We start from the raw sequence: 140842 nt of genomic DNA, 5'->3' as shown, positions 1-140842 counted from the left end.
TTAGATAATTGCATTAATGAGAAATTGAACAGGTGTTCCTAATAATCCTTTAGGTGAGTGTAAATAGTACTTAATATTTTGAATACTGTAAATAGCATTACTGTAAATTGTCTTTGTCTTTTCCAACATCTGTTGTAATATGTCAATAATATGTCTTCTTTGTCCTTCTTGGCAGGGTATCACTAACAGGGCTAGATTGGGCCGTCCTGTAGTTTTGTTTCAGATCAGTTGTGTCCATTTCCATGACTTGTTTCTGAAAGCTGTGTGTTTGTTTGGTATATACAACCCACTGCTTTTTTGGTTGCTTGGAAATATAAAGGTGAACTGGAGAAGAAACATTATTGTATTGCTGACTACCACTTATGTGTTAACTAACACTAGGCTTTATGACTGGAACACATGACTGCTGACACTAAAGTGAATTTGGTGCCATTATTTTACACACCAGGTGTGAGTCGTTGTATTGTTAGGTCAGGAGCAAGAAAAAGAAAAGCTACTAATAATGAAGAACATTTTTCAAGCAAAAAAGTAGAATGTTCTCAACTGGCAAATACAGTCAACTGACCAGAATCCAACTGAGAATTTGCTTAACTTGCTGAAAACAATACGTTTCCCAGAAACAAGAAGGAACTGAAATGGCTGCCGTTGTCATGGCAGAGCATCACCAATACTCAACATCTGATGGGGTCAGTGGGTCACAGAGTTCAGATAGTCATTGAATGCCACCAAGTACTATTAATGACAAATACATTCAAGATCATGTTAATTTGTCCAATTACTTTTGGTTCCCTATAATGGTGGGACTTTGTATATAAAGGGCTGTACATCCTCAACGTTTCATGATTCATAGATGTAAATGCCCTCACATAAAAACATTAAAATGATGCACTTAAGCCTCTTAGTCAATGCTTCTTTTACAATCCAAAAACAAAACTTGACAGAGAGTTCACTATGCATTGTGGTGGCTCTGAGAGGAACGAACAGGGGACTGGTTGTACATGGTCACCCAACTCATTATGTCTGTCAAATATAAAGCCTGTTGAGATAAAATGTTTGTTAAATGCATTTCTAATCTCATTTTTATTTTTTATGATGCAAGAGTTCAAATGGCACGGAGACAAAAGTGATCCGGAGACAAAAGTGATCCAGAGACAGAAGTGGTCCAGAGAGAGAAGTGATCCGGAGAGAGAAGTGATCTGGAGACAGAAGTGATCCGGAGAGAGAAGTGATCCGGAGAGAGAAGTGATCCTGAGACAGAAGTGATCCAGAGAGAGAAGTGATCCTGAGACAGAAGTGATCCAGAGAGAGAAGTGATGCAGAGACAGAAGTGATGCAGAGAGAAGTGATCCTGAGACAGAAGTGATGCAGAGACAGAAGTGATCCTGAGACAGAAGTGATGCAGAGAGAGAAGTGGGTCTGAGAATTCCTTAACAGAGAACATCTCAGAGTAAAATACATCCTGCAATAAATCAATCTGTGAAAAATGCTTAAAGATTCTCGAGGGTCAGCATGTTGTTGCTTAGTAATTCTAATACAAACTATTGAACAATGATCACTGATATTGTTTGCAAAATCACCAGTTCATCTACATTTATGAGGGTTGTTTGTCAGTATAAGATCCATTACTTAGGAGTTAATCAGGTTTTTAAGATGAATCCGAGTAGACATTACAATCAGCTGTCGGATTAAAATCAATACATAAGATCCTCAGTTTATCAGAGGCTAGTTTTAGCCAGTCAAGTTTCAGATCGCCTAGAATAACAATCAGAGGACATCAAAGGGACCAGGTATAGTATCAGACATAGAATCAACCACACCTGGCGAAGCAGCAGGGGGACAGTATATCCATGCTACATACACATTTTCAGCAATAGAAACATCCATAATTAATAGCTCAAAAAGCTGAGGTACAGAATATCCGGATTTGTGGCGTGCATCTAAATATCAATCAAATCCACTTGAGGCAGCATTCTGTACTTTGCACATTTAAGTGCATCAGTCCAAGCCCTCTGTATGAATTTAATATATCCAAAGTAAGGTTCATAGAGCTAGGGTTGGAGTCAATGGTAGTCTTAGCTGGTGCAGTTAAAAGATAACTTTTACACGACAAGATCTGAGATTCCTAAGTGGTAAAAAACTTAATCGTGAGGTTATGATAAGAAATATCTTATTAGGGCATGGACAGACTCTTCATTTCCTAAGTGTTGCAGCAATATTGTCTGATAACATTCTTGCACCTCTCTTGATTGTATGCAAACCATCCCTGTTCAGTAATTGCAGGTCTTTCCCAGAACAAACCAAAGTTGTCTATAAAATCAAAGCACTCTGATTTAAGCCCTTCTTATGTTTCCATTCCTATGACAGAGCTCTTAAGGAAAGACAAAGCTTGGGTGTGGTCAGAACAATGACAGCTGGCATTTGAGAAAACTAGACTCTTTCTAGGTCTTTCTCTTCCTATGTGGCTGTAATCTCTGCTTGTGATGCCTCACCTTAAAGGGTGGGTGGCTACAGTATGTCCTGACACATACTCACCAGGAAATAGATTAAGTGTGCAGAAACTGACCCACCAATCAGGCTCTTGTGAAAATATCTGAACTAAAAAAAATATCTGCCCTATCAGTAGCTAGATCACTTAGGTTGGGTCTGACACTGGCTGCATTTCAGTGGGACATGCAGTACATAGTCCTTTCAGCAACATGCTGATTAATGTGAGTGGTTTAGGTCTGCTGTGATGGAGCCGGGTCAAGTTGTTTTGAAAGTGCCACCCACCTAATGACTTGTGCAGTCAATCAACTTTTCCAATTAATCACAATTGCAGAATGTGTTCAGATTTTTGACATTTTTCCATGCAATTTAAACCCTGATGTTAAGATAGGCCTGTGGCCTCTTTAATGTTCTTTTAAGTTTGAAATATATACACAACTCATGATTGATGAGTCAAAGTCAAATTCAGACATTGAAGACAAAATAAAAAGTTGCCAGGGGTTTCAATCTGCCAAGAGACTAGTAAGGAATGTTAAAAATGCTTTTTGAAGAACCTTGTTGCCATTTTCAACAGTTGTGTTTGCTTAAAGGAAAACGGCTCATGGCACAACTGGAAAACGCATAGCATCACCCAACTGGAGAAATGGACTTGGAACAGATTATAATTTCTGCAGTCCAGATACAAAATCCAAATTGAATTAGTTAGTGAATCATGTTGCAGATCTCGGTGGCCAAGTGAACGGTTCCTTACATCAATGCAATTAGGTTCCCAATATTCACCAATAAAGAGCTGTTCATTCATGAACGACTCGCCACTAGCACATTGATTTCACCATTTCAATGACAACACAAGTTATTCAAGACTCTTGAGGAGCTACAAAAGAGGATTGCTTCCAATGAAACTAGTTCACTTGTTGACAGCAGACGCAGAATTCATTTCTGACAAGGTACAAGGCTATGGAAGTTCGAAGAAACAAGAACCTGAACTAAATTCTGTTTATAGCCAATGTAATTTTATGTAGGATATTTATAATATACAGTATGATTACGAAATTTTAAACATAATGTCATATCAGACCCATTCAGGTACTGGTTCAGATCTTGTGTTATTGGATTCTGATATATCTGTGAAGATCTCTAACTTTCTCTAAGCCTTTTGGTTCCCTGAAATAAAGTGACTGTAGTAGTTTTCTGTTCACACCTTGTTGTTTCTTTCACTTTCGATTAATACAAACATAAAAGGTATTTGGATGGATTATTGTGCAATGTGTCAAACAGTCAGTACATAATTTTATTATTTTCAATTAAATTGAATGAAATATTTTATGTTCAATGAATTTGGTCATACACTTGATATTGAGTGGGTAAAACAGTTTTATTTTTTTCTACTTTCATTTCATAAGAAATCATGTGGGTTGTCAAGTTGAACAAATGAGGAGGTTAACAGGAAATAAGAAAATAGGTTATTTTATTAAAAATGTTTTTGCATGCTGTCATTTAACTGACAGGATACCTGACAACACTTGACCTGACAGAATAACCAATTTCTTCTTTTTAAATTGATTAACCTAGAATTTCCTGAATACTTGAAAGAACATGTGCAAGACTGACTTGAGTCCTTTTTATCACATTGGCAGTTATAAACACCAGGGTTAAATCTTGAGATACAGATACAAAAGCTCAAATAACCCCAGGAGTTCCTCTTCCAATGTCAAGGCATGTGAAACACAATGCAAATGAAAAAACATTTTAAGCTGTTTTTAATTAAACGTTTTTAAATAAAAGACAAAAAATACAGATATTTTTAGATAATGTAGATTAAATCAAATAGTTCTTAAAATGTACTAATGTACCGCTCCAGACTTCAGGCGCTGGAAGCCTCAGTATCTTTACATGTAAAGTACAAATTTAGTATTATTTATTTTCAATTTGAACACTTGAACACAATGGAATGGTGCATATTAAAACAAAATGAATAATAAATAATACATAAAATTATCCCCTGAATAACTAAGTTATTTATAATACTATGGCCATCTGAAGGAAGTATATCCATTTCATTTGGTCAGTTTAAAAGGGTTTAGAGTAAATGCAGTGTCACACATTCATTATGACAATATAAAGAACACCAGGCAGAAATACAGAGATATTAATGATACTGGGTTATGAAACTGTAAGAACTGAGCTGAACTCTAAATGCATTGCAGATTTATGAGCAATCGACTGTTATCTCGCCATCTTACAATGACATTTGGTGATTATTATCAAAGTTAAGAATGTGGTCGACAGATCTGATACATCTGCTAACGTTTGTAGTTTCAAGAGGATTACGTTTGTAGTTTCAAGAGGATTACATTTGTATTTTCAAGAAGCAAAGACAATCAATAAGAATGTTTTGTTTCTTTGCAAAGCGGTAGGTGCATCTGATCTGAAGCTTTAATAGGACATGCATTAAAGCAGGCTGTTTTACAGTAATAAACAAATATAATCTTCCAACACTAAACCAGACAACAATAATTCACCCAAACCTCTGCTGGGGAGCAACACCTCAAGATTATGAGCTACTGTAAAATGATTAAAGCAGCTATACACAACTAACATCTATGGTGAAACATTGTGACATACTATTTTTAGCTGATACCTGGACTTTCAGAACCTACAGTAAAAACAGCAACATGGGATTAAAAAAAAAAGTAAATCAGTCAAATTAAATAATTAGAATAAAATAGATAATAACTTTATTGTTCATCCAGGATGGAAGTTTTTCTGTGGCACCACCACACACTGACATCACAAGGACAAACCATACACTCCCACACATTAAAACTATCAGTTCCTCGGAAAATCATTAACATATCATTCAGATTAAACCTAAAACTATATAAATCCATTGGACACAACAAACATAACAATCAGTTTGGCACAATTTCACATGACTGCTGGTCACATATCCCCTGAAAAAGTTAAGGACCTTGTACTGTTGTGTAGCAACATGCTGTTGTGTATGAACAGGCTTAATAACAACAGGCCCACAAACCAGAGACGTGAACAGCACCGTCACACACAACAATGACCGACAACAAACACAAGGAAGGAGGAAAACTAAATAGGGAGGTGATGAGGTTGACTAGGGGCAAACGCAACACAGGTGACAAGACTATACACAGGTGAACACAATGAACACAGGGGAATCAAACAGAATGTAGAAACAGACCACATAGAACTAAAAGACGCTGAACATAGAAATCCATCAGCCAGCTGTCACAGACCTGAATGTTGTCCAACTCCTCTACGATGGCCCTATAAAGGTGCCGTACATCGACGTGAACCAGTGGGGACTGGACAGGATGCAGCACGCAGATGAGCTTCCCTGAGAGGTCTCAGCTCTGGTGGAAATTCCGGCGGACAGCATGGGAAAATCGCACGCTTCCTCAAAACCTGAGATGTCTGTGGCCTTGTGTTACATGACAAAATTGCAGATTTACTAGTACAGTAGAGTGGCCTTTTATTGTCTCCAGCGCCTTTTAAATAGTCATTCTGTTTCAGCAACGTTTTGATACGCAACATCTGTCAGGTTGGATTGATTATCTTGACAAAGAAATACTCTCTATATGCGAACAAAATGTGTGCACAACTATTTAGAGAATGTTTTTTTTTTTTCTTGTTTTTTTGAGCTTGTGAAACATGAAACCAGCATTTGCTGCATTTCTGTTAGAGGTCAGTGTACAGTGGAGTATGGACAACTGTTTGAAAGCAGTGCTCTTTCATATCGGCCCTGCACAGGAAACTAAACCCCAAACCCTCGCTCCTCAAGCACCATGCTCATACCAAATGTACTATATGGGACTGGAGTGGCTTGATGTGAGTTTTAAGACACAGGTAGAGATCAGGTTTCGGCAGACAAAGGAATGCAGCAACAATACATCTGGCATTGAGACAAAGACTGGTCTATCTGAAGGGATGTGGAAATAAACATGGAACTGACTAATCACGCCTACGTCACGTCTACTTATAAAAGTGCTCACAGGGTGAACCACGGATTGTAAAGATAGCACCACTATATTGCACTACAGAAACAGTATACATATGGCTCATATTTATTAAGACATCAGAAAATCAAGTGAATTTACATTTCTCTATAATGGGTAAGTATTTCAATATTATTTGCAATCATCTACTTTCTGTACACTCCAGGGTTAGTGTCAATAACTTTTAAAAGAAAACCGTGGGAAAACTTTTCAAAATACAGAGCTTCTGCAACAGAATATTGGTTTATTACAAACATTTACTAACTTTAATTTGAATTGACCACGACCCTCATAAACTGCTTGAAAATAAATGTTCTGTCATTCATTTAGATATTTGTTCTTAAGGCGTGCTGTTCTATAGGCCCTGTCATTCGATTTTTCTGCATTTGTTTGTTGTTATTCTGTCTCTCACTGTTCAAATAAACCTACCATTAAAATTATATTTCTTTTTGTCAGTGCGCAAACATTCAAAATCAGCAGGGGATCAAGTAATTTTTTCCATCACTGTATATTGATACATAACATGCAGTGAGATAGTTAAGATCACAGTGATCTTAATTCCTGTGAGATAAAAAAATAAATAAAATAACCATTTAAGTGGAAAAAGTCAAAGCTGAAACTTTCCAGAGGCCTTGTCTATGGTCTAGAATTACTGACTCTTGGTCAATTATGATTTTAAATTTTAAACAAGATTCCCATGCCATCTGTGGCTACCAATATAATTTGCTGTCATTATTGTTTTATTTAAATTATCCTGATCACATATATATATGTTTGTTTTGTAGAGACTGCTTCAGATACATAAAGATTGAGAAATGCTAATTCATGATATCTTACAAGCACTGTATTTCCTACATGGTAACACCTTTTTGGAAAATGTCTGTGACATTCCCTTTGACCTGTACAAAGAAGATCATTGTCTTTAATATGTTTAATTAGCTCATCACATATCTCCCACCATTTTGTGACATAATGCTTAAAAGGTAAATCAAGGATTGAAGACATTGGAAAAGCAGCAGTTTTTCTGATCATCACAATGGGTCGCAGATAAAGAAACGTAACCACTCTCAAAAGAATGGACACAGCTGTGTAGACAGTGAACAATAATCTACTGAACACACTTTCTTCAAATATTAATAAGAAATTAATTAATTAGTCATGTATAATTTAAATCACCCAAAACCCCCTTTTAGTAACTCTCTCTGCAAGTTGTCCTTTCCCTACTTCCCTTCGCCTGGTTATGCCAATAAGATGACATCAGTCAGTAAACTATTGACCTTTCATTATTACAGATTGTGGCTAAGGTTTGGAATGTATAAGGGGAAAACAGAAATATTTTGGCCATTAAGTTAAAGTACAGGGTTAAACTTAACTGGTTAAACTGGTTAAAGTTAGGGCTGTGACTTATACTATTAAATCAATCTCCATTCACATAGCTACACATTTTGTAAAACTGTCCAGCTAAGCTAATCTGAGATATCAAGACAAAAAGGGTACTGAAAAAAGGGTCCAATGTATTGTATGTATTGACTTGTGTCTCATGTCATCAGAACTGCTCGCTTTAAAACATGGAATTTAATGGCTAACTGAGGAATGATGATATTAATAGATTATACACAAATAAACAACATACTGTACTTGCCAAAAGCCTGGACAAGCTTACCTATTCACTAAAACGGCTAGGTATGTCTGAACATTTGACTGGTACAGTACAAAAAAGCAAAAATGGGAAGACACAGACTGCATCTTTAAATGACTTACAACTCTGGGGCTTAAAACAACAATATTTGAAATATTTGATTTAGACCATTTATAAGCATTGTAAGAAGTATAAACTGTCTTGGTGTCAAAAGAGATTATTCTCATCTCAAGCCTGAATCAGCTTAAGTGCTCATCCATGAAGAATTACTGACTGATAGAACAAAATGACTGAGAAACACTGTACTGTTTCTGGGCTACCATGACTACTGCATGGCACAAGGAATAAGATATGGTTGGTGGAAGTGAACATGTTGTTGCAAAATCTGGATGGAAAATTGGTTTGTCAGGAGGCAGGTCATAGATGGTGCTCATAATAAAAGGCAATGAAGGTCAAAATCTGGTGATGATAATGATCGTCTAGAATCTTGGACAGTTACCTGTGAAACACTTCCATTTAATTCTTTGTCTGTCTATAGAATATCAAGTTCAAAGACAACAAAAGATGAGTGTCAAACAAATGGCTGTGGTCCTCCTGATTGGTGAGTGATATTTATTGATTTGAACAGAAAACAAATAATTGGATATAATGAAATGTCATTACATTTACAAAAAATAAATATATATTTCTTAATCTTCAACAAAAGTGGCCATTACTATGGCAAAAGCTTCAGTTGCTGCAACAACCAATACAGAGTCTCCAACAACCACTACAGAGGCTACAACCACAACTACAACTGCCCCAACTACATTTACATATGTTGCAACAACAACAACAGAGTCTCCATCAACAACGACAGAGGCTACAACCACAACTACAGCTGTCGCAACCACTACTGAAGGTGCTCAAACAACCACTACAGAGGCAACAACAACGACAACAGAGGCTACAACCACAACTACAGCTGCCCCAACTACAACTACAACTGACGCAACAACTACTGCTGTTCCAACAACCACTACAGAGGCTACAATAACGACTACAGAGGCTACAACAACAACTATAGCTCCCCCAACTACAACTACAATTGCTGCAACAACAACAACAACAGAGTCTCCAACAACAACAACAGAGGCTACAACCACAACTACAGCTGTCGCAACTACTACTACAGCTGCTCCAACAACCACTACAGAGTCTCCAACAACCACTACAGAGGCTACAACCACAACTACAGCTGTCACAACTACTACTACAGCTGCTCCAACAACCACTACAGAGTCTCCAACAACCACTACAGAGGCTACAACCACAACTACAGCAGTCGCAACCACTACTACAGCTGCTCCAACAACCACTACAGAAGCAACAACCACAACTACAGCTGCCCCAACTACCACTACAGTTGCTGCAACAACAACAACAGAGTCTCCAACAACAACGACTACAGAGGCTACAACCACAACTACAGCTGTCGCAACCACTACTACAGTTACTCCAACAACCACTACAGAGTCTCCAACAACAACAACAGAGGCTACAACCACAACAACAGTTGTCGCAACTACTACTACAGCTGCTCCAACAACCACTACAGAGTCTCCAACAACCACTACAGAGGCTACAACCACAACTACAGCTGCCCCAACTACAACTACAGTTGCTGCAACAACAACAACAGAGTCTCCAACAACAACGACTACAGAGGCTACAACCACAACTACAGCTGTCGCAACCACTACTACAGTTACTCCAACAACCACTACAGAGTCTCCAACAACGACTACAGAGGCAACAACTACAACTGCCGCTGCCCCAACTACTACTACAGCTGCTCCAAGAACCACTACAGAGTCTCCAACAACAACAACAGAGGCTACAACCACAACTACAGCAGTCGCAACCACTACTACAGCTGCTCCAACAACCACTACAGAGTCTCCAACAACAACGACAGAGGCTACAACCACAACTACAGCTGTCGCAACTACTACTACAGCTGCTCCAACAACCACTACAGAGTCTCCAACAACGACTACAGAAGCTACAACCACAACTACAGCTGCCCCAACTACCACTACAGTTGCTGCAACAACAACAACAGAGTCTCCAACAACAATGACTACAGAGGCTACAACCACAACTACAGCTGTCGCAACCACTACTACAGTTACTCCAACAACCACTACAGAGGCAACAACCACAACTACAGCTGCCCCAACTACAACTACAGCTGCTGCAACAACTACAGAGTCTCCAACAACAACAACAGAGGCTACCACCACAACTACAGCAGTCGCAACCACTACTACAGCTGCTCCAACAACCACTACAGAGGCTACAACCACAACTACAGCTGTCGCAACTACTACTACGGCTGCTCCAACAACCACTACAGAGGCTACAACAACAACGACAGAGGCTACAACCACAACTACAGCTGTCGCAACCACTACTACAGCTGCTCCAACAACCACTACAGAGTCTCCAACAACAACAACAGAGGCTACAACCACAACAACAGTTGTCGCAACTACTACTACAGCAGCTCCAACAACCACTACAGAGTCTCCAACAACCACTACAGAGGATACAACCACAAGTACAGCAGTCGCAACCACTACTACAGCTGCTCCAACAACCACTACAGAGTCTCCAACAACCACTACAGAGGCAACAACCACAACTACAGTTGTCGCAACTACTACTACAGCAGCTCCAACAACCACTACAGAGTCTCCAACAACCACTACAGAGGATACAACCACAACTACAGCAGTCGCAACCACTACTACAGCTGCTCCAACAACCACTACAGAGTCTCCAACAACCACTACAGAGGCTACAACCACAACTACAGCTATCGCAACCACTACTGCAGTTACTCCAACAACCACTGCAGAGTCTCCAACAACGACTACAGAGGCTACAACCACAACTACAGCTGCCCCAACAACAACTACAGTTGCTGCAACAACAACAACAGAGTCTCCAACAACAACGACTACAGAGGCTACAACCACAAGTACAGCTGTCGCAATCACTACTACAGTTACTCCAACAACCACTACAGAGTCTCCAACAACGACTACAGAGGCAACAACCACAACTACAGCTGCCCCAACTACAACTACAGCTGCTGCAACAACTACAGAGTCTCCAACAACAACAACAGAGGCTACAACCACAACTACAGTTGTCGCAACTACTACTACAGCTGCTCCAACAACCACTACAGAGTCTCCAACAACGACTACAGAAGCTACAACCACAACTACAGCTGCCCCAACTACCACTACAGTTGCTGCAACAACAACAACAGAGTCTCCAACAACAATGACTACAGAGGCTACAACCACAACTACAGCTGTCGCAACCACTACTACAGTTACTCCAACAACCACTACAGAGTCTCCAACAACCACTACAGAGGCAACAACCACAACTACAGCTGCCCCAACTACAACTACAGCTGCTGCAACAACTACAGAGTCTCCAACAACAACAACAGAGGCTACCACCACAACTACAGCAGTCGCAACCACTACTACAGCTGCTCCAACAACCACTACAGAGGCTACAACCACAACTACAGCTGTCGCAACTACTACTACGGCTGCTCCAACAACCACTACAGAGGCTACAACAACAACGACAGAGGCTACAACCACAACTACAGCTGTCGCAACCACTACTACAGCTGCTCCAACAACCACTACAGAGTCTCCAACAACAACAACAGAGGCTACAACCACAACAACAGTTGTCGCAACTACTACTACAGCAGCTCCAACAACCACTACAGAGTCTCCAACAACCACTACAGAGGATACAACCACAACTACAGCAGTCGCAACCACTACTACAGCTGCTCCAACAACCACTACAGAGTCTCCAACAACCACTACAGAGGCAACAACCACAACTACAGTTGTCGCAACTACTACTACAGCAGCTCCAACAACCACTACAGAGTCTCCAACAACCACTACAGAGGATACAACCACAACTACAGCAGTCGCAACCACTACTACAGCTGCTCCAACAACCACTACAGAGTCTCCAACAACCACTACAGAGGCTACAACCACAACTACAGCTATCGCAACCACTACTGCAGTTACTCCAACAACCACTGCAGAGTCTCCAACAACGACTACAGAGGCTACAACCACAACTACAGCTGCCCCAACTACAACTACAGTTGCTGCAACAACAACAACAGAGTCTCCAACAACAACGACTACAGAGGCTACAACCACAAGTACAGCTGTCGCAATCACTACTACAGTTACTCCAACAACCACTACAGAGTCTCCAACAACGACTACAGAGGCAACAACCACAACTACAGCTGCCCCAACTACAACTACAGCTGCTGCAACAACTACAGAGTCTCCAACAACAACAACAGAGGCTACAACCACAACTACAGTTGTCGCAACTACTACTACAGCTGCTCCAACAACCACTACAGAGTCTCCAACAACGACTACAGAAGCTACAACCACAACTACAGCTGCCCCAACTACCACTACAGTTGCTGCAACAACAACAACAGAGTCTCCAACAACAATGACTACAGAGGCTACAACCACAACTACAGCTGTCGCAACCACTACTACAGTTACTCCAACAACCACTACAGAGTCTCCAACAACCACTACAGAGGCAACAACCACAACTACAGCTGCCCCAACTACAACTACAGCTGCTGCAACAACTACAGAGTCTCCAACAACAACAACAGAGGCTACCACCACAACTACAGCAGTCGCAACCACTACTACAGCTGCTCCAACAACCACTACAGAGGCTACAACCACAACTACAGCTGTCGCAACTACTACTACGGCTGCTCCAACAACCACTACAGAGGCTACAACAACAACGACAGAGGCTACAACCACAACTACAGCTGTCGCAACCACTACTACAGCTGCTCCAACAACCACTACAGAGTCTCCAACAACAACAACAGAGGCTACAACCACAACAACAGTTGTCGCAACTACTACTACAGCAGCTCCAACAACCACTACAGAGTCTCCAACAACCACTACAGAGGATACAACCACAACTACAGCAGTCGCAACCACTACTACAGCTGCTCCAACAACCACTACAGAGTCTCCAACAACCACTACAGAGGCTACAACCACAACTACAGCTATCGCAACCACTACTGCAGTTACTCCAACAACCACTGCAGAGTCTCCAACAACGACTACAGAGGCTACAACCACAACTACAGCTGCCCAAACTACAACTACAGTTGCTGCAACAACAACAACAGAGTCTCCAACAACAACGACTACAGAGGCTACAACCACAAGTACAGCTGTCGCAATCACTACTACAGTTACTCCAACAACCACTACAGAGTCTCCAACAACGACTACAGAGGCAACAACCACAACTACAGCTGCCCCAACTACAACTACAGCTGCTGCAACAACTACAGAGTCTCCAACAACAACAACAGAGGCTACAACCACAACTACAGTTGTCGCAACTACTACTACAGCTGCTCCAACAACCACTACAGAGTCTCCAACAACCACTACAGAGGCTACAACCACAACTACAGCTGCCCCAACTACAACTACAGTTGCTGCAACAACAACAACAGAGTCTCCAACAACAACGACTACAGAGGCTACAACCACAACTACAGCTGTCGCAACCACTACTACAGCTGCTCCAACAACCACTACAGAGTCTCCAACAACAACGACTACAGAGGCTACAACCACAACTACAGCTGTCGCAATCACTACTACAGCTGCTCCAACAACCACTACAAAGTATCCAACAACGACTACAGAAGCTACAACCACAACTACAGCTGCCCCAACTACCACTACAGTTGCTGCAACAACAACAACAGAGTCTCCAACAACAACGACTACAGAGGCTACAACCACAACTACAGCTGTCGCAACCACTATTACAGTTACTCCAACAACCACTACAGAGTCTCCAACAACGACTACAGAGGCAACAACCACAACTACAGCTGCCCCAACTACAACTACAGCTGCTGCAACAACTACAGAGTCTCCAACAACAACAACAGAGGCTACAACCACAACTACAGATGCCCCAACTACAACTACAGTTGCTGCAACAACAACAACAGAGTCTCCAACAACAACGACTACAGAGGCTACAACCACAACTACAGCTGTCGCAACCACTACTACAGTTACTCCAACAACCACTACAGAGTCTCCAACAACGACTACAGAGGAAACAACTACAACTACAGCTGCCCCAACTACAACTACAGCTGCTGCAACAACTACAGAGTCTCCAACAACAACAACAGAGGCTACAACCACAACTACAGCTGTCGCAACTACTACTACAGCTGCTCCAACAACCACTACAGAGTCTCCAACAACAACGACAGAGGCTACAACCACAACAACAGCTGTCGCAACCACTACTACAGTTACTCCAACAACCACTACAGAGTCTCCAACAACGACTACAGAGTCAACAACCACAACTACAGCTGCCCCAACTACAACTACAGCTGCTGCAACAACTACAGAGTCTCCAACAACCACTACAGAGGCTACAACCACAACTACAGCTGCCCCAACTACTACTACAGCTGCTCCAACAACCACTACAGAGTCTCCAACAACCACTACAGAGGCTACAACCACAACTACAGCTGTCACAACTACTACTACAGCTGCTCCAACAACCACTACAGAGTCTCCAACAACCACTACAGAGGCTACAACCACAACTACAGCAGTCGCAACCACTACTACAGCTGCTCCAACAACCACTACAGAGTCTCCAACAACAACAACAGAGGCTACAACCACAACTACAGCTGCCCCAACTACCAATACAGTTGCTGCAACAACAACAACAGAGTCTCCAACAACAATGACTACAGAGGCTACAACCACAACTACAGCTGTCGCAACCACTACTACAGTTACTCCAACAACCACTACAGAGGCAACAACCACAACTACAGCTGCCCCAACTACAACTACAGCTGCTGCAACAACTACAGAGTCTCCAACAACCACTACAGAGGCTACAACCACAACTACAGCTGCCCCAACTACAACTACAGTTGCTGCAACAACAACAACAGAGTCTCCAACAACAACGACTACAGAGGCTACAACCACAACTACAGCTGTCGCAACCACTACTACAGCTGCTCCAACAACCACTACAGAGTCTCCAACAACAACGACTACAGAGGCTACAACCACAACTACAGCTGTCGCAACCACTACTACAGTTACTCCAACAACCACTACAGAGTCTCCAACAACGACTACAGAGCCAACAACCACAACTACAGCTGTCCCAACTACAACTACAGCTGGTGCAACAACTACAGAGTCTCCAACAACCACTACAGAGGCTACAACCACAACTACAGCTGCCCCAACCACTACTACAGCTGCTCCAACAACCACTACAGAGTCTCCAACAACAACAACAGAGGCTACAACCACAACTACAGCTGTCGCAACTACTACTACAGCTGCTCCAACAACCACTACAGAGTCTCCAACAACCACTACAGAGGCTACAACCACAACTACAGCAGTCGCAACCACTACTACAGCTGCTCCAACAACCACTACAGAGTCTCCAACAACAACGACAGAGGCTACAACCACAACTACAGCTGTCGCAACCACTACTACAGTTACTCCAACAACCACTACAGAGTCTCCAACAACCACTACAGAGGCAACAACCACAACTACAGCTGCCCCAACTACAACTACAGCTGCTGCAACAACTACAGAGTCTCCAACAACCACTACAGAGGCTACAACCACAACTACAGCTGCCCCAACTACAACTACAGTTGCTGCAACAACAACAACAGAGTCTCCAACAACAACGACTACAGAGGCTACAACCACAACTACAGCTGTCGCAACCACTACTACAGCTGCTCCAACAACCACTACAGAGTCTCCAACAACAACGACAGAGGCTACAACCACAACTACAGCTGTCGCAACCACTACTACAGTTACTCCAACAACCACTACAGAGTCTCCAACAACGACTACAGAGCCAACAACCACAACTACAGCTGTCCCAACTACAACTACAGCTGGTGCAACAACTACAGAGTCTCCAACAACCACTACAGAGGCTACAACCACAACTACAGCTGCCCCAACCACTACTACAGCTGCTCCAACAACCACTACAGAGTCTCCAACAACAACAACAGAGGCTACAACCACAACTACAGCTGTCGCAACTACTACTACAGCTGCTCCAACAACCACTACAGAGTCTCCAACAACCACTACAGAGGCTACAACCACAACTACAGCAGTCGCAACCACTACTACAGCTGCTCCAACAACCACTACAGAGTCTCCAACAACAACGACAGAGGCTACAACCACAACTACAGCTGTCGCAACCACTACTACAGTTACTCCAACAACCACTACAGAGTCTCCAACAACCACTACAGAGGCAACAACCACAACTACAGCTGCCCCAACTACAACTACAGCTGCTGCAACAACTACAGAGTCTCCAACAACCACTACAGAGGCTACAACCACAACTACAGCTGCCCCAACTACAACTACAGTTGCTGCAACAACAACAACAGAGTCTCCAACAACAACGACTACAGAGGCTACAACCACAACTACAGCTGTCGCAACCACTACTACAGCTGCTCCAACAACCACTACAGAGTCTCCAACAACAACGACAGAGGCTACAACCACAACTACAGCTGTCGCAACCACTACTACAGTTACTCCAACAACCACTACAGAGTCTCCAACAACGACTACAGAGCCAACAACCACAACTACAGCTGTCCCAACTACAACTACAGCTGGTGCAACAACTACAGAGTCTCCAACAACCACTACAGAGGCTACAACCACAACTACAGCTGCCCCAACTACTACTACAGCTGCTCCAACAACCACTACAGAGTCTCCAACAACAACAACAGAGGCTACAACCACAACTACAGCTGTCGCAACTACTACTACAGCTGCTCCAACAACCACTACAGAGTCTCCAACAACGACTACAGAGGCAACAACCACAACTACAGCTGCCCCAACTACAACTACAGCTGCTGCAACAACTACAGAGTCTCCAACAACGACTACAGAGGCTCCAACAACCACTACAGAGGCTACAACCACAACTACAGCTGTCGCAATCACTACTACAGCTGCTCCAACAACCACTACAGAGTCTCCAACAACGACTACAGAAGCTACAACCACAACTACAGCTGCCCCAACTACCACTACAGTTGCTGCAACAACAACAACAGAGTCTCCAACAACAACCACTACAGAGGCAACAACCACAACTACAGCTGCCCCAACTACAACTACAGCTGCTGCAACAACTACAGAGTCTCCAACAACAACAACAGAGGCTACCACCACAACTACAGCAGTCGCAACCACTACTACAGCTGCTCCAACAACCACTACAGAGTCTCCAACAACCACTACAGAGGCTACAACCACAACTACAGCTGTCGCAACTACTACTACGGCTGCTCCAACAACCACTACAGAGGCTACAACAACAACGACAGAGGCTACAACCACAACTACAGCTGTCGCAACCACTACTACAGCTGCTCCAACAACCACTACAGAGTCTCCAACAACAACAACAGAGGCTACAACCACAACTACAGTTGTCGCAACTACTACTACAGCAGCTCCAACAACCACTACAGAGTCTCCAACAACCACTACAGAGGATACAACCACAACTACAGCAGTCGCAACCACTACTACAGCTGCTCCAACAACCACTACAGAGTCTCCAACAACCACTACAGAGGCTACAACCACAACTACAGCTGCCCCAACTACAACTACAGTTGCTGCAACAACCACTACAGAGTCTCCAACAATAACGACAGAGGCTATAACCACAACTACAGCTGTCGCAACCACTACTACAGTTACTCCAACAACCACTACAGAGTCTCCAACAACGACTACAGAGGCTACAACCACAACTACAGCTGCCCCAACTACAACTACAGCTGCTGCAACAACTACAGAGTATCCAACAACCACTACAGAGGCTACAACCACAACTACAGCTGCCCCAACTACTACTACAGCTGCTCCAACAACCACTACAGAGTCTCCAACAACAACAACAGAGGCTACAACCACAACTACAGCTGTCGCAACTACTACTACATCTGCTCCAACAACGACTACAGAGGCTCCAACAACCACTACAGAGGCTACAACCACAACTACAGCAGTCGCAACCACTACTACAGCTGCTCCAACAACCACTACAGAATCTCCAACAACCACTACAGAGGCTACAACCACAACTACAGCTGTCGCAATCACTACTACAGCTGCTCCAACAACCACTACAGAGTCTCCAACAACGACTACAGAAGCTACAACCACAACTACAGCTGCCCCAACTACCACTACAGTTGCTGCAACAACAACAACAGAGTCTCCAACAACAATGACTACAGAGGCTACAACCACAACTACAGCTGTCGCAACCACTACTACAGTTACTCCAACAACCACTACAGAGTCTCCAACAACCACTACAGAGGCAACAACCACAACTACAGCTGCCCCAACTACAACTACAGCTGCTGCAACAACTACAGAGTCTCCAACAACAACAACAGAGGCTACCACCACAACTACAGCAGTCGCAACCACTACTACAGCTGCTCCAACAACCACTACAGAGTCTCCAACAACCACTACAGAGGCTACAACCACAACTACAGCTGTCGCAACCACTACTACAGCTGCTCCAACAACCACTACAGAGTCTCCAACAACAACAACAGAGGCTACAACCACAACTACAGTTGTCGCAACTACTACTACAGCAGCTCCAACAACCACTACAGAGTCTCCAACAACCACTACAGAGGATACAACCACAACTACAGCAGTCGCAACCACTACTACAGCTGCTCCAACAACCACTACAGAGTCTCCAACAACCACTACAGAGGCTACAACCACAACTACAGCTATCGCAACCACTACTGCAGTTACTCCAACAACCACTGCAGAGTCTCCAACAACGACTACAGAGGCTACAACCACAACTACAGCTGCCCCAACTACAACAACAGTTGCTGCAACAACAACAACAGAGTCTCCAACAACAACGACTACAGAGGCTACAACCACAAGTACAGCTGTCGCAATCACTACTACAGTTACTCCAACAACCACTACAGAGTCTCCAACAACGACTACAGAGGCAACAACCACAACTACAGCTGCCCCAACTACAACTACAGCTGCTGCAACAACTACAGAGTCTCCAACAACAACAACAGAGGCTACAACCACAACTACAGTTGTCGCAACTACTACTACAGCTGCTCCAACAACCACTACAGAGTCTCCAACAACCACTACAGAGGCTACAACCACAACTACAGCTGTCGCAACTACTACTACGGCTGCTCCAACAACCACTACAGAGGCTACAACAACAACGACAGAGGCTACAACCACAACTACAGCTGTCGCAACCACTACTACAGCTGCTCCAACAACCACTACAGAGTCTCCAACAACAACAACAGAGGCTACAACCACAACTACAGTTGTCGCAACTACTACTACAGCAGCTCCAACAACCACTACAGAGTCTCCAACAACCACTACAGAGGATACAACCACAACTACAGCAGTCGCAACCACTACTACAGCTGCTCCAACAACCACTACAGAGTCTCCAACAACCACTACAGAGGCTACAACCACAACTACAGCTGTCGCAACCACTACTACAGTTTCTCCAACAACCACTACAGAGTCTCCAACAACGACTACAGAGGCTACAACCACAACTACAGCTGCTCCAATAATGACTACAGCTGCTTCAACGTCTACAGCTTCCACTACCACAACTACAGGGGCACCGACAACAAGTATAGAGGCTCCAACAATAACTACAGAGGCCACAACCACAACCATACCTGCCACAACCACATCAACTGAGACACAAACCACAACTACAGCATCTCCAACAACAACGACAGAGGCTACAAGCACAACGACAGAGGCTACAACCACAACTACAGCTGCCCCAACCACAACTACTTCCGCTCCAACAACGATTACAGCTGCCACAACAACAGAGGCACAAAACACAACTACAGCTTCTCCAACAACAACGACAGAGACTACAACCACAACTACACCTTCCCCAACCACAACTACTGCCGCTCCAACAACGACTACAGCTGCCACTACCACAACATCCGAGGTACTGTCCACAAATAGAGCTTCTCCAACAACAACTACAGAGGCCACAACTACAGCTGCTCCAATAACGACTACTGCTTCTCCAACAACGACTACAGAGTCCCAAACCAACACTACAGAGGCTCCAACAATAATGACAGAGACCCCAAGCACAACTTCAGCTGTTTCAACAACAACTACAGAATCTCCAACAACATCGACAGAGGCTACAACAACAACTACAGCTGCCCCAACAACTACTGACGCTCCAACAACAACGACAGAGGCTACAACAACAACTACAGCTGCCCCAACAACTACTGATGCTCCAACAACAACTACAGCTGCCACAACCACAACTTCAGCTGTTTCAACAACAACTACAGAATCTCCAACAACAACGACAGAGGCTACAACTATAACCACAGCTGCCCCAACAACTACTGACGCTCCAACAACAACGACAGAGGCTACAACAACAACTACAGCTGCCCCAACAACTACTGATGCTCCAACAACTACTACAGCTGCCACAACCACAACAACTGAGACACAAACCACAACTACAGCTTCTCCAACAACAACGACAGAGGCCACAACCACAACTACAGCTGCTTCAACAACGACTACATTATCTCCAACAACAACTACAGTGGCAACAACAACGACTACAGCTGCTCCAAAAACAACAACAGAGACCTCAACCACAACTTCAGCTGCTTCAACAACAACTACAGAGTCTCCAACAACAACGACAGAGGTTACAAGCACAACTACAGCTGAACCCACCACAATTACAGCTGCACCAACGACTTCAGAGTCTCCAACCACAACTACATCTGCTCCAACAACAACAGAGGCCACAACCACAACCACAGCGGCTCCAACAACGACTACAGAGTCTCCAACAACAACGACAGAGGCTACAACCACAACTACAGAGGCCCCAATCACAAGCACAGCAGCTCCAACAACAACTACAGAGTCTCCAACAACAACGACAGAGGCTACAAGCACAACGACAGAGGCTTCAACCACAACTACAGCTGCCCCAACCACAACTACTGCCGCTACAACAACAACTACAGCTGCCACAACCACAACAACTGAGACACAAACCACAACTACAGCTTTACCAACGACTACAGAGTCTCCAACCACAACTACAGAGGCATCTACAACAACTACAGCTGCTATAACCACGACTACAGCTCCTTCGACAATAACTACAGAGGCCCTTACCAGCAGAACAACAGCTACAACCCCTGAAACTACAACCCCTGCAACTACAACCCCTGAAACTACAACCCCTTCATCTATAACTCCTGCAACTACAACCCCTTCAACCACAACCCCTGCAACTACAATCATTGCAACTACAACCCCTGCAAGTACAACCACAGCAACAGCAATCACTGCAACTACAATCATTGCAACTACAGCTATTCCACTCAGTACGGTGCCTGTGGTATTCAGGTCCTTAGGGGAGACCTTCACCTCTGACCTATCAAACTCATCAACTCAGGCCTTTCAAAACCGAGCATTACTCATTAAAACTCAGGTATGTCTCCTAAAAGGATGAGATAAGGACTAAGTCAATGTCTTAACATGAAGAATAGAAAGTAGTAAAACAGCCAGCTAATCAACAGCAGGTTTTGGCTAAACTTAATCTGTTTGTTTCTTTTGCTTTCCAGCTTGAACCTTTTTATCAATCAGCTTTCGTCTCTTTTTATAGTTTAACTGTGACACAATTCAGGTAATTTATTTGCATTATTACTTTCAAATGTATTTGAATCTATCTTGCGTTTGTTTGCTTTTAACCTGTCCTCTCATTTGTTTCCAGCTCTGGATCCATCATTAATCATATGGATTTAGCATTCTACTCCTCCTCTGTACCTAATAATACAGAGATTGGAACCATTTTGATAAAAGCTGCACAAAACATCACAGTGTTTAACATCGACTTCACCTCAGTGACTGTGAACAACACAGGTAAGCATGTCATTTTTTCTATTCTATTATTCTATTTCTGAAGCTACTACATAGTGCAGGATATTATAATCCCATACTTGAACCTCGTGATGTCTCCAAATACCCACCAGATCAGACTGAGCATTCAGGGCCATACAGTGTATATAAAATTCTACACACCCCTGTTAAAATGGCAGGTTTTTGTGATGTAAAAAAATGAGACAACAATAAATCATGTCAGAACGTTTTCCACTTTTAATGTAACCTATAATGTCAACAATTCAATTGAAAAACAGACTGAAATATTTGAGGGGGAAAAATACAAAATAAAAACCTTACAATAACCTGGTATTATAAGTGTGCACACCCTCTTATAACTGGGTATGTGGCTGTGTTCAGAATTAACCAATCACATTCAAACTCAAGTTAAATAGAAGTCATTACACATCTGCCATCATTTAAAGTGACTCTGATTAATCACAAATAAAGTTCAGCTGTTCTAGTAGGATTTTCCCGACATTTTCTTAGTTGCATCTTAGAGCAAAAGCCATGGTCCGCAGAGAGCTTCCAAAGCATCAGAGGGATCTCACTGTTAAAAGGTATCAGTCAGGAGAAGGGTACAAAATTATTTCCAAAGCATTAGAAATATACCATGGAACACAGTGAAGAGTGGAGAAAACATGGCATCAAGTGGAGAAAACATGGCACAACAGAGACATTACCAAGAACGGGACGTCCCTGGTCAGGGAGGCTTCCAAGAGGCCTACAGCAACATTAAAGGAACTGCAGGAATTTCTGGCAAGTACTGGCTGTGTGCTACATGTGACAACAATCTCCAGTATTCTTCATATGAATGGGCTATGGGTGGCAAGATGGCCTGTTCTTACAAAGAAAAACATCAAAGCCCGGCTGAAGTTTGCAAAAACAAACATCAAGTCCCCCAAATACATGTGGGAAAATGTGTTATGGTCTGATGAAACCAAGATTGAAATTTCTGGCCATAATTCCAAAAGGTATGTTTGGCGCAAAAACAACAGTGCACATGAAGAACACTATACCCACAGTGAAGCATGGTGGTGGCAGCATCATGCTTTGGGACTGTTTTTCTTCAGCTGGAACCGGGGCCTTAGTCAGGGTGGAGGGAATTATGAACAGTTTCAAATACCAGGCAATTTTGGCACAAAACCTTCAGGCGTCTGTTAGAAAGCTGAAGATGAAGAGGAAGTTCACCTTTCAGCACGACAACGGCCCAAAGCACACATCCAAATCCACAAAGCATGGCTTCACCAGAAAAATATGAACATTTTGGAATGGCCCAGCCAGAACCCAGACCTGATTCCAATTGAACATCTGTGGGGTGATCTGAAGAGGGCTGTACACAGGAAATGTCCTTGCAATCTGACAGATTTGGAGGGATTTTGCAAAGAAGAGTGGGCAAATATTGCCACGTCAAGATGTGCCTTGCTAATAGACTCCTACCCAAAAAGACTGAGTGCTGTAATAAAATCAAAAGGTGCTTCAACAAAATATTAGTTTAAGAGTGTGGAACCAGGTTATTGTGAGTTTTTAATTTTTCCCCCTCAAAGATTTCAGTTTGTTTTTCAATTGAATTGTTCAAGTTATAGGTCACATTAAAGGTGGAAAAAGTTCTGACATGATTTATCTTTGTCTTATTCTTTTACATCACAACAACCTGGCATTTTAACAGGGGTGTGTAGACATTTTATATCCACTGTATATTCATTTTGCAGATGTATTCAAAACAAAAACAAACACCTGAATTATTCACAGTACAATGAGATCTTTCAATGTAAATGCGTGCTTGGGGGCTTTACTCTCAATTGTCCTGGAAAGAACACAACAAATTAACCGATACAGATTCAGTGCTTCCAGTACTAATGGTATTAATCAAGTGGTTAATGGCAATACCTCAAACTCACCATTGTATGATTACGTTTTTTATATACAAGCAACTTAAATCTTACAATTATAAGGAATGTCTTTCAATGTCAAACAACTAAAGTTGTACATTTCTGTATATCTGCACCCAGCCTGTAACTTTTTAGACTACAATTGTGCAATCTGTATGCAACATATAATGACATGAGATATTTCCTTCTGATCTCAGATATTTTTGCAGCAACTACGTTACCTCCATCATCTGCTGTAGTCACCCCTGTGGCAGATACTACCACTTCAACAACTGGACAACCTCATACTGTTCTCGTCACGGCTGCTACGACTGGACCCAGAAACACCACCACTACATTGTTGTCTCCCTCAACAGTATCAAATATAGGATCAACCCTGGCCACACTAACTACCAGAACATCTCCAACCACCACTACAACCAACCCACAAACAACCTCTCCCACAATAACTACAGCTGTGTCCAACATCACAACAGCTTCTGTCAACACAACCAAAACCGCAAATACAACAACTACAGCTTCTATCAACACAACCAAAGCTGCCAACACAACAACAACCACAGCTTCTGTCAACACAACCAAAGCTGCCAATACAACAACAACAACAGCTTCTGTCAACACAACCAAAGCTGCCAACACAACAACAACTACAGCTTCTGTCAACACAACCAAAGCTGCCAATACAACAACAACGACCACAGCTTCTGTCAACACAACCAAAGCTGCCAATACAACAACAATGATCACAGCTTCTCCCTCAACAAGCTTGGGTGCTTCAACAGTCTTTCAAGGTAAAATAAACAATTATTCTATAGCATTGTAATAAAAACAAAATGTTATTCTGTAATTGCTTACAACATTAATTAAAACATACCAATATCTTACACGTTTTTTATATATATATATTCATGGACTGTTGTAGACTGGCTGGGGACTTAAAAATATCTTGGTTTTTCAGGAAGAAAAACAACAATTTACATGCTCACGCTCCATAATGTTTTTGCAGACACTTTCATTCGTTTTTCTTGATCCCATGATTTCCAGACTTTAGACAGCAATTTAGTATAAAATGTGTGATATCATGATTGCATTACACAAAATACCATTGTTGCACAATTTTGTTTTAAATAGAATAGTGACTTGAATATTAGAATTTTAATAAATAACATTGACAAGAATTACATTTGCAATTCTGTATACTGTCATCAAGCCTGTTAAAGACTAGTGTCTCCATCTCCAAGTCAACATCAACATATAGTATTTTAAATAATAACAGAGATTCATGTTTCCTTCTTATTTCAGGTACTCCTACAGCAACTACTTTTCTCCCCTCAACTGTGGCTGGTACCACCACCAGAACAACTGGACAACCTGTCACTGTTCCTATGACTGGACCCAGAAACACAACCACTACATTTGGGTCTCCCTCAACAGCATCAAATGCAGCATCAACACTGGCCACACTAACTACCAGAACAACTCCAACTACCACTACAACCAGCGCACCAACAACTACCAAAACCACAACTGCAACTACTACAACAACTACAGCAACTACTAGGACAACCACCACAACTGCGCCTATTCAACCTGCTCCAGTGGTGGTTTTCATCATACAACAACTTTATGTCCCACAATTAAGTAACCCTGCGAGTACAGAGTTCCAAACCCTTGCATTAACTGTTATTGCAGCGGTAAGTCTTACAAATGTGTATTTCTTTCTTTGTAAAAAAGTACACTTAATTATTTTCTTGTCAGTTGACTGTTTCCTTCCTGCACAACAGTTAGCTCCTGTTACTGTAAATCTTGAGGTATATAGAAAATGTGTTTGTGTCACTGTGTTTTTTTAAAATCACTAACATATTGGCCTGTTTCTATCAACTTTTACAGTTTGATGTGATCTACAAAACAAAATACGGAAGCTTCTTCATTAGGACGATAGTTCTCGCATTCACGTAATATTCTATCTCGTTCTTTTCTACTCAGTTCCTAATTCATTTGGTGTGGTGCTGGTTGTGACTTTTCCTATCTTTTTCCAGACCTATTACCCGTTCCCGGAGTGCAGACACGCAGGCTGAGGTGAAGCTGGTGTTTAACCAGACCGCCGCACAACCGGTACCTCAACTTGCTGAAATTGGGGACACGCTAAAGGCAGCTCTGAACAGTTCCAACAGTACCATCGGCAACCTCACAGTGGTGTCAGACTCCATCAAAGTTACAGGTGAGCTAACTCATGTGGAGGCACGCGCGAACACACGGTCAATTATCTGGTGAAGAGGCAACTCAAGAGAGGGATGGACGCAACCCTTTACTTTATTGGGCTGAGTCAAAGTCACAGTATTTTCGGTAGCCTTAAAAAACTAGTTTCACGCCAATGTATGGACACAAATCACTACAGTGTTAAATTATAGATATAGCGTTTAAATGTGTTTAATTTCAAGTTTGCACTCCAATATTACACTTTATTTTAAAAAACGAAACTGATTTCTGTTTTATTGGGCTGTCCGCTGAGGGGGGTTATTCACGTGGGTCAGTATCCCCCATGTATTTTATTTGAAAGTCAGACAAGGAGTCCCCAACCGTAGTGTGATATTGGACTAGGTCATATGAGGAAGAGGCAGAGGACCAGTCTGAGATAACTCCTTTGTTTTACATGATTGCTGTGTATATTATAGTTTCCTGAGCAAGGTAGCTAGCCTTAATTGTTCACAGGTTGTTGCGATAACTCACAATATGTTCTCCATCAAATAACCTGTGAAATTGGGACATTTCAAAAAAGGAAGGAAATTAAAAAAAACTCAAAACTTTGTCATCTGTCAGCTTGAAAGTTAACTTCAGCACATGTTCACTATGAACAGTTCAGCAGCAGCCAAATGTAATCTCCCAAAAAGTACAGATTTACGATGTTTTAGGAAATGTTAAAGAAAGTTTACCAGCAGGCAGAAGCACTTGATGTGATATTCATAAAAATTAAATAACCTACTTTTCTACAATAAAACACATATACATATATTAATGCAGAACCCTTTTCTGATCTTCTGTGTTCAAAGTACTCACCTCAAATACAACAGCTACTCCTGTCATTACTTCCGCCATCACATCTACAACCCCTGCAACTACAACCACTAAAACTACAACCACTACAGCTGTTCCACTCAGTATGGTGCCTGTGGTATTCAGGTCCTTAGGGGAGACCTTCACCTCTGACCTATCAAACTCATCAACTCAGGCCTTTCAAAACCGAGCATTACTCATTAAAACTCAGGTATGTCTCCTAAAAGGATGAGATGAGGACAAAGTCAGTGTCTTAACAAATAGTCAAATAGTCAACAGCAGGTTTTGCCTAAACTTCATCTATTTGTTTCTTTTGCTTCCAGCTTGAACCTTTTTATCGATCGGCTTTCATCTCTTTTAATAGTTTGACTGTGACAAAATTCAGGTAGTTAATTGGCATTATTATTTTCACATTTATTTGAATCTATCTTGTATTCTGTCTGGCTTTAACATGTTGTCTCTCATTTGTTTTCAGCTCTGGATCCATCATAAATACTATGAATTTAGCATTCCTCTCCTCCTCGGTCCCTAATAACACAGCGATTGGCAACGTTTTGATAAATGCAGCTCGAAACATCACAGCTTTCAACATCGACCCCACCTCAGTGACAGTCAATGGCATAGGTGAACACATAATTATCTATTTGTATTTTATTATTCTTTGCTATTAGCATTTTATTATTTGTGGAATAAATTTGTTTTATGACATTGTGTATTCCACTACTTTCATCTATGCAGTTAACTCAGGTGTGGGCAGCAAGGCAAGTCTCTTCACAGCTTCCTGTCTGGTGGTTCTGTCAATGCTCCTATCAAGACAACAGTGATCTCAGAGGCAGTCTCCTGAAAAAGCTCTCTCACTCACCGGAAAGTAGCAGAATGAAAGAGTGTTGGTGGTCAAAAGTGTACGTGGGGGAAGAATTTCCCACCCATTCCCACCCCAATTCCATGAAAGAATACAATAAAGAACTCAGATTGTGTTATAAGCTGGCATTAGATGCTTGTGAGTGTTGAACACGATTAGCTACTATTCTGTAATTTTCTGTAATCCAATAGTATAGGTTGAATATTGTGTGTTTACATCAGAAGTAAATATTATTTCTGTGCAGTGGACAAAACTATTTTTTTAGTTAATATATAATTGAGATTTATTTTTTGCAAGGCTGCTTTAACGAAACATACATTAGTTGAGAGCAATATATATGATTTATTTTTGTACTTCAAGAGTTTGTCTTCTAATATATATTAATATATATTATCATTGTTGTATCCACTGTCAATATTATCTTAGTAATAATGTTTGAGTAGGCTGCTCTTAGTAATAATGTTTGAGAAAGCCACTGTTAGTAATAATGTATGAGTAGGAACCGGTTAATATTATCTTAGTAATCATGTATGAGTTGGCTTCTGTTAATATTATCTTAGTAATAATGAACATGTAGGCCACTGTTAATATCATCTTAGTAATAATGTACATGTAGGCCACTTAATATTTTCTTTGTAATAATGTAGATGTAGGCCACGGTTAATCTTATCTTAGTAATAATGTACATGTAGGCCACTGTTCATCTTATCTTAGTAATAATGTACATGTAGGCCACTGTTAATCTTAGTAATAATGTATGAGTAGGCCACTGTTAATATTATCTTAGTAATAGTGAATATATAGGTCACTGTTAAAATTATGAAAGTGATAATGTATATGTAGGCCACTGTTATTATTATCATAGTAATAATGTATTACCTCTGTATTATTTATATTGCATCATTACATGTATTGTATTCTGTGAGCTCAAATGTAGAATCTTCCATTAAAGAATGAAGAGGTGTATGAAGACATTTTCCAAGTTAACAAAACTTCTTCCCACATCACTAAGCAGGATTTTAACATTTCATGTGTTGAAAGCAAAAGGGTGGGATGACTGCAGAAATGAAGGCTGTCTGAATTAGTCTTGTTGTTTACTGTTTCTACAGATCCAACTCCACAGCAATATACAGGGAATTTGACGTGTAATTCTTGGTGGCTCTGATTCTGGATTAGTGTGGAGGAGCTCAGGTAGGGTGGTGTCTCACTATGGCCCCATCACATTCTGCCTAAGAACAGCTTTTAGCCAAGGTATAATGGCAATATACCACACCCCCTCGTTTCTTTTTAGTTAATTCACCCTTAGGCAGGGTGGAAAACGAGCTGTGCCAGGCATTCATATTCATATGCTATATGATAGAAAGTGATAGATGAGAATCACAGAGACAGACAACAGGGAAGAACCAAGATGATCACAGACAGACAAGAATCACAGAGACAGACAACAGGGAAGAACCAAGATGATCACAGACAGACAAGAATCACAGAGACAGAGACAACAGGGAAGAACCAAGATGATCACAGACAGACAAGAATCACAGAGACAGACAGATAATGGAAGAACAGAGATAATCGGATGAGATAGTGACAAAATACACAAACGGAAGACATCAGAGATGCAACTCAGAGGCACAGTTGCAGCGGTGAGTTTTATAACCAGTTTGTATTTTCACATGTCGTTGGCATTTAAAAACAAAATTGCCAGCCTCAGGTGAATGAAAGGTTGACAAACACTGTATACAGTGTGTGGTTAATAGTGTTAAATTAGGGCTGACGCTTATGTGTGTGTCAGTAGCAAGTGGGGGTGAATTTGAAATGATGCAACAAGTGTCATATTAGGATTTCGACACATATTCATTTATTTAGTGAGAAGTCTTGCGGTTCGCTGATTTTGTCCCTACGCAGGTGGTAATCTGAAACAACCTCCTCAGGGGAACTTTCAAGGATTAACACAAGTTTCAGTATGATGGTGTGAATGTGATTCTGCACTTGTGTTTTCAAAACAATGGCAGAGGAAACCCGAACCACTCGTGTCTTTCAGTTGATTGAGAGTGAAACTACTCAGCCTATTCTTTAAAAATGTTGAATCCCGTGCAGGAGACTGGAACCACAAACAATATAGAGAAACCAAAAATGTCTACTTACTACTTTTTTGCTGTGGATATTTCATCTCCACTTCCTTCTGACCCAAGGACAGTCTACACTGTCAACAGGTATTGTTAATTGTATTGAAATTGAATTTTAACATTGTAGCTCGTCAAGAATATTACATAATCTCTGGTGGCTTATTTCAGACTGATGGTCTATGAGAACCATGATAACAGTAGAACGTTGAGGCAACAAACAATCTGAAATCATCCAAACTTGAGCTATATTGTATTACATTACTGCAAGTAAATCTACACCTGATCCCACAACAGCTACCTTTGCTCCTACATGTACACCTGTACTCACACCATCTACAGCTGACCCCACACCATCTACAGCTGACCCCACACCATCTACAGCTGACCGCACACCATCTACAGCTGATCCCACACCATCTACAGCTGATCCCACACCATCTACAGCTGATCCCACACCATCTACAGCTGATCCCACACCATCTACAGCTGATCCCACACCATCTACAGCTGATCCCACAACATCTACAGCTGATCCCACACCATCTACAGCTGATCCCACACCATCTACAGCTGATCCCACACCATCTACAGCTGATCCCACACCATCTACAGCTGATCCCACAACATCTACAGCTGATCCCACAACATCTACATTAACATCAACAACTACTCACATGACATCCACTCCTTTGCTATCTATAACCACAGCTGATCCCTTTGCAACCATAGTGGTCCCCATAGCAACTACAGCTAATCCCACAACATCTACAGTTAATCCTGACACATCAACAGCAGATCCCACAACATCTTCAGCAGATCCCACAACATCTTCAGCAGATCCCACAACATCTTCAGCTGATCCCACAACATCTTCAGCTGATCCCACAACATCTTCAGCTGATCCCACAACATCTTCAGCTGATCCCACAACATCTACAGCTGATCCCACAACATCTACAGCTGATCCCACAACATCTACAGCTGATCCCACAACATCTACAGCAGATTCCACAACATCTACAGCAGATTCCACAACATCTACAGCAGATTCCACAACATCTTCATCTGATCCCACAACATCTACAGCTGAATCCAGAACAAAATGTACAGCTAATCCCAAAACAACATCTACAGCTGATCCCAGAACAACATCTATAGCTGATCCCAGAACAACATCTAGACCTGATCCCAGAATAACCTCTAGACCTGATCCCAGAACAACATATAGACCTGATCCCAGAACAACATTTTTAAAGACCCACCCAATCAGGCTGAGCATTTACATGTCCAAACATTTATACATTTTTATGATTTTGTTTGTGTATATATACGGATCCAACTCTGACTACAGAGGTTCGACCCACAACTACAGAGGCCACAACAACAAAACAGTGCCTCCGCCAACATTTACTGAGTCTCAAACAACCACAGCTGGTTTCATTATAACAAATACAGCTGCTTCCAATGCAACTACAACCACTGCAACTACAACTGTCACGGTTGTGGTAGGACACAGGCGCAGCACAGTTTTTTTTTTATCAAAAAAGGAAGATAAAACAAAACAAAACAAAACAAAAGCAGCAACCAGTTTCAACCCCTGTAACTACAACCCCCGCTACTACAACCCCTGCAATTTCAACCCCTGTAACTACAACCCCTTCAACTACAACCCCTGCAATTTCAACCCCTGCAACTACAACCCCTGTAACTACAACCCTTTCAACTACAACCCTTCCAACTACAACCCCTGCAACTACAACCCCTGCAACTACAACCCCCGCAATTTCAACCCCTGCAACTACAACACTTTCAACTACAACCCCTTCAACTACAACCCCTGCAACTACAACCCTTTCAACTACAACCCCTTCAACTACAACCCCTGCAACTACAACCCCTGCAATTTCAACCCCTGTAACTACAACCCTGCTACTACAACCCTGTGACTACAACCCCTTCAACTACAACCCCAGCAACTACAACCCCTTCAACTACAACCCCAGCAACTACAACCCCCGCATCTACCACCCCTTCAACTAAAATCCCTGCAACTACCACAAATAGCACCTACAACCCCTGCATCTACAACCCCTTGAACTACAACCCCTGCAATTTCAACCCCTGCAACTACAACCCTTTCAACTACAACCCCTTCAACTACAACCCCTGCAACTACAACCCTTTCAACTACAACCCCTGCAACTACAACCCTTTCAACTACAACCCCTGCAACTACAACCCCTGTAACTACAACCCTTTCAACTACAACCCCTTCAACTACAACCCCTGTAACTACAACCCCTTCAACTACAACCCCTGCAACTTCAACCCCTGTAACTACAACCCCTTCAACTACAACCCCTGTAACTACAACCCCTGCAACTACAACCCCTGTAATTTCAACCCCTGCAACTACAACCCTTTCAACTACAACCCCTGTAACTACAACCCCTTCAACTACAACCCCTGCAACTACAACCCCTGCAATTTCAACCCCTGCAACTACAACCCTTTCAACTATAACCCCTGCAACTACAACCCTTTCAACTACAACCCCTGCAACTGCAACCCCTGTAACTACAACCCTTTCAACTACAACCCCTTCAACTACAACCCCTTCAACTACAACCCCTGCAACTTCAACCCCTGGAACTACAACCCCTTCAACTACAACCCCTGTAACTACAACCCCTGTAACTACAACCCCTTCAACTACAACCCCTTCAACTACAACCCCTGCAATTTCAACCCCTGCAACTACATCCCCTGCAACTACGACCCCTGTAACTACAACCCTTTCAACTACAGCCCCTTCAACTACAACCCCTGTAACTACAACCCCTTGTGATGGCAATTCCATCGATCGACACTCTTAAAGGAGTAAGAAACAGAGACAAAATTCAACCCTGTGTCTACAACCCCTTCAACTACAACCACAGCAACTACAACCCCTTCAACTACAACCCCAGCAACTACAACCCCCACATCTACCACCCCTTCAACTAAAATCCCTGCACCTACCACATTTCCAAGTACAACCCCTGTAACTACAGCCCCCGCCAACTACACCCCAGCAACTACAACCCCAGCAACTACAACCCCTTCAACTACAACCCCAGCAACTACAACCCCCGCATCTACCACCCCTTCAACTAAAATCCCTGCAACTACCACATTTGCAAGTACAACCCTTGTAACTACAGCCCCCGCAACTACAACCCTGTGACTACAACCCCTTCAACTACAACCCCTGTAACTACAACCCCCGCATCTACCACCCCTTCAACTTAAATCCCTGCAACTACAACATTTGCAAGTACAACCCCCACAACTACAACCCCTGCATCTACAACCCCTGCAACTACAACCCCTGCAACTACAACCCCTGCAACTACAGCTGTTCCACTCAGCCTGTGGTATTCAGGTCCTTAGGGGAGACCTTCATTTCTGAACTATCAAACACATCAACTCAGGCCTTTCAAAACCGAGCATTACTCATTAAAACTCAGGTATGTCTCCCGAAACAATGAGAATAACAACAAAGTTATTGTCTTAGCTACATACATCGAATATAATGTAATAAAATAGTTAGCTCTTTAATGTTTTAATTTCTGTCTAAACTTATATTTGTTTCTTTTGCTTTCCAGCTTGAACCTTTTTATCAACCTGCTTTCATCTCTTTTAATAGATTGACTGTGACAAATTTCAGGTATAATTGGCATTATTACTTTCAAATTTATTCTGTCTGGCTTTAACATGTTGTCTCTCCATCCATCTTAAATACTATGAATTTAGCATTCCTCTCCTCCTCGGTCCCTAGTAACACGGCAATTGGCAATGTTTTGATAAATGCAGCTCGAAACATCACAGCTTTCAACATCGACCCCACCTCAGTGACAGTCAATGGCACAGGTGAACATATATTTTTTGCATGAGCGTTTAACAAATAGTTAAAGACATTTATCCATTTTAGAATCAAACCATTTGATTCACTGAAGCGGTGGGTAGCACAGCGAGTGAGCAGTTGACCTGTAATTGAAAGATGTCCTATTTAATTCCTAGGCAGAATTAATCTAGAAAAACAGGGCTACTGTGTTCACATCCCCTTTTTCTTTAAGGTTTAACCACGTAAGTAAGAAATGCTGATGGGACAGTATTTTCAGTTTTTTTGTCTCTTCATCTATGCAGCTAACTCAGGTGTGGGCAGCAAGGCAAGTCTCTTCACAGCTTCCTGTCTGGTGGTTCTGTCAATGCTCCTATCAAGACAACAGTGATCTCAGAGGCAGTCTCCTGAAAAAGCTCTCTCACTCACCGGAAAGAAGCAGTGCAAGATGCGGTGGTTATACATTATTTACACGCCCCAATTACAACTAAGAATGCAATAGAAAAATGCATTAGATACAGTATAACACAATTACCTACTATTCTGTAAACACAGCCGACTTAATCTAAATTTGTAATCATGAATCATAGATTAATTTTATTTTTATTTTGAGTACATTTTGAATAAAAATGCAATTTGAAAGAAAACAAGCATTATTCTTACATTATATAGTGTATTTTGTATATTATTTTTATTACTTAGATTCAACAATTAAATACATTTAAACTATTGTACTTGCACAATGACAATAAAGTTTAATCTAATCTAATAAAAATATGCTATCTGTTGTAGCTTGTCATGACCATGTGAAAGTCCATCTTTAAATACAAGCAATATGTTGATTATGTGAAAGTTAAGCCAGTGATGTTTCTGAACATGACGGTTATAGTTTCAAGCATGTAATAATGTTTTATTTTCTGTAAACAAATTGTCTAAATGTGCTGAACCCACTTGGGGTCACGGCCCCGAATTTGAATACCTCAGGTGTAGAACTACACTTGTTCTGAAGGTATACAATCTACAATCTATAATCTACAATCCATACTCTACAATCTACAATCTGTCTAACTGCCGTTAAGAGGTTTTTAAATATGCTATGACTGCCATTGTGCTATGAAATCTCGCTCTACAACACTGGCTTTACAAAACTAGAAAAGCCAGAAAAGCCAGAAAAATATTTATTCTAGATCCTCTGTAGCCTAGGCTACAATATCTCTGAATGGTAGAAAACCAGTTATGCGACTTTGTAAAATATTTAACTAGATTCCGATTTTCTACGGTGATAAGATAGGAACATTGTTCACCTGAAATTGGATTACCCACCGCTAGTAACCCGCTTGGTCACGTTAAGCACCTCCTGGCGAGGTTGTGACCAACACATACACATCAAAGGCTGTATCCAGGCACTCCGCGTTGCGAAGTAGACTACACACAAACTGCATCATACTATTCATTAAACTGCTCTTGTCTATTCACGGAATGTTTTTTTTACTATACGATACAAATCTGCACAGGCCTACACGTCGGCCTAACCTCGTCCCATGGATACAGAGCGCATATAAACGTGGAACAACATCCCTTTGATGCTGGGCTCAGTGGGAGAGCATCACATCAGTCTAGCTCGTCTAATACTTTTCTGTTCGCAGTGTCCACTCACTAGGCCTATGCGACACCATGCGATGTAAGCAAATCAAAATACTGCGAGCTCCAAATTCAACACGTGTTTCTTGAACCTGGCTCTGCGGGACATCTGGTCTAAAACTGTGAGCAGGATTGAACCCTGGTCAGGCTGTGACCCCACTGCTGTCTCCTTGATGGCTGGCTCGTGCCGTTCTGTTCGCCCCATAAAAGAGCCGCCCCATTTGACTCCCAAACGGTTCTTGGTTCAAAAAAGTATCCAGTGCTTAGCCCAAAGGTAGGCTGCCGTTGCGTTGGATTGTTTAAATGCAGGTTCAAATATGAACAAACTTCGTGTTTGATGTTTTCTGTCTGTCCATGTAGCATAATATCATAGGAAACATTTGGACGGATCAAGTTGATGCCCGTTTCCCAGTTGATATTGTTTCTACAGTAAAAGATACACCATCTATAGAGAAAAGTTTTAAAATGTATAAGCAGATAATTGTGGTTTTAAGCTGAGAAAAGCAGCCTATTCAAATCAGGCAGCCAAATTTACGTCTCTCAACATTGGGATGGGGTTCCCGATGCTCACAGAAAAGAGCCGTTCGAAATAGAGATGTTATTTCCGGTTGTTTCCCTTTACGATTATCATAATGATTGTTTTACCCAGCATTCCACTGCTGCCTCCCGGAAAAAGAAAACGCATGGATTTACGTGTTTACAATCTCTCGTAACCCAATGCAGCCAATAAGCTAAAGTTTGACGGTGCTCTTGGTTTAAGAAACAAGTGTTGTTGCTTTTTCATGCAAGAGAAAATGATGACACGTTTTTTTTCTCTTACTAACTGACAGTATGTAACGTTAGTGGTTGCATGCTGTATAGGAGGCGGAGTAGCCAATCTGTCGCATTGCCAGGCAACAACGGGTTTGGAAGTGGGACACGAGAACAGATGGCGCATCTACGCTGTGCGCGACTAGGACACCCACAGTGTCGGGTAGGTTAGTAGGGCCAGCAAATCGGGTGCTGCAGCCTGGGTGGCACGTATTAGTAACAATCAAAATGTCCGAGCGTATTGGATAATATCAAACCGCATAATTTCTTGTTGCCCCTGAAACGTTTTTTGCCTGGGTCTATTTTGGCGCGGTTAATGGAATACATGCAAAGACTCCACCGCCTATAACTAATCTGAGAGGAAGAGGCGAAGCCTTTAATCTCCTATTTGACGCGTCTCCGTTGGTAAACAATGGTTGACAACCGCTACGCCACGGCATTGGTTATCAGCAGTGTTCTCAGCCTGCTGGCTACCGTGTACCTGTCTGTGGCGGTTGGGACGCAGCACTGGTACCAATACACAAGTCCGCCGGTGCGCGGCGAGGCTAACGTGTCCGAGCTGCGGTCACTGCACGAGGAGTTCATGGATGGGGAATTCGACGAGAAGACCTACAGCGACACGCTCTTTCGTCTCAACGGCACCATGGGCCTCTGGTGGCGCTGCGTTCTGGTGCCCGCTCACATCCACTGGTACAAGGAGCCAGGTAAGACTAGCTACTCTCACAGACTAAGGGGAATTCTTCGAAGTGATTTGGGTATCCAGATCCACAGGATTCAGGGCTGGATCGGTCGTATCTTCACTCTGCTAATGTTCCCTGCTTCAGATCCAAAGATGACGATGAAGTGCGTGAGCTTCTCGTTGCCACAGCAGTTCACGCCAAAGTACAAAGAGCCAGGAAACCACAACAGTGGAGAAGACATGATACGTACCTGTAAGCTTTGATCCCACTATTTACCCCCATGCCGGTAGGAAGTTAAGAACACAATGTGTACTCAGGCGGTAACACTTTGAGAACACAGTCGGGTCATCCTTTTTTGCTTCTTGCCTTATTAAATTCTAACTGGAAGCCCTGTCTGCCTGTAGACCTGTGGAGGTGCCAGTTTCTGCTCCCGCTGATCTCATTGGGCCTAGTGGTGCTTGCGGGTCTGATTGGGTTCTGTGCCTGTCTTTGCCACAGTCTCACCCCGACCTTGGGAATTGGAATGCTTCACCTGCTGGCCGGTGAGGAATTTCTCAAACTTTTACATTTGAGCCGTTTAGCGTTGGTTTAGTGCCTTGCTCAATGGTAACACATTCACAGATATCTCACCTTTACAGGTTTAAAGGATTTAAACTAGAGTTTTTGTTTCATTATTGGGTTCCCCACTCTAAATGCTTGTCTACCTGTTGTCACAACATCATAGGAATACTCATACTGTCCTTTTCACTTTAATCAGCTTGGTGCAAGATAAAGTCTGTGTCTTAAGATGTCTAAATTAGGAAGAACTGTAGATGACAGTAACAGAGCACTGGGCATCCTCATTCTCTGACCCCTTCTGCACTGAATTATTACGTCGTCTTAACCCCGGGTTATTTAACCTTCCCTGTTTCCTGCCCTCTCTCGCCTTGCCTGTCTCCTGCCCTCTCCCCCCTTCAGGGCTGTGTTCCCTAGCGACCGTGTGCTGCTATCTGGCTGGGATGGACCTGCTTCACCGGGCCTCTGTCCTACCGGACCGTGTGGACGGGTCCCTGGGCTGGTCCCTTTACCTGGCCCTCATCTCCTCGCCGCTGCACATGATGGCCGCTGCTCTGCTTGCGTGGGCGGCGCGCAGCCACAGCCGGAACTACTACCGCATGGCTGCCTACCGGGTCGCCTAGGAGACGTGCCGGCGCTCGGCGGGGTCGCAGCTTCGCTGCCGGCGGCCACGGGGTCACCTGCCCTGTCGTTCCTATGACATGTCGTTGGGGCTTGATTTTCAACAAAAGGGCGTTATCGCACTGCAACCTGCTACTGCATATCACTAAACTTACAGCGTAATTACCCTTCTTTCTCTTTTTTTCGTTCTTTTTTGTACAATGGAGATCATTTTTATTTTGTCTGAATAGGCTCGGTTCCAAATCAAAAACCCAACTCAGTGACACCTGTTGATGTTGATTAAGCTGAATAAGTATATGGAAGATATCCTCTTTCTGTTTGTAGCCTATACCCATCCACTTCTTTCAGATCTATAAAAGCGCCTAGTGTACAGTTGATCTGAAGGCAACCGAAAGGGCCTGAACAAACTGTAGCATTTATTATACCAACGGGTATTTAATTGTGTATGAGAAAAACCTGAATGGTTAAAGCTGCGTCACATCATAGGGACGAGATAGAAACACAGTTGAACTAATAGAAGGTCAAACCTTCAAGATTTTTTTTTTGGTGGTGATTGAAATATTTGAGCTTTTCAAGTCAACTTGAAAATATATAAACTGCATATTTTAGTGTCAATTCATGGAGTATGGTATATGTTGTGGTGTCATTATTTATTAGCTTTTGGACGTTTTGTATGTTATTTGTTATGTTTGTGAGATTTTGATTCTGTTCAGTTCTATTTCATCCCCATTATAAAATGCAGGGTCCCTGTCAGGATTGGGGTCAATTCCATTTCAATTTAGGAACTGAAATGAAAGAGTATCTGTTTTAATGGTTTATGTTTAGGAAAAATGTATAACTTTCTGAATTGACTATAATTAATGTGGAATTGATGCCAAACCTTTTCCTGACACCATGTATTACCCCCAGTTAACACTGTATGGTGTGATTTATAGTGTTTTTTTTCTCTCACACATGTAGTGTCATTCTGACCTTCACACCTTTTGATTTTAGATGTGGTTATTTCGATTAAGTTGTTACATTCACATATTGTCACATTTAGCTTTTTTTTCTCTCGGTTTACTTGTAATTGTGTTTATGTTTATTACACTTGTATGGCATAGGCTATTATTAATATTTTTGACAATTCAACTGTGAACTGTTATTTTTTTGAGATTTTGTTGAGAATGCATGTAATGTTGCCATATGAAAAACCTTTTTCTTTGCATTTTCATTTTTCGGGGATCATAACTTTAAGTGCTTTGCAATCAATGCTACATATGTTAATATTGATTTGCATTAGTTGATAACCACTGGCATTGTACAATTAACTGTAAGGGCACTTTCGTGGATGACTGGTAACTTCATCAAATCTTGACACTGAGAAGGAATAGAGCCTCATGTCTTCAGACACATGGCATGACTGCTAACAATTGCCTGATTTATTCCTGCCTCTAACATGAGTTTTGTCGTGATCATGTTTTTTTGTTTACAGCAAGATCTGATCAGAATCGGATCACGATGTGTCTTAATCGTCTACACCGGTCTAAACATATGGCCACAATCAGAATGGGTACCAGATCAGGACAAAGGACACGTTAGATCCAGTTATAAATGGTTCTTGGACTGGTTCTGTGACACACATCAAAGCCTATTCTGGAACTCCAATGAGGTGGATGTTTTTAGTCCCAGACCAGGCTAATCTGTGTCACGAAACTGGCACCTTAATGACAAGTTGGGTTAAAACAGGTAATATTCATGAAGTAATGTAGAATTTAGTATGCAAAATTAAACAAAATAGCTGGGTTAAGCCTTTTAAAAGTGCTGTATTTAAAGAAAGAAACAAAACAGATTGTACTTTTCCGTAGTATTTTCCGCTTGGCAAATGCAAATCCAACATACCTGCTGTTCTCTCTGCCTCCAATGTAGTGTGTGTAGATAGAGCAAATGTTATTGTCTGAGCAACAGTGAAACTATTGTGAATGTATTCGATTATAATCCAAGAGACGTCTTGGGAGTAAAAAGCTAATGTTGAAGATGTCGAGTTGTGAGCTAGCGATGATATTGTATGGTTGCGTGAATGAGTGTGTGTGGCTTCTCTCAGCGAATGCCGTCGTTTCAATAAAGGATTTTATTCTGTGAAGTTACATTTGATCAGTGCATCTCGTTCCACACGATTACCTTGTTCCTGAGGTACGGAAGGTGTTTTAAATAGGAGCTCGTTTATACGGTCACAGTGAACCACTCTGCTTTTCACATTCCATTTCTATCGGAGAGCCTTCCTCCTCTGTCTCCTCTTCCTCAATTTCTTCGGCGGCGCTTTTAAATTTTCCCCGTTCCCCCTCTCTCTCCGACCGGATGGACGGTATCCCCACACTCCTCTGTCGTGCTAGGGACAGAGCTATGCCCTTCTCGTAGTACGCACATTCGTTAACGAAGAACGGGTAGAGTGCCTCCGTCCCCTTGTACTTTAATGTCTCTCCAGAGAAGGTCTGGAACAGCGGGTCGTTGGGACGGAGGAGGCAGAAGTCCCGATCCTAAAAGGAATGAGCGAGAGGTAAGAGTTTAGGAGGAGAGTGAAAACTGAGTTGAAGAACCAGCTACTTAGAAGCGCTAATGCATCCCATAATAAGTGGATGTCCAGTCCTTAGATTTCAAGGGCTCTGAGGAAAGGAGATCTTTGTGCGTTGGCATAAACAGTCCAACTGAGGTTTGGTTGAGAATAGGAGAGGTGCAGCCACGACGAGAGCCCATGGAGCAGTGAGTGATAAATGCCTTGCGCACAGGCCAGAAGTGTCATATTTTTTTAAATCACGAATCAGGGATTGACCTAGCAAACATCCGGTCACTTCTAAGATGCTTTAGTCACTACACCGCCCTGTAACGTATACCTGCAGCTGAGGATGAATGGCAGCTGTGAGGCCACAGGTCTCTGGGTCTCTTGGGTAGTCCACATTCTTCACCATGGTGTAAACCTCCACTTGTCCTCCTTCAAACTGGGCTCCTTTGCAATGAAGGGATGTGGGGAGAGTCACGAGACAGCAAGTGAGAGAGATATAAAAAAAAAAGAAACACGTTTTAAGGAACCTCAGTCAGTACAATGTAATTACAATGCAAGCATGCGGTACAGAATTCAAGTGTCCCGTTGTTTAGGCGGCATAGAACTATTTGTTGGAACCGGTTCAGTGCACCTTACGCCAGGTACCTGAGTTAAAGAGTCGGACCCAGTCTAACATGTGCTGGACTCCTTCTTGCATTGCGGATAAAATGTTGGATCTGACTAGTCCATGGGCCTGAGGACCGATCTCAATCGCTGTAGGGGGGAGACACATTTACACAGCTTGCATTTCTAATTGCGTGTACAAAGCTTTCAATACACTCAGTTAATTTGTCGCATGTATTGCATTGTTTGTCGTGTCCACCTTCCTGTATACTCACCAAAGCCATGTTTGCCTACAGAGTCAAGGGAATATGCTTCGTTGAGGGGAAGGTCAAAGTGAAGGAACCTCACCGGTATTCCAGACATTTGTCTCTGAAAAACAAAACATATTGTCAACTCCCCACTCCCCCAGTTAAGAGAGTTTGGCAGCATTTCAGAATGGTCTTCATCTCAAAGCGCCAGAGAGGTAACGATACCAGAGCGTTTTCAAGGCTTTCATGTGAACTGACACACCGTAAACAAGAAAAACTGCCGCCAAAACGAACAGGCTTTTGACGGCGTAGCTCGTGGGATAATGTGTGTCCTAGTCTGTGGTCCGCTTCACCGTAACATCAACAGACTGCATGTCTACCGATTCAGTGAGCTGCTCATTTGTATTACGAAAGAGCCTGACTCGGGCCCGTGATAGACAAGCCTGCGTGTGCATTATCAGACGTCAGAAACACAGCATCACAAGGTGGGTGTGAGCCTGGCCGGCCGGGTTCATTGGCTCTTGCCTGCAGGTGTCTGTAGATGTGAAGGCTGATCCAGTCGCGGTCTGAGTAGGCGATGAAGCACAGGCCCATGTTGGCCGTGGTGTTGTGGAGGTCACACACCAGGTCGGTGGCCTCTGGGCTGCCCTTGGGGCCGAGCAGTGAGTTGAGTTCCTGGGACCGAACAATCTCGTACGGGGTTTTGTCCGTCACGGGGGAACTAGGAGAGAGGAACGGAGAGGAAAGGCGTGAGTGTTTTTTGTTATTTGACTAACTAGGTTAAACTCTAACTGTTACTAGAATGTACATGTAGGTCTGATTACACTTCCGGCCAAAACTATGCACAAGTACGGAAAATGCTAAATTGTTTGTAGACATCATCATTGTCACTCTTCCATTGTAGGCTACTGCATCATCTTCATCATAATCCTCATTTACACACAGCATTTTGCATTGCACTTCATCTTCATCACCATCATCAACCTAACAGCCTCAAAAACATTTTCCCCTGAATGTAATCTTCATCATCATCAGACCTGAGAGTGGCGCGGGTGAAGCAGCGGTTCAGGTCTGTCTCGGTGTATCTCCGACAATGCTGGACGGCACGCGGGTTGGACATCACGGTCACCACGGAAACGTGTTCCTCCTCCTCTACAACCTTCTTCTTTTTCAGCCGCTCCCTCACCAGGTAGACCCCTGACAGCTCGTTGCCATGGGTACCGCCACACACTGCAACGCGGGACAGAGTTGGCAACACCACCTGCCTTTTTTCCATCTAAGGGATGACAGTCAGTGATGGTCACTCATCAATAAAATATGTGCAGAAAAACTAAATGTACAGAAAAAACAAAATGTATAGCATATGTACAGAAAAACAATATGTATAACATCTGTACAGAAAAACAAAATGTACAGGAAAAACAAAATGTATAGCATATGTACAGAAAAACAATATGTATAACATCTGTACAGAAAAACAAAATGTACAGGAAAAACAAAATGTATAGCATATGTACAGAAAAACAATATGTATAACATCTGTACAGAAAAACAAAATGTACAGGAAAAACAAAATGTATAGCATATGTACAGAAAAACAAAATGTACAGAAAAAACTAAATGTATAGCATATGTACAGGAAAACAAAATGTAGAACATGTACAGAGAAACACATGTGCAGGAACATTTTACAAGATGACAAATGTACAATTAACTTTAGGCCCACATGAAAAACCACAAAAGGTAACGTGGACATCAAAAGTCTGCACACGTATTTAAGACTTATGACATCTACCAAACAGGCAGACATTACAGACAAAAATGGTAACAGAGTATAAATAACAAATGAAAAAGTTAAGACTAGGAATTGCATTTTATCTGTCCGTCGTCACGTCTTTGCCTGGAGATGTCGTTTAACCCGTGTAGTTGTTTTGTTGACGTTGTTATGGTTTCCTTTCTATGGCTGTAGCCTTGGCGAACATGAAGAAACCACTGGTTACGCATCTTGTTTGGAAATCAGGGCTGTTTGAGCACTATGTTATAGGAGTGTCAACCAGGACTGGGCTCAGACGCGCTATTAAAGGAATCTACAATTGTAATAGCTTTTTCCCACAATTCGAATAGCTTTTTCCTAGACTAAAAACGTTTTTTGATGTGATTTCAGCATTGACATGCACTCCAAATATCCAAATGCGTCTAAGAATAATTTAAATCCAAAATAAATTAAAAACCAGGCCAAATACAAGTTTTTGTTAGCCTAATCTCACCAGGTATACTGACAGAAATTGTGGGATCAAGGTAAAGTTGTAGGTGAGAGGAGTCAGCCCTTTTCTAATTGAATGAAAGCAAAAAATAGATATATGAAAAGTATGGCGATGCTTAACTTTTTAAAAGTAGCGTAGAGTCCACACAGAGGGAAAATATATCTATATATCTATACAGAGGGATATCTAATCTTTATTCCTGACCAGCAGATGTCACCACTGTGCATTGCGTTACAAGCTTCTGGTATAATACCATTTATTTTTGGAACAACTTGCTTCAAAGCCCCAAAGACTTTGGAAAGACAAAATTTCCCGACAAGAAACCAAACTGTCACGTTACTTTATTTTGTGTTGTGCTCCTATGACACGTGTCGAAATAACACTATCAAACACCACTGTGGAATAAATCTAAGAAAACAGGGGCCTTTTCTTAACAAGCAAACTCATCGAGTCCTTGCCTCCTTAAGACACACTGAGGAAGCCAGAGGCTCCTCTTAACTTCTCCCCCATTGTGTTCTGAGAAGGAGATGAGGAAGTAAGGAATGCGCAATTGAGGAAAGGGCCCGTGTCTCAAAGTCTTACCTTGGCTTCCTTTTCTGGTCTGTGGCAAGGTGTAAGGTCAACTTACGCTCCCCCGTGAATGTTTAACCTTTGAACTTTCCCCGATGAAAACAAAAATCACCAAACACTGACTGGGTTGAATGAACTGAATGTCTACAAGGGCTGGAGATTTAATGAGATTCACAGATGTTCAAACCTTGTATACGAGCCAACCTCAGGTTTAGATCCATCCGTGCCTAAGATAAATCAAACAGCCTCTCTCCGTTGAAAGGATATCACACTTCTTATCCCTGCTGTTGTCGTCCTGTCGTACACCCTCTTCCACCCTCTCCCAGGCTTTCATTCAGTTTCACTGATTCAGCATTCTCGTCCCTCCCTCTCGGCCTCTCAATAGTAATGTACAGTCTATGCCGGCCTGTATGCCACTGTGCAACCCCTCCCCCTCTCCGTGTCACTCCTCTCCCGCGGACTGGCCGCCGGGCGGTACTGCACTGTGATGCAGACAAACCGGGCGTGTGCTCGACGTGATGTGGATGAGAACTCCACCCTCCGTTTAACACAGCCCCGTGCGCTCACACCGTCGATCTAATGTATAGGATGGTAGGTTCCAGTCAGACCTTTCAAATTTAAGCTCAAAGCAAATCTACCCATCGGCCTTTGACAGAGGGAGGCCAGAATTACATGTCGCATACCGTATAACTGGCACATATGGGGAGACAGCTAGTCGAGTCTTAAATAGTGATTTAAATACGATGCCACAGGCGAATGCTTATAAAATGACACCTAACAGTTGGAATCTCTTGGAAGTGAAGGTCTCCTCCGCTTGGCGAAAGGCATCCCAGATTTAGCATCGCCTTGGCGCAATCCCGATACGTCAAAATAACCAGTAACTCACGCTTTACTCACTCTTGGGGGATCTTTCGATTTACACACCCAGTCTGACCGCTGCCGATAAGATAGGGTTTGGGGGATTTCGAAGATAGCAGGGAGAATGCAAGAGCTACAAACAATCGCTAAGCAAGTCATCGGCAGAGATGACTGACATCGGACCACGTAATGTAAAACCCTTTTGGATCTGGCAGCATTCAGTTGTCTTTCAAGAACTTGCGCATCCAACATGCTCTTTAACGATCAATTGCAACTGCCAGGAACCAAGACGAGGGCAGAGGAACCAGACGGTGAGGTTTGATCCAAATTACAGAAAAACAAATCACCAGACAAACACAAACGTTTACTTAACTTTATTTCACTGTCAACTTTTGGAAGTAATCTCCCTCAACGTTGCACAGCAATAACGTAAACGAGTCCAGATATTATTTCCTTTTTAATTGATTTGGCAACAAACGTTCCTTTGCTATCCAATTAATAACAGTGAAAAAATATTGGGAATAGAAGAAAACAATTCAGCAAAAGTAGTATGAAAAACATTTGTTACAGCAATTGGTTTAACATACTGGTATTTTATATTCTTTAGAAATATGTTTTTAAGACAAAAAGAAAAAGCAGAAGTGTGAGAAAAAAAATTCACACACACACACACACATTACAGTTTTGAAAGTAATCTCCCTTTTTAAGAAAATGAAGACACTTTGCTCCAGTTAAAACAGAAGGAAAATAAGACAAATCAAAAAACCTACCTTGCCATTATCATAGTGTCTATTGTAATACTTTCTCTATACATATATAACTCATTTATTTGCAATTGTTTATTTATGCTTCATTTTAAGTACACTTACAAACAAAATTATGAAACTCACACAAAGTAAATCTCATTTTTTGGTGTCAAAAAAGATAACACACTTGCATATGTACTCTTAAGAACACAAATCGACAGCGTTTCACCACAATTAATTTCCCCTCAATCTATGTCACCCTCTGAGGTCAGGCTCTCACACCATGCTCTCCTAACTACAGAAATACACACAGAATTAACTAGCTAACACTGTTCTAACCACTTCAAATAACACATGTAGCTCACTGCTCCTATTTTTTTCTATCAAACACACACAACAGCTACATACCCTTGTTCCTGAGGTGAGAAAAAAAAAAAAAACTTTTCTCAGCTAAGGAAAGATTTATGTCACACTATTAATGCAAGTCACTTTTGCGAGGTAAAAAAAGCCTTCACTTCATTAAAATTAGCATTTCCTTTACCAAGGCATAATGGTCTGCCGTTGTGTGGGTTTGATTATGTTCCACCTTTTGCGTTTGAACAAAATCTTATTTTGTAAGTGTTTTCCAGTCTATTGGGGTGAGAGCAGAGGCGAGGCTCAGAGCTAGATGCCTACCTCCAGGCAAAGATGCCACCTTCCAACGAAGTTAGCAAAACAGCATCCCAATAATAATAATAAAAAAAAAAATAGTTAATTGCACCATCTCGTAATTTCTATGAGCATCCATAGAGTGTAAGAAAAACAAGGCCCCGGTGAGGAAACCAATACAGTACAGAAACGACTATACTAGAACCCACTTCTTCATTTGTGTTGATACTGCACGACGGCAGCGATGTGTTTCATAATGCTCCCGACGGAAGAACGGATATGCAATCAAGACACGCAAGGGGGCCCGGGACCTTAAGGTCCAGCGCCCGAAAAAGCTCTCATCAAAAGAAATGAAAGAAGAAACCTTCCCCAACTTCTTGAAGGCCACCGATCAGTGATTTAATTACTTACTACATTGTTAACTGAGTATTACGCTATTCCACAATGAGAACAGTAAAGATTACCCGCAACTACAATGCTCTGGGTTAACACAGGGGCACTACAGTATGGCTTCGCAGAGATTGCTCTCGGGCACAACACGGCAGGGTGAAGAGTCAGTGCCAATCAGACCTCATCTGGACCGGGCCTGCTTCTCTTGGTAAAAGACGGGTGACTTGGTAAAAAACAGATGCCCCAGTTCCATTTCAGGTTCTAGCAGGGTTGGGATCAATTAAGAATTCAGCTGCATTTAAACTAGCCAAATCTCACAGGAAGGAACATTTTAATGGAAACAAGCCTCGTTCACTATACAAATATTTTTTCGAAAGGATATTTTACTGAATAACGCAAGTCAGTCATACCAACTAAAATATTAGTGTGATTTTATAACTTTGTGCTCTTCTGGTTAATTATTCTGGAAAATAAAGTGTTTTCCAGATATTTAAAACATTAAAATGTATGAAATTCAAAAGGGTTTAAGAAGGTTTTCATAATTATTTCAAATTGTTTTAAAGATGAATTAGTCAGAAAAACAATTAAAATGTTCAACATTAGTTACACCAGTATTGGTTTCAAGAATAACCGCTTTGAATTTGCTTCGTTCAATCCTGGTCCATGTGTGGTGTGGCCGAGTCAAATTCAAGAAATTAACGGTGTGATTCAATACAGAACTGAGCACCGACATAAGTCTCTAGCCCGTTCCCCCTCACACCACATGACGGTAAGTGTAAAGAGATCGAATAGGCGTACACTGCAGACGAGCCATCCTATAGAAGGAACAAGGTTTCCACCAGATTGGCTTTACCTAGTCCACACCTCAGTCCTGGAAACAACATAAGAGGCGGAGTTAAGGGGGTCAGGGGGTTGGGGCTAGGGACTGAAATGGAACCAGGTCTTGGGAACACCCCGGTCCACCCACCTGGACCAGGCCGCATCCTTCTGGGTCTCTTAGAACAGAGAGCCATTGGAGCGAACCGTCCCTCTGATGGGCAGGGGCGTAGCTGTCCATTGGTCAAATGATATGAAGTTCGTGTCCTGGGGTTGGCTTCCACTTAAAGACAGCTATTCCAAGGTCAGTATATTTCGGGGCAGGATTCCCAGCTGCCTCTCTCCTTGGCCTCCCAGTAGCCTCCCTTATAGATGTGAGTGGATTCACCGGTGACAGGGTCCTCGCAGCGCTCAAACCACTGTGCTGTGTAGTTGTCCTGGTAAGTGCCTGAAGGGAGGGCGTGTGGAATTTAGTTTAATGGACTCACCCCCAAAAAATAAAAATAATCTCCTGTGGTTCGTTTCACATTGCTGTATGTCGTTATTTAAGTCCTTGACTAGTTCAGGCTCATGTCATCCATGCTAAAATGGTGAGGATTAGCTAGCTAGCTGACCAAGCACACAGCTATGTGTTATTCTGAGAATGTATTTACGTTTCCGCAAATAAAAATCAGAAACATCTCAGGGTGTTTCTCCCCCCGTGGTCGTGCTCTCGCTAAACCAACCAACCCGTCTATTTGAAAAGGAAGTGGAAAGTGCGAACAGAAACAACAGTCAAACGGGGAATACTTGCTTTTCAGGGAAGGGTCAGTTAAAGATTCCTCATCGACAGCTTGTGGGAGAAGAAATGGGGTCACAGAAGTGGATTAAGGTTTACCTTCAGTTTCAAATCTTATCACATACCTAACAACCAAGACAGACGGAAAAAGGTTTCCCCTCGCTCACCTTCCTCCGACTCGCTGGCGGCGCGCTGGCTGACTGCCTCCCGCTCCCTCTCGCGCCGCACGCCGCGCTGCTTCTCCTCCAGCCTCTGCTTCTCGGCGTTGGCCTCGTCCCACTGGCCCTCCTCCATCAACCTCTGGTCTGGTCGCCGGCGGCTGTCCGTGGGCGCCACGCCCTCCTCCGGCTCGTTCAGAGTCAGGGCCAGGTGGGTGAAGAAGTACATTGTCTCCGCTCCCTCGCTGAAATTCAAACAGAGGGAGACGTTCCAGCGCGACCGTCGCTCAACCAGAGTGGCATCTACGCTCTAACGACGTCAGCATAATTCCATGTGCCGAATCGGATGCAAGCAATTCGGAATGCCACAGTCTGCCCTCAGCCGTCAACCAGATCGGTGTCTAAGCCTCCTCTGAGGTGATTTTAAAAGGCACAACAGCGTGGTGCCGTCACCTAACTACCGTCTATCAGCAACACACAGTAAACATTGTAGGTACTAGAGGAGCAAAGCCAAGGTTTTTTCTACGTGTCTTCATAGTCCAGGACGTTGAGATACATTTCGTATGAGGCGACAGTATAAAATATTAGCCACTACTGGACTTTTTTTTTCTCTCTTACAGACTGATCTGTTTAACGGCTTAAAAGAAGAAAGGAAAGCATTCTAGGCATCTCATCCACTTCTATGAGAAATCTAATATCCTGTGTAGTTTATTAGACCTGTTAAAAGTTTATCGTTTGGTTCTACATTTCCCAGCATGCAGTGCTGGCCTTTTTTTTGAGAGAAACTGGGAATTTTGACAGTTACAGGATCTTTCCAATTGCAGGTGTCAGGCAGGTGAAGAGGACGGACACGCCAAAAGGGGCCGGCCAGATGGACAACTCACGGCAGCGGGTTCTTCCTCCACAGCTCCTTGGCTTTCAGCGTTTGGTAGACGGTCTTCTGTCTGCCCTCGGTGCCGTTCTCCCCCATGGTGCTCTGCATCACCCTGGAGAACTCCATCTTCTCGTCCCAGGTCCCGGAGAGAATGTAGTGGGCCTTCCCGTCTTTATCCATCACCACGCCAGTCACCTGGACGAAGATTGGAGGGCGGAAAAGAGGGAGACGGAGGAGGAGAGCGTCAGGCAGAGACGGCGGCGGGGAAACGGAAGCATAGATCCAATGGGAACCAGGAGAAGGAGTGGATTCAAAAGCACTACCAAGCACACCAAGGGAAACGACATTCAGGTCTCCCTGTGCACGTCTCTTACCTTCCTGGCTACATCCCTGGAGAAGTAGCTGTACGGAGCGAACTTCAAATGGCAGCGGTCGCCTGTCTGGTGATTTATCACGTCAATCTCTCCTGACTGCAAACGGGGGGAGAGAGAGAGTGAGAGAGAGTGAGAGTAACTGAGCCGGTGCCCGTCGGCGAGGCGAAGCGGTTGAGTACGTCTGGGGTGCTCACCTGGTCGATCCACAGCTTCCCCACTATGATGTTGTGGACGGTGGTGGTGACCTTCTTCCACGTGTAGTGGTGGTTGGTCTTGTTGAAGACAGCGTGGATCGTCCCTGTGGGAACGGGAACACAGGTTGCTGTCTCAGCCGAGGGCAGTTTTGAGTCACCACGAATGACAGTGAACGAATGAGGGCGAGGCCTGATCGTACATCACCACCTCTGTATTCAACACGACACCTGTAAAGGCACTGAATCCACTGATAAAATATTCCACATGCTTGACAAACTCTGATTTAAAGCCGACTTCAACTGGTACACCAGACTTGGCAGAGGATACTTCCCTGGTGCAAACTCCTCCCGGTAATATTCCCCACCCCCTACGACCCAAAGTACAGCATTTTATTGGCCAACAAAACAAAAGACATGATTGACAGGTATAAACCTGTTGTCCCTTACCTAAAGGCATGATTGACAGGTATAAACCTGCTCTCTCTTACCTAAAGGCATGATTGACAGGTATAAACCTGCGCTCTCTTACCTAAAGGCATGATTGACAGGTATTTGCCCCTGAACTTGCTGGCTACAGCGATTTCCTGCCTTAGAGTCCAGCCTCGGTCGGAGATCACGTGATGGGCAGCTGCAGGAGGATGGTGACTCACCTGAAAAGACAGAATCATTGGTTGATATATGAGAATCAATGCCGAAAACAAAAGAATGATTCAGTCATTTCACACAGATTCACGCCTGTTTCCGAGGGGATGTTGGCAGAGCATGGCAGTCACCGGGGTTGCGGGTTTGATTCCCAAGGGGGACCAGCACTAAACGTTTTTGCACACTACTGTCAGTTCCTGGACAACAGGGTCTGTTCATTTACAATAATGTTCATGTAAGATTTGCCGAAACTACCACTGGACCAGCCGAACAGAAATCCCTGGGAACCTTTTGCTTGATGCACAAGGAGGTCTTTACTCACTTCTACTTCAGTCCCAGCATTTCTGTCGGCCACCTGCTGCCGAATGAGCCCCCCGCCTCACCTGTTCGCACAGTGACCGGTAGCCCGTCTCTCTCCGGCGGTCCAGCTCGAAGGTCTCCCCGAGCAGGGGGTTGAAGGGCTTCCCCGTGCGGTGGACCGTGGTGGAGTAGGACGAGACGGAGAAGGCCGCCACGTAGCACAGCTGCTCCAGGGAGCTCTGGCATTTGGCCGCCTTGTCCAGGAGCTCGTAGTACTCCAGGTCCTCGGACAGACGCTGGAGCATGGAGATGGGCTCGTTGAAGTTCACCTGGGGACAGACGGACAACGGGGCCAAAATTACCAGTAGACATTTGCAGATGTTTCAAATAATCCTTTTCTACAACAATGATCCGAGTGCCAGAGATGTTCCCCATTTAAACTCTCTCGCCGGGCCGAGGGAAGCAGGATTCTACACAGTGCCCCTTTAAAGTGTTTACCAGGCTAGAGGCTTGAGGCCAGACGAGGGAGGAGGTCAAATGTGCTACTCACAGGCATGGGGATCTTGGACAGCTCCTTGCCGATGCAGTTCTTCATGATGCTCCACAGGTTAAGTGAATAGTTGGGCTTGTCCGGGATCTTCGTGCGCCTCTTCCTCATTGGTTCCATTGACTGAGGAGACTCCGGATTGATGGATGTCAGCTGCTCGTCAAGCTGTCAATAACCGGGATGGGGAAACAGGGAATAGGGGCAGGCTGATGAACCGGAACAACGCATGAACATTAGAAGTACATGGAGGTCTTCCCGGTCGTCAGGAACCAGATGGGGAACGGAGACACTCACCGACTGATCGTCAGGACAGAAGTCACTGTTGAAGACGCTGACATTGCTGCTTGATCTCCTGGTCAAGACGCAGAAAAGAACAATCTTGTTAAATACGAAGTGGACTGAACAGGAATACAGCGCTCAGGTAAGACAAAATCACATGCATCTAAACTGTACATTATTATGTAGCGTTGCTGTATTGGTTTCTTAACATAAGATGTCTTCTATTAACTTACTTCAGTTAAAACAAGACAGAAACATTATTTATGGAAAGTGCGTGGGTTCCAATATATTCAGCTGCAATTTCAGTTCTGAGACACCAGGAGGTCTTCACTCAGCAGTGAGCAAAAGACCTCCATGTGCATCTAGCAAAACAAATAATGCAAGAACTGCCAAAGCCAATGATTTAATCTAGTCAAATTCCTCCATCTGATGTGGTAAATCTGACAGAGATGTTTCCCCTCTCTCCGCCAGAGAAGAGACTTGAAAATCTCGTCCCTTTAAGAACACACCCGGCTGACCAATCAGACGCGGCGGAACACACAGAGGGTGTACTGACTTGTGGAAGTGGGGGTCAGCGGGCACAGTGATGAACTCTGGGGCCTCTTCCACGGCGTCAAAGAACTCATTGTCATCGTCCTCATCACTTCCTTCTCCTTTGGCGGTGGCAGAACCTTGGAGGGAAACAGAGGAGGGGCAGAATGTCAACATAACAGTCCTTGGCCGGCGCCCACGGAGCAGGCACGCATTTTCCCGGATTGGATTTCCGGGTCTATCGCTCTCTCTCGCGACTCCCTCGGGTGAGGCGAGGTCAAGTAGCGAGGAGGAGGACATTGAGGGGAAAAAAGGTTTCAACGAGAGAGCCATGGATGCAAACCGGATACAACTAAATAGTGAAATGGTGAAAAATGGGGTTCAATTCCTTCCCTAAATTTTTTCCCCTGCATATTTCCACTTAGAAATCTTCAGGCTACAGTTCTGGGATCAAAAGTTAACCGACACGGCCTCCCCTACGAAGGAGCTCTCGATTATCCTCACAATTAGAAGGTCCGGCGTGCGTCTTACCGTTGCTGTCTGCAGAGGTGTTGCTCTTGAAGGCCCTCTCCAGGTGGTTGTGCTGCTTGGCCAACTGCTCCAGGGTGTCCTCCAGCCGCACCCTCTGGTCCCGCTCTGCCTGCAGGGCCTTCTGCCAGCGCTTGCTGTGGGCTTGGGCCAGGGACAAGAAGTCCCGGCATGCCTGAGGAAACGTTACCCAGGAGGTCACGGAAATGCCTCAGCAATGTCACACTACTGCCGCTGGTTAAACCCTACTGCCGCTGGTTAAACCCTACTGCCGCTGGTTAAACCCTACTGCCGCTGGTTAAACCCCACTGCCGCTGGTTAAACCCCACTGCCGCTGGTTAAACCCCACTGCCGCTGGTTAAACCCCACTGCCGCTGGTTAAACCCCACTGCCGCTGGTTAAACCCCACTGCCGCTGGTTAAACCCCACTGCCGCTGGTTAAACCCCACTGCCGCTGGTTAAACCCCACTGCCGCTGGTTAAACCCCACTGCCGCTGGTTAAACCCCACTGCCGCTGGTTAAACCCCACTGCCGCTGGTTAAACCCCACTGCCGCTGGTTAAACCCCACTGCCGCTGGTTAAACCCCACTGCCGCTGGTTAAACCCCACTGCCGCTGGTTAAACCCCACTGCCGCTGGTTAAACCCCACTGCCGCTGGTTAAACCCTACTGCCGCTGGTTTCACACTGCTTGGACTGTAAAAGTCACTGTGAGCACAAGGGAATATACAGCTCCGGAAAAAAATTAAGAGACCACAGCACATTTTTCTTTCCTTTCCAAAAACGTCGCATTCGGTGCGTCTCGGGTGTGTTTTGGTCAATACCATCACTGGTTGGTCTTTACCATCAAGTGGGTCTTTCACGCAGCTTGTGAGTTTAGGGAAAGACGTGGGGGAGCACTGACACTCACATTGATCATGGCGTTCGAGGTGATTCGGAAAAGTGTGGCCCTCTCCGTCACCTGTCGGATCTTATCTCCGGCCTCTCCAGTGAGCCGCAAGCTATCCAACTCAGACAAGGACCTGCGGGTGAAAAATCAACTTGATACATTAACTGTTAATACCTTAACAATCAGCGCAGGGCAAATCGCATGACTACAACTATTTGGGGTTTTTCAAAATAATCAAATGACTTGTAAGAATCTCCTGTGGAGAGTTCTAGAAAGAATCTGAAGCTGTGCCGTGTAGCATTGATCATGTAGCGCATGTGATTATGTTTCCAAAACGAATGCAGATGGTGGATGACATAATCACATAAGACAGTTTTTCCTGGTAAAAATGGGCTGCTTTCTGTTTGCTGGATGTCTATATACTGTTGAATGTCTGAATTCCGACTGTCCAGAATTAAGTGAGCAAAGACACACCCAGGAACGTGTTTACGATGTTAATGATCTTGTTTGTTGAGATCAAGGGCCGTGAACACATTCTAAAAATTGTCTGTTCAGTGAAGAAATGGAGAACTGAAAATCTGCTGGCTTCTTTCTCTCTTAGAATATGGTCACAGGAAATGTTGTAGAATTGCAGTAAAATTGGTTCAAAACAGCAATATTTTCTCTCCGATTCAAGGGATAATGTTCTTGATACTGGCAGTCAATTTACAAATCGGGCGTTGCAGGACTTTTATTTGCATTAGTACAATAGGTACTAAATGTGTTCAATAAATTAACTATTTAGGGTGTTTTGAATTAGTCTCAGCTAAACTACCAGAATGTAAAAAAAGACACATATCGCTGTATCTACCATTAAAGTGCATCAACGTTTGACCAATCCGAGGACACGATGTACTGACCTCTGCAGTGCCGAGCCGTGTTTAGAGATGAGGTCATTGCACGTGCTCAGATCGTCCACCTTGCTGCCGAGCGTCCTGAGGGTGGACTGGACCTCAGAGCTCTGAGAACCCACTCCTTGGCCTGGTGGGGCGGAGGGCGAGTTCTGAGGGAAGTCATCCCCAGAGTCATCTGAGGACAAGGTGCAGAAAAGTCCCAACAGTAAGATTGAGGAAGAGGATAGATTTCACTGTCTCAACATAACACACAAAGGCTTCCGGTTCAAAACACTAGGTTTCCCTCCCATTCTCAATCGAGGACAAATGTTGGATTCTATTGTCAATTTGGGAGAGCTTGTTGGCCAAATCTACACCATACACACACCTTTACCTCCTGGCACTGCTGCCGACTAGCAGTGTGTGTGTGTGTGTGTGTTTTGGAGGATGGATGAGATGTTTCAAATAACCGCAGCAAGTCTATTGCAATATAAAAATATTAAATGTAAAAATGAGTGTTAGGATCAAATCGGCTTAGCATAAGCCAGAATTTTCAGAGCACAACTTTTCCCCGAAATGCAACAGGTTAGACCTGAAGGCAAATCATGAGGAACTGAAAGGTCAAGCGCAGCATTAACACAAGTCTGCGTAAAGTCCAAACCAGTGACTAGTCAACAACATGGGGTCATTACTGCAGGAATAACACCAGATTTATTAACACAATCAACAATATGAAATCACAAACAAAATATATTATACGATTGTGATTTTCATTTTTTCAAAAGAAAGCTTCTTATTACTTAAAGTGAATAACTGAAACTGCTTTGCCAAAAGAATAAGAAAACCTTATGTCATTTTCCACTATGGCTTAGCTATGGAAATTGACATTCAGAATAGGAACCCATACCCATCAAGATGTAACCTATTTTAGTAATAAGATCAACTTAACTAAGCTTAGGTCTTGAACCATATTCTCAGGGACCCTTATTTCAGTTTTGTTGACCTGAATAACACTTGATTGACTAATAAAGGCCTTGATGATTAGATGTCAAGTCTAATCTGGTGCACAAGCATAGGAAAAGATCAAATACATGGAATGGCTGGGGGTCCCTGAAAAGAGCGTTGAAAACCGATTAGGAGATCTTTACAGTTCTGTAAAATTACAGAATTGTGGGTTCACAACTTCTGACCGCTATTTTAAACACTACCAACAAGTATGACAAAATTGTAAATTGGTTGATATCCTCCTCTACTCTTCTGTTATTTAGCAATAAAGAGGTACTGCTGTTTTAATTACCACATCAACAGCTTTTATTAGGCTAATTCTTCCCCACAGACCTATTGATGCAATAACAAAAAATATTAAGACAAGGGAATATTGACTTGTATGTTAATTTTTAAGTAGTAATTATCTTTACTGTTAAACAAAATGAAAAGACAATCAATTCCTTCCTTAATACCAAGTTGCTGCTCAAAGCATTGGTCACAGTCATAAAACACTATCCTGGTTTGCGATAAGAAACATCAGATGGAGCTGTTTTTACCAAACTCTGCCTGCTAATGGAGGGGAGTATTTTGCTTCCATCTGTCCTATGTTACTCGAGCACTATTCCCAGACAATTTCAGCCAAAAACGTGACATTGTCCGAAATAAACTAAAACAGAAACAACTTCTCTCAGATTCAAAATTAACATTCCAAGTCCTGGAATGCTTCTTTCTAGATTGACTGCTCAGAATCGTGAGCTTCCATCCAATATTCTGTCCTTTGAAACAATGGGGGAACCCCTATACGTTCAAGGAAAAATGGCAAAGGGGTATTGTAAAGAACTATATGAACAACCTACCCACTCAAAAATTTACCTCAAAAGGTACTTCAAATGGCTCTTTGAGAAACATTTAAAAAGGGGTACCCTGAAGAACCCTTTAAAAGGTTTCTCTGACAAACTTGTCAGGGTTCACCAAAGTTTTAATAATAAGAACCCCAGAACCACCCTCCAATACCCATTCCTTTTTGGAGTGCACTCTGGACCCAAACAACTGCAGAGCATTGGAGGCTGCCATTCATTTCCATTAAACCTAGGCGTCAGTGTAATGGCTCTTCAAAAGAACCTCCCAGTTCAGTGTGAATATTCGCTCTGGATCGCTGCTTAAGAATTTGACCCAAGGCTCAAGGTGAAGAACATCCAATATGCTCACACAAGCGGTGTTGCGTTTACTGATTAAGCTCAGCCATTTCCACGACAACCCAGTGTTATTCCCCTCACGATATGAAAGCCTGAAAGGGCATCCCGATGCTCCCAGCCAGAACGTTACCAGACTCTGCCTGCATTCGGGCCGCCTTGGCTTTGGCCAGCTCCAGGGCGGTAATCCAGCGCTGCCTCTCCACCTCACAGCTGGCCTTCAGGTGGTACGTCTGCGCCCCTCCGTTGGAGATGACGAAGTTGCACGCGTCGTCCACAGCGATGGTTGCCGTGGCCAGGTTGATGGTGCCTCGACACGTGTGGCCCATCTCCGCCTGGGTCCTGGCGAGCGGCGAAAACAAGCTTTAGAAAAACAGCCGAGGTCGTCGGAGATAAAGCTAGAGCACTCTGTGCAACTATTAGGGTCAAGGGTCATTTAAAAAACGCAGACACTTTGTACACAGTCCCTAATTTCAGGGCACTGAAGGTGTTAGGACACTTCATTTGACAGGTGGCTCCTGGTAGTCAGATGCGTTCTTGTCACATTTGAGTAGACATAAGATCTGTCAATGTCGATAGAAAATTCTGATCTTTGTGAATGGGTTTCCACTGCGTGCTATTAATATCACTCAAACCAAAGAGGAGTCAATTCAAGTTTCATATAACGGTACAGAATAAAAAAACACTTCCAACTCAAGCACTTTTGTTTATTATTTGGTCACAATGACTGAGTTATAACACACTTTACCTGTAGTAGGAGAGCAGGCCATTGCTCAGGACAAACCACCTTCGCTGGTATCCTTTAATATAATTGGTCCACTTGAACACCCAGCCTTTGTATGTGTCTCCAGCAGGAGCTGGACTGGGGGTCTTGGGCTCCGACATAACAGCCCCCCAATATAAAGATTCAGAATAGGGCCTGGTGTTACCATACAGGGAAGCAGACAATAGATGTAATTGCAATGGCATCATAATGGGCAGCCTATGCTGGGTTTATACAGTCAGACCTACTATTGGCAAAAAAATGGATCTGATTTACATTTCATGCTTTAAGTTATTTGGCAGACAATCTGATTAAGCAGGACCTGCTGTAACGCACGCCCACACCCCTGCCATCGTATCTACCATATTTTTGCCAACTGAGCTACATGGATCCTGATCAATCAAAATACTTATCACGCAACAACTGATCCACATTTGTCTGCCAATGGTAGACAGCTATGTATGATATCAGATGTAACTGATTTATTGTACTAATTTCCAGAATACATGGTGGTGTTGACATAACTCTGAGAGCAAACGGACAAGGGTCAATGTTACATAAAAAAAAAAGTTCAGTAATTAAGTTGATATTAACTAGCTAGACAGTTAAGTAAAATTACACAGCATATTAAAAGCACGCCGAGCATATCTATCCCATTTACAACATTGTAGCGTTGGTTAATTGTATTACATGAAATTGTATGTGGTTTTTACAGTGTATTTCATATCAGTCATACCATAACGGTTTCCCTTTGTGGAAGACAGATGTAACTAGCTAGCTAAATAACAACGCTAACTCGAATTAACTGGCTAACTTCCGCTGTGACTGGAAATGCAGCGTAATTCTTAAGACAATGGATTGAACATTAGTAAAATTAGCTAGCTTTCTTCCTAATACGGTAGCTAATTAGATATATAGCAGAAATCTGGCAATACTACATAGAAACTGTGCTGAAAAGTGAAAGGTAGTTTAAATGGTAGCTAGCTAACCTTTGTCGATAATTTCCAACAAACATATTCACTTTACTATACCTGTATTGATTTAGATTACGCACTACATAATTTCAAACTGTATTGTCCCTGGAAATAGACTGTAAACATGTTTACGCACATAACTCAATGACATACAGAAAATTACAATAGTGCAAGTGAGTGGAAACATCTGTTTACCTTGACGTGTCCGTAATTTGAGATGTGCAACCAGACACCCGGTGGCCGTGAAGTCACACAGCTAACTTTGACAACCGCTAATAATAAGCTACGTACTGCAAAGATTCCGTGATGACATTGAAAATGCAGTTAGTCATCCAATTTTTAGCTTTTTTTAGTTAGACAATAAATCGTGTTACTGAAACCAAGGTTATGCCACACAGCTACTAGCTAGCAGGCTACCTAACTCGGCTAACGGTGTCTCGTTGGTTACACCCGGTGCTACACATTTCTGCTTCGAATGTTTTATTTTTTTAGTTCCACCTTCTCATTTCGACAACAAAGCACATGTTCAGTTAGCTGGATAGTGGCTTATTAACGAATACACAAAGACAACATTATTTCTCAAATGTACCTTATTCAAATCATACTTACACTGGATGAAATCTATACTGAATCGGACAGATTTAATGGATGCACTTCAAATATACTAGCTATAGTAGTACTGGATAATAGACAATGCCACACGAATATTTTAAGTTTCAAGAACATAAAAAATTGCCTTATGGTAAGAAGTAATTTAGTGAGATAACAGATACTTGTCATGTGTCTGGAAATGCACTTGCTAAAAGTAGTGGACATGCGGAACATTCAAACGCATTGTAACGTTTACTTACACTAGCCTACGGTGCTAGCCACCGATAACGTTAGCCTAGCATGTACAGTAAGTAAAAAAGACCCCTAGATTACTATCTACATGTCTAAACTTGATGAATAGTCAAATATCGGCTACATATCTCGTAGTGTCTAAGATCATGGACTATGTTATATAAACAAAAGATGCGACTCCGGTGGGACTCGAACCCACAACCTTTGAATTACTTCAATTCAAACCTAGAAGTCCAATGCGCTATCCATTGCGCCACGGAGCCACCTGTTGCGTAGGAAATGAAGATACCCTTAAGTAGTGTCTTAAAATGTTAATACATCTAAACCATTAAACTTCGAAACCTCTAGCTACAACTGTTGTTCATTATCACCCACATTGTGCAATGGACATTAACAGTATTATACGCTTAGACAGCATTCTATGTAATTAGGCAGCTATGTATTTAGGAGTGTAACTTCGATGACAGGGGCACGGTCAGTGGCGTCGTTAGGACTGGGCGTTCGCGGCTATAGCCCCGGATCTCAAATTGAACCCCCCCCTAAAAAAAATGAATAGCCCCTGATCTATTCATCGATCATTCCTATCGCGCGTTATAACAATGTAGACGTGTAGGCCGCTAGCATGTACATAGACATTTTCATCATGTACATTCAAAACCCTGCACTTTCTGCCCGTGAGGGGGCGAATATATTGTGATCCTAGCAACGCCTATGGGCACGGTAGATTTAAAGCATTTGTAGTTTTTAGTAATCTGAATTCCCAAAAGGTCTTCCGTCTTTACCTGGGACCAGTTCTGAAAGGTTAAGCTACTTCATCATCACAGTGATACTTTGTGTAGCAGCGAACATTCGCTAGTTACTGCTATAATGTGCTACTGCACATAAACAGGAGATGTCACTGTTGCACGGCATAGCTCTCGACTATCAATTATGAATAGAAATCCGTGCTGTGCTTTCTCCTAGCAAAATTAAGTAGCATTTAATCATATTGTTAAACATGTATATTTTGTAGAAAGGTATATAGCCTACACTAGAGTATACACAGCGGTCACTGAGTACACCTACTTTTTAATGCAACCCAAAATATTAAACATGCAGACAAGATCAAGAGGTTTAGTTGTTCAAACAAACATTAGAATGAGGAAGACGCTGATTTAAGCAACTTTGACCTTAATATATTATTTTTGGCGCCGGACTGGTTCCAGCATATCAGAAACAGTTGAGATTGGCTTTTCAAGCATTGCAGGCTCAAGAATTAACAGAAAATAGAGTTTACTACAACATTGGAGCATAACGGTGTTTGAATCAAGCAGTAGAACGGTTGCGTCAAACAACCAGATTGAGTGGAAAGTTGAAAAAGCATGAATTCGTTGTCAAAATGAAATTGTAAGTGGAAAACATGAATTATGCTGTTAAACTGGTGTTTCCGTTGGTTTTTAACCAACTGTAAGCCACGGTAAAGCCAGCTCCGCAAGTATGAAACATTCGCGCTTACAGTACAATTGCCTATATATAATCCAAACGGTGAAAGATGAAATAGCTTGTCAAAAACGAAAATTATCACTGGATAAAGTTAAAGAAAGTTTCTACTCACGTCTGTATTTACATTTACGAACATTCTCTAGCAAACGTTCATATTGATCAATCCAACGCACAGATTCTACTGTAAGGTCATTACCTTGTCATTCAAACCAAAACACTTTATTTATACAGATTACATAGATCACAACTTGCTTTTTATTGTGATCTAAAAGCATATATTTTCCCCTTTATTTATTCTTATAGTGTTCTTTCATTGTGAACATTTTTTACATGTGTCAGTAAATATGACTTTTGAGTAAAACTCTTCCCACAAGTGTCACATCTAAATGGTTTCTCTCCTGTGTGAGTCAATATATGCTTTTTCAAGGATCCTTTCTGATTGAAGCTTTTACCACAGTCACCACAGCTATATGGTTTCTCTCCTGTGTGAATCAGTTTATGTCTGGTTAGGTTATCCTTGAGACTGAAGCTTTTGCCGCAGTAATCACAGTTAAATGGTTTATCTCCTGTGTGAATTAGTTTATGCATTGTTAGGTGCCCTTTCTGACTGAAGCATTTCCCACAGTTGCCACAGCTAAATGGCTTCTCTCCTGTGTGAATCCTCATGTGGATTGACAGAGTTCCTTTTTGTTTGAAGGTCTTGCCACAGAATGGGCAGGTGCAGGATTTTTCGCCCTGACAGAGTCTGACATGGGCCTTCAGTTTACAGGTGGAGTTGTAGCGTTTCCTGCAGAAGTTACATTCACTAGGTCTCTTCTTGGAGAGAGCAACATGCCTCTGCAGGTCAGCTTTCAGGACAAATGTTTCACCGCAGTAAAGGCAGCAGTAAGTATTTCTAGAGACAGTGCCGGGATTGGACCAGTGTTTCTCTAATGGTGGATCTGGATAAGACGGTAGGTTGGGATCCAGTGGTGGAGTGTCCAATGGTAGACTGCTGGCAGGTCCTTCTGGGTCTCTGCTTCTGGCCAAGCTGAGACTGGAGGCACCTTTCAGACCATTTAGATCTGGAGGGTCGCAGGGATCATTGAAAATGTTTTGGGTGGTCAGAGGGACAAAAGAGTTAGGATCCAATTGTTTAGAATCATTCTCTCTGTTCTCCAAAGTCAGGGTTTGGGGAAGAGCCAAGGAACAAAATGGATCCTCCTGAACACATTCACTTTTAACACGGGGAGTGAACTTAAACTCTACAATATCAGCCCCGAGGCCTTGAAACACTTTCTGGCTGGTCCTGAGCTCCTCCTGTTCCTCTTTAATCTGTGTGGACTCTGGGTCCTCCTGCCACAGACTGGGGCTCCACTCCTGCTCACAGAACTGCTGCTCAGGGGGAACCTCCTCAGAGCTAGAGAGGTCTGATGGGACAGATAGGAAAAGCATAGGTTAATTTCATTTTTTGCTACAGGGTTGTTAAAAGGTGTTAAGGTCTAGAGTGAGGGCACAGGAAAGTCACTGGTTAGAATCACAGACTGATCAGCATAAGTTTCATCTGTGTAATTATACTGTCTTTCTACGCACGCAACTCTCTAACACAGGGGCGAGCTAGCGATTTTTACTTGAAAAACTAATGTTTTGTTTTAAATGTTACCTTTTCTAACATCTCCAAAGACTAATTGTTGGCTTGTGCAGTGAGCCTGTGAAGTGGGCACTGGTGACAAATGTGTTTTTATTGAGGTAAATTGTATCTTATTGAGGTCCTTTTTAACTCATACGCTACGTCGTATGGATTGAGGGTGGGCAGGATGGTATTTTGTACAACTTCTAAATAAATTATTAGTTTGCAAGGTGGGATGTTTCCACTGTGAAGAGATGGGACAGGAATAGATGTAGCTCGGTGAAGGCATGCTGGATGTCACGGTGATTATAGGGTAGACGGTAGAGTGCGCACTGTCCAGTCCTATTTTATTGAAGCATGTTTGTGCGCGACCCCCCACGCGGATATTGTGACATCATGACAGTAAAATGCTCAAGAGAACCGCGCTTCATTGTTCACGCTCAGGGCGGTGTCACGCAACTTAAACCATAAATAAATTCAGCCAATCCAATAAATCTACGTTACATTTATATGTAACAAACAATGAAACATTACACAAAAACGCCTATTTTCAAAAAGTTGTTGTATAAAGAAATGTAGAATCACAGTGAAAACATGACATAAACACTGTTAGATAATTTTTCAAACGGTACAGAGTAGATCTTATTTTTAACTTTACCATTATCATTTGTAAACAAAATGTATTTGAGCAACTTCATGAATAAAAAAAATAGTTATTTCCAATATTAGCATAGGTCAACATGGACATGTTTTTTAATCAACGGCGTCAACATAACCTGGCAACCAACTCACGTTAACAATCAAAAAGGTAACTAAAATGTGTATTTTTAAATCAGTGTTTAATGGTTTTGAAAGGTTCTTTTTTAGATTTAAAATATTAACAATTTTGCTGGTGATTATCAAATGTGTTAATCCTAACGTTAGTGTAAATACTAACCTATTTTACATAGCGATATCTCCTGTGTGATCCGAAGCATTCTCCGTAGCCGATCATTCTCCTCCTGGTACCCCACTACCGTCTTCTCAACTTCCCCGAAAATCTCCACAGCAACCGCCGTTAAGCGTTCGTTTAAGAACACACGAAGCGACTGTAGTTTAGACATTCTTAGTGAAATCAGAGTTGAGTGGCTTATTCAATTTGGTCACACTGCGTTTATTTAATTTACAGAAATAATGTGTGAAATTAAAATGAACTCACTTCCAATATTACTTCCGTGTTCTAGTCAAGGAAACACAATATGGGGGGAGAAAAACACGAATGGTTGGCAAACCCGAAAATGCATAACAGCGCCGCCAATAGGATGGGAGTTCACTACTGTAAAATGCAGCTTACAGACCTTTGAAGATATTAAAAAATTCAGCTTGGCCGAATAAAAACGCCCCAGTTGTGAAACAAGAAATGTAGACAAAAAGCCTTATAACGACAGGATGATCCAGGATATGTAATTATCAGTTGATTGTAAAGGAAATCCACCGAAAATACAGTATATAGGAGGAAAAACTATACATACATGTTTAATGTATCCACAACATCAATCATTCATTCATTACCCACAAATTACTCTTTTAAATTAAGTGAAAACACCAAGTAATGACATTTAAACAGGATATCTGTGAATTTCCTACAGTAAGCTGAAGGTATTTAAGTGGAGAGTTGCCAGTTCAAAGCCTGGTTCTGACTAGAACAACTTTCTAAAAACTTGTAGATTGCTGGTATCAAATCCCACAGAAAAGACTATTGTGTCTGTGATCCTGTAACCACCACAACTGCTTCACGTCTACAATCTCTGTGTATGCCCATGCATGTCTGTGTTTCTGAAGGGCTACAAAGGAAATAAAAAGGTATTTTGGACCTAGAACAGGACATTAAATGAATAAAAAAATTATATTTGCACTGATTCATAGGAGTAAATCCATAAAAAGTGTCTTCCAGAATTATTTTTCAGCTTGGTAAAGATGAGAAAAAAAGGCAATAAAAAAAATGTCAGTGATCTTATGAGAGATATCTAACATTTAATTAATGAAAAAATCTACTGTTGAATAATTAGTATGAATAACCCACTAAAATAATTTTTCAATAATTTAACAAAGTGACAGGAAACAACTTTATTTCAAGTTTAGTTAATTTAATTTAAATTCATAAAATGTTTTTCAACTATAAACATCTGCATTGGCTGAATTTATTACACATTGTTAGGCTTTACCAATTAAATATCTTAGTTTTTCTGTATTTAAAACAAGCTAACAAGCACACCACATTTACTGCTGTGCACAGTGGTAAGAAGGCATGATGGATCCATGTTCTCATTCTGTTTACGCCAAATCCAGTTTTCAACTGTCCAATTTTGGTGAGCTCGTGCAAATTGTAGCCTCTTTTTCCTATTTGTAGTGGAGATGAGTGGTACCCGGTGGGGTCTTCTGCTGTTGTAGCCCATCCGCCTCAAGGTTGTGCGTGTTGTGGCTTCACAAATGCTTTGCTGCATCGGTTGTAACGAGTGGTTATTTCAGTCAAAGTTGCTCTTCTATCAGCTTCAATCAGTCGGCCCATTCTCCTCTGACCTCTAGCATCAACAAGGCATTTTCGCCCACAGGACTGCCATTCTTTGTAAACCCTAGAAATGGTTGTGCGTGAAAATCCCAGTAACAGAGCAGATTGTGAAATACTCAGACCGGCCCGCCTGGCACCAACAACCATGCAACGCTCAAAATTGCTTAAATCACCTTTCTTTCCCATTCTGACATTCAGTTTGGAGTTCAGGAGATTGTCTTGACCAGGACCACACCCCTAAATGCATTGAAGCAACTGCCATGTGATTGGTTTATTAGATAATTGCATTAATGAGAAATTGAACAGGTGTTCCTAATACTCCCTTAGGTGAGTGTATTTATCAAGTGTAACTATCTGATTTTGCATTAATTTGCAGTTACCCACCAACAGAAAATCTGTAACCATTCATGTTTTAGACACCCCGAAACAAGTTTGTTTCAAAGCTTCTGTGATTCCCCAACTTTTCTGTAATGTACTCTTGGAGACATTGAAGTCAAATCCAACCATGACACAAAGCTATCAATGTAGTAGTAGTAGCTTGAGATGGATTTGCTTTCCAGGCAAGCAACCAGACATGTCATCTATATAACTTATGGGGCCAATATTGCTGTTATCCACTTGTTTTTATTCAATAAACTGACATATGATCTCATTGTCTACATTTTCTATCCTCTCGTGTTTCCTGCCTTTGTGGACATTATACATATGCCTCAGCAGATGAGTCTTTTGGGTGAATCTTCTACCACAGTGTGCACAGACATATGGTTTCTCTCCTGTGTGAGTTAGTACATGCCTCCTTAAATCTGCCTTCATATAGAAGCTTTTCCCACAGTCGGTACACCTAAACGGTTTCTCTTCTGTGTGAGTCTGCATGTGTTCAGTTAAATGCTCCTTCTGAATGAAGCTTTTACCACAGTTTCTGCAACAAAATGTATTCTCCCTGGTGTGAGTTCGTATATGCATTGTTAGGTGTGCTGTCTTACTGAAGCTTTTCCCACAGTCCCCGCAAGTGAATGATTTCGCTCCTGTGTGAGACTTCACATGTATCTTCAGGGACCCCTTGTGCCTAAAGCTTTTCCCACAGTCACCACAGTTAAATGGCTTCTCTCCTGTGTGAGTCCTTATATGAACGGTTAAGACCTCTTTGCGATTAAAGCTTTTCCCACAGTCTCCACAGATAAAGGGTTTTTCTCCCGTGTGAGTCAATTTGTGCGTTGTTAGGTGCTGCTGGCGTCCAAAGCTTTTTCCACAGTCAGCACAACTAAATGGTTTCTCACCTGTGTGAGTGAGTTTATGAATGGTTAGATGCCCTTTCTGACTGAAGCTTTTCCCGCACTCGTCACAGGTGAAAGGTTTCTCACCTGTATGAATCCTCATGTGCTTGGACAGATGTGCTTTTAGTTTGAAAGTCTTGCCACAAACGGGGCAGGAGCCAGGTTTCTCACTGTGACAGAGTCTGACATGGGCCTTCAGTTTACAAGTGGAGTTGTAACGTTTTTTACAAGAGACACATTCACTAGGTCTCTTCCTGGTTAGGGTCACGTGCCTCTGCAGGTCAGCTTTCAGAACAAACATTTCACCACAGTCCTGGCATTGGTGAGACTTTCTAGACATGGTGGGGAGTTTTGGATGGTGTTCGGTCATTGGTGGGTCTCGGTCCAATGGTAGACTGCTGGCCAATCCTACTGGGTCTCTGATTAAAGCTGAGCTGTGGCTGGAGAAATTATTTAGACTATCTGGAGGTTCACAGGGAATGTCAAGACCCCTCAGGTGGGTCACAGTGCTGAAAGGTTGGAGATCCACTGGTCTAGAGTCACTCTCTATGTTTTCCACAGTCTGCGTTTGGGGGAGAGTCATGGACTGAAATGGACGCTCGTGATCACATTCAATTTTAATAGAGGGAGAAGGGAATTTAAACTCTATGATATTAGCCCCCAACTCTTCATCCTGACTGTTTCTGAGTTCCTCCTGTTCCTCTTTAATCTGTGTGGCCTCTGGGTCCTCCTGCCACAGACTTGGGCTCCACTCCTGCTCACAGTGCTGTTGCTCAGGGGGAACCTCCTCTTTAGAGAGAGAGAACTGTAGGGAGTCTGGAGGGAAGGAGAGAGAAGGAGAGAGAAGTTAGTTACCTATAGAATATTCACCTTCTATAGAGATGAAGACATGGGTATGTTATTATATGATGAGTAGGTCAACTTACAGCACGTTTATGTCCTGAGTGTTTTGTTATTCGGGTCCATTCAGTAACTCTACAGTGAAATTACTTTAATAGAAGGTTTGTTTCAATTAAAAAGTCAAAATCCCTATTGTCTCTGCTGTCAGAGATGCAATCTGGGACATTTCTTTAAACCTTCCACTTTGGACTGGATGTGTAATATGTTGTTTGTATGTGCATCATCTACAATACCTGTCAGAAGTTTGGACACCAACTCATTCAAGGGTATTTCATGATTATTGTAGAATAATAGTGGATACAACAAAACTATGAAATAACACTTGGAATCTTGTATTATATAAAAAAATGTAAACAGTTATAATATATTTCATATTGTAGATTCTTCAATGGAGGCAGCATTTGCGTGGCACAAACTTTGCATTCTCTCAACCAGCTTCTTGTGTTAATCACCTGGAATGCATTCCAATTAACAGGTGTGCCTTGTTAAAAGTTAATTTGTGGAATTTATTTACTTCTTTATGCATTTGAGTCAATCAGATGTGTTGTGTCAAGGTGGTATATAGAAGACCCTCATTATGTCTGTACTGTAGTCCATATCATGGCAAGAACAGCAATCAGCAATCTGTCTTCGTGAGACGCAGAGTGGGTTAACAGAGGATTGCCAGTGAAAATCTCTCAATTTTGCAAGTCTCCCTGGAAACCTAATCTGTCAGGCAAATCCACATGAAGAACGCACCCTGTCTATTATGCAGGCCACTGCCCAGAGATCCCATGCCCTGCCAATGCAAACAGATAAACAAGACCTTTCGAGACTACTAAATATACGTAATTATTGTAATAAATTACCAGATGCAAATACGAACCTATTCTACGAAGCTGTATCTCTGGTGTGATCCGCAGCATTCTCCGTAGCCGATCATTCTCCTCCTGGTACTCAAGTATCGTGTTCTCCACCGCCCCAAAAATCTCCACAACAGCCGCCGTTAAGCGCTCATTTAAGAACACACGAAGGGACTGTAGTTTAGCCATTTTATGCGGAATGAACATTGAATAGCTAATTATATCAGAAATGACGGCCTTTCCTTACGTAACAGAACAACGAATCTTTGTGATAAAAACGAACTTACTTCCAACATTACTTCCGTGTTCAAGTCAAGGAAAAACTAAATTAAAAAAAATAATGTTTGACAAACCCGGAAACTTATAACAGCGCCGCCAGTAGGATGGGAGTTAACCACTGTGCAAGGGTGCGGACCGATGTACTGTATTAATTCCGTTAAACGTAGACAGTTGTAAGTAAAACGTTATGCTTGGCGGAATAAACATCCGCCTGTATACAAGTAAAAGGTGAAATGCAGACATTCGTTTTTAAAAACGTTGTTAGCGAGGAACAATTTCCGCCCTAATAATTAGCATTATATTTCCCCCCTCATGCTCTCTGTCCTTTAGATGGCATGTCGTATGCCTTTTACTCAGGAGTTGCATCAGTCTAGCCACTCTACCATAAAGGCCTGATTGATGGAGTACTGCACAGACCGTTGTCCTTCGGCAAGATTCTCCAATCTCCACAGGGAAACTCTGAAGCTCAGTTAGTAGGAGTTGTGTTATTTGTTGCCTCCCTAACCAAAACTCCCTTCTGACCTAGTCAGTTTGGCCTGGCAGACAGCAACAGGAAGAGTCTTGATGGTTTCAAATTTCAAAATGATGGGTCCACTATGCTCCTGGGAACGTTCCATGCTTCAGCAATTTCTGGATGAACTTCAAGGCTTGTTTTTTGCTCCTTAGATTGACAAGCATGTGCCTTTCTAAATCATGTCCAATCAACTTCTAGACGCCTCAAGGATGATCAAAGGATGTGATTTGAGTGTTGTGGCAATGGGTCTGAATAGTTTTACATTTTCCAGATATTTCAGATTTTAATCTTTAATAAATTAGCACAAATTTCTAAAAACAAAAAATGTTATGGCTCTGGTATGATGGGGTGTTGTCTGTAGATCGATTTAAAAAATACATAAATTTAATCAATAATAAACAAGTATATACAGTGGATCTAAAAATCATGTCCAATCAACTTCTAGACGCCTCAAGGACGATCAAAGGATGTGATTTGAGTGTTGTGGCAATGGGTCTGAATAGTTTTACATTTTCCAGATATTTCAGATTTTAATCTTTAATAAATTAGCACAAATTTCTAAAAACAAAAAATGTTATGGCTCTGGTATGATGGGGTGTTGTCTGTAGATCGATTTAAAAAATACATAAATTTAATCAATAATAAACAAGTATATACAGTGGATCTAAAAAGTCTACACACCCCTGTTCAAATGCCAGGTTCTTGTGATGTAAAGAATGAGACAAAGATAAATCATGTCAGAACTTTTTCCACCTTTAATGTGACCTATAACGTGAACAATTCAATTGGAAAAAAAAACTGAAATCTTTGAGGGGGAAAAATAAAAAATAAGTTCTGCACCCTTAAACTAATAATTTGTTGATAACTAATAAACCTTTTGATTTTATTACAGCACTCAATCTTTTTGGGTAGGAGTCTGTTAGCATGTCACATCTTGACGTGGCAATATTTGCCCACTCTTCTTTGCAAAATCCCTCCAAATCTGTCAGATTGCAAGGACATTTCCTGTGTACAGCCCTCTTCAGATCACCCCACAGATGTTCAATTGGAATCAGGTCTGGGTTCTGGCTGGGCCATTCCAAAATGTTCATATTTTTCTGGTGAAGCCATGCTTTGTGGATTTGGATGTGTGCTTTGGGCCGTTGTCGTGCTGAAAGGTGAACTTCCTCTTCATCTTCAGCTTTCTAACAGACGCCTGAAGGTTTTGTGCCAAAATTGCCTGGTATTTGAAACTGTTCATAATTCCCTCCACCCTGACTAAGGCCCCGGTTCCAGCTGAAGAAAAACAGCCCCAAAGCATGATGCTGCCACCACCATGCTTCACTGTGGGTCATGTTCAGTGTGGTTTTTGCACCAAACATACCTTCTGGAATTATGACCAAAAAGTTCTATCTTGGTTTCATCAGACCATAACACATTTTCCCATGTGCTTTTGGGGAACTTGATTTTAGTTTTGCAAACTTCAGCCAGGCTTGGATGTTTTTCTTGGTAAGAAAAGGCTTCCGTCTTGCCACCCTAACCCATAGCCCATTCATATGAAGAATACGGGAGATTGTTGTCACATGTAGCACACAGCCAGTACTTGCCAGAAATTCCTGCAGTTACTCCCTCACCAGTTTTCTTCTCGTCTTTTCATCAATTTTGGAGGGACGTCCTGTTCTTGGTTACGTCTCAGTTGTGTCATATTTTCTCCACTTGATGATGACTGTCTTCACTGTGTTCCATGGTATATCTAATGTTTTGGAAATTATTTTTTACCCTTCTCCTGACTGATATCTTTCAACAATGAGATCCCTCTGATGCTTTGGAAGGTCTCTGCCACATCCCCAGTTATAAGAGGGTGTGCACACTTGTGCAACCAGGTTATTGTAAGGTTTAAATGTTTTTTTCCTTCAAAGATTTCAGTTTTTTTTTCAATTGAATTGTTCACATTACAGGTCAAATTAAAAGTGGAAAAAGGTCTGACATGATTTATCTTTGTCGCATTCTTTTACATCACAAAAACCTTGCATTTTCACAGGGGTGTGTAGACTTGTTATATCCATTGTGACGCAACTAAAAAATTAGAAAGTAAAGAGGGGTCTAAATTCTTTCCCAGGGCACTGTATAGTATGGCCCATCTCTAGGACAAAGCCAAGGAAGCAGGTGGAGATTAAGAAGGTGGAGAAGTTACAGAAGTGCTCCCAGCTGCCCTCCATGCTACCCTGCCCTGGCCATGCCTCTGGGGAGGAAGACATCCAGAAGACGAAAGATGCAGAGGCCACAGAGGCTTCAAGACACACCGTTTAACCTACCAACTCCAAACAAACCAACACTGACGTTTCAAATAGCCCAAATTACATTTTCACAATCCAAATTTGATAATCTATGAAGTGTTTATAAACATTATAATATTTTATTTACAATATAATATTTTAATTAGCGTACATTTCATAATAAGGATAAATAACCAATCAACATTATTTCAAACAGTTCACACCAGTGACAGGAACCAACTTCATTTTACGCTTTTGGTTATACAAAATTGAAATTCAAAAACACGTTTTATCTTAAAATATCTACATTTGCATTCATTTGACTGATTCACTGAAACTCACCTGCTTACAAAAACCTTTGAACCGTAAAAAGCTAAAGACACTGAACCAACTTTACTGCACATGATTAGTCGATTCCAACTCTAAGTACAACAAGCGAGCACACAACATTTGCTTCTGTGACTGTTTTCGGAAGTTATTATCCAAGTTTGTCAATGTGCTCTGAAACGTAAATGATAGAATATTATTTAAATGACCCCCCAATTAGAAAAATTTACCACAGACCTTAACAGGGGAAAAACAAATCTAGATCCATCTCCTCCTGCACCATTCAAGCACTTAACTCAAAAGCAACATTGGTAAGTTCAAACCGGCCCACCTCAGGTTTTCAATATCGGAATTCTTGGCCAATAAGCTATGAAACCAACGTTGAAGCTGTAACGTGATCCTAACATCAGAATCATGGACATGTCTATACATGCATCTAACAACCGACTGTCATCATACTGCTATAACCCCCAGGACCACACAGAAGACGAGAACTAAAGAAAACAACTATACTTGGGTATGGATCCGAATGGACCAGGGTTGACTAGGCAGTTGGGCCATTACAACCCAAGTCACTATGGGCCGGTTTCACAGACACAGATTAACGCTAGTCCAGGACTAAAAAATCTAGTTCAATAGAAAACTCTATTGAGCTTGTTATTTTAGTCCTTGACCAGGCCTAATCTGTGAATGTGAAACCGGCCCTATATGTCCTCACCACAAGATGTTCTCCTGACACTTAGGCAAAGCGAAATACCAATTTTGTATAACACATCCACAAACCTACATATTTAACATGTTTAATATACACCGATCAGCCATAACATTATGACCACCTACCTAATATTGGGTAGGTCCCCTTTTGCCGCCAAAACAGCCCTGACCTGTTGAGGTGTGGACTCCACTAGACTTCTGAGGGTGTGCTGTGGTATCTGGCACCAAGACGTTAGCAGCAGATCCTTTAAATCCTGTAATTTGCGAGGTTGGGCCTCCGTGGATCGGACCGGTTTCTCCAGCATATCCCACAGATGCTCGATTGGATTGAGATCTGGAGATTTTGAAGGCCAAGTCAACACCTTGAACTTGTTGTCTCCTCAAACCATTCCTGAACAATTTTTGCTTTGTGGCAGGGCGCATTATCCTGCTGAAAGAGGCCATCAGGGGATACCGTTTCCATGAAAGGGTGCACATGGTCCGCAACAATGCTAAGGGTAGGTGGTATGTGTCAAAGTAACATCCACATGAATGGCAGGACCCAAGGTTTCCCAGCAGAACATTGCCTGAAGAAACACACTGCCTCTGCCGACTTGCCTTCCCATAGTGAATCCTGGTGCCATGTGTTCTCCAGGTAAGCGACGCGGACACGCACCTGGTCATCCACGTGATGTTAAAGAAAATGTTATTCATCAGATCAGCCCACCTTCTTCTTCCATTGCTCTGTGATACAGTTCTGATCACGTGCCCATTGTAGGTGCTTTCACCGAGATCAGCATGGTCACCCTGACTGGTCTGAGGCTATACAGCCCTATAAGCACACAAACCGCGATGCACTGAGTGTTCTGACACCTTTCTATCAGTATCAGCATTAACTTTTTCATGTGCCATGATAACGATATTATCAGTGTTATTTACTTCATCCGTCAGTGGCCATAATGTTATGGCTGATCTGTGTATTATGTGTATGATTAGTTAATCTTCCACAATAGTTTCTCTCCTGTGTGAGCCTGTATGTGTAACTTAAGGGAGCGCTTCTGCCTGAAGCTTTTCCCGCAGTCACCACAATTAAATGGCTTCTCTCCTGTGTGAGTCAGTATATGCATGGTTAGGACCTCCTTGCGATTAAAACTTTTCCCACAGTCACTACAGACAAAGGGTTTCTCTCCAGTGTGAGTGAGTCTATGCTTATTTAAGTTCCCCTTGAGACGGAAGCTTTTACCACAGTCATCACAGCTAAATGGCTTCTCTCCTGTGTGAGTTAATATATGCATGGTTAGGACCTCCTTGCGATTAAAGCCTTTCCCACAGTCGCCACAGACAAAGGGTTTCTCTCCAGTGTGAGTCAGTTTATGAGTTGTTAGATGCTGTTGGCGCCTATAGCTTTTCCCACAGTCGCCACAACAAAATGGCTTCTCACCTGTGTGCGTCAGCTTATGACTGTTTAGGTTCCCCTTCTGACGGAAGCTTCTCCCGCAGTCACCACAGCTGAAAGGTTTCTCAACTGTGTGAATCCTCATGTGCTTGGACCAATCTCCAATTAGTTTGAAGGTTTTGCCACAAACGGGGCAGGGCCCAGGGTTCTCACTGTGACAGAGTCTGACATGGGCCTTCAGTTTACAGGTGGAGTTGTAGTGTTTCCTGCAGGAGTCACATTCACCAGGCTTCTTCTTGGTTAGAGTCACATGCCTCTGCAGGTCAGCTTTTAGAATAAAGGATTCCCCACAGTCACGGCAATGGATAGTTTTTCGAGTTTTATTGCTGAGTTTTGCAGATTTTGTTCCAATGGTAGACAGCTGGTCCAATGGTAGACTGCAGTCCAGTCCTACTGGGTCTCTGATTAAAGCTGAGCTGTGGCTGGAGAAATGATTGAGATTATCTGGAGGTACACAGGGAATGTCAAGACCCCTCAGGTGGGTCACAGTGCTGAAAGGTTGGAGATCCACTGGTCTAGAGTCACTCTCTTCTTTCTCTACAGTCTGGGTTTGGGGGAGAGTCATGGACTGAAACGGATCATAATCAAATTCAGTTTTAATAGAGGGCTGAGGGCATTTCAATTCTATGATATTAGCCTCCAGCTCTTCCTCCTGACCGCTCCTGAGCTCCTCATGTTCCTCTTTAATCTGTCTGGTGTCTGGGTCCTCCTGCCCCAGACTGTGGTTCCACTGACGTTCGAATTTCTTCTTCTCCTGGGGAACCTCCTCTTCAGTGAGAGAGAACTGCAGGGAGTCTGGAGGGACAAAGAGAAAGGAGATTTTCTAAATGACCAAATCTTCTTGATAATCCAGTGGGCATTTCTAGAAGAGTCTTAAAAGTATAATTTAAAACACAGGGTATTCCCAAATCATAGCAGCATAATCCGATTCTTGGAACAACTGTCGAAACCTTTTTGACAGTTACTAGACTACTATCCAAACTTACAGTTAGTCTATCTTAGTATAGCTAGGCGAAACATGTTTCTTAGAGTACACAAGAAACTGTCTTTGTGAACCAATCTAATAGTTAAAATACCCTGGACTGGGGCGGCCCAGAAGTCATGACACACAAACATGAGTGGAGAAAGATCCACCATACCCTGCCTATGATCCCCAATACCCTGCCCATGATCCCCAATACCCTGCCCATGATCCACCCATACACTGCCTGTGATCCCCAATACCCTGCCTGTGATCCCCAATACCCTGCCTATGATCCCCAATACCCTGCCCATGATCCACCCATACCCTGCCTGTGATCCCCAATACCCTGCCTACGATCCCCAATACCCTGCCTATGAACCACCCATACCCTGCCTATGCAAACGGATGAGCAAAATGTCTCGCGGCTACTAAACGTAAAGTAACTATTGTAATTAATTGCCAGTAGTCACATACAAACCTATTCTACGTAGCTCCATCTCTGGTGTGATCCGAAGCATTCTCCGTAGCCGATCATTCTCCTCCTGGTACCCCACTACCGTGTTCTCAACTACCCCGAAAATCTCTACAGCGGCCGCCGTTAAGCGCTCATTCAAGAACACACGAAGCGACTGTAGTTTAGACATGTTGTAGACGAGTTTTCCTTTTCTCCACAGTAAGTATGAGCCAAAACCAAAAGCCGTCGACTTTTCCTTCCGTGTTCTAGCCGAGGAGTATTAGAGAACTACTTGGTTTTCGTTTCTGAAGCGCCACCTGCTGGTTAGGGGTTTACTGCTCCGCGGACCCCGGAACAGAAGTGCAGGCGACCATGAACCCACTAATGAGAGCTATATTCACAATGTGTTAACGATCGGTCCAGTACAACGCGAGCACATACACATATCGGCGAACGGTTGTTATTAACTGCCGACATGGAACATTATGAACGGGCTTTGTTATAGTTCTCCTAATTTTGGGCGAGGAAATGTAGGCTAATATAACATCATAATCCCAACCGTTATGCCAACCAAATACGCATGCAAGCTACGGAATGCCAGGAATGACAAGTTTATAACCAGTAAAGGGTCATTTGATTAGTGGCTACCAAACAATCACAATAAGACAACGGTTAAAAGTCAAATGATATAGCTTCTTATCTAGCTCAACTGTAACTAGATCTAAAAGTAATCTTACTGACATCTAGTGGCTGACTATGGTAGTATTAGTCCCAACAGTCGAGTGTTTGTTGCGCACAATGATTAGCCAATAGTGTATCAGACACTGCCCAGGTAGTTGAGACCCAGTCTTCTAATTAAAATATGACACGAGGAAAATGGAAAATGTCTCATAAGGAAAATAGGAAATATATAAAGTATTCAACTGTTCTAGGCCTGAGAATATAGTAAAAGTGAGGTATTGAAAGATATAAATCAGAAAAGTTTTATTGCCATGTAAGTTTCACAACCTATAAGGAATTTGTTCTGGTCGTTGATGCCACAATTTATACAGAAGGAATGAGGGAAATAAAAACACATAAGAACAGTAGATTGAGCATTAATAAATGACTAAAGAAAATATACAAGATTTTGTCTAGTTGAGGGTTGTCTGAGTGTGTGGGGAGGGTTTAAAATATGTCTGGTTGAGGGTTGTGTGTGTATGTGGAGAGCGGTCTATAGTCAGTTTGGTTCCAGGGCATATTCATGAGGCCTACTGATGTAGGAGAGAAACTGTTCGTGTGGTGAGAAGTTTTGGTCCTGATAGACCTCAACCTTCTGCCAGAGGGGAGAGCACTGAAGAGTAAAATAAATAATTAAAAAAATAATTGTATTGGCTTATGGTTTTGTGGAAAACCAAGTCCACTCTTTCTGCACCAATACTCAGGAACTTATGAATCCCACAGACTTTAATGAAGATCTCAGAACAATGTCAGTCATCAAAGCCAGGCCCTTCTGCAGATACACCCAAAATTCTAAGGTTTGGGCCCTGGCTTTATAAAGAAACGTCTTGTATGACGCAATCTGATCATGCTTTTTTTGGCAATCCCCTGGGTGGGGTTTATCTTTTGTCCCCCAGCTTTCTTGAAGGTCCGGGCAATAAATCATGACACACTCATGGTTCAAACTTGGGTCATTCCACCAGTCAGCAAAACAGTAATAAACCATAGGGTCGTTAATGTCAAGACACAATGTTGATGCCCTGTTGAGAGACACTGCTGCTGCTGAAAAATTTGAAACAGACATTCCTCCTGACATCTGCGCTATAAAGTTGCTCCTTCAGAGAAGATCCATGCATTGAATTTATAACCACAACAATCAACCGGCCGCAGGCGGAAACATTTAAGATGGCTATTGACACCAAAAATTTAAAAATCTACATTGGGTCTGTGGTGTTACATTGTCCTGCCCGCTGTACTAAAACGTCATACTTTCTGTGCTTCCAATGTTATATGCTCATCAAGGGGAAAATTTGCTTTTCCATAGAAAATTGCTATTGTCCAACTCCTGCCTTTTTAATTTCTCAACTGAAAGATTCTCTCTTTGTCCTGATTTTCTTTCCTCTTATTGTTACTCTCCAGTTTTCCTCCTTTATGGATAATGAAAATATGCCTGAGCAGATGAGTCTTAGTGGTAAATCTTTTATCACACTGTGAGCAGGAATGTGGTCTCTCTCCTGTGTGAGTTAGCATATGCCTCCTTAGATCCGCCTTCATATAGAAGCTTTTCCCACAGTCAGTACACCTACATGGTTTCTCTCCTGTGTGATTCTGTATGTGTTCCGTTAAGTGCTCCTTCTGACTGAAGCTTTCCCCACAGTCTCTACAGACCAATGAGTTCTTTCGGGTGTGAATACGCAGGTGTGTGGTTAGATTCCCCTTCTGATTGAAGGTTTTCCCGCAGTCACTACAGCTAAATGGCCTCTCCCCCGTGTGAGTCCGTAAATGAATTTTTAAGGGCGTTGTCTTGGTAAAGCTTTTCCCACAGTCACCACAGCTAAATGGTTTCTCTCCCGTGTGAGACTTTATATGTATCTTAAAAGACCCTTTATGCCTGAAGCGTTTCCCACAGTCACCACAATTAAATGGCATCTCTCCTGTGTGAGTCCTTAAATGAACAGTTAAGACCTCCTGCCGCTTGAAGCTTTTCCCACAGTCTCCACAGCTGAATGGTTTCTCTCCTGTGTGAGTGCGCTTATGCATGGATAGGTGCTGCTTGAGTACAAAACTTTTCCCACAGTCTGTACAGCTGAATGGTTTCTCTCCTGTGTGGATCAGTTTATGGTTGGCTAGGTTCCCCTTTTGACTGAAGCTTTTCCCACAGTGATCACAGCTGAATGGTTTCTCTCCTGTGTGAGTCAGTTTATGCATGGTTAGGTGTGCATTCTGACGGAAGTTTTTTCCACAGTCACCACAGCTAAACGGTTTCTCTACTTTGTGAGTCAGTTTATGTTTACTAAGGTCCTTCTGACTGAAACGTTTCCCACAGTCACTACAACTAAATGATATCTCTCCTGTGTGAATCCGAATGTGCCTGGTCAGATGTCCTTTTTGTTTGAAGGTCTTGCCACAAACTGGGCAGGTACCAGGTTTCTCACTGTGACAGAGCCTGACATGGGCTTTTAGTTTACAGGTGGAGTTGTACCGTTTTCTACAAGAGAGACATTCACTAGGTCTCTTCCTGGTTTGAGTCACATGCCTCAGTAGATCAGCTTTCAGAACAAACATTTCACCACAGTCCTGGCATTGGTGAGATTTTCTAGACGTGATGCTGAGTTTCAGACGGTGTTCTCCTATTGATGGGTCTTGGTCCAATGGTAGACTGCAGTCCAATCCTACTGGGTCTCTGATTAAAGCTGAGCTGTGGCTGGAGAAATTATTTAGATTATCTGGAGGTTCACAGGGAATGTCAAGACCCTTTAGGTGGGTCACAGTGCTGAAAGGTTGGAGATCAACTGGTCTAGAGTCACTTCCTCTGTTCTCCATAGTCTGGGTTTGAGGGAGAGTCAAGGACTGACATGGAACCTCCTGTTGACATACAGTTTTCACACAAAGAGGAGTCAATATGGAGCCTTCTTCCTGACTGGTTCGGACTTCCTCCTGTTCCTCTTTAATCTGTGTCAGCTCTGGGTCCTCCTCCCCCAGACTGGGGCTCCACTCCTGCTCATAGATCTGCTGCTCAGGGTGAACCTCCTCTTCAGAGACTGAGAGCAAGAACTGCAGGGAGTCTGGAAGGAGAAGAGGAGGACCAGAGATTATTTAGGGCTGTGTTATAAAAACTTTTGTTGGACATCTGTAGCACAATAGCAGACATTAGGTATACATTATCTATTTGTATTTTTGTACAATTAAGATTGTATTACCAAAACTGTACTGCAATTTTTCTGATACAACTTTTCACATAAAACCAAATGATTGTTACATTCCCTTAATAAACAACCGAAAATATTGTTCAAACAGAGAGTGGTTTTAAAATGGTTACCAAAATGCACCCACCAGGGTAGCCTGTACTTGGGGAGCCAGACAAAAGTGAAAACTAGAAAAACTATTGAACAGCCAAGCCCATTACCACCAAACTAAATAGAGAATTTTCAGAACTCCAAACTAGCAGCTGGAGTCAGAAAGGGGCAAACAAGGACAGACTAAATGGAAAACTGCTTTTGTAAGTTAAAATATAATTTTACTCATCATTTACATCTAGGATGTGTAGGTGTTTTTGTCAATGGAAAGGCGTGAGGATAAATACTGTTGTCCAAGCCACAGAAAACAGTGTGTAGAGAGAGTGTGTAGAGACATTGTGTAGAGACATAGTAACCTATTCTACATAGCTGTATCTCCAGTGCGTTCCGCAGCATTCTCCGTAGCCGATCATTCTCCTCCTGGTACTCTGCAACCCTTTCTTTAAATGTCCTGAAAATCTCCACACCAGCACATGCTGTTAAACAGTCACTTAAAAATGCACGAAAGGACTGAATTGTAGACATTTTCCATCCACTGTGGGGTGAATATCCAGTCAGTGTGGGTGTATGAAATGCATCCTCTTGATCACATTGGTCTTTGGTATCAAAGAGGCCTTGATCCTGTTCTTCACCCTGACTGGTGCTGAGTTCCTCCTGTTCCTCTTTAATCTGTGTGGGCTCTGGGTCCTCCTGGCCCAGACTGGGGCTCCAATTCTGCTCAGGGGGAACCTCCTCTTCAGAGACTGAGAGAGAAAACTGCAGAGAGTCTGGGAGGGAGAAGAGGAGGACCATTATTTTCAGCTATGGTATACAAAAACCTTACTGGAAATCTGTGGCAAAACAGCATACAATAAGTATACATACTGTATTTATTAAGTTATTTTGGGGGCCCATCAAGGTGAACTAATCAAAGATCTCCATATTTCATACTGATTAGGACATGGAAGAGGTAAAACAAATAAAATATTGAACACTTCAAAGAAGTTGCTGGGTAATCAATAATTTCACACTTAAAATACGATAATTAAGAAACGGTCATGCATCTCAATGGAACAGCGCTTTGTTAGTTGTGAACCCCACTTGATTCTGGAATACTGTCCAAACCCTGAAAAACCCCGCCCCCACTTCACTGCCACAACACAGTTTCGGACTGTGGAACTATCGCTGATTAAAACAAACAATGATTCCTTTAACAACTCCTTTATCGCAGCCGGCTCACATTGAGGAATAAATACCCTGAAAAGGTTAATTTTAAGAACAACGTGATGGAATACAGAGCCAGAAATATGGTTTGATATTTATCTAAAACATTTTAAACACTACTTAAAAGTTTTGCCTGTCTGGACCCGGAAGATTAGTTTCACTTGTTACACTTGAATTTCCCTGGCTCCAGTTGGCAACCAGTAAACACGGTATTTTATCAGCGTAACTATCTAAAGAAAAACTGAAACTGCACTGAAGCTATAGTCCCTGTCATTCCAGCTGTTTGTTTGACCCGAGTTAGTTTAAAATGATTAGCAAGAAAGTGACAAGTGTGTAAACCAGCTTGTCGCTTTACTTTGTTCATCCCGCGGAGCAGAACAGCCCCGTACAGTTACTTTATTCGTGATGATATATAACCGCACCTCGTGACTTACCTGTTGATTAAATGCAGCAGTTCACATCACGTTTGAACTGCAGATACAACTCTACTAGGCCTATGCTATTAAAATCAGATTTTTGCCAAATATTTCAAATCTATTCACTGTGAAATGTGCAAAATAACATCTTAAAAAGTTTTGAAATGGTGGTCGTTATTCCTATACAGGATAAAGGTAGAAGAAACGCACACCTTAGTTGACGAAGTGCTGGCTAAAGGGTACGAATTGGAAATCAAATGAATGAAAAAGCCGCACACTGTAAACTCATTTTTTTTGTTTGTATGTTTAATAAAACCAACGTTTCGACAGACACGCTGTCTTCATCAGGGTACAATGGAAAAACACTGCAAATCACATGCTTTTATAGGGTATTGTGGGACACACACAGGTGCTTGTAATATGTCAATCAGAGAGATTATCTAATTGGACAATAAAGGAGTAGTGTGTCAAAATTGAATAGGGAAACAAAATAAAGAATAGATATATACAAACAGGAATACACCAAAGGCCACAGTGGCACTAAGTTGTATCAATAATCAAGAGCAAACCATGTTAAAAATGAATACACAAATCAGAGAAATTGTTTCAGATCATAATCAATATTGAGACCTAAAGGAGCAAGGGTCCTTAAATTAAAGATCCAAGCCGCCTCTCTTTTTAACAATACCAGTGTTTCTGAACAATTTGCCTAATTCGTTCAGAGCATTTGGAGTAGCGTGTGGTTAAGACACAAGAATGTTTCTTTTTATGTGGCTGTCTTAGAAAGAGATCAGTTCTAGGTTTCTTTTGTATTTTCTCCACAGCCCTACTAATTTGGTTGTTGCTGTACCCTTTTTCTTTAAATTTGCCTTGCATCAAAGTCCGAATTATGTTTACAAATTCGTTTAATGCCACAGAATTGGCAAGCTGATTTTCAGTGGAAGAGGATGATAGCTGTCTGCTCTTAGTAAACTATTACGATCAGTGGGTTTCGTACAGAGATCAGTAAATTGTATGTTGTCCTCACAGATGATTAAAAGATCAAGAAAACATATTTGTCTTGTGTTAAACTGCATGGTAAATCTCAGATCAGTAGAGTAAGAGGCATGGAACGCCTTTAACATTTCAACATCACCTTTCCACCTTTCGGTCGTTATTCCCATAACATTTCGTCATTATCTACATACAAACCTATTCTACTGAGCTTCTTTGACGTGATCCGCAACATTCTCCTCAGCCGATCATTCTCCACCCGGTACTCCTCCACCGTCTTATTAGCGGCCCCTAAAATGTCTATAAGAGCTGCAGTTAAACGATCATTTAAAAAGACACGAAACGAGTTTAGTCTAGACATGTTGCGGCCGACTAAATATGTTGGCAATACTGCTAGATATATTAATTCGTTGGCAATTCTGCTAGATATATTAATTCGTCCACGGGGAAACTATGCAATTCCAAATATTACGATGATAATTACTATACGTAAATCCCCCGTTTTACTTCCGCGTCGTCTTCTTCGGTTTGAATCACAGGTCGAGAACACAGCGTCACCGCGTGGAGCGTACCATTACCACTAAAATACAGATTAAATTGACTTAAAGGGCACTGTGTAGAAACCTCTAAAAACGTAAACACCACTTGTCCACTCCTCTTCCCTTAACGAGGCTGGCATGGTACTAGCTAGTCCAGGGTGTGTCAAGGTTGGAAGGATAATACGGCGGGTCTCTAAAGTGAGTATAAGGGGATTACAATTCAATGCAACATGATAGACGGACTGGCTAGAACGTTTAGCTACAAAATAATATGCAAAGACAATCACTTGGACTTCAATGCCTGTAAAGCCTTATAAGAACCCAAAACAATGTTTCCTCCTTCCCAAATAAATTTTTGTTGCTAACCTGTTACAGTATGTACAAACCTGTAAACAGGATATTTTATGATAAAACGAGATATTTCCGTGATAAGAGCACACTCAATTAGTAACAGCAAAACAATTCCAGTTCAGAGACGTATTTTGGTGCAGATTAGAGGGGAGTAATTTAACAAAATAAAAGTAATCTGAAATGTAACGCATTTGTACTGTATGTGCAGAGATCACTTGGTGTGACGTTCTCTATGATTATGTCCAAGGGGACCACTGTCCACTCAAAACTAAAATTACCAGATTGTTTTAATTATACTACAGATTGTTTCTAAAGATATCAAAAAGTAGAATGCTCAGAAAATATGTTATCATAAAATGTAACATTTTTGTAATTATATAATGCTTATAAGATTTGCAGAGATGCCTGATTAAACGAACCAATCAGATACCTGGAAAATCCTGTAACACTTTTAACTGCTGTTAGATCATTAGCATAATTCAAAGTAAATCAAACTTAATTGACACAGAACACTTTACAAATGTAACATGTTTCTTTTTTTGTGGATTTTATTTACAAGATTCAGCAGATGTGCCTTCAGAACTAATGCTCTTCCTTAATGAGCAGCTGATCGTTTCTCGCCTGTGTGAAATTCTCCCCCATATGAGTCCCTTCTGCACTGACAGAAGCTTTTCCCGCAGTCACCACAGCTAAATGATTTCTCACCTGTGTGAATCATTTTATGTCTCGTTAGGGTTGTCTTGAGGCCAAAGCTTTGTTACCACAGCTAAAGGATTTCTCACCTGTGTGAATCATTTTGTCTCTTTAGGGTTGTCTTGGGGCCAAAGCTTTTACCACAGTTACCACAGCTAAATTATTTCTCACCAGTGTGAATCATTTTATGTCTCGTTAGGGTTGTCTTGAGGCTAAAGCTTTTCCCACAGTTAAACGGTTTCTCTCCTCTGTGAGTACATATATGCCCCATAAGGGTTTCTTTGCGACTGAAACATTTCCCACAGACACCACAGCAAAATGATTTCTCACCTGTGGGAACTCCTTTGAGTTCGAAGGTTTTGCCACAAACAGGGCAGGTGCAGGTTTTCTCAGTGTGACAAAGTCTGACGTGGACTTTCAGTTTATTGGTGGATATTTTTGCAGAAGTTACATTAACTAGGTCTCTTCTTGGCAAGAGCCACGTGCCTCTGAAGCTAGGCATTCATAAAAAAAAGTTTCACCACAGTCACCGCAGTGGTGAGCTTTTCTAGAAGTGGTGCTGAGTTTGGGACAGTGTTGCCCTATTGGTGGGTTTTGGTCCAATGGTAGACTGCTGTTCAGTCCTACTGGGTTTCTGATGTGGCTGGAAACATTGTTTTGATTATCTGGAGGTTCACAGAGAATGTCAAGACCCTTTAGGTGGATCACAGTGGTGAAAGATTGGAGTAATTTCTCTTTTCTCCCCCTTTGGGTTTGGGGGAAAAAGTCATGGAATGAAATGGATCCTCATGATGACAATTACTTTTATTAGGTGATATTAATGATATTAGCCCCCAATTCTTCCTCCTGACTGGTCCTGAGTTCCTCTTTAATCTGTGTGGTCTCTACGTCATCCTGCCCCAGACTGAGGCTCCACTCCTGCTCACAGAACTACTGCTCAGGGGGAACCTCTTCAGAGAGAGGGAACCTCCTCCTCAAAACCTGCTGGAGAGAGGGAGGCTGAGGGGGAAGCGGGAAGGAGATTATTTATGTATATTCGTTAACAAGGTGCGTTAAATCTTGAATGCTGATTAGCTGATGGCTGTGGTGTATGAGATTGTATACCACTGGTACGACATTACATCACTTTTTACAATTCTCGTTGCTTTGGTAAACCAGTTGATAATACCAATCAGGGATTTTGGGGGTTTGTGGTACATGAACAATATACCATGCGTTGTGCCAGAGGCTGAATCTAGTACATCAGAAAAACTGAGTCGCCCCCCCTGCGCCCCCAAGAGAGCAAAACTGAGTATCATAAACAGTTTCAAAGTATGTATGTTGAAATCATGATGTCATCACAAAACAATATCTATAAGGCTTTAGTCTTTATGACTCCAAAGTTACATTTAAACCCAGAAAAACTCAACACATCACAACATACTACTATTTAATACTGCAAGAGATGGTCAATTTGTTGCAAGTAGGAGAGTTGGCCACGCAAATAAAAAATTTTTTTGTATATAAAACATAAAATGCCCCCCCCCCCCCAGCTCACTCCTACAACCTGCATACAATCAATAGTTAGTAATTTGATTGAGAATCAGTGTAAATAGATATGAAGTTACACTAAAATGTCACTAGTTAATTAAGACCACTGTCATTTGGCTAGGTTTGTGTAGCTTTGACGTTAGCCAGGGTCCTCATCACATGTTAGGGAATGAAACGTCAACACAGTAGCTAACATGTTTTCAGTTAAGCCAATTGCGTTCGGTAGGAGTAGCCAGCTACATTAGACGATGCAAAATAGGTCACCATAGGTTAGATAATATTAGGTAGAGTCCATAAGGATGATAAACATGCTTTCCTTGACGAGAAACCTGTTTTGTCGAGCCCAGACAACGTTTTGTACTTAACAATGCGCTTTTTAGGATGTCGTAATAACTAAGTTTCTTTAAAAGAAGCTAAGAGTAGGCCAGTTTTACCGTACCCCATACGGTTATTTTTTCGAAACAAATAAATTACGTTAATGAAATGTACTCGTTTGGTAGAGATACCTCAGTTCAAGGACAGTTTTGTAAACGTAAATCAGTAATGTAAAATAAAACTAATTTCTATCAAATTTACATGCAAACCTTTTCTATAAATATCAGGTTTATTTAGAAGCATTCTTCGTAGGCGATTATTTACCTTCCGGTACTCCACTACCGACTGTTTAACTGCACAGCAGTTTCTCTAAAGCCGTAATTCATTCCAGTTCAGACATTTTTGTACTCGCTAGTCTACTCTATCCCTGGTTCCATTAACGCGACTATTTCCCCCTTATTTTCCTACTTCCGTGTTTTTAAAGTATTACTTTGACCAACCGCATGAAGTGTGAATTGTCGCCAACTGTATAACAAGTAAACGCAACAGTAAAAAGATAAATGCGATACAAAGTTCCTACGTTTTAATAAAGTCCAATGTTTGTATTTTGAAACAATTAAGAAGTACTCATTCTGCAATCCTGATCTCTGAAAGGCCATGCAGAAGCCTAGGGGATCTCGTGTAATTTCGTTTTCAACCTCGCCTTTGATCTGCCCAGTAGAGTTTTTACCAGAGGAACTCAGAGTGTGTTCTGGCGAGAGTTCTGATGGGTTAGCCCAGCCTTAGGTTTCAGCAATGGGGCAAAATCAGAGGCACACAGAGCATTTTCTCTCTATTCTGAAATCTATTTTTAAGCAAATGTATACACATGGTTGTAGGCATTAAAGAAAGACATGTATAACATCAGATAATTATTTAAATGTTATTACAGTTTGAGTTTGAATACCAATATTACCCTTTATGTACACTGACAAACTACCAGCTGAAGACTGTATTCAGAGATGTCCAATAGGTTGATATACCCCTCTATTGATTCCCCACCATGTTCCCTAAAATGTACACTTATGCCCACGACCAGGCCTAGATCAGTAGTATTGAACTCTTATCCAATGATGTCTGGAGCCTGCTGGTCCTCTGTTCTACCTCATCATTAATGTCACCCACCTGATGTCCCAGGTCTAAATGAGCCCCTGATTAGTGGGTTGGAATGAAAACATGGAGTGGAACTAGCCTCCAAGGTCCAGAGTTGAGTAGCAGGGGCCTTGTGGATTGTTATACAAATGTTGACATATAACCTGATGACAGCAAGTCGTTTATGACTCTGAAGAGCTACTAACGAGGCATTTCTGAAGTGGAATAATATCCTTTTCACAAATGCCTACAAAGCCTTTCAAGATATATTCAGTGGCTCTGATTATACAGGTTTAACAGCTTCTGTGTCTCTGTCACAACATGATGGATGATCCCTGTTTGCCTAAATGTGCCCTTCATTTGACCTCCCGCTCCCTGCCTCCCTGCCTCCCTCAATCCCACTCCCTTCTCCCCACCTCCTCTCTCTCCCTATATCTCCCACTGTCATCCTACCTCTTCCTCGCTCATCCTCTCTCTCCCTATATCTCCCAATGTCATCCTACCTCTTCCTCGCTCATCCTCTCTCTGCCTCTCTAACCCTCTCTGTCATCCTACCTCTTCCTCGCTCATCCTCTCTCTGCCTCTCTAACCCTCTCTGTCATCCGAACTCTTCCTCGCTCACCCTCTCTCTGCCTCTCTAACCCTCTGTCATCCTACCTCTTCCTCGCTCATCCTCTCTCTGCCTCTCTAACCCTCTCTGTCATCCGACCTCTTCCTCGCTCACCCTCTCTCTGCCTCTCTAACCCTCTCTGTCATCCTACCTCTTCCTCATTCATCCTCTCTCTGCCTCTCTAACCCTCTCTGTCATCCGACCTCTTCCCCGCTCACCCTCTCTCTGCCTCTCTAACCCTCTCTGTCATCCGACCTCTTCCTCGCTCATCCTCTCTCTGCCTCTCTAACCCTTAATAATTATGTCATTCTTTGTCGTGCATACTGAATAATGAATGTACTTATTAGATTTTGCACAGCACTTAGCTAGCCACTTAAAATAAGAAAATCATTCAAATGTTTTAGACATGCTAAACAGAGGGGCATGCTTTGTCAGGGAGAATAAAAGGAACTGTTAATCGGTCAATTTAGGGGATAAAATAAGTCACTGTGGATATTCCTCAGTAATTAAATATGCATTCAAGCATTTTTGGTCACTGGTTGGCACTGTTGAGCCAAAATGAGTCCCTGAATATTGTGTACTACAATCATGTATGCACTGATTTGTGCCTCATGTCATCAAAACCACTCGCTTTCAAACATGGAATTTAATGGCTAACTGAGGGATTATAGGGGTTATATTTATAGATAATACACACATAAATAACATATTACAATGTCAGACAAATGGGAGATTTTTATAAAAATTATTTGTTATTGGCGGAGACCCAAACTGCCACTGCAAGGTACAAATGTATACTTGAGGTAAGCGGCATTTCAGCAGCCCCTTCAAATTATGATTTACAACCCTGTCCAGGACAAAGCTGAAATACGAGTTGCACTGGCACCGCTGTGATGAGAAAAAAAAGAGTACGCAATGTGTAAACATGGAGAACAACAGTAATGTTCTTGCTGACACAAGCACAATAATTGCCTTATAATTATGCCCATAATAATAATTGTAAGGAATTTCTCCACTCATATACTGTACATACATTAGCTATTGTGAGTTATTATATGATTACCAGATGGGTGTGGCCTGAGTTGGCCCAGGGGTCCATCCCAACGCCTCCTACTACTTAATGAAGTCCCTGTTTAAGCTGTATCCTTTCAGAGAGATGAATGACTATGTTGCTAAAGCCAAATTCGCTTACATTTTCAATACCTGCATGTTGTGTTTTGGCCCCCATACAGGTTTGTTCCACCCGAAGCCTGATTTTGACACAGTGTCACAGTGTGAGATGGAGCGATAAAGGCCGCATTCATCTGATGACACACCGATTTCTTCTGGTCACTGAAGTCTAAAAGGTTGGAAAGCTCGGGGGAGCTGAATGGTTCCTTACCCGTGCGTCAGACAACACGGAACTTCCTCATTCCTCACATTCAGAATTCGACCTGAGATTGATCACTTCACCCAGCTGGAGTGCAATGCCTCTGCTATACATCAATCATGATCAATAACGATAATGATTGATGAATCAGTTCGTTAGATAGTTTTAACGGCACGATTGTCAGGTCATTTTTTCTGCTCATTAAGAGCATTCGACTCCAGGTTATGTTGTTTTCCATGAAAAGTACGTCATTGTAATTTTCGCACGTTGCCACTTGACAATCCAGAGAGGTTCAAGTTGTAGATTTTAAAAATAAAGTACCATCAAATTAAAGTATCAGCATGGGAACAGTATGTTATTAACGTTTTACCCTGAGGATCATGGTTCTTCGTATTCAGGTCGACCAAGTCATGTTTAAGTACAGTACTAGCTGTCTTGTTATGTTAGAATAAACATATTACACACGGTAAAGGTAATTGTCTCAATAGATTCCAGTTTAGCTAACTTGCTACCTAACTGCACTTTGTGTGTGAAGTGGTGCTTTTGTATTTTTAGAATTGCCAAATTATTTTATCTATCTGAAAATACAAGATCGTAAATGCTATATTCTCCTTGAGGATATTAGATTATAAATTAGCTGTCACTTTACAACTAATGAGATTTGAATGTGCTTTTCATCTCATAGGAAACGTATAAAGATTTAAATTATTTTGCTGGGCGGAGCCAGTCTCTCAGCTGACACAGCAATGCCAGAGAGCTCCACACTAGACTTTACAGGCTTCCCTGACACATGAAAGGGGGTGTGTCAACTGTGTTATGAATGGAAGGATTGTGTTGGACTGGAAGTGAGATGGACACGTGTTACCTGTGAGTGCCGCTGTTGTTCTGAGATTTCCACAGGTCATGAGGCTGTTAAAAAACAGGCCCAGGCTGGTCCAGGGTGGTCTAGGATGGTCTAGGGTGGTGGGTGTAGAGGGGACTAGGGTGGTCCAGGCTGGTCTATGAGGGTGTAGAGGGGACTAGGGTGGCCCAGGCTGGTCTATGAGGATGTAGGGTGGTCTAGGGTGGTCCAGGCTGGTCTATGGTTGTCTAGGATGGCAAGGTTAGTCTATTGTGGTCTTGGGTGGTCTAGGATGGTGTAGGGCGGTCTTGGGTGGCCAAGGCTGGTCTGAACCATTCGGTTCCAGGCTACCTAAACCTGGGCCGGCCCTGGAAGTAGGGCAAAGGTCTCTGTCGACTATCTCAGTCCATCAGAGCTGTTGGTGCATCAGTACTCTCCTTTCATCCTTGACAGCTGATTACATCAGAAAGAAACAAATCAGGTTTTAAAATCCAAGGTTGACCCATTTGGCAAACGCATCTTCAAACTCATCTACGTGACAAAATGTGAGCACACAAATAAACCATTCCTCTCTCACTCTTTGTACCATTCATCCCCTTTCTCTCATTCCGTCACTCTCCCCTCCCCACTCCTCCACTCTTACCCTCCCTGCCTCCCCTACCTCACTCTCTGCCCCCCCAATCCCTCCATGTTATCCTCAGAGGAGTATTACAAACAGGGACTGACGCCTATTTACTTGATATTTTATCAGAGACAGAATATACTAGCTGAGGGAAAACACAACAGATACTCAAAACAGAGATATATATTTACCTCAAATGATGACAGTTAAAAAATAATTGGGAAAAATATGAAAATCTTTAAGAAAACACTCAATAAAAAAAAGGCCATTCTATCAGAATTTCACTAAGAAAAAAATATAACAGATTCTTCCATGGAGTTAAAAAACATAAATGGTCATCTTGTTTCTAAGAAAGTATGCTCTTCCCTAACTCAGTCCATCACGGAGGTCAACACGGTTATATTAATATTATTTATATCCGTCAGAAATTAGAGGATGTTACAGATCGTGGTCTAGTTCCATTTATTTCCTTTAGGTCAAAGGTGACGCCCCCCATTCCAAGCTTGTAAGACAGGTTAAGTCACATTTAAAGGAGTGGGTGGGGCAGAAGACAGGTGGAAAGGAAAGAATAGCATTGTAACACACACACACACGCACGCACACACACATAACAATGACAGGACAGAGTGTGTTTGTGTGAGATACTGGTACCAGACACATGAACACAGGTGTGAGAGACAGACATAGAAAAACAATAAGAGAAGTAGAAAAAGACAGTAGAGGATAAGTGGACAGTGTTAGAGAGAGTCAGAGAAACGGAGAGTAAAAGAGAGAGAAAGATAGAAAAGGACATTCACTTGGACTTAGATATCTTCCCTGGACTAAACACTGAACAAAGGATAACCGACACGACTGACCAGCCAGGCTTCCCACACCTGAACATTGTACCTGCAGGTAATCTCATGGCACCACTTTAATTAGAGCGCTTTTACAGAAAACAACAACTCTTTTACAGAACTACTGCTAGATGTGACTACTGACAGGTTTTGAGGGGTCTGACTTTGATCTTTGAAGCATTCATGATGTACCAAAAAAAGCTCTCATGAATGGGACCAAAGAGGTTGTTTTCTCTTCTATTTTTAGAACAGTGTCTTTTCTTTCAATTTTAGGGTGCAGTACAAAAGCGCCAAAAAAAGACTGAGTCCTCAAAAGAGCCCCAAAGCAAACTGTACTAAAACCATCTTAAGGCAGTCTGAGTTTTGTTCAGTGGCTGGGTCCTCTGATTAAATTAAATATAAAAAATGCTTATCAATAGTACCAAACATTGCTTCCCCTGGCTTAGCTGAATGTAGTGCTACTAATTTTAATATGAACTGGCAGGTGAAGCAAATTCAATATTTATCTTTTAAAAATTTTGAAAAGGACTTTAAGTGAAAACACGATTTACTGTGGAAGGCAACAGATTGGTGATTGTAAGTTTAAAGAGATGATAAGTATAATTGAAACATAAACTTTACAGAGAAGGTTGGGGGATTTTCTTACAGAAATGTGTTAAAAATGACAAACCCCATGCAGAGCTCTATGTCAATATCTTATTGGGGTGAAATAAGAAGAGCTTTATGCATTTTAAAGGGTCGATGCAGATCTTTAAAAAAAAAAAGATAAATATTAATAACAATCATACATTTCCGGGTATCAATTGTCATTTACTGGAACAGTTCCCCAATTAATTGGTCAAAAACAAGCAAGAATATTCCCAGGAATGTCTGTGAGGGGTCTAATTGAGGAGAGGATTGGCGCCAAAGCCAATGGTCCGTGCAGCAGAGCAGAACCCCCTTAAAATAGGCTCATGTTGCCTAACCTGAAACCTCCCTGTAGTGATATACAGGTTTGGAACCAGCCTATTTAATTAAAAACACCCTAAGTCAGCTAGTGCAAAACATCCTGATGAAATGGTCCGGTGCTGATTGCATTGATTCTGAGCCGCAACCATCAGGAAGAAACGAAGACACATAAAACATAGTTCACAACAACTAAACTGACTAACGAGGCTTGCAACTGAAGGTCTGTAGAAAACCAGTACAAGAGAGGAAAGCAGTGCTCCAGAACCGTTTACTAGGGACAACACAGCATGTGAAAGTCCTTCAATATGTATTAGGAAACATTATTTTTGTTAGCTCACCGCTTTATATTACGCATGTTTCTTTGCTTATCTACTTTTAGGTTATTCTGGGAAAACACACCGAGAACAAGTTCTTGACCAAGGTGCCTGACATACAGTATATTCTTGAAGCAGAGACACAGCATTCATAACAAGACAAACAGATAAAGGTCAACAGCGCACAATCAAACATCCATAGCTGGCACATTCTGTCCTCAAAAGAAAAGCTTTGAACAATGCTTTAAACCTCACAAGTCCATTGACTACTTTATCCCTTAATATGCTACTTGTACAAAGTCAATCCTTAAATTACCTTAAAGACACAAGCCATTCAAGCCTGAGGGGGTTTTGCAGCTTACTCTACGTCTGCAGGGCATACACATTTGAGGCAGCTACATAGTTCCCAAGCTAACATAAATAGTTCCAGGGCATATCTTGTACAATCTAATCCTGTGTTCTCGTACAGTTTGTCACTGTTTTCACCTTGATAAGCAAAATCAGATATGCTGGAGGTTTCTGCAAAAGCACTTGGTAAATGAACAGAAGAGGATGTCGCTGAGTATTAAAATACAGAGAGATGTCCATCCAACTCAAACACAATGACTCCTAAAAAATGAAATGCATAAAACATTTTCTAATGGTTTGATCATGAGGTAGGAAATAGGTGTCTACAAAAATACGATCTGCATTGCATTCAAGTGCGGTTGTGGCCTTCTATTGAGGAGAAACATATAGACAGGTGTTCCTAGGAGCTGTAGCTTTTAGTGATCGGAATGAATCAGCCCCTGATGTAATTCGAATGCCTACTGTGGCCCAGTTTGGCACACATAGCATGGCAGCATGACTCTGGTGAGCTGAGACGGGGGGGTCCTGTGACACTGTGGCCCTACCCGGGGGAGGCCCCGGACAGGGCCCAACAGGCAGGAAATCAATCCACCCACATTGCCAGGCATCAACCAAAGGGACACCCACCAACCGCAACCACCCTGAATGAGGGCCGAGTATTGCCAGCAGCGTACAGCCCAATTGCACAAGTGCACAACAGAGAGTCAACAACAAGCCAGTGACTCTTCGCCCGAAAGGCATTGGGGGGAGGGCATCCCAGTGGCGACGAGAGCCCACCTGGCAAGACAGCAAGGGTGGGCAGTATCAAGCCTACTGGTCACCTTCACGGCCAGGCTACACCTAATTATAAAAAGAACTGTGGTTTATATGGAGCTGGTATCTCCTAGCAGCAGGACTGTGGTTTATATGGAGCTGGTATCTCCTGGTAGCACCAGGACTGTGGTTTGTATGGAGCTGGTATCTCCTGGTAGCACCAGGACTGTGGTTTGTATGGAGCTGGTATCTCCTAGCACCAGGACTGTGGTTTGTATGGAGCTGGTATCTCCTAGCACCAGGACTGTGGTTTGAATGGAACTGGTATCTCCTAGCACCAGGACTGTGGTTTGAATTGAGCTGGTATCTCCTAGCAGCAGGACTGGGTTGTTTGCTGTATGTGACTGTAAATTGCTTTGGATATAAAAAGGGGTCAATAAATTCACATAATCCTGGGTGGGTAGAATGATGTCATCCTTGTCAGAATGTTGCAGTCATAGTAAAAGTAGAGGGTCAGTAGGTTCAGACTGATGTCAGTGTGTTGGTGTTTGTGTTTGTGTTGGTGTACAGTGCCAAAGCAGGGGCAAGTCTTGCTTCATTCCAGGACATTCTTTGCTCCCTTAATCTGATATTTCTCTGGTGACAGAGTACCTGTCATTCCAAACATCTGTTTGGCAGTGTAAACAACAATTCCTCTATGTTACTCACATTCCTGACCTGAAAAGAGTTTGGTTTGGGTCTCCCAAATGTTGAAAGGATGACAGATTGACCCACATGAACAGAGACAATTTTGAATGGATATTACACTGACCAACCTGTTGTTAAACATAGACAGTATAACATTTATGGAGTTAAACAGCCTCTACCAGACTGACCTTACTGCGGTCTTGCATGAGGCGTTGACACACTTATTGTAGTTTGGGTCAAATAGAGTTGCCCTGAAGATGGAAGAAGCAGAAATAACTAACTTATAATGCATGGAAGTCTGGTGGGTGGCGACCCAAACTGTCACCAGACAAGGCGCTGATGTTATTGTATCTTTCTCTCTGTTTATATCATTTTATCATCTCTCATCTGTCCCTGTCGACAGACACATTTTTCTATCTGACGAGCATCTCTTTCTCTCTGTCTGTCTAATCTCTCCATCCATCCTCTCTCACTCTATCTTCAGGAGAGCCAGGAAGAGAAACAGAGGTGCTCACCAATCAGGACAACGCTCCTTCCTGGCCCTATCATAACAAGATGCGAAGACGCTCCTCCAAGTCGGGGGTCTCAAAGCCCAAGACTTGCAAACCCCAAGGTTTGTGGGGCTTCCTTTAACCATCGAGGACGCTCCCTTTCCGAGTGTTTTGAGGCTTTACACAGCGTACTTGTTATCAGTATCAGTAATCTTTCTATACATACTCTTTTTATTCCATTGGGTCTAATTGAAGGTGTGTCTCACCTGTTGTCGGAGGAGCGGCCCCGGGCGTCCTCCTTGGTGTCCCAGCCACCCCCCTACACCGCAGCCCTGTCCCGACGGAGGTTCACCCTGACCGGGGCACATGACGGAGACAACCTGCTGTGTGACCAAGGACCTCTGGCTGGCAGGTGTGTAGCACACACGCACGCACAGAGACACACACACACACGCACGCACAGAGACACACACACACACACACACACACACAAACACTTAAACTTAAGTTCAGTAAATCATTGTTTTTTCATTATTTGCATTTCTAAATCGTGTCGTTCTCTTTCCCACCAATCCCAGGTTGCCACTTGCTCATAGCTTCCTGTCTGAGGAGCAGTTCCAGTGTGCCATTTGTCTGGAGATCTTCGTAAACCCCGCCTCCACTCCGTGTGGCCACTCCTTCTGTATGGCCTGTATAGGTAAGGACACACACACACACACACACACACACTCACACTCACACTCACACACACTCACACTCACACTCACACTCACACTCACACTCACACACACACACACACACGCACCCACACACACACGTATAGACAAATAAACACTGACACACATCTTATTCCAATTCAAAGTCTTGCAGTATCTCTCGTAACTCTTAGCCCTAACCTAACTTTAACTTAACCCTAAATACAATTATTCTGCTCTGTTCTATTCTCTTCTGTTCTCTTACTTTTTCTGTTTGGTTCTGTTCTGTTAGCTTTTTTTATATATTATGCTCTATTCGATTCGATTCTGTTCTACTTTGTTCTATTAAGTCCCATTCTGTGTTCATTTGCTCCAGGGAAATACTGGGACGGGGCTAAACTCTGCCAGTGTCCCCTTTGTAAAGAGACCTTTAAGAAACGCCCAGACCTCCAAATCAACCGGACCCTCAGGGAGATCACGGAGCAGTTCAAATCCATGTCCGCTGTGTCTCGGATTTGCACCGCGAGCCGCAGGGGATCCCTGGGAACTGAGGGCAAGTTACTCCTTTCCTCTTTAAATAAAACCTCCATTCGACTTTTCTAGTCATATTAATAGATTTTGGCGTAGATGGGACAAAGGCGTTAAGCAGATTGCGTGGAAAGCAAGGGTGCTCCTGGAGGACCGCTGCCTCCGGGAGCACCTGTGGTCCAGGGCAGCACCATGACAGAGAACCCAGATCGGGAGTTGCCCTGCTTCGCATGCTACTGTGTACGTGATGTATATTAATGTACTGTGGTATTTATCAACCTCTCTGTCTGCCTGTCTGCCTGTCTGTCTGTCAATCTAGGTGGAGGAGGTGGAGGAGGAGGAGAGGAAGGAGGAGGAGGAGGAGTGAAGGACACGGACCATCAGGAGAACAATATTCTGTGCTTAGAGAAGTGGACGGACAGTAAGGTGGGTTGGGGCGGGATCTTCATTGTTGTTATGGTTACAGAAAACAGAATGCAGTGTGACCCGTCGGTACTGTTGGCACGGTCAGAGGTTAGGGGTCATAGGTGAAAGGTGCGTTTGCGGATGGACTTTATGTTGCGTTTTTCCTGTTTGCTTCACATCCCCAGTATAGCCTGGAGTAGTGAGAAGAGCTGAGTTGGGAGGGTCAACACACTTAAACAGGCTATGATAATGGCTAAATCTGTGTGTGTGTGTGTGTGTGTGTACATCAGACCCAGATGAATGTGATGGAGGCTGAGATTCATAAGCTGATTCTACAGAGGCAGCAGAAGATGGATGAGATCAGGTCATCGCTGGCTCAGCTACAGGTGACCTTCGCCCCTTGACCCACCGTTTTACCCCTGATTCATAGACACCAGCTAACGCCCCCGACTGCCTTCCCCAGCTGGCGGTGGAACAGGAGTCAGACGCCAGCACGCGTGTCTACAGGGACTTGGTGTGTGCCGTGGAGAAGTCACAGGCGGAGCTCCAGGAGGTTATCGAGATAAATAGGCGGGCCGCGGAGCACCAGGCAGAGATTGCGATTCGTCAGCTGGAACAGGAAGTGGCTGAGCTGAGGAGGAGAAGCCACACCCTCTCACAGCTGGCCCAATCTGACGACTATGGAAACTACATACAGGTGAGAGGAGGAATAGAGCGAGACTGCTTTACCGATTATCCCACATTTCCCAGAAATGTTCACTCTAACTCTCCCTGTTGTCGGGAAACGGTTTGAGAATCGAGAGTTGGCCAGAGACAAGGATTAAGGAACATTGGAAAGGGGGGAAAAAAAGAGAGAGAGAGGGATTGGAGAGGGTGAGAGGGTGAGAGGGAGAAAGGGAGAGAGCAAGAGGAAGACTGGAAAGAGAGGATGAGGAAAGTCATATACTTCTAAAACAAGTGCTAACGTAAAACTTGTGACAACTTCCTCTCGATGCCCCGCCCCCACCTTCTCAGAGCTACCCCAGTCTCTGCACCCCTCCACCAATCAGAGACTGGTCCGGGGTGTCAGTGAACACTGACTTGGAAACAGGACCCGTCTACAAGTCGCTGTCTGTTCTGGTCCAACATTTCCAGGAGGAACTGGCCAGGATGGCCGAGTTCGGTAAGTCTGGTTCTGTACTGAACCCCAAATGAACCCCAACACCCTCTCCTCCACCCTCAGCACTCCTCTATGACCCAGGCTTGACCCCTTCAATCACACTCTGACCCGGGCATGACCCCTTCAGTCACACTCTGACCTGGGCATGACCCCTTCAGTCATACTCTGACCCGGGCATGACCCCTTCAATCACACTCTGACCCGGGCATGACCCCTTCAGTCATACTCTGACCCAGGCATGACCCCTTCAATCACACTCTGACCCGGGCATGACCCCTTCAGTCATACTCTGACCCAGGCATGACCCCTTTGGTTATACTCTCTATGGCTAAATGTTTTCTCAGGTTCAGGATTTTATTCCAAATCTTTTTTTCTACAGGTGTTCCAGCTCCGGTGGTGACTTCTGTAGTTCAGCAGCCCAGTGAGTCGACCTCTGGCATATCAGATCCGCCATTTAAGCTTTTTTTTAATTGTACTGGCTGAAGAGTTGTTAGACTTCAAAAGCACTTGAGCACAATAATTCCCACTTTCCATTTTTCCTCCGGGTTTTGTGGTCGTCAAGACAACATTAGAAGCTGTTTCCATTGAGTTTCTTTATTAAATGGAGTTACTACTGTACGTCTGGATCATGACAATTGATCTCTGTTGTTTTTCATGTCTGCATTGAAGTGGTGAAGAAGGTTCAGCAGTATGCAGGTATGTCTACTGACGATTTAAAAAGTACACTGCATTCTTTCTATTGGTCTAAATCATTGTACTGCCTTCTTTCTGTTGGTTGAAAGCACTGTACGATCTTCTTAACATTGGTCTAAATAATTGTACTGCCTTCTTTCTATTGGTATAAAATCGATTTATTGCCTTCATTTCATTGGTTCTAAAGCAGTGTACTGCCTTCTTTCTGTGGGTCTAAAATCCATTGCCCTCTCTCCGAACCCCTTCAGTGGATGTGACTCTGGACTCAAGCACCGCCCACCCCAGGCTCGTCCTATCAGAAGACAAGAAGAAGGTGAAATGCGGGGACCGCCACCAGCTGCTGCCCGATAACCCTGAGAGGTTTGATCGCGTTGTGTGTGTTCTGGGAAAAGAAGGCATCTCCTCTGGAAGACACTATTGGGAGGTATGGAATCTGCTGCACGCAGTTTGTCTAATTCTGCCATCATAGCTGTTCTGGTTTATTGTACCGTTATGTTTGAGGATTGCATGTACTGTTTTCTTGATCATTTGTCATTTCATTATGTTGATTCCTTCTCCTCCATTTAGTTGATTTATTTTGCCGTTTAGAAGTTCGATTGGGATAGGGCTTGCTTTGTAAAAACAATATATAGGATATGGCAGGATGGGATACGATATGGTAGAGTTCAGAACAACCGTTTTTTATGAACGTGTCCCAGGTGGAGGTGGGCGGGAAGACCGACTGGGATCTGGGCGTGGCCAGCCACTCAATCACCAGGAAGGGGAAGATTACGGTTAATCCCAGCAACGGGTACTGGTTCCTCAGCCTGCGAGACAAACACAACTACGTGTTCCGAACGGAACCGACCACGGAGCTGCCCATCAACATCCGGCCCCAGAAGATCGGTGTCTTTGTGGATTATGAGAAGGGCCAGGTAGGACGTCGGCACCTGCAGACTGGTTAGGATCGCACGCGTTCTGGTGCATTTCCCAAACTGACTCGGGTTCGTTCAGAATTATTGGATGAGATTACTCCCAGAATTGGGTGGGAATGCATCATAGAATCCTAAAGCCTTTGGCCAGATTTCAGAAAATCCAGGGAATGTGTATTCCACCTTGATTACACATGTACATTGTTTTAGGTACTTGCAGGGATCCTTGTTAAAAATCCTAACCTTAACCTGAACCCTCAACCTAACTCCTTGCCAAAACCTCTATAATATTACTGGTAAAATGTTGTCACAGAATTTTACTTGGTTTACTGTTCTTGTGAGGACCACAAACGCACTCATGTCTTATTTCTTTGGGAATGGCTACAAGGTCATATCCTGGCCAAATGACCAGACAGAATTAAAAACAAAAAGTTTAATAAATCCTAACCATAATCCTTTGCTCTAAATCCTACATTTAAACCAATTTGTAAATCAAATATTGTTTTGCACCTCTCCCTGTCTGATGTATTATACAGGCTTGGGGTGAATTCAATTTCAGTCAATGCAGGATGAATTAAGAAATTACATCTCCAGTATTCTTCAATGATTTTCAGTTAGGAAACTGCTGAATTCAAATGTGTTTTTCTTTCTGAACTGACTAGAATGAAATGAAATGGGACCGGCCAAGCCTGGGGTCTCACGTGGCTTGGGATAACCTGCCCTTCCTACTCTCTCTCCAGATATCATTCTACAACGTTGAGGCTAAGCTCCACATCTACACCTTCACGGACACGTTCTGTGAATTCATCTACCCCTTCTTCAGTCCATGCACCAACCAGTCAGGCAAGAATGATGGACACCTCATCATCACACCTGTTCTCAAGTGACTACGCCACCAAGCTTGGAACGGATCCAGAACCCAGAACAACACGCACGCATCACACACAAACAGACATTCATAATTATGCACAGATGGGTACACACACACACACACACACACACACACACACAAAAGCATGGAACACACCAGCTCACAAATGAAGCTACATCTGATATTACTTTCTAACATGATATTTCCAATTGACTTTGAAACCAACTTAAAGGTGCAGGTAATTCAGTGCTTTCTATACATTACTGGTTTTCCATTACATCTTCTGCTGATTTTCTAAGGGAACATATTTTATGTAGAATATACTGTAAATATACCATAAAAATGTAATTTGCCTTGACGAAACTTGGATGGAAATACAAATGCGTTCTTATCCAGGAACTGTGAAATGATTGAAGACCTCACAATAAACATTTTCTGAATATGGATTTTGGTATTTTGACTTGGTAGATGAATTTAGACACCAACTGAAGCAGAGAAAAACATAACTGTAGTTCATCTAAACGTCCACAAGGTGTCAGACTTGGCTAGCATGTTAAACTTGTCGCATCCTAAACACTAACCCTTTCCCTTAACGTAACCCTAACCTTATCCCTAACCTTCATTTTAGCCTCAACCAATTTTAAATGTCAAATTCAGAGTTAGGACGTCACAATAATCCTGTGTACAGTTTTTCAACATAAAAATATGCAATTTTTTTCTTTGCTGAACTATAATGTGCAGGTCAGATATCAATCGGAAGGAAACTACTAAACCTATAAGATACAATCAGATCCATCTCCTTCCTTTCCATCTCCTCAATTTTCTCCATCTCCTAACTCTGCATATCCTCCATCGTTATCCATTAAAAAAAAAAACAAGATGAGACTGAGTGATGTCTGAACTTCACTCTGTTTAGAGGCCAACTTAGGAAAACTAGTCAAACTCCACCTCTTCCTCCGTTTGAACCTTCATTTTCTCAGGATAATTTTTTGGGAGGGAAGCGTTTGAGCTCAGAAAGAATGAAGACAGCATGTAGAGTTTCTCAATGGCTCCCTCATCCCACCTCTCTCCCTCATCCCACGTCTCTCTCTCATCCCATCCCCCCTCTCTCATCCTCTCCCTCTCTCCCGCAGGTTGACTTTCATTATGCCTCGGCGGAGCCTCCCAGCCTGTCCGGACACATGCTAAATCAGCCCGGGGGAAGTTAGGCAGTTCTGCTACCTGGCCACTAGAGGGCAGGGCAACGCACTGAATTCACTCTGTGTTCCTCATAGAACCTTAGAAAATTCCAAGAAACGGTTGTTTTTTCGAGTTATATGTTAGGTTAATATTTTTGTTTAGTGTTTATGTGTGAAGTTATTTACCTGGGGCTTCATTGAACCTTTAAAACATTCAATATGATTGCGGGCATTAGGAAAGAGGAATTAAGAAATCATAATTTTAAGGTATTTACATACTCAAACCTAACTGGATGGTTTAGATCCAACACCCTTAGTGTCTACTTTTAGTCTGTTATAATCAGATAAAAGTAGACCAAATATTCCATCCCACCTGAACAGGCAGACATTTTTTTCTCTGGAGAGTAGACAACCGGTTTGGTGTCTCAGACAAAAACCGAAATTGAAAGTCCCTCATTTACAACGGTTACAAACATCCATGGGTGTCTCACACACGCATTCCGACATGTCAAGTTATCATACGGTCCCTCAGAACCAGACTAACAGGTGTCAACAGACTGAGATTTCACTGGCTAAGATGTTGACAACATTATCCCCGTGGCCTGCTTCAGCCAATGAACATTATCTCAGTGGCCAGCTTCAGCCCATCAAAATTATCACCGTGGCCTGCTTCAGCCAATCAACATTACCTCCGTGGCCTGCTTCAGACAATCAACATTATCATTATGGCCTGCTTCAGACAATCAACATTATCTCAGAGGCCTGCTTCAGCCAATCAAGAAGAGAACTGCAGCTACGTGCCGATGCATGAACACAATAGATTGCCGTTGATTGCATGTGTTAATCACATTTGCATCACACCAGGAATTACTTTTATCTGTTGACTAAACTAATTTTTCTGAAATCCAAAAACATCTCAATTGCCCTTTCTCCTCAAGCTCCCCTCCCCCCCCCTCCCCCAGCAGGGTGAGTTTCTAACGGTATTTCAGTCTGTTCCTCTCAGCCTGCCTGGACACGTCCTGAATAACAGTCAAATCAGGGAGAGATGGAGGGACAGGAGAGAGAGAGAGGGAGGTGCAGCTATTATAGGAAGGGAAACGCCACAGCCCTACCAGGCCACATGAGGCCAAGGCTCCTTAACGAGGAGCGACTGGAGACCACTAAGACACAGCATTGCACTGTTATAACAGCGTGGACTAGACTGCAGTGTAAGTTGAAAAGGGGAGCGAGTGGCTGCAGCAGTGTGACTTGTGAACGACTATTCTGGGATGGGCTTATCAAGGCGGTACGTTCCAGTGTTCAACGTTCGTTAAAAGTGGAGGGTTGAAAAACACTACGGTCCTCTGTTAAATATCCACAGCTGGATTGAAAGTATGCCAGACAGGATTACGGATCTATACATGTTCTTTCTGTTGCGCCAAGACGATTTTGACACACAAAAACGACCCCACAACGCAAATGCTCTATATCCGACATGGCCCTGACCAAAGTTGCATTGATGTGTTGGTCCTTCTGACCGGTCCAAACGGGTAGTTGGGTTGGTTCTGGGATGGGGATGTTACAAACCCGACGCTCATTCACCGGTACTGGTCCATTCAATATATTTTCATATATAAAATTAATTGCTTTTTTCCCCACCCCATATTTTCTCTCCTCGCGTTTTTTGTTGTGCGATTTGCGACTGTGAACTTGCCACATCACAACAAATCCACAGCAGGTAGAGTATCGGTATGCTGCCAGACCAGATTGGAACACCTGGTTACAGTGATGCAGCTGTGCTGTCAGGTAGTGATCCCTATGACACTCGAGAGCACCAGTCAACGGTGTTTGCCTAAGATAAAAGCCATCCTACTGGGCAAAAACGGATGGAATCCACATTGTTTGAACCTCTTTTTCTTGACCCGGTCAGACATTGGTTAAGACTGTGAAACAGCTACGATTGAACTTGTAAATGTTTAACGCGTAATCAGTCTCACTCCTTATTTTTTTGTCCTGATGGGGAGACAACTGGTTTGGCCTCTTTCGTAAGGACCCAGTATCAACAGTCACAGGGACTCCCGGCTATAAATTAGTTAGTGTCACACAGGCACAGTGACGCACCCACACACACACACAACCACACACACACACCCACCCACACACACACACACACACACACACACCCACACACACACACACTGTCACTTTGTCACCCCCTTCTACTTCACTGACACATATGCATACACACACATGCACACATACACACACATGCGCACAAATACACACACAAACACACCCACGCACACATACACACGCACACACACCCGCACACTTTTGTCACATTGTCACACTGTCCTGGAACTAGACCGACAGGTATCAACGGATTACTAACTGAACCGCTGAGATTTCAATGGCTGAGGTGTGGACTAACCCAACGATAACACAACCAACCATCTAAACTCTGACACACACTCACATCAAGAGGAACAAATTAACTGCAAGATCCCTCCAACATTCATCCTACATTCCGCCAACATTTATCTATATACCCCCAACATTCATCCTACATTCCCCCAACATTTATCTATATACCCCCAACATTCATCCTACATTCCCCCAACATGTATCTATACACCCCCAAATTCATCCTATGGTCCTCCTAAGCATACGCCCCAGTTCAAACGTTTCATGTCCATTAAAATAACAAAATACAGTGTAACCATTGGTAACCTTACAAATGACTGTTGTACCTGGAAATGGCTGATTTTCAATGGGATATCTACACAGACGTACAGAAGCCCATTATCATCAACCATCACTCCTGTGTTCCAATAGCACATTGTGTTTGCTAATCCAAGTTTATCATTTTAAAGGCCTAATTGATCATTAGAAAACCCTTTTGCAATCATGTTAGCACAGCTGAAATCTGTTGCGGTGATTAAAGAAGCAATCAAACTGGCCTTCTTTAGATTAGATGAGTATCTGGAGCATCAGCAATTGTGGGTTTAGAATAGACTGACCTGTTTCTTCTGACACAGGTCAGTCTATTCTTGTTCTGAGAAATTAAGATTATTCCAATGCGAGAAATTGACAAAAAACTGAAGATCTGGTACAACGATGTGTACTATTCCGTTCACAGAACAGAACAAACTGGTTCTAACCAGAATATAAAGAGGAGTGGGAGGTCCCAGGGCAAAACTGAGCAAGAGGACAAATACATTAGAGTGTCTCGTTTGAGAAACAGATGCCTCAAATGTCCTCAACTGGCAGCTTCATTAAATAGTACTTGCAAAACAACAGTCTCAATGTTAACAGGGAAGAGGCAACTCCAGGATGCTGGCCTTCTAGGCAGAGTTGCAAAGAAGAAGCCATATCTCAAGCTGGCCAATCAAAAGAAAAGATTAAGATGGGCAAAAGAACACAGACACTGGACAGACGAAGATTGGAAAGAAAGTTTTATGGACATCTTTTTATCTCAGTTTGAGGTTTTCGGATCAGAAAGAAGAACATTCGTCAGACGCAGACCAGATAAAAAGATGCTGAGGAGTGCTTGATGCCAAATGTCAAGAATGGAAGAGGCAGTGTGATGGTCTGGGGGTGCTTTGGTGCTGATAAACTTGGACATTTGTACAGGACAAAAGGGATCTTGAAGAAGGAAGGTTATCACTCATTTCCTCCGACAACAGGACGGCACAGCTCCAAACTATGCAATAACTATTTAGGGAAGAAGCTATACTTAAGTAGCTATGTAAGGAATAGGACGTAATCGCCGTTTTTTTTTGTTGTGTACAATTTTACAAGTTAATAGTTTTTTATTTTTTCCAGATTGTCTACTGTAGCAGAAATGTATTTGAGAGAAACTGAAGAGGGCTAGAGTGAGAGGATGATGATGGGGAGAAAGGACAGAAAGAAATCAAGAGGGAGAGAGAGGAGGGAGGTAGAGAGAGAGAGCAAGAGAGTTTATGTAGAGAGAGAGAGAGAAAAATATGCTTAAAAACATGAGGATTAGTGTTAGAGAGAAGTGAGAAAGGGTGAGCGAAATCATAGAGCAAGGGAGGGCAAGAGGCCAGGGTGGAAGAGGGAGGGATAGAACATGTGAAAAAGAGATAAAAGAGAGAGAGCGAGCGAGGGTCGAAAGAGAGATGTCAGTCAGGTTGAGCTTGTACCTGCTCATCGTCGCTACAGCCAATCAGTGCCGGGCATTAGTCCCTACCGGAAACGCCTCCCCGTCCAATCAGTGAAGGCATTGTGCTGCGGCCAGCTCAGGAAACGCCACGGTGTGACTCTCAATGGCTCACGTGTTCGTCCTCTCCAGCGAACTGAACAGAAACGGTTGGTGTTGCCGATTTCCGGTTGAGCTGGTAGAATGGCCCAACGCTGATGGAGACAACGCGGCATGAGTAGTGGAGAATGCCTCACCTCCACCGCTGCTCCTCCTCCTCAGTCCTCTGCTTCTCTCCTCACCTTGTCCCGGATGCGCAGTCCCCTGCAAAATTTGAGATAAACACGCTGTATGTTCAAATATAGGATAATGATAATACACACATGATAATGCACACATATGATAATGCATACACATGATAATTTGCTGTGCACATAGATAGCATTTTACAGTGCATGTGCAGTGGCAGAACAAGCTGCCTTTTTGTCAATTGTTGTGGCAATAGTTTGACCTTAACCTGCACCAGAGTAAATGTTTGAAATAGTAAGTTATTTAAGAGCCCAGACCGGTTAACATGGCGACAATAATTTCTGTGTGGTGAAAGACACTCAGTATAAAATCAGATTGTCAATCTTTACACTGTACAGAAAAACCTTGTCACAGATCCAGCTGGCAATAATCGGGAGGGGAGAAGCAGGTACTCTGGAAGAGAGACAAAGAGAGAAAAAGAGAAAGAGAGAATAAGGAAGAGAGCAAGAGAGAGAGAGAAAGAGAGAAGGATGAGTGAGGAGGAAGGTGCGACTGTTCTGTCCCAACCACTCCAACAGGATCAGTAGCATACCATTCATTCTGCATTTACACACCCTCTTTCTCTTCCTCATCCTCGTTCACTTGCTCTCCAGTGACTGCATCACCTCCCAAAAGCTCATCATCCCCCCATTTGTTTTGTCTGGTTCTGAATCCAATATCTTCTTGTCTCTCCATCCCTCGTAGAAGGGGACTACCCACCCCTCGGAGTCTGGTTCCTCTCTATGTTATTTTTTTTTTACTAAGGATCCAACGTACTAGGGAGTTTTCCTAGCCACTTTTGTTGTTTGGTCCTTGGGGTTTCAGGCTGGGTGTCTGCAAAAGCACTTTGGGACAACTGCTGATGTAAAAAGAGCTTTATAAAACATGTGATTGATTGAATGGTTCAAGCCATGTCTCTATTCCATCACAGCACTGGGGGACTTCCATGTAAGACTTCAAAATCACTCATCTTATATTGTTCCATTTCGGCAATCTCTCTCTCTCTCTTCTATTTTCCATATGTCCTCTTTTTTCCATACGAGAATCTTCTTCTCTTTCCCTCACTGTCGCCCCTTCTCTCCCTCTTTCTGCCTTTCCTTCCCTCAGACTCCCTCTTTCACTCCCCTCTCTCTTTCCCTGACTGTACACCTTTCTTTTCCCCCCTCTCCCCGATATCTCTTCCCCTCACAGCCCCTCACTCCTCATCTATCCCTCCATCTCTCTCAACACAGAGCAATAGTTGACAAAGTTTCAGACTGTTATTTCATTAATTGGCTGCAGGGTCTTCTGGGAGGGTGTGAACAATGTGTGTGTGTGTGTGTGTTTGTGTGTGTGTGTGTGGGGTGGGGCTCTGTGAACAGAGAGACAAGGGGATAATGGTTAACAGTGGGGATCCGTAAACACTCACAGCAGGGTGGGGGGCAGGGCACTACCACACACACACACACACACGTGTAGATGAATGCTATACGAGGGTTTTGCTGTACACCTGTATTAGCTAATATCTGTCAGTCAGACATCTGTGCACAGTTACTATTTGCTCCCTGTTTCTCTACAGTGTTTAACGAATTACCGCATTGCGTTGTTGCATTCATGTTAGGAAAACCACGGCTGCCCACTCAGACTTTTAAACCAAACACAAGAAAGGAAGTTTTGAAATGTGCTGGCCCATAACCTTGTCCCCAGGCTATAGGGTTTAGAGAAATGTCATTCATTAATTCATGATTCATTACCAAATGATAGATACGTTTTCTATTCTAGGTTAACGGCCACTATTAATGTTAGCATGAGAATAGGCGTCCTTCCGTGGTTTCTGTCTTTCCGTGTTTATGTTGAGTACTTCAGACTCGTGTATTGTTGTGCAATATAGAATAAACCCAAAGTCTATTCTTCATTTCTACCGTACTCCTCCCCTAGAACACACACACAGGCGTTCTCCCACTAATCAACTGTTTTTCACTGTCCTCCCTACCATACTCTCCTCTCCGTTACCGTTCTCTAACTTACCCCTCCCTCTTATAACATCTTTTCACCCCATTTTTCCTTCCCACCTCGAAGCGGAATGGAGAACGAGAAAGAGGGAGTGCGTGAAAAGGGGAAGAAACCGGTCGAACAGGTACTAGCCTAGCCTAGGTGTAGGTTGTTGTCACCGTTATTTCTGAAGCGCATGCGCGCTGCTACCTGTGCTTCCTGAATAAAGGAAAGGAGTAGTCTACCTGTGTTGTGCTTGGACCAACCTTTGAATTGGCCGTGTTGTGTGTGTGGCGTTGAATTGGAATACTTATCATCGCTCTACCTGACGAACTCCCGTTACTTCTAGTCAAGGACAGCGTGGACATACAGCACACTAGAAGAAGCTATCTCACCTGTAACGACGTGTGGGCTCTGGAAGAACGGACTCGCTTAGAGAAGAAAACGGGATAGGTAGAGGACTGAAACTCCGGAGCAACAAAGTTTGCTGAAAAGAGAGGGGGAGGATTGCACTGAGATAGTAGCACAACCATTTCTGCTTATTTTTTTAAACACTTTTTTTCAACAGTTCACCTGCAATTATAATTATTAGACAGGCTTAGACTGCGACGGAAATTTACCAGTAAAACCCGACAATGCCGCGAGCCTTCCTGGTAAAGAAGACTAGATACTCGCCCGGTAAGCGGAACTGGAGCGAGCTTCCAGACCACGAGCGCGGGGACATCTACATACCAGGTGAGAGCTCGATGATGGTGTTCCGTTAATGAACCATTTTGTTTCGGTGGGGCACTAGCAGCAGTGGTGAGACCGAATAACGGGAAGTCATCTTGGCACTATTCAGTCTAATTGTTACTGTTCATGATAGCCTAGATTGTAACGGTTTAACAAAACTTCACACATTGAAACTCGTACAATTATGTTTGGAAATAAGAAGGCTACATTGTAACCGTAACGGGTTAGGATGTTTGCAAAGTCATTTTAGGCCTTATTCTAGGTTATGTGGGGATAAGCCTAAAATGTTTTTAAAAATCTGTGTTTAATTAAATTGTTCTGTGGAGGTGCTACTCGTTTGTTTCAGTGTTGACATTTGCGTTGCATATACTAGTTGGCCAGGCCCAACTAGTATATGTGTGTGTCATTGTTTCCGTGTGAGCCCAAGATAAGCAGGACACCGTTACAACTCCTTCTGTCCGACCTTCAGACCCAACTAGCTTCCTTGTAGGAGAGGGTGGGGGAAACGGTTTGCAACACTGGCCCAATTTACCTAACCGATGACCTACTGTCAATATATAAATATATTAAATTAAATGTATAAATAAATATACTTTATCACACTTTTTTGTAGGTTGACTTGATTTTATTTTCAATCTCCCTCATCTATAGCCCACAGCCTAGGCCTACGGCTGTCTAACTGCAATTTTCTTGTTGGATTAGGTCCTTTTGCTGAAGTAGGATTAATGTCAAAAATATTTGTCGACATTGGCTACTGTCTAGAACGTATAACGTTTAACCTCGTCCCGCTTTTGGTTTTGTTTATAATTTTTAAATCCGAATTAGTTTCTAATACAAATCCGGCTGACTTTTTTGTTTTCTTCATCTCTTTTTCGCTCGCTCGCGCGCACGCCACAGTCTCCGGAGAACAATCGCTATTGTACGGGGAGGTTTTTTGTATTGTTTTCAATGGGGCTGATATCAGATAACTGAATACTCACCTAACGGACTGGGCTACTCCCTGGGCCAGCCTCCCTTTATCCTCTCTCTCCCTGCCCGCGTGTGTGTCTGTATGTGTGGAGACCCCCTTCCCCCAGCACCGTTAACTTTTAATCATTACCTTTTACATCCGTTAAAGGTCTGTGGTAACTGACCGTTAGATCATTCAGCTCCCAACAGGATATATAATGTACTTCCTCAACTAATAGAATACATGTACTTTAAATAACAAACTAGCCAACACTCACTATTTGGTTGTCTATAGTCTGTGCTATCAGATGTCTCTTATCTGATATGCTATATTTGATTATATCGAAAGTGTAATTATAGGCCATCGTTCTTGTGAAACAGATTGAAAGCCTAGGCTATTTATAACTTTGAAGATTTGAACTTTATTGCGTAAAAGAGACAAAACACCAGAACTAAGCCAGACATTCATTATGACAAAACTAGGCTTATGAGTTATTATGGAAGCTATGCGAAGTGACCTGCCCCACCGGCTAGACCTGCCAATCCAACTAAAGCTACTCATGTCTTAACAATTCTTCATTGCGTGCCTGGCCACTACGGCTAATCGTGTCCTAGCAATACTTTATAGCGTCTTTGGCCGAACAAAACAGACAGAATTTAGGCTACATTTATTCATCTTCAGATTGAATCAGTAGCCTGTACTAACATACATTTAGACAACGTTCGTTTCTTCAATGGCCGTTAATATTTTTTTCTACAATATGCTTTATATTTTCTACAATAGGCTTCATATTTTCTACAATAGGCGTCATATTTTCTCCAATAGGCTTTAATATGTTTTAGACGTCTGGTCAGAATGGATAGGCTATAGGTTCGGGGTTACAACTACATGCTTAGTAGTTATATTGTGATGTGCTTCAATGAACACATTAAAACGGCAAGAGAGCTGCCCGTCGGTGCCTGTGCGTCTGGGCTTTCTTCCTTGTGTGCACGCGAAAGAAGCCAAGCTCGTGTGCGCGCCCCTTCGGACAGGTTAATGTTTAATAGATGCTGGGTGAAATAACGGGCTAGGCTAGCACCCTCATCTGCTTACACACATTATACGCCCTTAGCAAACACCGCTATGGCCATTTACTCTCTGACTCTATCTCTCTCCGGGGCGGTTTATTGGCTACGCAATATCGCCTAGTGTTTGAATGTTACCTCTCAGCTTATTAAAGCGATAGTTAGGGATTTTGGAAATAAAGCCCTTCATCTAGCTTCCTCACCCGAGTCTGAATGTGTTGATCTTGTCTATGCGTGCAGTATAAAGGGACGTTAAAGCTGGTTTCTCAAGCCAAAGCTAACCAGAGATGGCACAATTACTAGAAGTGTACGGAACAACTATCATGCTAGCTGTTCCCATAGACTAACAGTCATAATGCCATTGTAAATAGCAATTGTAACAGTCGTCGGCATAATAATTCAGGTTGAAGGGTAGATAAATAAAAAGGGATCCTCAAGGAAATGAGTAGAGTATAAAGTAGAGAACAAACTTTATTTCTGAAACTCCAAACCATTCCTATAGATTTCCATCAGCTAATATTCAAACAGTAGGTGCTAAACAATCCATTTAAGATCCTTAAATCTTCCTATAATCACCCTCAACTCTGGTCCTCAAGGCCAGTTCCGCTTTGTTCTTAATTTCAACTTGTAATCAGGGACTTATTGGATGTGGGAAACCAGGTGGGTGACATTAATGATGAGGTGGAACAGAGAACCAGCAGGCCCTGGACCTCGGTTGGGCCAGAGCTGAAAACCCCTGCAGGTGTCCACAACAAGGCCCGGAACCAAAATCATCCCGCAAAAGTGTTTAATTTTTTTAGACATGACTCATCTCTCTAAATATGATATCTCTTCCCAGGTATCCCTACAAAAAAAGAGTGTCAGTGTAATCAAAATATTAAATTCTTCTTAAGGTCAAGTAGAATCTTTTCTGGCCTGATCTGGTCATGAGACTGAACTAGCGGCATGTAATATCAGTACCTGGTTTGAAGGCATCATTGGTTCGCGCGGAGACACGCTCGGTGTGTAAGAGACAATAACAACAACAACAAAACACCACCTGCGGTCAACGCACCGTCACCCTGCTCTGGCAGAATGGTGAGGATTGACCCGGTGGTGCCACTACACCACACCCACCCCACGGAAACATTTGCATGTTTATCTGACAATTGGCCGCTGTCCTGAGGTAGAATCTGTAGATTCACTGTGTGCTATTCTGACATTATTAGGGACGAATGATCACACAAAGACACACCCACACAGACGTACAAGAGCCAGAGCGTCAAGACTGGCTGGTCAGACAGGTCCAGCATTAACCATTGTGTGTGTGTTTGTCACCAGAGGCACAACACAAACCTTTAAACAAACACACACCCCGCCACTACATACACACCCCGCCACTACATACACACCGCAAACACACACAATCTCCTGTGGTTCCTATGACCCTACCTATCACACACACACACGTTGGTTTTTCTGTCCTTGTGGGGACCTGAATCTGTGAATTTCGTGTTCCTTAGCCGCTAGCACTAACCCTAAATGTAACCTAAATTAAATAATCAAACTTTTATGCCTCAGCTTAACCTAGCCATACTACTTCACCCTAAACCCAACCATTAATGCCTAAACCTAGTAACACTATGCCCAATTGTATGGATTTCTGTAAACCGAACCCCTTTCCCATAACCTAACCCCTTTCCCATAACCTAACCCCTTTCCCATAACCTAACCCCTTTCCCATAACCTAACCCCTGAGCCAGAAATAGAATTTTCCCCAGCTGGAATCTGCCAAATGAAATCTTTTGGGGGCCAAAACAGTGAGGGGAAAAAAATATTTGATCCCCTGCTGAGTTTGTCCACTGACAAAGAAATGATCAGTCTATAATTTTAATGGTAGGTTTATTTGAACAGTGAGAGACAGAATAACAACAAAAAAATCCCCCAAAAAACATTTTATAAATTGATTTGCATTTTAAAGAGTGAAAAACGTATTCGACCCCTCTGCAAAACATGACTTTGTACTTGGTGGCAAAACCCTTGTTGGCAATCACAGGTCAGACATTTCTTGTAGTTGGTCACCAGGTGTGCACACATCTCAGGGGGGATTTTGTCCCACTCCTCTTTGCAGATCTTCTCCAAGTCATTAAGGTTTCGAGGCTGACGTTTGGCAACTTGAACCTTCAGCTCCCTCCACAGATGTTCTATGGGATTAAGGTCTGGAGACTGGCTAGGCCACACCAGGACCGTAATGTGCTTCTTCTTGAGCCACTCCTTTGTTGCCTTGGCCGTGTGTTTTGGGTCATTATCATGCTGGATTACCCATCCAGCATTTTCAATGCCCTGGCTGAGGGAAGGAGGTTCTCACCCAAGATTTGACGGTACATGGCCCCGTCCATTGTCCCTTTGATGCGATGAAGTTGTCCTGTCCCCTTAGCAGAAAAACACACCCAAAGCATAATGTTTCCACCTCCATGTTTGACGGTGGGCATGGTGTTCTTGGGGTCATAGGCAGCATTCCTCCTCCTCCAAACACGGCAAGTTGAGTTGATGCCAAAGAGCTCGATTTTGGTCTCATCTGAACACAACACTTTTTCACCCAGTTCTCCTCTGAATCATTCAGATGTTTATTGGCAAACTTCAGACGGGCCTGTAGATGTGCTTTCTTGAGCAGGGGGACCTTCCGTACTCATGATAATTGCAACTCCACAAGGTGAGATCTTGCATGGAGCCCCAGACTGAGGGAGATTGACAGTTATTTTGTGTTTCTTCCATTTGCAAATAATCGCACCAACTGTTGTCACCTTCTCACCACGCTGCTTGGCGATGGTCTTGTAGCCCATTCCAGCCTTGTGTAGGTCTACAATCTTGTCCCTGACATCCTTGGACAGCTCTTTGGTCTTGGCCATGATGGAGAGTTTGGAATCTGATTGATTGACTGCTTCTGGGGACAGGTGTCTTTTATACAGGTAATAAACTGAGATTAGGAGCACTCCCTTTAAGAGTGGGCTTTTAATCTCAGCTCGTTACCTGTATAAGAGACACCTGGGAGCCAGAAATCTTTCTGATTGAGAGTGGAACAAATACCTATTTCACTCATTAAAATGCAAATCAATTTATAACATTTTTGACACGTGTTTTTCTGGATTTTTTTGTTGTTATTCTGTCCCTCTCTGTTCAAATAAACCTACCATTATAATGATAGACTGATCATTTCTTTGTCAGTGGGCAAACATACAAAATCCGCAGGGGATCAAATACTTTTTTTCCCTCACTGTATGTTGATTTGCTATCTTTTCTGGGGACTTCAGGTGCCCTCAGGTATAGAGACAGTGATTGTACAGACACATGCCTTTAACTATTGAACACCCATGACCTCACAGTGGCATCTGCACTGTGCGTGTACAGCAGAGTATGACCAGTCCTCAGGTTCTCAAACATCAGTAAAACTTTATTTATAGAACACAATTCTTATATTAAACACATTTGAATGTGCTGTTGTGTATCTGACGTGCCCCTGCAATCCCTAGCTTTTATCCTTTATCCCCAATCCCAAGATTCTGTCATATTTTAAATGTAATGAACATATCAAATTTATTACAGTACATAAAGCCCTTTTTACATCGGCACTTGTCCAAAAGTGCTTTTACAGGCCGCAAGCCTGAAACCCCAATGAGCAACCAACAGCATATGTCCAGCTCCCCCCAATCTGGGTGTTCTACATCTAACATCTCCACCTTCTTCTAGTGACTCTCCATCCTCCTCCCCCATTGGTGGAAACTGAAGCCAGTCCGGCTGAGACTGCCCTCTGCCTCGCCACGTCCACACAACACCAACACGGCAAGTACACACTGTCGCAGGAGCACGTCCACACACACCTGCGCGATGCCAGCAGCGTGACGTCGCCCAGGGCAGAGCTGCCCTCCTGCACGGTACTGGGTCGACCCCAGAGCCCGGGTCACAGGTCGGAGGGTACCGGGCTAGAGGTCAAGAGGAGGGCACAGAGCAGCCCCTACGTCCGCTCCAAAATCAAGGTAAGTGACAGGGGGATCGTGGGAATGTGACATTTCTCTGGGTTTTTTTGTCAGTGATGTGGACTAATTACGGTCTTCCTCTTTACTGCAGGTAACTACAGGCGAGCTTCCCAGTGAGATTCCGGTCCCTTCCCAGCTCTCAGTACCTGAGATCACCACGACGCCCATTGTCTTGGCAACGCCCCCAGCAGCCCCAGTCTCCACGGTTTCCAGGGCAGGGACAGGGGCCCAGGCATCGTTCATATGCCAGGTAGGTCAAAACAACCTTTTATTTTTATTTCCCTCTATCACTCCATCTCACTACTTTCTCCTCCAGACCTCCCTCACCTCGGCCTCTTGAAACCCTCCTCCTCCAGTCGTTCGCACCTTACCTCTCTACATATCACCCTTTTTAGCCCCTCCATCTCTCCCTCTTTAACCCCTCCATCTCTCCCTCTTTAAACCCTCCATCTCTCCATCTCTCCCTCTTTAACCCCTCCATCCCTCCCTCTTTAACCGCTCCATCTCCCTGTTAGATCTGCCAGAAGGTCTTCCAGTACCAGAGGATGCTGAACCGTCACATCAAGTGTCATAGCGACACGAAGAGGCACTTGTGTAACTTCTGTGGCAAAGGATTTAACGACACCTTTGACCTGAAGAGACACGTCAGAACCCACACAGGTAGGATGAAGAGAGAGAGCACCATCACACACACACGACACATCAGAACACACATGTAAAAAGGAAGCCACGCACTGTGGCTTTCCTTCCATCTGTTACCCATCCACCTCTCTATCTGTCCATCTCTCCATCCCTCCTCCTCTAACCCATCCGCCTCTCCATCTGTCCCTCCAGGGGTGCGTCCCTATAAGTGCTCCCTCTGTGACAAGGCCTTTACCCAGCGCTGCTCCCTGGAGTCCCACATGAAGAAGATCCACGGGGTGACCCAGCAGTACGCCTACAAGGAGAGGCGCAACAAACTCTACGTCTGCGAGGAGTGCGGCCACACCGCCCCTTCCCAGGACGCACTGCTCAAACACTACCACACCCTCCACCCCAACTCCGCCTTCCTAAGGGGCAAGGGGGGGAAAGGCGGGAGAGGGTCGAGGGGGGAGGAGTCGATGATGGGCTCGCCTGTTTCCAACAGCCAGGATAGCGATGACACTACGGGGTCAGGTGGGCACTAGGGGGTGGGGGTGCTTTGCAAAAAATCATTGTTGTATACATCTAGAACATTAAGGGAACGTCCATCTACGGAACATAGAACATTTAGGATTGAGATTCTCTATTGTGAGATAATTATGTAGATTTTCTGTACAAAGGAAATGGCTATATATATATATATATAAATATATGTGTGTGTGTGTGTGTGTGTGTGTGTGTGTTATGAAGTAAAGGGATTAATATATTTACAAATGTTTTGTTAAAGATTAATCATGTGTATGTCAATTTTATTCCCTTCTGTGTGTTGATGTGACTATGCATTTAATTGACAAAAATAATTAATGTTTACGGATACCACTGCTTACTGTAAAATGTGTCAATAGGAAGTATTTTGCACAACTACTGTAAACTCAACTACTGTAAGGTTTTGGAACTACTGCAATACAAAAACTGCACGCTTCATAGAGAGGCATGTTTCTGGTAACTTCCCAGAAAGCCCTGTTGGAGTGTTCCTGGAATCCGGAGACAATTGGCTGGTGATCCAGAACCCTGTAACCAGTTGTTCTAGAACTCTTAGGGACGTTTTGTGGTAGGAAGGTACCTGTCATTTTGCAACGGCACCAAAATATGGCAGTCATGGAGTTGGAGAGAGCTTGTGTTCCTGTCACAACGGGCAGCACCGACGGAGGCTATTTTCATGTGGAAGGAATCCAATCCACTAAAACTTTACTGGCCGATGATCAAGTTTGAACGGTGAAAACGTGACTCCAGCCAGGTCACTGGGACCCATGCAGCAGAATACGTTAAAGCAGCGGATGTGTCCAACGACAGCGTTAACGCTTGGAAAGTGTTACATCCCGCGTTTACGTCCTCCGGACATCCGCGGGGTTTTATGTTCACGTTCAACAGGACCGGGAAGGGATACGATTTATGTATGAGAGAGGTCAACTCACTAGAAATCCACCATGAGATTTCTCCAGCCTAATCTGAGAGCGTTGGTGCTGTAGAGCAAACATCTACGGCCGTTTCAGGATTATGTTGCAAAGATCTGGTAATTTCACCCCAAAATAGGTTTTTCTGTGGTCCTGGCTTTTGGGTTTTTTCTAATAATTCAGGGAATATTGCAACCAGGTATCCTGGAAAACCAGGGGATTTGGGAAAGTTTATGGATTTTTGCATTTCCTCGCTTTGACTGTAGGAATTAGATGTGGTCAAGCAGACCACATGGAAGATATAGGGTTTACACATTGATTCTCAGGTGAGACAACACTTCACTATATAGTCTATATAATGCTGTTGCCTTTTCTATTTGTTTTTCAATAAGGGTATGTCACTCTGGGTTAATGTACAGTAATATAAACTTCATAATACTTTCATATACTTTTCACATTTGAATTTATTCTGGTGTTTTAATGTTTTTCTATAAGTAGTAGTGGGGTTATTTTGATTTGATTTCTGTGCGTGTGTTCCTAATAAGGCTCTGCAAAATGTGTGTATGGGAGAGGTCAAATTTCTCCTACATACATTTTGCAAAAAGGGATGTTATGGCCTAACTATACATGACAGAAATAGGGATTATAGTTTCTAGTACTCTAAGCACAGGGAATATACAGAGTTTTTTATCAACAGGTTTTTGAATGACTGCGGTTTTTGTCTAGGAGATTTTCTATTTTTATACAATCATAATTACCGCTCATGTATGTCCTATATAAGTGCCTTATTACTTAAACTGTTGAATTCTGTTAATGTGGGTGTGATATGTACAACAGAAAGTACTTGGTCTTTGTTCCAGAAATGTAGCCCATTTGGATACCTGAGTGGAAGGCGCCTCTCGTCTCAAAAATCTAAGCTACATTTTTGTCAACTGTCTTAGCACAAGTCAGAATGTTTAATAAACTTAATTTGAACGCACATTTTGCCAGTTGTCCTTCTGATTTGGTCCGTATTTGGGACAATATTTCCCTAGGAACTGAAAAAACACATTTCACGTTGCTGTTCCCTGTAATTGTGGCCATCACTACAATTTGTTTGAGATTTTACTCGACATTCACGCTTTCAGAGACTCCGACATGATTTGTCATAGGGTAACCGTGGTAACAGCATGACGTTTTGGTAACAGCATGACGTGGTAACAGCGTGTCACTCGGAGAGGCTTTCCAGCGTTACCTCAGAGACATTCGTTTTGCAGGATGAACCAGAACATCGCTGGAGCCAGGCTCCCATCTGTCCAGGAAGTGTATCCAAAGCAGTGCCTGACCGTATCAGAGCGACATCCCATACCGACGGACTAGGCTGCTTACTGAATGACAGCCGACATGAAAATGTCGATGTACACGCTAGCGGCCTACACGTCATAATGCACGATCGGAATTATAGATGCATAGATCAGGGCTATTTTATTTTTTGGTCATTTTGAGATCAGGGCCTATAGCCCTGGACGCCCGGGCCTAACGACGCCCCTGTTGGAGGGTCAGCGTAGAAGGACGTAGATGGGACTACGTTTAGTGAGACTGTCCGGTCGCTCTGAAGACAACCGTCCCCTAAATGATTACAGGTACATTTACCACGTAAAAATTGAGAGGTTGGTTGTTGCCTGATATTACCGTGTTTGCCTGTGTGTTTGACTCGATCCTTTGAGTTTATTTAGTTATATCAATAGAAAAGAAGGAAGGGGGTGTGTGTGTGTGTGTGTGTGTGTGTGTGTGTGTGTGTGTGTGTGTGTGTGTGTGTGTGTGTGTGTGTGTGTGTGTGTGTGTGTGTGTGTGTGTGTGTGTGTGTGTGTGTGAGAGAGAGAGAGAGAGAGAGGGAGGGTGGGAAACAGACTGAGGGATGCAGAGTAGGATGGTGAGTTATTTATTATACCTTTTTTCCACTTACTTTGGCAATGTACACAAATGTTTCCCATGCCAATAAATTGTACTTGAATTGAGAGGAGAGAGCGGTATGGAGGAGAGAGTGTGATAAATAGTGGCAGAGAGGTAAAGAATTAATGATAGAGAAGATAGTCAAGAGAGTTTAAAGATAGAGAGGAGAGATGGAGAAGTGATTGAGGAAGTGGAAGATGTAGAGGACATAAGAGTGGGTGGGAGCCAGCAGATTCCTGAAGGTTGTTGTTGGGTCTTGTTTACGGAATCCAACAGAATTCTCCTTGTGCGATCCGTTACGGTATGCTACATGAAACGCCGTACAAGTAGGTCCCATTTCTGATTTCGGTCATTTCATTTTTTTGGTCACTGAGGCTTTCATATCTACAAAAACCTAAAGGGAACAAGATTGAACAAATAACCTGATATTTGTAAACCTATTAAATAACAGCAACAGTTAACCCAGGTTTACTGTTTGCACAAGATCATCTGGAAGCACCCATCAAGACTCTTCAAGTCAAAGGAAAGACCACAAGTCAAAACTGGTGTTTTTTTGGGTAATCTCTGGAAAAAGAACAGTGCAATACTCTAAAATGTTGCTGCATAAGAAAGAAAATGCCAAGCAATCCACATCGGCTTAGTCTAATGCTCACCTGGGTCGTAGTAGCCAGGCGGTAATTAACATTTTAGCAGACAATCTTAGGGCAAATTGTAGCTGTAACTAGGGTTAAACTGTCTTACTCAAGGACAGTGAGATCGTTTTTCCCCACATTTCTAAGGAATTTGATCTAACAACCTCTCAGACTCTGGGCAGATGCTCTAACCTCTAAGCTATCGCAGCTATCCAAGCCTGTCTGCTTTAGAAGGTCTAAAAGGAAATACACTGAACGATTTGGAAGGACGTGGCAAACGTCCAGATGATGAGGCCGAACATGCACCAAGCCGTGCCTGATCAATAAAAATGTTACCGCAATAAAAGCAGACGTTGTAAAAACGTAGAAAACATGCATTTCCGATTATTTATACATCCTCGGTTATGTAGCTAGTTATGTTCACCCAGGTTGCCTTAATATGATTTTGGTTGAAGACCTCAAAACACTCACTGTCAACAAAAGAAACGAGTTAAAAACTTTTTTCATGGCAGTCTGATGTTCTATATAAGGAAATCGTTGCATAACGTTCTTCCTGCACATCACCGGGTACGCTTTTCAAATGAAGCGATACCCATTTTGAAAGTTACGAACATACTGCGGTAACATTTCATTATTTTGATTTGGAAGTCAATAACATGTTGCTTTTAAGTTGTTGCTAATACTCTAATAATTAATATAACATATCCTATGATTAATTTCCTACTGTAGGATTCTTACCGTGAGGTGAAATTATATAATTAGGTTACTTTTTGCTTGTGGGTACATGGAATGACATGGAATTAAATGATGAATTTTGTCATTAAAATGTGCTTTCTCGTCGACAGATGGCGCCATCGGAACCGAACTTAAATATTTGCATGTCACATGGCTTTTGGAATCGGAAGGCGGTAGATACCAGTAGTGAGTAACGCAAACAACACAACGTGAAAACTGAAGGTAATTTCGGATACAACTGTTAACGCAAAAACACTTGACACTACCTATACGCGTCTGCTAAACGGAACGCTTCAAACATTATCAGAGTAGAAAGTGGTAAGCCTGCTAGCCGCAGCTAGCTAACCAAACACCTACAGCAGTGCAAGCTAGCTTGTTACATTGCTACAACTGCAACACATCATTATCGCAGCACAATTTTTTTTATTGTAATCCTAGTTCGGCAAAGAAGAAGGAAAAAGGTTTTTATTGGATAATGTTACTGTCGGGACAGCAGCTTGTTAATCCTGTATGCGGGTTTTGTGTTGCAGATTGATACACGTTTAGGGTAAAAAAAAAAAACAGGAAAAGTTGTTTTATGGGCGGGGCAAATTCTCTTCTCTTGTTCGGCATCCCACTGGATGAGTGAGACAGCTGTTCTTTATCTCTTTTTATTTTTTAACTGACAAACCCCACTCCCTTTCTGTTACTCATCTCTCTCATATTACGGGTAGTTATGTGGCTCGGCTAGAGACGCGCCCGGAAAGTGATGCCAGCTTCTGCACAGGTCCGTTTGGGTAGGAAGCGCGCCCTTCCTCCGTGTCCAAATCCCCTCTTTCTGCAGTGGCTCACAGAGCTAAGAGACCAGGCGGCCGAGAGGGGTCTGAAAACACAATACGTTTACCAGAAGGTAAATAACACTCTGTCTTTAACAACCTCCAGTGTGTGTATCAGATGGTGAAATCAGACGGTGTTGCTAGACTGAAGAACCTGCATGCCACAATTACTGGCACCCTGCATTTTATACTCAGTGCTCCCTCCCTTAGCCAAGATAATAGTTCTGAGTCGTCTGCTCCCTCCTCTCTGCCTCTCCAGGCTATCAGTTCCCTGAAGAAGTACCCCCTTCCCCTGCAGAACGCCAGAGAGGCTAAGATACTGCAGAACTTCGGAGACGGAATCTGTAGGATCCTGGACGAGAAGTTACAGAGGCACTTCAGAGAAAACGGTGAGTTTGGGAGGATAGGGAGAGGAGAGAAACTGGGAGGTAGCGATGGATGGAGGAATTATAGGATATACAACGTGCTGGATGTTAAAACGAACATAAGATGTAGAGAGTAAGAAGGGATGGATGAGGGATTGAGATAAAGGTGTAATACACTTCGTCTGTTTCTGCCTCCAGGCCCCGACGCTCCCATCCACTCTCTCCCGGACGGGGGGAGGTTGCCCCTCCCCGCGCCTCCTAGCAACGACAACAACAGCCTGGCTCCTACCAAACGGCCCTCTGGGAGAGAGAGGGGCGGGGGCAAGGAGAAAGGGGGAGGAGGGGGGAGGAAAAGAGAGTATGTGCCCCAGAAGAGATCAGGGGGTTATGCGGTCTTGCTGGCACTGTACAGGGACTCCCAGGTATTCATTCATTCATGTTTGCTCGTTTCTTTATCCCTCTCCTCTTGTTGTTGTTTTGGTGGCATCTTTTCATTTAGCTTCCGTTTTCTGTTTATGATCTTGTCCTCTTTCTCCCTGGGTCTTTTGTTCGGCGTGTCCGCCCCTCGTACGCCTTCGCGCCACGTTCCTCCAGGTTCCCGGGGGCAAGGGCTTCATGTTCAAACTGCAGCTACAGGCTGCGGCCCAACCCCTGTGTGACAAGTCGTTCTCCGTGGTGAGTCAGTGTTTCGACGTGGCCGCGGCGTTTTCCCGCGAGTCGACCGTTCCGTGCCGTTGAAGTGTTGGCACTGATCTTGTACTCACCCACACCCCCCCCCCCCCCCCCCTCGTCTAATGGGGTGGTCCCCAGCCTGACCTGGGCAGTAAATACACCGCCTGGTCTTCAGTTAGCACCCTCATACAGAAAGACCTGGTGCTGAAGACCCACAATCCTGCCCGGTAGGCTACTACTCTACACCTCTGTCTCCCTCCCTCTCTTCTCACCCAGTCCCTCTTCCATCTCTCTTTCCCTCGTTTCATCCCTTTCCCTCGCTTCGTCCCTTTCTTTCCCTCTCCACTCTTGCTCAATCTCCGATTCTTTGAATAATTTTCTGCCTTTCACATGATCTCGTTCTGTACCACCTTATGCCCCCCATATCTCTTTCCGTGTTTCTCTCTGCCCCCAGGTATTCTCTGACTGAGCTGGGATCGGCCCTGGCAGAGAGACTAGAGGGAGGAGACAGAGGGATAGACAGGGGAGGACAAGAAGACGGGCGGAGTGAAGTGGGTGAGGAAGACGAGGGACCCGGTGCAGTTGACCTAACTGCAGATGAAGAGGAGAAAATAGAGTGAGTAAATGAGAGGACAATAAGGGATTGAGAGACTTAAAGGGGCTTGCGTCGAATGCTTCCGACTGATTGTGTTGGATAATTGTAGTGATGTGATTAAGAGTCCCTGCTTTATGTTTCCGTGCCTCCGGCAGCTCCAGAGAAGGGCCCAACCCGGCGCCCTATGTTATCCAGAGAGGGGGTGAACTGGCTGGGGTGAGCTCGTCAGGAAAGCCCCAGATTGTGGAGAATAACGCTAGGCCGTCTGGAGGCTGCCTGTACCCAGGCAGTTATGACATTGTGCTGTGTGTGGACTTCATTGAAACCACTGGGTAAGGATGAGGAAACGCTGGGTTTTCTATTTTTGGGTTCCTACTCGACAATGCTGGATTTTACTTTTCTAAATGAGATTGAAATGTTGTGTGTGTGTGTGTTTAGGGGCAACACAGCCTGTAAGCAGGAGCTGGTAAAGGAGCTTCAGAGGAATGGAGTGACCTTTGACATCAGGAAGTTAAACGTCGGAGACTTCCTGTGGGTGGCCCGGGAGAAGGTGTCCCCTGTGCCCGGTAAGATCTACATATGGAGTGGCAGGAGAATCCGCCCTGTCCTGACCAAATGGCAGCGGTGACATTCCCTGCCCTGACCAAACGGCAGCGGTGACATTCCCTGCCCTGACCAAACGGCAGCGGTGACATTCCCTGTCCTGACCAAACGGCAGCGGTGACATTCCCTGCCCTGACCAAACGGCAGCGGTGACATTCCCTGCCCTGACCAAACGGCAGCGGTGACATTCCCTGCCCTGACCAAACGGCAGCGGTGACATTCCCTGCCCTGACCAAACGGCAGCGGTGACATTCCCTGCCCTGACCAAACGGCAGCGGTGACATTCCCTGCTTGGCTCAACCTGCAGCGTTGCCTGTGGTCATTTTTTTTTAATGCTTCACTCAGAGCCATAGAAATGTTGCGTCACTGACGTAGACACACTTCCAGCTGCTACATGGGGCCTGTAGAGCGCCGACACACACCAATAACCTCTCCAAGCCCTTGAGACGGCCGAGGTTAATGAAAGCTGGTGTAGTATCATTTGTCGTCCTCTAGGGGGCGCCACTGTGATTATGCTCCGTATTGGATCTGCCCTCATCCTCAAGGCAATGTTACGTTTTAATGTGAATTAATATTGGATTTCGTTATCAAACCGCTCCTTCTCCCTCACGCGCGCACACTCTCGCGCGCACCTTCCCTCGCCTCCCCCCAGGTCAGCTGCGCCCTCCCCCGGGTCGGGAGTTAGTTCTTGATTACATCATCGAGCGGAAGAGGATGGACGACCTGTGTGGGAGCATCATCGACGGACGATTCCGGGAGCAGAAGGTGTGTGTATTCAGATTCCTCTCAACATGAGGACCGTTTTGTGTTTGACCTCTGTGAGGGACATTTGGGGGAAAAGTGGGGACCGGTCTGCGCTAACAAAACGCACACAAAAATGGTAGGTTTGAGGTGAGGATTATTTCAGGAGTAGGGGTTTAGGGATTTTTTATTTTTTTTTAAGGTCTTCACTTTTGTATGAGTCTTACCGTGCTTTTCTCTGCAATTGTGCATCATTTTTAAATCGTTTTAACCCTCCATTGGTTTTAAAGTCAGCAAATGAATCCTGATGTTTTTGTAACACTAAAGCTCATCTCTCCATCTCAGTTTCGTCTGAAGAGGTGTGGTCTTCAGAAGCCAATATACCTGGTAGAGGAATGTGGTTCTGCAGCGGCTCACCTCAGCCTACCAGAGACCACCCTGAAGCAGGCCATGGTCAACACACAGGTACCATATAGCTTTTACTATCAGGTTGAGTGAGAGGTTTTATCCAAAAACACGCCCAGGAAGGGAAGACATTCCCGTGACCTCATTAGGTCAACAAAGAAATATAAATGCTAGTTTGCTTTGGGGGGGGGGGCTAGATGTTGACATTTCTTCAACTTCACAGCATATCGGAGTTGACAGAAACCCCAGCTACCTGGTCTCCCCTGCCTCCATTCCTTACCATTGTTACAAATGGACTTGTGCACCTCAACACGTCATCTCTCCAACTCCGCCAGGTGGTCGATGGGTTCTTTGTGAAGAGAGTTCAGGATGTGAAGGAATCCGTAGCCTACCTCACAGTCATGACCCGATACCTCGCCAGGCTGTACCAGGTAAACACCTCACAGTCATGACCCGATACCTCGCCAGGCTGTACCAGGTAAACACCTCACAGTCATGACCCGATACCTCGCCAGGCTGTACCAGGTAAACACCTCACAGTCATGACCCGACACCTCGCCAGGCTGTACCAGGTAAACACCTCACAGTCATGACCCGATACCTCGCCAGGCTGTACCAGGTAAACACCTCACAGTCATGACCCGATACCTCGCCAGGCTGTACCAGGTAAACACCTCACAGTCATGACCCGATACCTCGCCAGGCTGTACCAGGTAAACACCTCACAGTCATGACCCGATACCTCGCCAGGCTGTACCAGGTAAACACCTCACAGTCATGACCCGATACCTCGCCAGGCTGTACCAGGTAAACACCTCACAGTCATGACCCGATACCTCGCCAGGCTGTACCAGGTAAACACCTCACAGTCATGACCCGACACCTCGCCAGGCTGTACCAGGTAAACACCTCACAGTCATGACCCGATACCTCGCCAGGCTGTACCAGGTAAACACCTCACAGTCATGACCCGATACCTCGCCAGGCTGTACCAGGTAAACACCTCACAGTCATGACCCGATACCTCGCCAGGCTGTACCAGGTAAACACCTCACAGTCATGACCCGATACCTCGCCAGGCTGTACCAGGTAAACACCTCACTGTCATGACCCGATACCTCGCCAGGCTGTACCAGGTAAACACCTCACAGTCATGACCCGATACCTCGCCAGGCTGTACCAGGTAAACACCTCACTGTCATGACCCGATACCTCGCCAGGCTGTACCAGGTAAACACCTCACTGTCATGACCCCATACCTCGCCAGGCTGTACCAGGTAAACACCTCACTGTCATGACCCCATACCTCGCCAGGCTGTACCAGGTAAACACCTCACTGTCATGACCCCATACCTCACCAGGTGACCCCATACCTCCATAAGTTTCTCTACTCGTGAGGACATCTGAGCAGTCAGCTGTGACAAACTAAATCTGACTGTCTTAGACCTGCCCTGCAGCACTCTCTATAGCACTGTCCGACTCCAAACACGACGTTGAAGTCCATACCTCAACACTCTGCCCCCCCCCCCCACTCTCAACCACACTCAAAGCTGAAACAGAGAAACAACATCACTGTGAATGATCCATTTGAAGAGGGAGCTTTAACATACTGTACGATCAATGAGCTCAACAGTAATGACTTGGGATGTCCTAAAGCTGGCTGTTCTAACTGTGAGTGCTACAGTATGACAAGCGAACACTTGGGTTATTCACAGCACTCTCAACATGAAGCCAGGGAGGGAAGGAGCTGAGTCCCACACCACTAAGATTAATTACCCTCTTTGGCCTAGCTAAGGGGCATATCTGAAGCAATCGGTTCCGGCGCCGGAGCGTGAGCGCACTGGCTGGTGAAGTTGGAGACTGTGGCAGACCGCTGATACAGGGATGACACAGCCGCACGAAGATGAAGCGAAACGTCGCCGGCACAAGCGTTAGCTGCAAGCTAACCGTAACTAACGCAAAGCTGTCATCAAACTGTAAACCCTGACACGTTGTGATGATGCTGTGAAGAACCCGTTATTATTTCTTCATTTTAAGGCCAATGCTGCCACCTACTCTACTGGAATATGCAATTAGTCACGGCTTATAGACTTCTGTTCTCACAAAAAATATAAATGAGACCAGTAGATGACTAAACTGTTCTGATATTTTCAAGACGACAAAACAGAGCCTGATTTACACATATTTTCTCTCTACTGTTCTAGAACCATACTCTGATCTGTGTCTTCTGTTTTAGAACCGTACTCTAATCTGTGTCTTCTGTTTTAGAACCGTACTTTGGTCTGTCGCTCCCGAGAGCTGGAGGGAGAGGCAAACACTGAGGAGTGTGGAGGAGGGGAGAGACCAAATCCATCCTGTTCTCTGATGTCTTTTATTGAATTCAACCAAGGAGCTGTGAAGAACAAGGCAAGAGTTTGTGTTTTCAATGACAACGAAAGAACCATTACACTGATGTTTTTAAAGAATGAATAGTGAATGAGATATGTAATCAGAGTGGTTTGGTGTTTCATTCTCTCTAATGTGTACTCAGGTTGAGCCTGTGTTTGCTCAAGTGTTATTATTAATTATTTTTTTTAAACAAACTATAGCTCCTCTGTGTTTGATGTGGTAAACGCAGTTCAGCATCTTGTTGGGGAAGGTCAGCTGTGTCTGTACGCCTGTTTTAACACCCTCCGGTTGTCTTCAGTGTCAGACAGTGGGGGAGGTGTTTGCCAGACAGTTGATGCAAATCTCTGGACTGTCTGGAGACAAGGCGGCTGCTATACTGGGGCGCTACGCTACTCTACATAGGTAACACACACACACACACACCTGAAACCTAACCCAAAACTCCCCGTTTCCATACCTTAATCTCAAACATAACCGCAATTGCATGAACTTCAAAAGTTTCTAACACGTCGGTCCAGAATCTCACTTAGGTGTTCGATTGGCTTGAGACCTGGTGACTGCGAAGGCCATAACATGTGATCCCCATTGTTGTCATACTCCTCTGACCATTCATTTACCCCTCGTGCCCTATGGAAGGGGGCGTAGGATCCTGGAAGAGACCCAATAACGATCCCCCCCTTTTCAAAGTCACTTTGATTCCTTTTCTCTTGCCACCTTGATCCAAAATCAAGCTTAACCTGCTCTGCGTCCTGTACACGTCAGAGCCTGATGGGATGTTAATTGCTTAATTGTGTCATTCAGTACACCTGCGTGGAAGCGTCTGCATTCGTTATGTCCCTCCACTCATTTATTCAGGATGTTCCTTTCATTTGTCATCCATCTGTATGTTTCTCTGTCCTCTCTTCCCTCTCTGTCGCCTCCCTCACGTTGACTATGCATAAAGCCCTTTCTCGCTTATTCCATGCCCCTTATCTGTTAGTCACCAATTGGTTGAACAGATATTTGCCTTATCAAACCAGGAAGCATCACTCCAGGAAGCTGGGAGGAGTCAAGTATCGAGGAACAGACATGGCTAATCGCTCCTGCAAACACGATTCAGCCTCCAGCCAATCCCTTCAAGCCCCCCCCCCCCCCCAAGGTTTTAGTTCTCCGTATGAGAAACAGGGTGACGCACTAGGCTCCCCTTTATCCAAGCAGTTAACCCAGATGCAGTGTACTGTAGCTAACAATTCAATCTCATGGAAGTCTGGTGATGGATTGCTGGATTGAAAGAGGGGGTTGAAGGAATAGATGGGCTACTGGTAGTGGTTGAATTTGCTGTGGAAGAGATTAGATTTTTTTATTAATTATTTCAATCTTTTTCCATCATCCATCCAGTTTGATGAAGGCCTATGAGCAGTGCCACAGTGAGACAGAAAAGGAGAAACTCCTGTCGTCCATCCAGTATGGAAAATTGAAAAGGTTTGGTCCTTTTGCCTCTCGCTGGGTTTTCCCTTTTCGATGTTCATTTGGAAGAAAGAAAAACTGATATTTGTTTGTGGTTTTAGGAATTTAGGTCCGGCACTGAGTCGGACGGTTTACCAGCTGTATTGCACCAGTGGAGCCCTGTCATAGAGAACTACCCTCACATGCAAGAGTTTGAAGACTGTCCTGCGATTTCCATCCCTGTGTGTCTTGTACCCCTTTAAGCACATTACTATTTTTAGATTTTCAACTGAAATACTGTTTTAGAGTTTGAGGATGTTTTTGGAAAAATAAATAAAATGTTAAAGCGTTGAAGTGATTTTATTGTGCAAACAATCCCTTTGAAAGAAAGCAGAAGGATAATATGGAACGGAGGGGCATTGCCGCCTCTTGGTCTGGGGGTGCAAAGGTGTTTTTCTGTTAACATAATTGTACTTCTATCAAATAGGTGTGTCATTATTGCAGTATGTCCACACGTAGGCATTAATAGCCTGTTGTTCTTTATACCCTCAACACTAAGATAGGCATTGCAAACAGGCTGCCATCACTGACCTTTTACCTGTGAAACTTAGAAATTGCGTCCATATTCTAGGCTCTTTGGTCCTGGTGATATACTAACTTATCATTAGACCCGTGTGATTGACATGCGAGGAAGATTCAGCTTTGATCTAAAGTAGCCTGTTATAACTTAAATCTAAGCGGTGTAGTCGTCTGGTCGAGGAAAGCCGAGGCCTAAATGTTGATATGCTCAGGTGGTTAATGACGTCAGAGGGCGTTCACGTGCTGAAGGATGTGTAAGTGAAACGTCGAGACGAATACAACAAGAACCTGCACTGGAGTCGTTTTCCCATGTTTATCTTGAAAAAGCTGTGTTTACCAAATGAACTGATTTTCGTGCGCCTTTAACGACAAGAAACCGACATCTGCCTCTTCGCCTTCGAAAGAACATCTTCGTACCATCCATCTTTCGCATCATTGCTCTTATGCCTCCCCCTCCCTTGCTCATTCAGTCGTTGGCCCTAGAGCGCATGCACACCCTACCGTACCTGATCGTGGAACGAAGACAATATATGTCTTCACCGTTTTCCAGCGCGACAAGACCGAATCACGGAGGACTATTTGATCAAATTATAAGATCGTAAACGGGAAACATTTATCTCTGTGTCGGGGAAAAGGTGAACGCATCAAACCACAGTCATATTGGCACCATGGACAGCATGAAGAACATTCGAGCGACACCGGGAGAATGAACTAATCGGATCCCGACAAAGGTGATGTTCACTCGGCGTGTATAATGCGCATTTGCCGCAGGCTGTACTATCACCATCACAGTGTAACCGGATCTCGAGCGGCGACGGATGGGGTGACTCCCGCCGCTCCCAGGAGGTGGTCCCAGCCTCGGGCCCGGGCCGCTGCTCCCGGGGAGGATCCCCGGCGCCGTTAACTGGAGGGCTGACCGGAGGACCCTTGCCAGGGGAAAGAGTTTAAAAATGCAGACTGAGGTTCCAGTGTCGCCGGAGACCGGAGAGGACACCATTGTAGAAGAGGGGGACCTGGTAGGGAGAGAGGAGGTGAGGTTATTCGTGTGTGTAACGTGGCTCTTCGCGCACGTTTTTCAGGGTCCACTGCATGTAAAAGACATATTACATCGTGAACTTTTCGGAGTCTATCCTTTAGTGTCTGGAGTATTTGCCCCCCCCCCCCCCCCTCCGTTGGTTTCCATGACACTGGTATCCTGATGATGCGAGGGTAAACAGACAACACGATGCCTCATCGGCTGCTGTAGGTTTCACTGCATGGCGAGAGGACTGGCTAGATTGCATAGTAAATTACACATTTAGACCAGTACATGGGTTATCTATATAATCATTTGTTTTTTTTAAACACTTGCTATGGGATTAATTGCACTTGACTTCAGTGGTGCAACGGAAAGTGCATTAAAACACTTGCCCCTATTTTAAGCGAACTTCTGTTTCTTGATTCTCTATTCCACGGAATAAACACTGCCTAGCCTACTCGAGACAGCCTGTTTCTTTTACACAATATGCTATGAGCCTTCCCTTAGGTGCTGCTGTTGGTCCTCCGCGCGGGCCGCGTTCCTCGCAGTTCCTTCACGCGCTGTCCATCCCGTGTCTGCATTGCAGTCCGCCAGCAGATACTTTTTCCTGCCTCCAGTCTCCCGCTACTTCTCTCCATACTGTCTCTCGCTCCACTACTCCTTCCACATTTCTCTTCCCGGCTCCATTCCTGTCTCTCGCCATCATATATTTCTCTCACGCAGGACCACGTCTTGTCCCTCTCTCTTTTACCAAATGTATTGATTAACGGAAACCGCTTTCTGAAGCCCACAGGACAGCAACCGGGTGGTAGGAGTACGTGATGTAGCACAGGACTACATTTGTTTAAGGGGAGTGAAACGCCAAACAACTACACCTATCTGTGTTTATGGCCGCGCGTCGTTTTTGGCAGTCTATTTTGTCATTCCACGTGCGAGTCCTCGGCAATTTGCGCTCTCTGTCCTGGCCGATTTTCTTGCTCATTTTCTGTCTCTGTCCCACCCATCCTTCCTCCCCCCCCCCACCCCCTCTCGCTCGCTCGGCATTTTAATCAGAATCCAAATTAATTGAACTGTCGATCCGGAGTCAAAGTCGAAAGCAACAGTCAATCAGCCCCAATGCCTCTTTTTGTAATAAATGCTTTCCCGAGGGTAGTATTTTTCTCCTCACACTCACCGACAAGTGTTCACTATTCACGTCCTCTCCTAGCACGTAACGCTACATGCACGCGGTGACGGGGGGAGATGGATAGTGAGAGGAAAGGGAGGTGGCTGTTATTTTGGCAGTGTTGGACCCTGGGGAGGTACAGTCTGTCGTTTCACTGTTATCTCGTTTGGCAGCTTATTCTGTCCCTCTCATCTCCTCACTCTGTCTCTTTCTGTAAATATTACACAGACATGTAGGTTTTACTGGCAAGGCGAGGCCTGGCGATTTAGTACCACTACAGATAAATGTTTTACCGAACCTAACCTTAATCTCAATAACCAAACCTTTGAACTGAAACTTAACCTTACCCTAGTTCAAACCTACATTTGAACCCAAGTGAAATAAATCTTCTTGTCAAAGTGAGGACCGGCCAGATGTCCTCATTTCGCATGGTTTCCTTGTTTGACACTGGTCTTTGGTCCTCACAAAGCTTGTAAAACATGAACACTCACACACTCACAAATCATCTAGTTTGTGCAATGGGATGACTCAGGGTTTAAGGGTTAATTAGGTAATCGTTGTGAGAGACGAATGAACAGAAGGCCATTGTCATTCAGTCTGTCTGTCAGCCATTACTATGACCTCATGACGTGTATACTCAAGACACACACTCCTGAACACATACCCACACACATTCACACAGACACACAGACACACAGTACGGTCCGATAAGGGAGTAGGCCGGTCTATAAAAAGATGAATCTCTCTCATCACTCTGGTATTTCTTTCTCTGTCTCTAAGACGTTTCTTATTTCTTTCTCTCTTCATCTACAATCGCTTTCCCTCTCCCTATATCTCTGTCTTAGTTTGGAGGTGGAGAGAGAAAAGAGAGAGAGAAAAGAGAGTGAAAAGAGACTAATGTCAGTACTAGGGAGGGGGTGACGTAGATGTAGAATGGGGGAGGGAGAGGGGGGGGGGGGTAGAATGGGGGAGGGGGGGGAGAAAGGTAGGAGGGATGGATGCAGAGGTGTAATATGTCCTTCATCTTTGGCAGCGCCCAGAGAAAGGGGTTGTTGTCAGCAGTGGCACTGTTTGGGAGTGTGTGTGTGTGTGTGTGTGTGTGTGTGTGTGTGTGTGTGTGTAGCCTGGTTGTCAGAGCTGTTGCAGATTGTGTGTGCACGGTGCTCGCTACGCAGGGTTGGAGCGAGGGGCCAAACAGGAAGAGAAGGTGGGGTAGAGAGATGGACAGAGTGAGAGTCTGGAGACTGGACATCTGGACTTGGTGAGGGCACTCATGCCATCCTCTTCTTCTTCACTTCAGTTGTGTCCTCGCGTCCCTCCGTCCGCGAAGAACGACAGTCCCTCAGTCAACAATGACACATTGTCCATTCAGGTAGCCCAGCGGTTAGCACACCTGACCAGTAACTGAAGGGTTGCCAGATCAAATCTCAGAGTTGTTAAGGTGGAATCCCTACTGTTCTGTCACTGAGTTAACCCAAATTGCTAATTTCTGTGAATGACAGTGGGTTCTCAGTCAACTTACCTGATAAAATAACGTGTGATCATTCTTCACAAATTGTACAAAAACAGTCTTCCTGTGGAGACCAAGTGGTGCGTTGTTACGCTGTTGGAGGTGAGAGCTGAATGGGGATAGGTCTGGGAGAGGATGTCAGGGTTTGAATAATTCACACATGGGTGCAAATATTATTTAAAATATTTCATACAAGGTGCTCAGTTGACTCCCTTGCCTGAAGCAAGGGAAACAACGGTTTAGTTCCAAAGCCTGCCTGCCTGTTTGGGACTGCAGGCTAAAGCAAAAGCTTATTGAAGCAAAGGAAAGATTTCAAATTGTATTTGAACCCACGATCGCTTTGCTTCTAGCAGCCTGTACACATTACATCTGTCCCTGCTATGGCAGAGTGGCTTTTATAACTAGCACTTAGTGTGTTGGTGCACTTTTAGCCCATGATGGATAAAGTTATGAAAGCTAGTACAGGGGAGACACACACACACACACGCACGCCTATCCACCAGGTCTTTAGTGAGTGCTTCAGAACCACAGATCGCCATGACAACCTAAAACCTTGCCTAAACACTGATTGTTTAGTGTCTGTTACACCGATGCACATTTCTGATCTAAAGATTGAGTGCTTGGAGTTCCAGTGTGAGCGTGGTGGTTCCTCTTTGTCAGCTTACACCAAATGCCTTTCCCCTCCTGCCCGATGTGAGCTGGTCAATACAGCCAGTGACTACGCAGTGACAGACACACATGCGCGCACGCACGCACACACACACACACACGGTTACTATACATTGTGCTGGAGCATCTAGGGTTACACATTCCGGAAACTGACTCTCTCTTAACCCCCAGGAGACTGACACACACACGCGCGCACACACACACACACACACACACACACACACACACACACACACACATACATACACACACAAGAAGGGGGGGGGGGGCAGTAGCTAGAGAAAGTCTTAAGACCCCTTGAACAGTCTTTACATTCTGCTGCCATAACATTTAAGTTAGAGAAGGGATTACTTTCTATCTTTCTATCTATCTTCAAAATTGAAAAAATATAGTACTATAACAATGACCAAGGTGCCTCCACATGCGCCACAGTAGATCTCTGTGGAAACACCTTTGAGTGACATCAGAGGTATGACTCCTTTTGAATACTATCCCAGCAACTATTAAGGCCACCAATGTCCACAGTTAGACCAAGAAGGAATACATAAACCTCTGTGAATTTGTTTAGGAATCATTTGATGGACAGCAATTTTTAAACCGTAAGGGGTCAGTTGCATGGCTGGGGTTGGCTAGCCCAACTTTCATAGTAAAGGCCGGCACGTTTACTTCTGCAACTGTATTTTAAAGTTAGGCAATTAGAGAACGGCGTGCCAACGTCCCGTGTATAGGCAAGCAGCTATCTAGCTGTTTTGCTTCACGTGGCAGGTCGACCCTGGTCCTGGTTAGTGTTTCAGGACACAGTGGGTCTCGCCTGCAACAACACTCCGCTGCACGTGACAACGTTGAAAGTTTTATCACAGTCGTTGTTGTAGAGGCACCGTTACCGCGGAAACAGCCTCAGCTGCTCGTCTCCTCTTGATCTGGCACGTCTGTAGTCGGCTGTTACACAACACAACCGGCTGAAGGGAGCTTGTTTTTTTGTGCTTTTTTTACAGCCTTACATACGAGTATATATATATACACACACACACACACACACACACACACATTTTGCTGCTTTAAGCCCAGTTCATATATTTATATTCGTATGTAAGACTATAAAAAAATTAGTATATATATATTGGTGGTTAAAGAGGAGAAAATGGGAGATTTGGGGGAGGAGAGGATAGAGAGGGCGACGTTCCTCACTACACTATTCCCTCTCCTGTCCTACTGGCAGGTTTGAGATTTGGAGTGCGCGCATCACTGTGTTTTACGACTTACCTTTCATCCTTCTCCCCGGGTCGGTCTCTCCGTACCCATAGCAACGGCCCTTGCAACAGTCCCTGGCTTCCTCCCTGTGTCGCGAGTCCCACTGGAAGTGCCTCCTGCTGACTCTCCTCATGTACGGGTGTTTCGGCACGCTGGGCTGGTGTGCCGTCTGCCGCGTGCCGGTCCTCGGCTCCGGGGAGTACGTTGTTGACCTGGAAACGTCCGCCGCTGCCGTCACCGCCTTCCCCGACCGGCCTCAACCTAACTTCCAACATGAAAGGTAGGCAGCGGAATCACAATTTTATCCAGAAAATCGACTCTTATTTTGTTTATTTTAACGTTCTTTTTATGCTATTCTTGTTGGTTATTTTTATTAGTTATTTGACCCACTTACTCCTAATTTTATTGCGGTCGATCAGGTATTGTTGGTTTGCCTGATGGCAGAACTCCTGCCGGACCTGGCAAAGTCAATGATTGGGACAGTGTCGATACGCACCCCTTGGTGCTGTCCTGTATCTTATCTCTGCTCAATCAACCAGGAAGTAAACCCGAATCAACATTGCTGAAGTAGAACAGTCCTGTAGCTAATGACCAGAACATGTGTGCAGGTGTCTGAACTGCTGTACTCATTAGAGCCCAGCGTTTGAAGGTATAGGCTCTTCCGAACCCAGGCGGTGCTTAGCCACCTTGCATCATCCCTTGCCGCACACCCAGGTATCATCCGTATTAATGATCCCAAAACCTCCATGTTTATCTAGCAGTGGATAAAGTTAGCAGAAGTTTGTAAGGAGTTTTAAAGTACTGAATCACAGGTTATAGTTTACATCTCGCCTATTGGCAACTTTCAGAGTGACGAAACCATCTAACACCAATTCAAACAATTATGATATCTGAACACCCGTGTAAATAGATTTAATTGCGCTTTTAGTTAAAGATGATTTGATGCAGCTTGTATCCTCCATCTAGCCTGTGTTCCAAACAGGGGTTATTAACATAAACTTTCTTTATCTCCCCCTTCCTTCTTTCCTTTTTTCCACTCCACCCTCTCCTTTATCTTTCCTCTCTTCCCTCCCTCTCTTCTCTCTTTTTCCTCTCCACCCTCTCCTCTATCGGTCCTGTCTTCCCTGTCTTCTCTCAGTCCTTGCTCCAATGGATATGTGTACATCCCTCTGGCCTTCTTAGCCATGCTGTATGTGGTCTATCTGGTGGAGTGTTGGCACTGCTATTCTAAAACCGCCCTTCTGGCTCATGCAGAGACTGCTGAGGTAACCTGTCTGTCAGCCCGCTGGCCACTCATCCTACCATTTCCCAAATTTCTTTCATACGTCCATCCAGACTACTGTGTTTCCTGTGTGTGTGTGTGTGTGTTAACACCAAACATTCCTGCGAGATAAAGGTAACAGATATAGTTGTGATTAGGTTCTGTAGTTGGGTTAATGTATAGACACTATATGGTTCTGAATGGGAAGAATTGTTTGGGTCCCCAGAAGGATAGTAAAATGTAAATGTGTTTGTGTGTCTAGGTGTACGAACGTGTCACCAGGCTTCAGCAGGCCACTCCGTGTATCTGGTGGAAGGCTATCAGCTATCACTATGTCAGGAGAACCAGACAGGTGACCCGGTACCGCAACGGTGATGCTTACACCACCACCCAGGTGAGTACACACAATACTGGTACTGGTCACAGTGTCACTGATGGTTATACTGTTACTAATGGTTACAGTCTCACTAATGGTTACAGTCTCACCACTGGTTACAGTCTCACCACTGGTTACAGTGTCACTAATGGTTACAGTCTCACCATTGGTTACAGTCTCACCACTGGTTACAGTCTCACTAATGGTTACAGTCTCACCACTGGTTACAGTCTCACCACTGGTTACAGTGTCACTAATGGTTACAGTCTCACCATTGGTTACAGTCTCACCACTGGTTACAGTCTCACTAATGGTTACAGTCTCACCACTGGTTACAGTCTCACTAATGGTTACAGTGTCACTAATGGAGACAGAAGTTGACGATCAGCTTTGGACATAAGGTGCAATAGAATCCTCTGAGATTTGAGGGAAAGTTTTCCTCTAGCAGGAACTTTAATCCATAGCGAAAGAGGAGTATTTTGGGTTACAGGCCGTGATTAAAGGGGTAGGGGGCAGCGACTGATTTGTCATGATGCAGGCTCAGGACCTCTCTTTCTGTCACAGGTGTACCATGAGAGAGTAAACACACATGCCTCCAGCTCTGAGTTCGACTACGGTCGACACGGAGTTAAAGACATCTCCAAGGAGCTGCGGGGACTACAGGAGCACCCGGCTGTTCGGCTACGCTTCACCAAGTGTTTCAGGTAAACCCTGTGTGTCGCACGCCAGGCTGACGTAGCTAGCTATAACATAAACTCGCCGGGCTGACATAGCTAGCTATATCATAACATAAACACACCGGGCTGAAGTAGCTAGCTATATCATTACATCAACACGCCAGGCTGGTGTAGCTAGCTATATCATAACTTCAACACGCCAGGCTGACATAGCTTGCTATATCATAACATCAACACACCAGGCTGACATAGCTTGCTATATCATAACATCAACACACCAGGCTGACATAGCTTGCTATATCATAACATCAACACACCAGGCTGAAATAGCAAACTATATCATAACATAAACACGCCAGGCTGACGTAAATAGCTATATCATAACATAAACACGCCAGGCTGAAATAGCAAACTATATCATAACATAAACACGCCAGGCTGAAATAGCTAGCTATATCATAACATCAACACGCCAGCCTGAAATAGCAAACTACATCATAACAATATTACCATTTGTATGAACCATTTCCATCCTTACTTCCTTAAAAGCAGTTCTATTTTGCTAAATTGACATTGCTTTCTGGTTATGTTGAGATTATAGTTTCTTGTTCCTGTGTCATGATGATTTTCTACTTTCCTGTTCCTGTGTCATGATGATGTTCTACCTTCCTGTTCCTGTTATGATGTTCTACCTTCCTGTTCCTGTTACGATGATGTTCTACCTTCCTGTTTTGTGTTTTAGTTTTGCTAGTGCCCGGGCAGAGGCCGCATACCTCACCCAACGGGCACGATTCTTTGGCGACAACGAGGGGTTGGACGATTATATGGAAGCACGCGAGGGGATGCACCTGAAGAACGTCGACTTCCGGGAGCATATCTTGGCGTTCCCGGATCCTGCCCGGCCGCCTTGGTATTCCCGACACCGCATCTTCTGGCTGGCCTCCGTGTTCCTCCTCTCCTGGCCGCTGAGAGTCGTGTCGGAGTACCGCACGGCCTACGTGCACTACCACGTGGAAAAGCTCTTCGGCGAGGAGGCGATCCGGGAGGACGGCGGAGGCGACGGAGTGCCGGAGAACGGCGTGCCGGCGGGGGAGAGGAGTCTGAATGGGTCCAGCTACCGGGCCATATCGCGTGTGAACACGGTGGACATGACTGAGCTGGAGTGGCACATCCGCTGCAACCAACAGATGGTGCCCTCCTACTCCGAAGCGCTGCTGATGGACCTGGAGGTGGACAGCAACACCGGGGGGACCAGCACCACCGCGACCACCACTCCCGGAGCTCCAGGCTCCGGCCCCATCCAGGGGGGCATCCCGGCCGGCATGGCCCACCCGGTCGCCTTCTCCACGTCTTACCTCCTCCAGAGCTGCCCCCGGTGTAGGAGGACGAGGTCGAGCTCCAGCCTGCCCTCCAGGCTCCGGGCCCCGACCGGTAACCGGGCCCTGCTGAACGGCACCGTGGGCGGGATGAGGGCCGGCACCACAGGTGGTGGGGGTGGGACGAGGGCGAACGGCGCGGCCGGCGGTGCGGGTGGGCAGGGGGGAGGTGGAGCAGCAGGAGCGACAGGAGGCGGCAGGCTGGTGTTGAGCCGGAGCGGGTTTTCCCTCGGAAGACTAGGGGGAGCGCGGCCCAGACCGACCAGCCTGTTTCACTCTCGCAGCGTGGGTGGGGGGCTAGGAGGAGGGCGGGGCGAGGAAGGGGGAGGAGGTGGGGGAGGGTTTCTGGGGTTGGGCTCCCGGCAGGGGCAGAATGACGAGGAGAGCAGGGGAGTGCTGGAAGGAGAGAGGGATGACGGTGAAGAAGATGAGGAGGAGGCGGAAGAGGACAGAGAGAGGGAGGAGGAGGCGGCGGCGCAGGAGGGTGGGAGAGAGGGGGGCGGGGGGACTAGGGAGCGGGACAGACCTCCGTCATATCACGACGCGTTCTTCTTCCCCGTGTTGATCGTTCATGGAGAGGAGAGCTGCCATGGCGGAGACGATGTGATGGACTCAATAGTCAACTAGCAGAAAATAAGAGAATGGACAAATGACAGTCTGACAATACCGGAAGAGGGTCGAACACATCCACTGAGAGACACGGAGGCAGCGAGCCAAGCAGGTCAGGTCAGCTTGCAGAGAGGCGGTTGGAGGACAGGAGGAAGACTAGCAGATAAGGACCAAATGAACAAACAAGAGGGAGGGGTGGGGGGCAGATGGAGATGGAGAGGAAAAATTGGGGGGAGAACGAGTGAATAGATGAAAATACGGGGTTATAAACAGGACATTTGAATGTTTTCCAGATATCTATGCAAAGATACTGTAGGAGGACTCAATACCACCCACATTACCCCTTATTTAGTGCACTTTTCCCCATTGGGGTCTGGTCTAAAGGAGCACACTTTATAGGGGATAGGTTGCAATTTAGGATTATGCAGAGAATGATGGATGCAGGGGAATACATGGAGAGAATAAACAGGCACACAGACACTGGACAGTGCCATTTTGGATCAGGCCTTTAACCTCGGAGTGAAGGAGGAGGACCGGATGTTTGGGATGAGACCCAACGGAGCACCTGCACGCCTCCTTTCATCTCCTCTTCCATGGAACTAAGAGAGGCTTGTCCTGTTGTCATGGCGTTGTTAGAGGAGGAACGATCTAATCGCCTCGGTACAACTGGAAAAAAGAAATGAACAGGAACACCGAACTGTGAGATTCCAACCATGCTAATCACAATAATAAGGATTAGTTCTTCGTTAGAAACTGTGGAAATATCAGCTCTCTTCCTGTGTGTGTGTGTGTGTGTGTGTGTCACCTCTGAAGATACAAGGCTGTCTTCCATCACAGAGATCTGTCTTGGTCATCACCGACCCAGCACAGATGATCTGAACGGAGGATATCTAATACTTCTAATCTTGCCTCGTCATCTCAGTATTCCTGATGCTTGCCTAACACACACACACACACACACACACACACACCTACACTCTTGTCTACAGCCTTCAATTACAACCTATTCCCTAGGGCACTAGTTTTGGACAGAGCCCCCATGAGAAAACAATATACTATTCTATAATAGGGTATAATATGATCCATAGGGTCCTGGTCTAAAGTACTATATAGGAAATAGGGTGTCATCTCTCCATAGGGTCCTGGTCTAAAGTAGTGTACTATATAGGGAATAGGGTGTCATCTCTCCATAGGGTCCTGGTATAAAGTAGTGTACTATATAGGGAATAGGGTGTCATCTCTCCATAGGGTCCTGGTCTAAAGTAGTGTACTATATACGGAATAGGGTGTCATCTCTCCATAGGGCCCTGGTCTAAAGTAGTGTACTATATACGGAATAGGGTGTCATCTCTCCATAGGGCCCTGGTCTAAAGTAGTGTACTATATAGGGAATAGGGTGTCATCTCTCCATAGGGTCCTGGTCTAAAGTAGTGTACTATATAGGGAATAGGGTGTCATCTCTCCATAGGGTCCTGGTATAAAGTAGTGTACTATATAGGGAATAGGGTGTCATCTCTCCATAGGGTCCTGGTATAAAGTAGTGTACTATATACGGAATAGGGTGTCATCTCTCCATAGGGCCCTGGTCTAAAGTAGTGTACTATATAGGGAATAGGGTGTCATCTCTCCATAGGGTCCTGGTATAAAGTAGTGTACTATATAGGGAATAGGGTGTCATCTCTCCATAGGGTCCTGGTATAAAGTAGTGTACTATATAGGGAATAGGGTGTCATCTCTCCATAGGGCCCTGGTCTAAAGTAGTGTACTATATAGGGAATAGGGTGTAATTTGAAACACTCCGCTCACAGCTCACTTGCCTGTCCGCCTTCAAAACAAAGGGATTTCATTTTTCTGTCGTTTTTGCACTATATAGGGAATAGGCTGCATTGCCAAAAACAGGATCAATGCTTACTTGTGGTCCTCTTTTTCTGTCCATTCCGCCTCAAATGAAAGACTGCAAGTCTTTGTTCCTGGCTCTCCACAGACCCTGGTTGGTCAAGGTTTAAGGTGAGAGCCCCCCCCCCCCCCCCCACACACACACACACACACACACAACCTCCTCCAGCGGTGAAATAGATCTGTGTTTGTATTACCGGGGCACTGCCACGGAACTGCCAACGTCAGGTACACCCCCCCCCCCTCGGGAAGCACTTCCTGGGGTTTCAGACCCGCCCTGTGTCTCTCACCATCCATCTGTGACTCTCCAAGACATTCACAGACACTGGAAACATACACCGTTTGCACTTTTTGGCTTTTGGAGTTGTCATTCCAGTATGTGTTACCCGCTGATGTTAACCCAAGGCTGGTTGGACTGAGCGACCGAGAGAGACCGAGATCTGGTGGTGTTGTAATAATCTAAGACGGGAATAACCTTTTCGGAATAAAGCGAGACAGCGCGGTTGTCACACTGACAAGGCCTTTGCTCGATATGGCTACTTTTTTTTGTGCCGTTATATTCACACGCCGCCTCACTTTCTGAGCCAAGGAGTGCCAAGGGAACACACACACACACAGATTATGGCAAGGTCGAGACCCGGCCAGACCCAATCGCGTTGAACTGTTCCACGGCGCCGTGCGGGCGACGGTTTTGGTGTTGTGGTTGCTATGTCTTTGCTACGCTGTGGGAATGCCTTCGTTGCAGCAGGAATGTTGACACCTCCAAGATTACCACCATGAAGCACGTTCTGTTCACTCCATTTCTTCCCAGGTACAGTATGCAGTATTTCTCTTCAGTATAGGGCCGTGACTGAAAGTACTATATAGGGAATAGTGTGCAACTCTGCTGGAAAATAGTGCACTATTTACAGAGACTAGGGTGCCAC

General features: G+C 43.7%; 14 protein-coding genes, 1 long non-coding RNA gene and 1 other non-coding gene across 23 annotated transcripts; 8 read left to right on the top strand and 8 right to left on the bottom strand.

Annotated features, from left to right (window-relative positions):
- Positions 1-8868: 8868 nt before the first annotated feature.
- LOC117593973 (cell wall protein DAN4-like) lies at positions 8869-11616 on the top strand (the record flags this gene model as incomplete). The annotated part of the gene is made up of 2 exons (XM_034290789.1): positions 8869-8906; positions 10938-11616. Coding segments are annotated over exons 1-2 (717 nt in total), but the record flags the coding sequence as incomplete, so codon positions are not given.
- An 8193-nt stretch (positions 11617-19809) lies between these two features.
- LOC117593972 (cell wall protein DAN4-like) lies at positions 19810-20581 on the top strand (the record flags this gene model as incomplete). The annotated part of the gene is made up of 2 exons (XM_034290788.1): positions 19810-20448; positions 20546-20581. Coding segments are annotated over 2 exons (675 nt in total), but the record flags the coding sequence as incomplete, so codon positions are not given.
- Positions 20581-34805, top strand: LOC105009690 (mucin-5AC). The gene is made up of 12 exons (XM_034290787.1): positions 20581-20596; positions 21101-21987; positions 22121-22182; positions 22270-22418; positions 24526-25119; positions 25631-26022; positions 26219-26283; positions 26368-26549; positions 27379-27593; positions 27706-27767; positions 27858-28006; positions 34559-34805. Exons 1-12 carry the CDS (start codon positions 20581-20583, stop codon positions 34642-34644), a joined length of 2859 nt encoding a protein of 952 aa, XP_034146678.1. The 3' UTR covers positions 34645-34805.
- A 1712-nt stretch (positions 34806-36517) lies between these two features.
- Positions 36518-40664, top strand: LOC105029487 (claudin domain-containing protein 1-like). The gene is made up of 4 exons (XM_010902866.4): positions 36518-37408; positions 37529-37636; positions 37789-37926; positions 38342-40664. The coding sequence occupies exons 1-4, from the start codon at positions 37117-37119 to the stop codon at positions 38560-38562; spliced, it is 759 nt and encodes a 252-aa protein (XP_010901168.1). The 5' UTR covers positions 36518-37116; the 3' UTR covers positions 38563-40664.
- LOC105029486 (N-acyl-aromatic-L-amino acid amidohydrolase (carboxylate-forming) B) lies at positions 40656-45229 on the bottom strand. 2 transcript variants are annotated; one of them, XM_010902865.4, is made up of 7 exons: positions 44797-45229; positions 42988-43226; positions 42476-42671; positions 41978-42071; positions 41745-41852; positions 41431-41543; positions 40656-41076 (listed from the first exon to the last, which is right to left on the bottom strand). In XM_010902865.4, the coding sequence occupies exons 2-7, from the start codon at positions 43224-43226 to the stop codon at positions 40771-40773; spliced, it is 1056 nt and encodes a 351-aa protein (XP_010901167.1). In that variant the 5' UTR covers positions 44797-45229; the 3' UTR covers positions 40656-40770. The 2 variants fall into 2 exon arrangements, with proteins under 2 accessions (XP_010901167.1, XP_019898652.1); XM_020043093.3 differs by having other exon boundaries at positions 44972-45229.
- An 800-nt stretch (positions 45230-46029) lies between these two features.
- Positions 46030-59693, bottom strand: LOC105029485 (oxysterol-binding protein 1). Of its 3 annotated transcripts, XM_010902862.5 has the most exons (17): positions 59319-59691; positions 58135-58305; positions 57520-57728; positions 55234-55402; positions 54356-54467; positions 53451-53622; positions 52945-53059; positions 52404-52461; positions 52113-52274; positions 51646-51891; positions 51150-51270; positions 50621-50724; positions 50427-50522; positions 50063-50247; positions 49188-49423; positions 49036-49074; positions 46030-48690 (listed from the first exon to the last, which is right to left on the bottom strand). In XM_010902862.5, the coding sequence occupies exons 2-17, from the start codon at positions 58269-58271 to the stop codon at positions 48548-48550; spliced, it is 2304 nt and encodes a 767-aa protein (XP_010901164.1). In that variant the 5' UTR covers positions 58272-58305; positions 59319-59691; the 3' UTR covers positions 46030-48547. The 3 variants fall into 3 exon arrangements, with proteins under 3 accessions (XP_010901164.1, XP_010901165.1, XP_019899102.1); XM_010902863.5 differs by lacking the exon at positions 49036-49074; XM_020043543.3 differs by having other exon boundaries at positions 48582-49074; positions 59319-59693.
- Positions 59694-60140: 447 nt separating this feature from the next.
- trnar-ucu lies at positions 60141-60229 on the bottom strand. Its single transcript is given in 2 exon segments — positions 60141-60176; positions 60193-60229. It is a non-coding gene; the product is annotated as a tRNA-Arg (tRNA).
- A 916-nt stretch (positions 60230-61145) lies between these two features.
- Positions 61146-64407, bottom strand: LOC105029484 (zinc finger protein 354C-like). The gene is made up of 2 exons (XM_010902861.3): positions 63995-64407; positions 61146-62857 (listed from the first exon to the last, which is right to left on the bottom strand). Exons 1-2 carry the CDS (start codon positions 64158-64160, stop codon positions 61746-61748), a joined length of 1278 nt encoding a protein of 425 aa, XP_010901163.1. The 5' UTR covers positions 64161-64407; the 3' UTR covers positions 61146-61745.
- A 1464-nt stretch (positions 64408-65871) lies between these two features.
- LOC105029483 (gastrula zinc finger protein XlCGF57.1-like) lies at positions 65872-70092 on the bottom strand. The gene is made up of 2 exons (XM_010902860.3): positions 68645-70092; positions 65872-67695 (listed from the first exon to the last, which is right to left on the bottom strand). Exons 1-2 carry the CDS (start codon positions 68826-68828, stop codon positions 66230-66232), a joined length of 1650 nt encoding a protein of 549 aa, XP_010901162.1. The 5' UTR covers positions 68829-70092; the 3' UTR covers positions 65872-66229.
- A 3141-nt stretch (positions 70093-73233) lies between these two features.
- On the bottom strand, positions 73234-75824 carry LOC114830301 (gastrula zinc finger protein XlCGF46.1-like). The gene is made up of 2 exons (XM_029117624.2): positions 75588-75824; positions 73234-74940 (listed from the first exon to the last, which is right to left on the bottom strand). The coding sequence occupies exons 1-2, from the start codon at positions 75751-75753 to the stop codon at positions 73682-73684; spliced, it is 1425 nt and encodes a 474-aa protein (XP_028973457.1). The 5' UTR covers positions 75754-75824; the 3' UTR covers positions 73234-73681.
- Positions 75825-76563: 739 nt separating this feature from the next.
- On the bottom strand, positions 76564-83176 carry LOC105029480 (oocyte zinc finger protein XlCOF6-like). Of its 2 annotated transcripts, none has more exons than XM_029117621.2 (3): positions 82369-83176; positions 79915-80325; positions 76564-79327 (listed from the first exon to the last, which is right to left on the bottom strand). In XM_029117621.2, exons 1-3 carry the CDS (start codon positions 82529-82531, stop codon positions 77616-77618), a joined length of 2286 nt encoding a protein of 761 aa, XP_028973454.2. In that variant the 5' UTR covers positions 82532-83176; the 3' UTR covers positions 76564-77615. The 2 variants fall into 2 exon arrangements, with proteins under 2 accessions (XP_028973454.2, XP_028973455.2); XM_029117622.2 differs by having other exon boundaries at positions 79924-80325.
- Positions 83177-84163: 987 nt separating this feature from the next.
- Positions 84164-95200, bottom strand: LOC109615085. The gene is made up of 4 exons (XR_002196110.2): positions 95118-95200; positions 94815-94953; positions 89574-90002; positions 84164-84752 (listed from the first exon to the last, which is right to left on the bottom strand). It is a non-coding gene; the product is annotated as an uncharacterized LOC109615085 (long non-coding RNA).
- On the top strand, positions 90797-100256 carry LOC105029479 (E3 ubiquitin-protein ligase TRIM39). Of its 2 annotated transcripts, XM_010902857.5 has the most exons (14): positions 90797-91065; positions 94542-94670; positions 94804-94960; positions 95127-95245; positions 95620-95796; positions 96091-96197; positions 96467-96562; positions 96640-96873; positions 97191-97338; positions 97715-97756; positions 98005-98031; positions 98277-98452; positions 98727-98942; positions 99680-100256. In XM_010902857.5, exons 2-14 carry the CDS (start codon positions 94613-94615, stop codon positions 99824-99826), a joined length of 1704 nt encoding a protein of 567 aa, XP_010901159.3. In that variant the 5' UTR covers positions 90797-91065; positions 94542-94612; the 3' UTR covers positions 99827-100256. The 2 variants fall into 2 exon arrangements, with proteins under 2 accessions (XP_010901159.3, XP_012995952.3); XM_013140498.4 differs by lacking the exon at positions 96467-96562 and having other exon boundaries at positions 96607-96873.
- A 7342-nt stretch (positions 100257-107598) lies between these two features.
- ovol1a (ovo-like zinc finger 1a) lies at positions 107599-117200 on the top strand. The gene is made up of 5 exons (XM_010902856.5): positions 107599-108123; positions 113860-114146; positions 114238-114396; positions 114662-114806; positions 114981-117200. The coding sequence occupies exons 1-5, from the start codon at positions 108024-108026 to the stop codon at positions 115310-115312; spliced, it is 1023 nt and encodes a 340-aa protein (XP_010901158.1). The 5' UTR covers positions 107599-108023; the 3' UTR covers positions 115313-117200.
- A 353-nt stretch (positions 117201-117553) lies between these two features.
- Positions 117554-127879, top strand: mus81 (MUS81 structure-specific endonuclease subunit). 3 transcript variants are annotated; one of them, XM_010902855.5, is made up of 17 exons: positions 117554-117843; positions 119631-119742; positions 120234-120409; positions 120634-120724; positions 120899-121122; positions 121295-121375; positions 121511-121599; positions 121827-121988; positions 122123-122299; positions 122406-122533; positions 123223-123335; positions 123657-123776; positions 124052-124147; positions 125985-126122; positions 126403-126506; positions 127482-127565; positions 127652-127879. In XM_010902855.5, the coding sequence occupies exons 3-17, from the start codon at positions 120269-120271 to the stop codon at positions 127716-127718; spliced, it is 1815 nt and encodes a 604-aa protein (XP_010901157.2). In that variant the 5' UTR covers positions 117554-117843; positions 119631-119742; positions 120234-120268; the 3' UTR covers positions 127719-127879. The 3 variants fall into 3 exon arrangements, with proteins under 3 accessions (XP_010901157.2, XP_010901156.2, XP_019899156.2); XM_010902854.4 differs by having other exon boundaries at positions 117556-117843; positions 120595-120724; XM_020043597.3 differs by having other exon boundaries at positions 117556-117843; positions 119631-119838; positions 120595-120724.
- An 83-nt stretch (positions 127880-127962) lies between these two features.
- Positions 127963-138038, top strand: LOC105029476 (transmembrane protein 151A). The gene is made up of 7 exons (XM_010902853.4): positions 127963-129139; positions 133775-134001; positions 134860-134986; positions 135245-135376; positions 135923-136062; positions 136778-137829; positions 137989-138038. The coding sequence occupies exons 1-7, from the start codon at positions 129059-129061 to the stop codon at positions 138036-138038; spliced, it is 1809 nt and encodes a 602-aa protein (XP_010901155.3). The 5' UTR covers positions 127963-129058.
- Positions 138039-140842: the final 2804 nt, after the last annotated feature.

The sequence above is a fragment of the Esox lucius genome, chromosome 24 (genome assembly GCF_011004845.1).
Source record: "Esox lucius isolate fEsoLuc1 chromosome 24, fEsoLuc1.pri, whole genome shotgun sequence".
NCBI lineage: Eukaryota > Metazoa > Chordata > Actinopteri > Esociformes > Esocidae > Esox > Esox lucius.
The sequence above is the reverse complement of the archived record's forward strand: the minus strand, read 5'-3'. Positions and strand labels throughout refer to the sequence as shown.

Excerpts from the sequence above, each read along its gene's own strand:
- LOC105009690 (XM_034290787.1), top strand. Across the intron at positions 22,183-22,269 it reads TTAACTGTGACACAATTCAG|CTCTGGATCCATCATTAATC; the intron begins GTAATTTATTTG and ends ATTTGTTTCCAG. Across the intron at positions 28,007-34,558 it reads AGTGACAGTCAATGGCATAG|CTAACTCAGGTGTGGGCAGC; the intron begins GTGAACACATAA and ends TCATCTATGCAG.
- LOC105029487 (XM_010902866.4), top strand. The coding sequence starts at position 37,117 with ATGGTTGACAACCGCTACGCCACGGCATTGGTTATCAGCAGTGTTCTC. Across the intron at positions 37,409-37,528 it reads CCACTGGTACAAGGAGCCAG|ATCCAAAGATGACGATGAAG; the intron begins GTAAGACTAGCT and ends TCCCTGCTTCAG. Across the intron at positions 37,637-37,788 it reads AGAAGACATGATACGTACCT|ACCTGTGGAGGTGCCAGTTT; the intron begins GTAAGCTTTGAT and ends GTCTGCCTGTAG.
- LOC105029486 (XM_010902865.4), bottom strand. The coding sequence starts at position 43,226 with ATGGAAAAAAGGCAGGTGGTGTTGCCAACTCTGTCCCGCGTTGCAGTG. Across the intron at positions 42,672-42,987 it reads TTCACCCGCGCCACTCTCAG|TTCCCCCGTGACGGACAAAA; the intron begins GTCTGATGATGA and ends CCTCTCTCCTAG. Across the intron at positions 41,853-41,977 it reads TGTAGGCAAACATGGCTTTG|CGATTGAGATCGGTCCTCAG; the intron begins GTGAGTATACAG and ends TCCCCCCTACAG.
- LOC105029485 (XM_020043543.3), bottom strand. The coding sequence starts at position 58,271 with ATGTCGGAGCCCAAGACCCCCAGTCCAGCTCCTGCTGGAGACACATAC. Across the intron at positions 52,275-52,403 it reads TCTGTCCTGACGATCAGTCG|CTTGACGAGCAGCTGACATC; the intron begins GTGAGTGTCTCC and ends GGTTATTGACAG. Across the intron at positions 51,892-52,112 it reads TGTCCAAGATCCCCATGCCT|GTGAACTTCAACGAGCCCAT; the intron begins GTGAGTAGCACA and ends GTCTGTCCCCAG.
- LOC105029484 (XM_010902861.3), bottom strand. The coding sequence starts at position 64,160 with ATGTCTAAACTACAGTCGCTTCGTGTGTTCTTAAACGAACGCTTAACG. Across the intron at positions 62,858-63,994 it reads GATATCGCTATGTAAAATAG|ACCTCTCTAGCTCTGAGGAG; the intron begins GTTAGTATTTAC and ends CTGTCCCATCAG.
- LOC105029483 (XM_010902860.3), bottom strand. The coding sequence starts at position 68,828 with ATGTTCATTCCGCATAAAATGGCTAAACTACAGTCCCTTCGTGTGTTC. Across the intron at positions 67,696-68,644 it reads GATACAGCTTCGTAGAATAG|ACTCCCTACAGTTCTCTCTC; the intron begins GTTCGTATTTGC and ends CCTTCCCTCCAG.
- LOC114830301 (XM_029117624.2), bottom strand. The coding sequence starts at position 75,753 with ATGTCTAAACTACAGTCGCTTCGTGTGTTCTTGAATGAGCGCTTAACG. Across the intron at positions 74,941-75,587 it reads GATGGAGCTACGTAGAATAG|ACTCCCTGCAGTTCTCTCTC; the intron begins GTTTGTATGTGA and ends TTGTCCCTCCAG.
- LOC105029480 (XM_029117621.2), bottom strand. The coding sequence starts at position 82,531 with ATGTCTAGACTAAACTCGTTTCGTGTCTTTTTAAATGATCGTTTAACT. Across the intron at positions 80,326-82,368 it reads AAAGAAGCTCAGTAGAATAG|ACTCTCTGCAGTTTTCTCTC; the intron begins GTTTGTATGTAG and ends TCTCCCTCCCAG. Across the intron at positions 79,328-79,914 it reads GATACAGCTATGTAGAATAG|ACTCCCTGCAGTTCTTGCTC; the intron begins GTTACTATGTCT and ends TTCTCCTTCCAG.
- LOC105029479 (XM_010902857.5), top strand. The coding sequence starts at position 94,613 with ATGCGAAGACGCTCCTCCAAGTCGGGGGTCTCAAAGCCCAAGACTTGC. Across the intron at positions 94,671-94,803 it reads CAAGACTTGCAAACCCCAAG|GTGTGTCTCACCTGTTGTCG; the intron begins GTTTGTGGGGCT and ends GTCTAATTGAAG. Across the intron at positions 97,339-97,714 it reads GGCCAGGATGGCCGAGTTCG|GTGTTCCAGCTCCGGTGGTG; the intron begins GTAAGTCTGGTT and ends TTTTTTCTACAG.
- ovol1a (XM_010902856.5), top strand. The coding sequence starts at position 108,024 with ATGCCGCGAGCCTTCCTGGTAAAGAAGACTAGATACTCGCCCGGTAAG. Across the intron at positions 114,397-114,661 it reads AGGCATCGTTCATATGCCAG|ATCTGCCAGAAGGTCTTCCA; the intron begins GTAGGTCAAAAC and ends TCTCCCTGTTAG. Across the intron at positions 114,807-114,980 it reads ACACGTCAGAACCCACACAG|GGGTGCGTCCCTATAAGTGC; the intron begins GTAGGATGAAGA and ends CTGTCCCTCCAG.
- mus81 (XM_010902854.4), top strand. The coding sequence starts at position 120,269 with ATGCCAGCTTCTGCACAGGTCCGTTTGGGTAGGAAGCGCGCCCTTCCT. Across the intron at positions 123,777-124,051 it reads AGGCCATGGTCAACACACAG|GTGGTCGATGGGTTCTTTGT; the intron begins GTACCATATAGC and ends CAACTCCGCCAG. Across the intron at positions 127,566-127,651 it reads CAGTATGGAAAATTGAAAAG|GAATTTAGGTCCGGCACTGA; the intron begins GTTTGGTCCTTT and ends TTGTGGTTTTAG.
- LOC105029476 (XM_010902853.4), top strand. The coding sequence starts at position 129,059 with ATGCAGACTGAGGTTCCAGTGTCGCCGGAGACCGGAGAGGACACCATT. Across the intron at positions 129,140-133,774 it reads ACCTGGTAGGGAGAGAGGAG|CAACGGCCCTTGCAACAGTC; the intron begins GTGAGGTTATTC and ends CCGTACCCATAG. Across the intron at positions 137,830-137,988 it reads GGAAGGAGAGAGGGATGACG|AGGAGAGCTGCCATGGCGGA; the intron begins GTGAAGAAGATG and ends TCGTTCATGGAG.